Source organism: Salvelinus namaycush, chromosome 3 (assembly GCF_016432855.1).
Source record: "Salvelinus namaycush isolate Seneca chromosome 3, SaNama_1.0, whole genome shotgun sequence".
NCBI classification, from domain to species: Eukaryota; Metazoa; Chordata; class Actinopteri; order Salmoniformes; family Salmonidae; genus Salvelinus; species Salvelinus namaycush.
This window is the reverse complement of record NC_052309.1, coordinates 52513361-52621523: the sequence shown is the minus strand read 5'-3', so window position 1 is coordinate 52621523 and position 108163 is coordinate 52513361. Positions and strand designations below refer to the sequence as shown.

The 108163-nt window shown below is 43.4% G+C and overlaps 1 protein-coding gene across 1 annotated transcript; it reads right to left on the bottom strand.

Annotated features, from left to right (window-relative positions):
- Nucleotides 1-1001: 1001 nt before the first annotated feature.
- On the bottom strand, nt 1002-88403 carry ablim3 (actin binding LIM protein family, member 3). Its single transcript, XM_038988511.1, has 23 exons — nt 88337-88403; nt 86757-86909; nt 62147-62330; nt 54521-54633; nt 51770-51896; nt 51303-51396; nt 48967-49054; nt 43967-44025; nt 43566-43637; nt 30097-30252; nt 29472-29501; nt 27593-27728; nt 26613-26711; nt 25485-25535; nt 21239-21373; nt 8613-8677; nt 8023-8176; nt 3527-3559; nt 2868-2926; nt 2633-2693; nt 2514-2521; nt 2114-2194; nt 1002-1961 (listed from the first exon to the last, which is right to left on the bottom strand). The coding sequence occupies exons 1-23, from the start codon at nt 88401-88403 to the stop codon at nt 1848-1850; spliced, it is 2139 nt and encodes a 712-aa protein (XP_038844439.1). The 3' UTR covers nt 1002-1847.
- Between the last annotated feature and the right edge of the window lie 19760 nt (nt 88404-108163).

Here is a 108163-nt window from a genome sequence, read left to right as displayed (position 1 = left end):
CAGTGCTCCCTACACTAACAATCAGAACCATTATTTCCTCTGACACAACCTCATAACAGACCATTCAAATAAAATTGAAAAGAGACAGTTTTGCATGTATATACTAAGAAAGAAAATAATAGGGACAGAAATAAAAGTGGAAACGACAGCAAAACAAAAAGGGACAGAAATGAAGGGGGAAACAACAGGAAAACAAGGGACAGAAATAAAAGGGGAAGCAACAGGATAACAAAAGGGACAAAAATAAAAAGGGAAACAATGGGAAAAGAAACAGGAAATAACGAAAAGGGACAGTTTTGCATGTATATAATGTACCAACAATATTGGATAATCTATTTGATAACTACGAGTCACCTCTTCAAAAACCAACAGGAGAATTCTTAGTTCTACTGTATGTACACTATAGTGTAAGCTTTAGCACAGCAACCCTGGTTATCATTTGGGACCGGCGTCAACACAGACCAATCAGGACAATTCCATCAAATCAATTCCACTTCAACATCTACAAAATTCCCTCACCCCGATTCCTTCCTTCCTCACATTGTATTGTTAAGGGAAGATTCCATTCAACCCCTTTGAGTTGTAATCTAATTCAGATCCATACCACTAATTCATCTGTTATTCAGACCTCTGGACACCAATCCCTTCAATCCACTTTCTAAATATGTATTTAGAAGCAGTTCAGATTCCATGTTATTCATTTCTATCTCTATTCATTTTCTCTATCTCTATGTGTTGAGATAGAATCAGGTCAAGTCTCCCCATGACAAGTCACTCACACTCACTCACCTGTTATCCTAAATACAATCCCAGCTCTAAATACAATCCAATATCCATTTATAACATGATATTCCATTACTGTAAATGACATGTCCTTTGGTTCAATTGAAATTGAGAGTACTAAATAATCCAGAACTCCAATACTTACATTACATTGTTCAGATCCTTTTCATCAATTTAATATAGTAAATCAATGAACTTTCAGTACGAAGGCAAGAGCCTGGTCTTATACTCACACGGGAACCATTTCTGGAAACATGCATTCAGTCTGTTTAAGCATTTTACAAAAATTATTAAAATCATAATTTCTTAACATTATTAATATTACTTTGGCTTTTCAGTATACATACAATATAATCCACTCATTTAATTCAACGGTAGGCTACCACACTATATCAATCTAGCCTTTCGCTCCGAGGTGAACCCTCGCTCTATAAAGAAATCAAGTTTTAGTCTCACTGTTAAAAAAAAAAAGGCGGTGAATGAAACAATATATTTCGAGTAAAGAAAGCAAAGACAATGCAAATCTGGTAGCACGTTCTGTTTGCTGGTGTTCTCTTTCCTGCTTGACCATAAGCCAATGTCTCAGAGCTTTCCAAACCCGCAACCTAGAAGAGGCTTCAAAGATGCTATAACCTCATGACACGACAGCCATGAACTATAGTTAAACTCGCAATAATAAAACAAACACATAATACTGAAAGCATTAGGCAGAACTAGCATGGTCTAGACCTCTCTGCAGATGTAGGTTTCCACGGACAGACATAGCTTGGGAGGACTAGTAGTATGTTAGTCCTCTTTCGCCAGAGAGATATTATTGATGTATAGACTCAGACTGGATGGGTTTCTCTGACCCAGAGCATGTGATGGAACCATAGAACCAGAGAATTAAAATGCATTATATGTCTATGGCTAGAACCATGCTGGTTCTAGTTCTGGTTCTGCTGTGTCTCTGGCCAGTGTGGCGGACTATCCAGACTAGTTATTATGGCTCTCAGTGAGGACTTAGGCGTCTCTAACGTTAAGCCCAGCAGGCTGCTACACTGAGCTTCTACACACCAGTCCTTTCAGAACAACCTGACTTGTTTCTTCAGCTCGTTTCTCTTCCACAGTGCCAGCCGGTCAAAGTCAGCCATAGTCATCCTGAACACCCGGTAGAACTCCTCAGGAGACAGGTGGCGCTGGCAGAGAGAGATTAAACATATATGTTAGTATTGTTGGAGTGACATTGTATTTCTATTTCTGAGATGGTTATGACAATCGACTTGCTCCATAGTACGTAAAGTGAGAGGTTTTCATTACTTGTATGTTTACAAACCTGAGAGAAACTCACCTCTAGTCTGGCTCTGTCCACGTCATTGGGGGGCTGGTTGCGCCCCCTTACGGTGACTACCAACACGTCATATGGGTAGATCTGAGTGAGGAGTGGCACACTGTGGTTATGAGCAAAACGTTCAACGTGTTTAGATTTTCACACCAGACGCAGACTAAGCAATGGCGCCCATCCTATTGCCAACGACTCAAAGACGTTTGCCTCTGTCATACATTCATCTGTACTTCCTCTGAAGTAGATGAATGACTTCCTCTCAGAGCCATAGCAGCAGATCAGTAGGACTCACTGTTCCTTTCTTATTGGGCTCAATTTCCTCTTTTCTGTTCTAGAGTTCTCTACTGTCAGCTTATCTTTGGTTTAGTGATGGTCAGTTTGTTACGGAATTTGCATAACATCTTACCTTGTATTCTGTAGAAAAAGAGAGAAAAAGAACTGATCAGCACATGTATACATATTCTCATTGGTTCTGTATTTTGTATTCAAGTCATGACATTGAAAGGCAAATCCATTTTTGCTAACCTCTGATTCCCCAGTTCACTACATTGCTGCTGTCGTACTGGAAATAATCCGCACTCTGGGGCTGAAAGAGACAGACAACAAGTACAATTATTACCCAAAGCCCACATCAGGCCATAGCCACAAGTTATTGGTCTTGAGCTGATTTGGATCCACAGGGCCCATGTTCAACCCCCACACCCTGTGACACCCCCCCACCCCCCTCATTCATCACACCCCCCACTCTCAGAGAACTCACCCTGTGCAGTCCGTTCCTGCCGTACCCGGGCAACGAGGATGACTTGGCGATGAAGGAGTCTGGAAGTGAGCAAACACAAGCATCCCTGCCGTTCAGCCTGTGAGCTACAACACACCCACACACTGGGTCCCAGCAGAACACAGCACACATCAGTGGAAACACTCAGTGACGGATGGGGCAATTAGCATTTCTAACAGAGAACACATGCAGATCTGTATAAGAGACAGCAGGGGGCGCTAAGAGCAAACACAACGGAGAATCCCTGTCTTTCTCTCTGTCTTTTTCATTTACGGGCAATGACGTTACAAAGAAATGTCAAAGCCTGTATCAAAAGCCATTATGCAGCAGAATATGTACTGTATCTTACATTTTTATTTCATTGTTATTTCTAACCTCTACTATGCAACATGCATGATTTGTAATCCTTGTGTAAATCATGTATGAGCATAATTGATTTCATTAAAATGGCATTTGTTGTCATTGTAATGATCATTGTAATATACGTTGTAATATACATGAATCAATCAATATCAGATGAGTGACATGGCTAAAGAGCTCATCTTGCATACACTGATATAACTGTACTGTGCCCTTGTGATGACCCTCAGCGCTGTACAGACAGACAAGGCACAAGTAGGACACTGAGTCATATCACTCACCACTGCCTGCATTGTAGTGGGATCTGGTGGGAGCTGCAGAGAGAGCGATATATAGGTGGAGACAGACGGAGACAGAGAGAGAAAGACAGAGAGAGTGAGAGAGCGGCGGGGAGAGAGGGAGGGGGGGGGGGTTGACATGGTTAGATACAGCCTCTGCTTGTAGAGGTGCATGGTTAAGTGTTCTCATCTGGTCTCATAAAGATCCTATAACGGTTTCTCAACAGATTCTTAAAAGACCCTCCTGATACAAATCAGTCTTGAATCCAGGGTCATGACAATGATGAAAGATACCAAACACATAGCAGCTGCGGTCCTCAAGTTCGAGAGAAACAATGCTCTAGGAGCTATAGTATGACACAGCTTCTCATGGATTACAGTGAGGATGGCGAGATGGAAGAGGTCTGTACGAACAATGCCACACAAAAATGCCACTGTTTGTCCTAGTAGGACTTAACACATATAACAAAGACTATAACAAGAACACAAGAGATATACAACAAGGAGGACTTAATGAACTATGCCTGGGCAGGGCGAAGCCAGAGGAAACTCTGGTGGAGGTCCGTAGCGGTCCTGACGTGCAAAATAAAATTGGGTTCAGTGAGATGAACAACCATTTAATCTCCCAACAATATGTGTATTAACGTGTGAGTCCCAAATGGCACCCTATTCCTTATTTACAGTAGCAGTAAACATTTTAGAACACCTACTCATTCTAGGGTTTTTCTTTATTTTTTACTACATTGCAGAATAGTAGTGAAGACATCAAAACTATTAAATAACACTTATCCTCTGCAGCAGAGGTAACTCTGGGTCTTCCATTCCTGTGGCGGTCCTCATGAGAGCCAGTTTCATCATAGCGCTTGATGGTTTTTGAGACTGCACTTGAAGAAACTTTCAAAGTTCTTGAAATGTTCCATATTGACTGACCTTCATGTCTTAAAGAAATTATGGACTGTTGTTTCTCTTTGCTTATTTGAGCTGTTCTTACCATAATATGGACTTGGTCTTTTACCAAATAGGGCTATCTTCTGTATACTATCTTCTGTATTGGCTCAAATGCATTAAGAAGGAAAGAAATTCCACAAATTCCACTTTTAAGAAGGCACACCTGTTAATTGAAATGCATTCCAGGTGACTACCTCATGAAGCTGGTTGAGAGAATGCCAAGAGTGTGCAAAGCTGTCATCAAGACAAAGGCTGGCTACTTTGAAGAATCTCAAATATAAAATATATTTTGATTTGTTTATCACTTTTTTGGTTACTACATGATTCCATATGTGTTATTTCATAGTTTTGATGTCTTCACTATTATTCTACAATGTAGAAAATAGTAAAAAAAAATAAAGAAAACCCCTTGAATGAGTAGGTGTTCTAAAATGTTTGACCGGTAGTGTAGTGCATTACTTTTGATCATGGGCCCTGGTCAAAAGTACTGCACAATACAGGGAAAAGGGTGCCATTTGGGACGTAACCCAACAGTCAGGTTAAACACCCAAATCAATGGCTCCTTAAGAAAGCTTTCATTTGCATCACATTAGTCAGTGTGGCTGGCTGGTGCTTTTGCTGGTTGTGTTCTCACTTTCCCCAAAGAAAATGACAACATCCTTTAAACATGGCGGCAGCTTTAATGACTCATCAATAAAACAGGAAGAGGGACATAAGCCTTCAACTGGAGTGGGGCGGTGGGGGAAGTCATATGTATGTACGCCCTGCAGTACACAACAAAACGCACATTCTCCTTCTCGCTCTCTCACTCTCGTTTCCACACCCTAACATGTAAACATACACTTAATGTGATGAGTAAGGAGGAGATAGGAGAGAGGAGGCTCGATGTAAGTGTGCACATCCTTCATCAGAGCAGCCAGAAACACATGGTTACCTACGACACAGTCTCAGCGAGGATGTGGGACTGATTGACATCTCCAGCAGAGCACCGTTTCCTCCCTGCTCTGCTCTCTACCTGCCTGTGCGTTATCATTTGAGATGAGAGATGATAAACTGACATGATAGATAAATAGGGTCAGTTGGTCGCAGTTTATCAGATTTCTCTCCCGTGCTGGCTTCGTATGCAGTTTAATCATGGAGAAAGGCTGAAGGCCAAGGTTGTGTGTGTGTGTGTGTGTGTTGGGATGCGCAGCATTGTGCATGTCTTGCTACAGTGCTTAACAAATCACATAAAATGTTACATGGACCCTTTTTGAATGACTAACCATTCCTCTGTCCCCCATACATACAACATCTGCAACATCCCTCAGTCAAGTATTGAATTTCAAGCACAGATTCAACTACAAAGACCAGAGAGCTTTTCAAAAGCCCCATAAAGAAGGGCTGTGATTGGCAGATGGGTAACAATAAGAAATCCAACATTAACTATCTCTTTAAGCATGGTCAAGTTAATACATACGCTGTGGATTATATATTAAACCACCCAGACACAAAGACGCAGTTGTCCTTCTGAACTAAGCTGCAGGACAGGAATGAAACTGCTCAGGGATGTTACCATGAGGCCATCGGTGATTTTAAAACAGCTACAGAGTTGTTTTGATGGTAGAAAACTTAAGATGGATCAACAACATTGTAGTGATTCCAAAATAATAACTTAAATGACTGAGTGAAAAGAAGAATACAAATACACAGAATACAAATATTACAAAGCATGCATCTTGTATGCAACAAGGCACTACATTTATACTGCAAAAAACAACAAAGGAATACACTTTTTTGCCTAAATGCAAAGCCTTATGTTTGGGGCAAATCACTGAGTAAGTGCCTCCTTATTTTCAAGTATGGTGGTTGCTGCGTCATGGTATGGGAATGCTTGTCATCGGCAACTACTGTGGAGTTTTTCAGGATAAAAAGGAAACGGGATGGAGCTAAGCACAGGCAAAATCCTAGAGGAAAACCTGGTTCAGTCAGCTTTCCACCAGACACTGGGAGACAAATTCACCTTTCAGCAGGACAACAACCTAAAACACAAGGCCACATCTACACTGGAGTTGCTAAACAAGAAGACAGTGAATGTTACAGTTTTGGCTTGAATATGCTTGAAAATCTATGGTAAGACTTGAAAATTGCTGTCTCGACATGATCCCCAACATCTTCATAGAGCTTGAAGAATTTAGAAAATAATATTGTGAAAATATTGCACAATCCAGGTGTGCAAAGCTCTTTAAGACTTATCCAAGAAGACTCACAGCTGTAATCAGTGCCAAAGGTATTTCTAACATATATTGACTTAGGGAGCTGAGTACTTATGCAACTACTATATTAGTTATTGATTTTCTATTAAACTTATTTTTTGTTGTTGTTGAACTTTGACATTACAGAGTATTTTGTGTAGATAAAAAAAAAGGACAATTAAATACATTTTAATCCCATTTTGTAACACAATAAAATATGAAGAAATCCAAGGGGTCTGAATACTTTTGCAAGGCACTATACAGAATGTTCAATTACCTCTGTGTGTGTCAAGGTGGGTATGTTTATGTGCTGCAACTTGAAGCTGGGGACTTTGTCTCTCCCTGACTAATTCATTAACAGCAGGAGAGGACACAGCAACACCTCTCTCTCTCTCTCTCTCTCTCTCTCTCTCTCTCTCTCTCTCTCTCTCTCTCTCTCTCTCTCTCTCTCTCTCTCTCTCTCTCTCTCTCTCTCTCTCTCTCTCTCTCTCTCTCTCTCTCTCTCTCTCTCTCTCTCTCTCTCTCTCTCTCTCTCTCTCTCTCTCTCTCTCTCTCTCTCTCTCTCTCTCTCTCTCTCTCTCTCTCTCTCTCTCTCTCTCTCTCTCTCTCTCTCTCTCTCTCTCTCTCTCTCTCTCTCTCTCTCTCTCTCTCTGTCTGTACAGAGACAGATACATTCATTCCCAAAGCCACAGGGATGGAAGATCTGACCACATATCAGGTATGGCAACCTGATATGCGCACTTGAATTTATACACAATCTTGATGTACAGGCATAACTTCCAGGTGGTACATTACATGGTGTCCATCCTAAATAACCTATTCCCTGTGTAGTGCACTACTATGGTCAAAAGCAGTGCACTATAGAGGGAATAGGGGGCCATTTGGGAGGAATATATTATATTTTTGGACCGCTGAGTCACTATGGAGCGGCTCCTCTCATAACAGCATTTGTCAGTCAGTCAGTCCATCAGAGGCTGGGATTTAACTGACTCATCTCCCATCTCTCTCTGGCTCAGACCCCTGGCACTCTGCCCTCCTCTCACCTCCACACTGCTGCTGAGAAGCTAGCTAAGGTCGGACAGGCACACCTTCCCCATAGCTATTCATATAGCACCAGGATCCGGGTGAGCAATGCGCATGAGAGAACAGAGAAAACAACTGGCTTGTCAAATATTGCCGACACAGAGATTCACAATCTAGCCTCAATGCTATGTCAGTGTGGATAAACGGATGACAGTGATGTTTATGGACTGGTGTTTAGCACCAGTACTAAATCTTTATCAGAGCTGTAATGTAAGTGGATAATGGTGTTCTTACATCCGTTGACAGTGTTGTTGTAGCCCACGTTGTGCAGGGCCTCTTTGCTGCCGCTACGGGAGTTTCGGGCGCTGCCCCACGGGTCATTGTCATAGGAACCCGACCTAGCTTTCATCTCCTCCTTCAGAATCATACGGCCTATACCACCTTGGAGCTAGGGAAGAGAGGGGGAGGGAGAGAGAGAGAGAGAGAGAGAGAGAGAGAGAGAGAGAGAGAGATAAAGAGAGAAGTGAAAGGAAAAGGAGAGAGGTAAATAGACAGAGAAAGAGAGGAATATGGCCTGACCAGTACAATATGAATAATGTCTGGGGCTGAAGCCCTGTTTAGCCTTGTAGACAATATTCATGAAATATTTACAGCCTTGTTTTTTACCCCACAACAAACAAGCAATGTTGAGTAATGCTAGTCTCAGAGATATTTACTGAATCTTTCTGCATTTTACATTTTTTAAAGAAATAAAACATTCTGAGAAATAAATAATATGAAATCAAATGTATATTGCTATGATTTCCTTTTTATTGGTCCACGCTTTCTCAGTCACAAATACTAATGAACAATATTTTGAATAGCATTTATTGTGTCATACTGACCCTGTTAAGACTTTGATTCCATCCATCCTCCTCTCCACCTGAGGAAAACCTCCGAGCACGAGTAGCTGAGATGAGAGAGAAAGAGAGAGAGAGAGAGAGAGAGAGAGAGAGAGAGAGAGAGAGAGAGAGAGAGAGAGAGAGAGAGAGATCAAGGACAGAGAGAGAAATCAACATTTCTAGCTAGGTTTCCATCCAATTGGCGACAGACTTTCATGTGAATATAAAAAAATCTGCATAAAAACAATATATACATTTTCCCACCAGAGATGTGTTTCAATCAAACTGCGGATAAAAGGCTGTACGTGATGACATAATGCACATAAAAATAACTTTTGCGATTAAATTCCCATGTACCAAATAAAAAATACAAATAAAAAATCTATGGGTTTCCATCACATTTTTAACTCTACTGATGGTTTTGTCACAAAAAATGTTTACAAAAAAGTTTTTTCATCTATATATTTCGTAGCTGTCTATTTACCACCACAAACTGATGCTGGCACTAAGATGGCACTCAACGAGCTGTAAAAGGCGATAAGCAAACAAGAAAATGCTCACCCAGATGCGGCGCTCCTGGTGGCCGTTGACCTTAATGCAGGAAAACTGAAATCAGTTTTACCTCATTTCTACCAGCATGTCACCTGTGCAACTAGAAACGAAAAAATATCGAATCCTACTACTCCGGCTCTGATGCTTGGAGGGTGTGGCAGGGCTTGCAAACTATCATGGATTACAAAGGGAAACCCAGCCGCAAGCTGTCGAGTGACACAAGCCTATCAGATGAGCTAAATACCCTCTATGCGTGCTTCGAGGCTGTTCCGGATGACTGTGTGATTTCGCTCTCCATAGCCAATGTGAGCAAGACCTTCAAACAGGTTAACGTTCACTAGGCCGCTGGGCCAGACGAATTACCAGGACAGGTACTCAGAGCATGCAGGCAAGTGTCTTCACTGACATTTTCAACCTGTCCCTGACCAAGTGTGTAAAACCTACTAACATGTTTCAAGCAGACCACCACGCTGTGCCAAAAAACACCAAGGTAACCTGTCTAAATGACTATCGCCCTGTAGCACTCAAATCTATAGCCATGAAATGCTTTGAATGGCTGGTCATGGCTCACATCAACACCATCATCCCAGGCACCCTGGACCCACTCCAATTCATATACCGCCCCGACAGATGACGCAATATTGCACTCCACACTGCCCTTTCCCATTTGGACAAAAGGAAAACCTACGTGAGAATGCGGTTCATTGACTAGAGTTCGGCATTCAACACCATTGTACCCTCCAAGCTCATCACTCAGCTAAGGACCCTGGGTTTAAACACCTCCCTCTGCAATTGGACCCTGGGCGTCCTGAAGGACCGCTCCCAGGTGTTTAGGGTAGGCCACAACACATCCGCCACGCTGACCCTCAACACGAGGGCCCCTCAGGGGTGCTTGCTTAGTCCCATCCTGTACTCCCTGTTCACCAACCACTGCATGGCCGCGGATGACTCCAACACCACCATTAAGTTTTCAGACCACACAACGGTGGAAGGCCAGGACAGCAACCTCTCCCTTAACATCAGCAAGACAAATGAGCTGATCGTGGACTACAGGAAACGTAGGGCCGAGCACGCACCCTTCAAGTTCCTCTATGTCCACATCACTAAGGAACTATCACGGTCCACACACATCAACACAGTCGGGAAGAGGGCACGGCAACGCCTCTTGCACATAAGGAGGCTGAAAAGATTTGTCATGGGCCCTCAGATCCTTACAAAGTTCTACAGCTGCACCATTGAGAGCATCTTGACGTGCTTCATCACTGCTTGGTATTGCAACTGTTTGGCATCCGACCGCAAGGCGCTACAGAGGGTAGAGAACCAACAGGACCCTGAACAGCTTCCTCCCCCAAAATAGTTAACCAATAGCTACCCGGATTCTCTGCATTGACCCTTTTGGATCTCTTTTGACTCATCAAATACACTGCTGTTAATCCCAAATTGGCAACCCATCCCTTATGGGATTAATTGACACATAAACAAACATTACAATAATTCACAGTGGTAATTCAATTATAATTCTTCTTCTGGTGTTCTCTGCATTGCACATTGGATAAAGAGTGAAAAAATGTAAGGTACAAATCAATACATAATAGTAAATAAGGTTATCGAAACAATAATTATATCCCTAGAGCAGTAAAATAATATACATACAGATACATACATACGTACATACATACATACATAACATATACAGATAAATAAATACAGAAAAAAAGACAGAGAAGGCATTTCAACCCAGTCTGGCACAAAGAGAAGATTCATATGGACAAGCCTATACAGAATCTATATACAGTTGAAGTCGGAAGTTTACATACACTTAGGTTGGAGTCATTAAACCTCAATTTTCCACCACTCCACAAATGTTTTGTTAACAAACTATAGTTTTGGCAAGTTGGTTAGGACATCTACTTTGTGCATGATACAAGTCATTTTTCCAACAATTGTTTACAGACAGATTATTTCACTTATAATTCACTGTATCACAATTCTAGTGGGTCAGAAGTTTACATACCCTAAATTGACTGTGCCTTTATGTGCCTTTAAACAGCATGGAAAATTCCAGAAAATTATGTCATGGCTTTAGAAGCTTCTGATAATTGACATCATTTGAGTCAATTGGAGGTGTACCTGTGGATGTATTTCAAGGCCTACCTTCAAACTCACTGCCTCTTTGCTTGACATCATGGGAAAATCAAAAGAAATCAGCCAAGACCTCAGAAAAAAAATTGTAGACCTCCACAAGTCTGGTTCATCCTTGGGAGCAATTTCCAAATGTCTGAAGGTACCACGTTCATCTGTACAAACAATAGTATGCAAGTATAAACACCATGGGAGCACACAGCCATCATACCGCTCAGGAAGGAGACGCGTTCTATCTCCTAGAGATGAACGTACTTTGGTGCGAAAAGTGCAAATCAATCCCAGAACAACAGCAAAGTACCTTGTGAAGATGCTGGAGGAAACAGGTATAAAAGTATCTATATCCACAGTAAAACGAGTCCTATGACGACATAACTTGAAAGCCCGCTCAGCAAGGAAGAAGCCACTGCTCCAAAACCGCCATAAAAAAGCCAGACTACGGTTTGCACATGTGGACAAAGATCGTACTTTTTGGAGAAATGCACTTCACAAAATAGATGGCGTCATGAGGAAGGAAAATGATGAGGATATATTGAAGCAACATCTCAAGACGTCAGTCAGGAAGTTAAAGCTTGGTCGCAAATGGGTCTTCCAAATAGACAATGACCCCAAACAGACTTCCAAAGTTGTGGCAAAATGGCTTAAGGACAACAAAGTCAAGGTATTGGAGTGGCCATCACAAAGTCCTGACCTCAATCCTATAGTAAATGTGTGGGCAGAACTGAAAAAGCATGTGCGAGCAAGGAGGCCTACAAACCTGACTCAGTTCCACCAGCTCAAGAGGAATGGGCCAAAATTCACCCAACTTATTGTGGGAAGCTTGTGGAAGGCTACCCGAAACGTTTGACCCAAGTTAAACAAGTTAAAGGCAATGCTGCCAAATACTAATTGAGTGTATGTAAACTTCTGACCCACTGGGAATGTGATGAAAGAAATACAAGCTGAAATAAATCATTCTCTCAACTATTATTCTGACATTTCACATTTTTTTAAATAAAGTGGTGATCCTAACTGACCTAAGACAGGACATTTTTACTAAGATTAAATGTCAGGAATTGTGAAAACGGAGTTTAAATGTATTTGGCTAAGGTGTATGTAAATTTCTGACTTCAACTGTACACATGTGCCAATTACCACATAAGAGCTAAATATTTTTACAATCTAATTATAGGTAGCCCTTTTTCTTTTATTCCAGGCTTTAACTAAATATTCTGCAAACGGAAATACACAATGGACAAAAAACATTTCCGTTTCTCTTTATTACTCAGCCACATAATGCCAGGGTATATCTGGTGTGCTTTCTAGAATAAGAGCAAGCGTATATCGTGGAAGAAAGGGCAATAGAGGTTCAAATTAGTTTCATTCTCTATTTCTTCGAGGTCACAATAGTTGCATAGTCTTTCCACTTCCATTTCACCACAATACACAGAGGCAATAGCCCTGATCTTACCTGTGCACATAGCAATATCTTGTTTTTAGGCAGGTTAAACATTATATCTCTCACACACAAATGCACCCTTAATCAAACAAAAGGTTGTCAATTTGGGTTCATGATTAATCTCCTCCACCCATTTTTTTCATATTGCATCAACAGTTGTTTTTCAAATCATATCTATGTCTCCCTTAATTTGGTTTTCATACAGATGTTCACAGTCAGACTGTTGAAAAAGGTCAGCCATTTCAGTTGCTCCCCCTATGGATAGATCCCTTATGGATACATAATTAGTTATTCTGGAAGTTGACATATCCAACAGTCTATTCCAAAGTCTCACCCTACACACCTTCCATCTCACCTCACAGGGTTCCCAGCCCATATCCACAGTTATTGCAAGTATAGGTGCAAACTTGTGGACACCTAAAAAGTAACATACTGCTCTGCTATGAACATGTTCGTTTTTAAAATACCTCTTAGCACCCCACACTCCTGCTGAGTAGTCCAGAACAGGACACACGCATGTCTGATACAGTTTGGAATACGTAGCATAACCAATATCTTTGAGTGTTTTTGTTTTCATCAATAAAAATACCCAAATATTTATAATAGCTAGTAAACTCAAGAATGTCTTGTCGTGGAATATTCTAATCAAGTGAGAGAGACTTTGTCATTTCTTCAAACAATCATCTTTATTCAATATCGATTCATTATTGCAATAATGAGACTAGTCAACCCAACAGTCTTGACTAACTGATAATGAAAAAACAGAGATCTTATATGGGACCTAAAATGCTTAGTCGGGGCTGGTTCCACCCCTCTCATAAGCCACGTTGGTCCATCTCCTGGTTATCTCCACGGGATGTTTTACCCCCAACCAGGCTTAGTTTCCCAGATGCCAGGAAAATGAGACAATGAGGGATTGTTCTAAACTCTTCCAGGCTATCTCTATCCCGGGTCACAGACACCACATCTTGTGTATGATATGCCAGCTTTAGGTTTTTATCACCAAGTCATTGTCAGCTCAAGCTATCTCTAGCAAAACCCATTTCCTTGACCATTACGCCCAGACTAACTGCAGGAAGCTAGAGTGGAAACCATCCCTTTACAGAAACACAGAATTAAACAGAACAGAAATGTCCTACTATTTGTTAAGTAAATAATCGTTAACTATTAATATCAAATAAATCGGGTAAATCACAATCTTCACCAAAAACGAAACTGAAAAACATTTCTCTTAGTACCTGGTTTTCTAAAAGTCATTATCCGTGTTTTTGTCTGGTTGATCATGAGTCTCCATCTTATACACCAATTGACAGCACATAATAACATGCTCTGCAGGTCTTATTCGGTTTCTGCCATCAAAATAATATCATCAGCATATAAAAGCATTTCATACTTAGCATTTCATCATCTTATCTTACTCCAATATTTAACTGTTTACTTTATTTTGCCAAGTCATTTATAAACATAGCAAATAAAGTTGGTGATAAGGTGTTTTACACCGGAGGGTGTTTTGAAACCAATCTGTACGTTATTCATTAACACGCACACAAGCAATTGGTACTTTGTAAAGAGACTGGGTTGCGTGATAAAATGTCCCATCAATCTCTGTCTTTAACAAACTATAGGCTAAAAAAATCCCTATTTCCAAAATCAAAAGCTTTCTGGAAATCAATGAAACACGCAAAAGTAGGATTCTCTTCGCGTAATCTATTTCTGAGTATTGTACAGACCAAGAACATATTATCTATACAGGCTCTGGATTTACGAAAACCATTTTGTTCTTCCACCAGCATGTTTCGATCCTCCAAAAAGGTCATTAGCCTATTGTTGAGGAGGATGAATATAATTTATAAACCGTACTTAATAAACATATGTCTCTGTAGTTCAGTGGCACTCTCAGGTAATTTCTTGAAGATTTGGGAATGGGATTCACTATAGACTTATACCAAATGGATGGCGGTATACTGTACTCAAAACACATTTGGAGTAAATCATATAGGACGTCAATTTAGGGGATTTTAAAACCTCATCAATGCCAAACGCTTTCCCATTTTTTTTCTTATATTCTGCCACAAACAGCTCCTCATTTAAGTATTTGTTACATATATAAGAGGGTTCTAACGTTTTATTTTCCATTTTAGTTCTCAGGGAACATATGTCTTTATAAAATTCTTCCTCAAAATTTGCCACATTTTTGTTACCTGAGAACCAACTAGCAAACCCCTTCTCCCACTACTTAAGTACCGGTGTAATATCAGAGTTCAGCCCCCCCTGCTATTCCCTGACTTCCAATGGAATTTTCTTATGGGTTTTGGTCCTAACTTGTTTATTTGGCTCCAAAACGGTTGAGGATTTCTTGTCCGTATCTCCTCAAGGTGCAATAACTGCCCACTCTGATATCTCTGTTTGAATACGCACAGTCTTTTATCAAACACTTGATGTTTTTTCTTAAATTCCTTCCTAAAATGTTCTCTTGTAGTCCTATCTTTACACTGTAAAAATAAGTACTTAGCCTTGCACATTGCTGACCATAGATCCCTTAACTCGTCATTCCAATAAGGCTTGTTCGGCTTGTAAACTTTCCTGGACATGGGGGTGTATTCTTTATTCGCCAAATTTTTCATACCACACATCTAAATCAAATGTTTCTTGGCATCTTTGCAGAGTTTCAATGAGTTCCACCAGAGCTCTACATGCCATTTCTGTCACGATCGTCGTTACGTGAAAGAGAGGAGGACCAAGGCGCAGCGTGAAATGAACACATATTTAATCAACGAAGACGAAGAACACTTACAAACTAAACAAAACAACAAACCGACGAACGTGAAGCTATAATAATGACAAGTGCAGACACAGGCAACTTACACATAGACATAGACAATCACCCACAAACTACCTAATGACTATGGTTGCCTAAATATGGCTCCCAATCAGAGACAACGATAGACAGCTGTCTCTAACTGAGAACCAATCTAGGCAACCATAGACATACATACACCTAGACTAAACATTGCCCCATAAACATACAAAAAACCCAAGACAATACAAAACACATACCTCCCCCATGTCACACCCTGACCTAACTAAAATAATAAAGAAAACAAAGATAACTAAGGCCAGGGCGTGACAATTTCAGAACATAGAAAGTAATGTGGCACATTTATTTTCTTACATTTAGGCCTATGCGGGGTATATATCTTTTGCCCCATGTGATGCACAGCAGTACCTGGTTGAGTGAAGTTAGTGACCAACAGAAAATATCATAAATAAAATTGAATGATCAGAAAGTCTACTTTTTTCCCCCAATTAGGTCGAAACATCCCCATTCTTCAACCAACACCTTAAATTCCAAACAAGTTTCTAGACAGTCGTGGAGGGTAACTACTGTATATAGTCCACCACAGCTTTGCCAGATATGGATGTAAAGTTATCGCTTAAGGGGCATATCCTTCCATTAATGACATTTTAGAGTCCGGAAGGAATTCTAATAGGGTTTCTCCATGATGATTAACAAAGTCATCCAAAGCAACACGCAATGGAATATCATCAATATCATTTATATTGTCATCTAACCTCCCAATTCGACTGTTAATTAAGATCCCCACATATGTAAATAGCATCTGCTTCTGTATATAGTTATACTTGACTTAACAAATTACTACAGAAGGAGGATGCATCTCTATCCCATGTGGACTGTTCAGGTGGCAAATAGCATGAAAAAACAACAAAACAATAATCTGACTCCCTATGTTCAAAGCGCAAACCAATAATTCCTTCTATGGCTTTATCGATCAATTCAATTTTATATGCTTTCATCGTATCAGACTTTACACATATTCCCACTCCCCCAGAATCCCTGGGGGCTTTCACGTGAGTGTTCTTGTTGGGTCCACACCATACATATCCTTCAATATCAACAGTTTCTTGCCGACGCAAATGCATTTCATTTATTGAGATAATGTCTGGGTTTAAGGATTTTAGTATTGTTATTCGTAATTTATTGTTCAAGGTAGTCCATCCGTTAACATTCCAATGTGCTATTGAAATCGAATCTCGTAGGGGATGGGAAGCCCCTCAGTATGTAGTAGGTCTGTCCACCCCCATGTCCTTGTCCGGGTTGTCCCTCTGGTTGATCTCGTTTCATGACCCGTCCGTTTCCCGTGACAAAATAGTCCTTTCCTCCTTGTATTTCTCTCAGCAGCGTCTTGAAGTTCAGTTCTATAAGGCGATCGGTGTGAGACTTGGCTGATCAAAGGAAGACTGTTATAATCACGATGGTCTCGCAGCTTTAGTTTTTTTCCGTAACAGAGCCACTTTCTCCTTCACGGACCGACACTCCACCTTCACAACCCCGGGACCTTTACCTCTCTCCCTCATCCTCTCAACTGCAGTCACCTCTGTTTCGAAGCCTAGGCCTACCGATATCAACTGGTTCACTTTGGAGATTAGGTCCTCGTTTTCATCAGCTGGCAGACATGCCACTATGATAGACATGTCTGGGTCGAACTTTGTTTTGGCTGCGCCTATTCTCCCAGATTCTAAGAATTCTACACGGGACTCTAGACGTCCAACTTCAAGAGCTATGTGGTCCATTTACGGGCCGATCTCTATGTTTTAAACTTTGAAAACGTTTAAATTAAAAATGTTTTGAAAGAGTTTGATCCCATAAAGAAGCAGCAGCGTGTTTCACCGTGTACACTACCGTTCAAAAGTTTGGGGTCACTTAGAAATGTCCTTGTTTTTGAAATATATATATTTTCTTGTACATTAAAATAACATAAATTGATCAGAAATACAGTGTAGACATTGTTAATGTTGTAAATGACTATTGTAGCTGGAAACGGCAGATTTTTTAATGGAATATCTACATAGGCGTACAGAGGCCCATTATCAGCAACCATCACTCTTGTGTTCCAATGGCACGTTGTGTTAGCTAATCCAAGTTTATAATTTTTAAAGGCTAATTGATCATTAGAAAACACTTTTGCAATTATGTTAGCACAGCAGAAAATAAATAAAACTGGTCTTCTTTAAACTAGTTGAGTATCTGGAGCATCAGCATTTGTGGGTTCGATTACAGGCTCAAAATGGCCAGAAACAAAGACCTTTCTTCTGAAACTCAGTTTATTCTTGTTCTGAGAAAGGAAGGCTATTCAGTGCGAGAAATTGCCAAGAAACTGAAGATCTCGTACAACGCTGTGTACTACTCCCTTCACAAAACAGCGCAAACTGGCTCCAACCAGAATAGAAAGAGGAGTGTGAGGCCCAGATGCACAACTGAGCAAGAGGACAAGTACATTAGTGTCTAGTTTGAGAAACAGATGCCTCAAGTCCTCAACTGGCAGCTTCATTAAATAGTACCCGCAAAACACTAGTCTCAACGTCAACAGTGAAGAGGCGATTCCGGGATGCTGGCCTTCTAGGCAGAGTTCCTCTGTCCACTGTCTGTGTTCTTTTGCACATCTTAATCTTTTCATTGGCCAGTCTGAGATATGGCTTTTTCTTTGCAACTCTGCCGAGAAGGTCAGCATCTCAGAGTTGCCTCTTCACTGTTGACGTTGAGACTGGTGTTTTGCGGTTACTATTTAATGAAGCTGCTAATTGAGGACTTGTGAGGCGTCTGTTTCTCAAACTAGACACTCTAATGTACTTGAACGGTAGTGCACATATCTACCTCGACTCAATACTGGTACCCCGTGTATACAATACCTTCGGAAAGTATTCAGACCCCTTGACTTTTTCCACAATTTCTTATGTTACAGCCTTAATCTAAAATTGCTTTAAAAAATACACACATTACCCCATAATGACAAAGCGAAAGCAGTTATTATTATTTTTTTAATATTTTTTTTTTTTAATAAAAAACTGAAATACCTTATTTACATAAGTATTCAGACCCTTTGCTATGTGACTAGAAATTGAGCTCAGGTGCATCCAGTTTCCATTGATCATCCTTGAGATGTTTCTACAACTTAATTGGAGTCCACCTGCGGTGATTGGACATGATTTGGAAAGGCACACACCTGTCTATATAAGGTCCCGCAGTTGACAGTGCATGTCAGAGCAGAAACCAAGCAATGAGGTCGAAGGAATTGTCCGTAGAGCTCGAGACAGGATTGTGTCAAGGCACAGATCTGGGGAAGGGTACTGACAAATGTCTGCAGCATTGAAGATCCCCCAAGAACACAGTGGCCTCCATCATTCTGAAATGGACAAGTTTGGAACCACCAAGACTCTTCCTAGAGCTGGCCGCCTGGCCAAACTGAGCAATCTGGGGAGAAGGGCCTTAGTCAGGGAGGTGACCAATGTAACGGTATTCGTCGTCTGAAGAAGAGGAATCATCGGACCAAAGCGCAGCGTGGTAAGTGTTCATGCTTGTTTTATTAAAACTGAACACTATAACAAAAATAAACAAGAGAATAACCGAAACAGTCCTGTAAGGTGAAAACACTAAACAGAAATGAACTACCCACCAAAAACCATGTGGGAAAAAGCTACCTAAGTATGGTTCCCAATCAGAGACAACGATAGACAGCTGTCCCTGATTGAGAACCATACCCGGCCAAAACAAAGAAATACAAAACATAGAAAAAATAACATAGAATGCCCACCCAAATCACACCCTGACCACACAAAAATAGAGACATAAAAAGATCTCTACGGTCAGGGCGTGACAACCAATAACCCGATGGTCACTCTGACAGAGCTCTAGAGTTCCTCTGTGGAGATGGGAGAACCTTCCAGAAGGACAACCATCTCTGCAGAACTCCACCAATCAGGCCTTTATGATAGAGTGGCCAGACGGAAGCCACTCCTCAGTAAAAGGCACATGACATCGCGCTTGGAGTTTGCCAAAAGGCACCTAAAGGACTCTCAGACCATGAGAAACAAGATTCTCTGGTCTGATGAAACCAAGATTGAACTCTTTGGCCTGAATGCCAGGCGTCACATCTGGAGGAAACCTGGCACCATCCCTATGGTGAAGAATGATTGTGGCAGCATCATGCTGTGGGTTTTTCAGTGGCAGGGACTGGGAGACTAGTTAGGATCGAGGCAAAGATGAAAGGAGCAAAGTATAGAGAGATCCTTGATGAAAACATTCTCCAGAGTGCTCAGGACCTCAGACTGGGACAAAGGTTTGCCTTCCAACAGGACAGCGACCCTAAGCACACAGCCAAGACAACACAGGAGAGGCTTCGGGACAAGTTTCTGAATGTCCTTGAGTGGTCCAGCCAGAGCCCGGACTTGAACCCGATTGAACATCTCTGGAGAGACCTGAAAATAGCTGTGCAGCAACGCTCCCCATCCAACCTGACAGAGCTTGAGAGGAATGGGAAAAACTCCCCAAATACAGGTGTGCCAAGCATGTAACGTCATATCCAAGAAGACTCGAGGCTGTAATCGCTGCCAATAGGTGCTTCAACAAAGTACTGGGTAAAGGGTCTGAATACTTATGTAAATGTGACATTTCAGATAAACCCGTTTTTGCTTTGTCATTATGGGGTATTGTGTGTAGATTGATGAGGGAAAAATGTTGATTTTAGAATAAGGCTGTAACGTAAATGTGGAAAAAGGGGTCTGAATACTTTCTGAATGTACTGTATAGCCAAGTTATCGTTACTCATCGTGCATTTATCCCTTGTGTTATTATTTTTCTATTTATTCCTCGTGTTATTACTCAAATGTTTCTCCTACTTCTCTTTTTTATCTCTGTATTGTTAACAAGGGCCGTAAGGAAGCATTTCTCTGTTAGTCTACACCTGTTTATGAAGCACGTGACAAATAAAATTTGATTTGTTATATAGTGATTGTACCCACTCTGGTCTTGACACGTGTGCTCTAGCCAACAGCTCACAGATATAGCCTACATGAGATTATTATGGACAAAAGAGATTCTTTTTACTTGTCAAACACCAGCCAAGCATCAATCATCATGTCACCCTCAATATTTATTGGAAAGGAGCATCAAACTCATCACCGTGCACATTCACCACCCTGTGAAGTTCATCATAATTTATTTCAGCTGTGGTATAATAAACTGCCAGCTTTCCTGAGTCGTTAGTGGGACGACCACACAACATATCATCAGGTGATTCCAATTCTACTTCAATATGAAGGTTATTCTCTCAATATTTGAGCAGAAAGGTGTTCCCACTGCCATTCCTCGCAGTATTAATTTTACAGACAAAAAAAGATCCCACCTTGTCTAGCGTATTTTGTTTTGTCGACATTCGGAAAGTTTATCGACAAATTAGCTGTTTCCATCGGGCCTGTCGTGATTTTTTTTTAAATCCGACGTACTTTACTCACATAAAAAAGTTGGTTGGAAACCTGGTTACTGTAAGACATAAGAGTTGAGAGTTGAAATGACACAGGAATTCTATGACCAAGACGTGCTCTCTTTAAATATCTAACAGCTTGATCGATATACATCAGTCAATTTCTCAGTAACCCATTTAGCCAACAGTGAGTGCTCTTGGTCCTCTGGAAGCAGTACCTTTGGGAGAGGGAGTGTAGGGGTAGTAGTTAGACTGCTGGTGGTAGTGGTCAGGAGAATACGAGTCGGGAAACTGGGAGGTCTGGAGGATGTCCTCGCTGGTTTTACTCTTCGTGGCTGAGTAGTCAGAATCATCTGTAGGGAGAGAACGTGATGAGGTGAAAACACACATACACACGTGCACACACACACACACACACACACACACACACACACACACACACACACACACACACACACACACACACACACACACACACACACACACACACACACACACACACACACACACACACCCTCGATGACAGCCTGCCTGAGAGAGAACAGTATTCCTCTCTCGGTAATGTCTGTGTCTAGCCTGTTTGTTTAGGTCTTACAGTAATGCAGACTGAGTGAGGCAGTCAGAGATGTGGTGGGAAGGCAGGCAGTCTAGTTAGTCTCTAAGAGGAGTGACAAAAGATCACTCAGGTTAATGAGCTAATTAATACACAGCAAGATGACTCTCAAGGCCATGGACGACAGAGGGAAAGACAGAGCGAGGGGGAGAGAGGAGGTAAATAAGGACAGAGATGCCAATATTAACCACAAATAATACTGTGTCTGAGGCACTGGTAAGTGTTCAGATAACGATAGACTGCAGATGGATAGACTGGCCCAGGTACTTACAAAGAGGAGAGTTGACCAAGGACAGTAAAGCAGGATAAAGGGAGAGGGAGAGTGAAAAGAAGGAAGATTATATTATCCACATAGAGAAAAAATAAAGGACCAAACAGATATTCTACGCACATGGAGGTAAACCAATCAGCTAGGATTTAAACAGACAAGGAAACTTGTAAAACTCTCTCTAGCAAAGTTAACACTGTTACCCTCCATGTGGATTAAGCAAACAGTTATGTGCATTACAGGCCACAGGTAAAACCACACACACAGACATAGTGTGACCCCCCCCCCCCCCCCCCCTCTGTCATAAATTACTAGGTGGACCGCGGAAGGAAGCCTGTCAAGTCCTGCAACTCAGCGCCTGATGTCAACTCATCGTACCTCTGTCCACCTCTCTGTTGATAGATGACCACTCTGCTCGCATTGATTTCTATCATTTTCTAGCTACCTCTGCACGGGTTCTGGTGGGATTCCAGCATGAGCAATTGCATTGCAAATCATAAGGCGGCAATGACTATTGGAGGACAGGAGCACCGAGTCAGTCAGAAAGCTGCGTGTGCTGATGGAATTCAGAATCAGGTTGGAAAACAGGTTGGACAATGAGCCCAGGCTGGATCACAAGGGGCTGTGGAAGTGGTAGCCCTTGGCCTAAGGCAGGTGTCTCATTCTCAACATATTATACTTGTGTTAGGTGTGTTGGTAGTGTGGTCTACACACTGTTGTGATCCATAGTGCTATTATGAGCCTGTGCGTATACGACAGCCTGCGTGTATCCACTATTGCCTGTATCCAGAGATGTGACATCCCCTTGAATGTATTATGAATGAAAGAGATCATTTCTGCTCTGTTTCTCCTCCTCTCTCTGGTGTTTGAAAGGGGAAATGGGAACGCGTTCAAACCGTGTTTCCTCTCAGTGAACAATGAGATTGTGCTGCTCAATATGATGTGCTTTTTCAGAGTAGTAGGAAGGACATTATTTTTTTGTTGCCTCAATGCACAGTCTTTGTCTAATGTGATAGTATCTGTTTGTAACGGTCGTCCTCCTCCTCTTCAGAAGAAGAGGAGGAGTAGGGATTGGACCAAAGCGCAGCGTGATAGTTTGACATAATGATATTTATTAAAGTAAAGACGAAATACGAAAATACTTCAACAAACTAAAAAAACAAATAAACGAACGTAGACAGACCTGAACTAGAGAACTTACATATACACGAAGAACGCATGAACAGGTACAGACTACACAAACGAACGAACAAACGAAACAGTCCCGTGTGGTGCACAGACACAAACACGGAAGACAACCACCCACAAACAAACAGTGTGAACAACCTACCTTAATATGGTTCTCAATCAGAGGAAACGTAAAACACCTGTCCCTGATTGAGAACCATATCAGGCTAAATGACAATGAACCTAAACATAGAAACACATAACATAGAATGCCCACCCCAACTCACGCCCTGACCAACTAAACACATACAAAAACAAGAGAAAACAGGTCAGGAACGTGACACTGTTGAGAGGGGATCTTTACTAGCGCAACAACTTGGGAGCAATGGGTTTATGTGCAAATAATTACTGTAGGCTATATTAATGCTGAAGCATATTATCTATGTCTCTGTGGTATGTTTGATGCTACTGTATCTTAACAGAGAAACACCATGAGTCTGTAACGTACACAACCGTACAGGACAGTGAACAGTACAAAGAGACCGTGACACATATACAGTATATACTCTTATGGTGAGCAACACAGCCTAATGACATGCACAACTACTTAGCCATGAAATAGGGAAACTGAGTATCTCTGAAGTCTAGAGCTAAAATGACCGTGCATCACATACTGTAGCACAAGAGACAGAAATGATATTCACAGTCACACCACAAATGAAAAAAAAGTACGTAAAAAAAAAAAATAGCTGCCATTACTGGGCCATTAAAATACAATTTCATTCAAAATATTAGCAAAAAAAGGAAGGAGTATTGATACTTCTTTCTTGCCAACAGCAGTTTGACATAATGCACGAGCGCTAGCATAACGCATTGAGGTCATGCAAGACAAGTCTCACTAATAAACCCAGTGAATCCATGACACAGGATCAGCCGGTTCCGTCTCAGTTAACCGTGGTGGGAGTTAGGTTGAGGTGCACTCTGTTCAAGTTGGTTAATAGCGTGCAAAGTATATACAGTATTACAGAAACAGTTAGCCAGCTTCAAACTAGGATGTAGAGCCTCAGCACTGTGTTTTAACCCTCCTGCTGTGTTCTCTCTGAAAGAAATGTAGCTCATTTAATCAATCTGATTGTCATAAGGTTCCATGACTTTGTCCACACAGGGCATCTGAACACACAAAATACATTTGGATGATTTTCATTACATTTTGGGTGGTTTATTTAACTTTTTTACACATGTGGTGTTCCCGGTCATTAGAAATTAATGGGTGAGACTACAATTAGTGTATAAAATTGAGTTCAGGCACATGCCCATTCATCAGACGGACACACTTCCTCTCCCAGACCCCCACATGCATGTGTTTGAGCGCACACACACACACACACACACACACACACACACACACACACACACACACACACACACACACACACACACACACACACACACACACACACACACACACACACACACACACACACACACACACACACACACACACACCTCACTCCCTTCTTGGCTTCCATGGCAGCCCCCACAGGAACCTTTCCCCAATATAATCTTTCCCCCATGGGAACCACACCTCTTGGCATTCTCACAAACAATCGCAACATTGTTTCAATAATATATAGAACTTTTCTCACAGCTCTGGTATATAAAGCTTTTTTGAGGCCTTGCTCACAATTCATTCTGTGGCAGCACAATGACTAAACAATATACTGTATGTGAGGCTCTTGATCATATCTTTGATCATGACACTGTTGAGGAGGAGAGAGTCCTTGTTAAACTTTGACACAAAGTAGTCTGTGATAAATAGCACAATATGTTTCATCTGAGTATTTGTTATAGTCAAAATAATCCATCCATTACGCTTTTTTCTACTCAAAATCGAGTTGTATGAGCTCAGGTCAATGAGGCCAACAGGCCATCAATAGCAAATAGAAGTTCAAAACTTGTAATGTTCACAAGAACTTAAGTTGATAAAAAGATCTAACACAACATTCGGTGATAATATATGTATTCTTATGGATTTATAATCAGCTATAATGGGGTGGTCATTTTGAACCGGGAACACAGAATGAATTAACATGAAATGAACACAACAGGAGGGTTAATAGGTATCATATCAGATTAGATCCGTGGTTATCAAATCAATCTGATATTATGGAAGATAAATATGGCCAATAGCATTCCATCCTCTCAGACTCTTTTTTGCTTCCAATCAGGTAGCTACCATTGATGGTGGTTAATGTTTAAGCTTGATTATTGTTGTAAGAGGCTGATACATTCAGATGTGGGGTTTTGTTGGGACACACACACAACACACACATCAATCACAGCTGAAACACATCACAGACAACGTCTCTAAACAGAGAGGAGCCGTGCCTCATGACAGGCAGCCCCACACATATACCATGTCTCTTATAGATGGGAGGTTTCCTGTAGATGTTGGGCTCGCCTGTGGCTGAGGACACAAAATGAGAGAGAGAGGAAATGAAACAGTGAAAAGAGAAAAGGGAAAAAGAGAAGAGGGGGGGAGGTGCAGTAAAATGTGTTTTTTAACACGGTCAGCCATAGTAGTATGGAGCAAATGAGGGTTAAGTGCCTTGCTCAAGGGTAAATCAACAGATTTTTCCCCTTGTCAGCTCGGGTATTCAAACCAGCAACCTTTCGGTTACTGGCCTAACCTCTAGGCTACCTGTCATGGTTCATGGTAGAAGAGGAAAGTGTTGTAGGTGTTAAAGTTGTTAGAAGTTGTACTGTAGACTTTTTTTTGAAAAATGCATCCTATATATGAAATAAATAACACTTTTTGCCAAACATTTGCCATCCTTGTCTGGACAGAGTAGAGAACAGACAACCCCCAGAGTAGGGCACTCTTCACCTACAGAGCCTGTTATATCTCTTTCACATGTTGGATCCTTAACAAACCTCTCACTCTGTCTCTCTGTCTGTCTGTCTGCTGACTCATAAACCAAGGTTATTTTATGTATTCACTGTCTTTCCCTCCACACAGAAACCCTTAGCTCAGCTGGAAATTGACGTGTCAACACATGGCACAGCGTGAGTAAGGCGGCTGAGATAAAAGTGGCGCCATCAGTAAAACAGATGACAGATGAGTGTATAATGGCTGCTGCTGTGCATGTACATAGGCAAATTATACACAGCATCAACAGATGGAAGGGGACGGCCACAGCGTCTGATTACAATAGATGCTCGGTACAGAGAATAGAAGAGGAAGAGCTACTGCTCAGCTACTGACAGACAACACAGGGTAATAAAGCCATACAACCTGTGATGAAGCGATTAAGTCTGAATAACGGCCATGGTTGATGGGGTGAGGGTGACATTGCAAATGAGCGATGCAGGGAGACATGGTAATACACACAGTCAGTTGAGGTCGGGGTAATGAAGTAAGTAGGCTATAACATGTCCCCATATTGTGACCTTTGAAAAACCGTGTAGGTCTGACTTCAGTAGAGGACAGTCTGGAGGAAGAGGAGGAGGATGGGTGTGAAGGACAGGAAAACCAGAGGCCTACCTGGCACATGGAAATGCTTGGGGGCTTGGTAGGCGGCGTGCGTGGCAGGTCTGGCATCAAGCTGACTGTAATAGGGTGAGCTCCTGCCACTCTCAGTGCCTGCAGACAGTCAGCCCAAGACCAATGACAGTGACAGAAACGAGAGCATGAGCCAAGGATTGGCACCACCCCTTAACCAGACCCATTCCACATCACAGCCAAAGCTCAGCCCACACTCACAGAGACACACAGCCAGTCAGAGACAGTAGACGGTTTAGTTTACAGGACTAAATGTCTACTATGCCTGACTGTGTGCAGAGGAAACAAAAATATAAAGCAACTGCCAAGTCTGCCATGATGGTATTCTACATATTTGATGACTTTAAAACTAGCATAGCTCTATGAATCTCCACTAGGGAAGACTGATACGTCTTTTGAACGGGGGCAAAGCGTGATACAAACTATCTAATGCCCGCTTCAGTGAATGTAGTTTAGCAGGGTCTAACGAGGGTTCATGACCGGCTATTAGACAGGGATGGATGTTGTAGCGTGAGAGAATGGTGGGAAGAGCAATCCCCTGTAGTATACCACCACCACCACCTGAACATAATACGTACAGCACTGTATATACTACAGTGTTATCAGACTCAAAGAGGAGTCTAGAGAAGATATGGCAGTGGTGTGATGCGAGTGGTAGTACTGGAGGGGATTGTGATGTGGGTGCATGAGCGGCGCCTAACCCTGAGTGGGTTAACCTGAAACTAATGTTGTTCCAGTCACCTATACAGGAAGCAAACATAAGGCATAGGGACAAAACACATGTCCCACACACTCCGACGCCTTCCAACATGTTCAAACTCAGTCCACTATTGCTTTCTCGCTGACATTTCACGGCAAAATGATTTACGCCATTTCGTCTTTCTGAACATGTTCGCGGAGGAGTTTCTCCTGCCTATGTTGTAGCGCCGTGTGACGTGGTCGAGCGGCGTTAAGTGACTCACCGGGGCGGTAGCAGTGCTGTGGGGAGCGGGAGGTGGACATGGTGGGGGACACGCCACGGTGACTGTAGGTGGGAGAGTCTATGAAGCCTGGGCTGGACAAGCGCCTCTGTCTCAGCTCCATGCTGTCATAGATGTCCTGGGAAACACAGTGGCAGGTCACCGGTCATTGTCTGCAGGGCTCTTGTCTGTCTGTCTGGCACCGTCTACAGTGCCTTTGGAAAGTATTCAGACCCCTTGACTTTTTCCAAATGTTGTTACGTTACAGCCTTATTCTAAAATGGATTGAATCATTTTTTCCCCTTCATCAATCTACATACAATAACCCATAATAACAAATCAAAAACAAGTTTTTAGATTTTTTTGCTAATTAATCCAAAATAAAAAACGGAATATTACATTTACATAAGTATTCAGACCTTTTACTCAGCACTTTGTTGAAGCACCTTTTACAGTGATTACAGCCTTGAGTCTTCTTGGGTATGACGCTACAAGCTTGGCACACCTGTATTTCGGGAGTTCTCCCATTCTTCCCTGAAGATCCTCTCAAGCTCTTTCAGGTTGAATGGAGAGCATTCCTGCACAGCTATTTTCAAGTTTCTCCAGAGATGTTCGATTGGGCTCAAGTCCGGTTTCTGGCTTTGCCACTCAAGGACATTCAGAAACTTGTTTCGAAGCCACTCCTGCATAGTCCTGTTGGAGGTGAACATTCGCTCCAGTCTGAGGTCCTGAGCGCTCTGGATCAGGTTTTCATCAAGGATCCCTCTGTACTTTGCTCCGTTTCCTCAATCCTGAATAGTCTCCCAGTCCCTGCTGCTGAAAAACATCCCCACTACCTTGCTTCCCTGTAGGGATGGTGCCAGGTTTCCTTCAGAGTTCAATCTTAGTTTCATCAGACCAGAGAATCTTGTTTCTCATGGTCTGAGAGTCTTTAGGTTCCTTTTGGCAAACTCCAACGAGGCTGTCATGTGCCTTTTACTGAGGAGTGGTTTCCGTCTGACCACTATACAATAAAGGCCTGATTGGTGGAGTGCTGCAGAGATGGGTGCCATTCTGGAATGTTCTCCCATCTCCACAGAGGAAATCTAGAGCTCTGTCAGAGTGACCATCAGGTTCTTGGTCACCTCCCTGACCAAGGCCCTTCTCCCTTGATTGCACAGTTTGGCCGGGCGGTCAGCTCTAGGAAGAGTCTTGGTGGTTCCAAACTTCTTCCATTTAAGAATGATGAAGGCCACTGTGTTCTTGGGGACCTTCAATGCTGCAGAACTTTTTTGGTACCCTTCCCCAGATCTGTACCTCGACACAATCCTGCTCTACAGACAATTCCTTCGACCTCATTACTTGGTTTTTGCTCTGACATGCACCTTCAACTGTGGGATCTTATATACAGCGGCAAGAAAAAGTATGTGAACCCTTTGGAATTACCTGGATTTCTGCATAAATTGGTCATCAAATTTGATCTGATCTTCATCCAAGTCACAACAATAGACAAACATAGTGTTCTTAAACTAATAACAAACAAATTATTGTATTTTTCTTGTCTATATTGAATACATAATTTAAACATTCACATTGTAGGTTGGAAAAAGTATGTAGGTTGGAAAAAGTCAAGGGGTCTGAATACTTTCCGAAGGCACTGTATATCAAAACATTACACTCTAGACACACTATTCACTTTTTTTCCCTTTCATCTAATAACTGACTTTATTTAATCAAGTCCAATGAGAGTTTTAATTGAGTCAATTGAGTCCTTTCTAAGGCCACATGGACCCAAATATATCACACATACACTGTACACAATCCAAATATGCCCATCCCAGACTTATTCCTATTCAGCCATCTGTCAACTGATTCAGTGCAGTAGTGTATGGAATGTAATTACCTGAGAGTATGGAGAGAGAGTTCCCAGAGACTGTAGAGAAGAGGAATGAATAGAGGAGTTGGAATCAGTCAGTCAATAGCACCATGCTATCCAGAATTACTTAGCAGTGTGCTATTCAAATGAGACCTGTGAGCTTACTAAACCATGAATAATATGACTTTAATAATATGACTGAATAATAACTCCTTTTTCTGTGTAGTTGTTCATAAAGTTATTACGTTAAGACAAGCACATAGGAAATCTGACAGTAAACATGAGGAATCCATTGTGTCTGCGGCTTCGGTTTACTGGTGTAAAATAATCGAAATTAATAGTTAAGAGAGGCCTTGGCGTGAAAACATAAAGCCTAATTGACATTATTTATCGTTGAGTGTCTCTCAAAGATCAATTCAAATCTGTGACCAAAGCAGGAGCCTCACAAGGATGTAGTCATGTTTTAAGATGGTGCGAGACGTGACCACGGTACAACCATACAGGGGCTAAAGTGGGAAGCTGGGGGGGATGTAGCAACAGGGAGACACAGAGACGGCAGGCACAGTGCAGGGGCATCACACACCCACACTCACACACCCACACACACCCACACACATAAAAGGCAACTAGATTAGCACTAGCGTCTCAGTACCTCCCCGTAGCTGTAGCGTTCTAGCCTGTCATCAGAGGAGTATCTGTGATAAGACTCATAGGGAATGAGATCGGGCCGCTGCACGTCATAAATAGCTTTAATCTTAGGCAGAGCGGCCAGATCTTTGTAATTTAGGACCTCGTTTTCCACTTTGGCCTGGAGAGAGGACACAGAACAAGACAGAACAAGGAGAAGACAAAGAAGACAGAGAAGCAGGCGTGAGACAGAGAGAGAGAGGACGAAGCTTGCGTTGACAGACAGAGAAATCCGGAGGGGAGGCCGAATCAGGGTCAGCCTGCTGCTGATGGCATCCTGGGTAAGACAGAGCTTGAGCGCGCACACACACACACACACACACACACACACACACACACACACACACACACACACACACACACACACACACACACACACACACACACACACACACACACACACACACACACACACACACACACACACACACAGAAAGCAGAGAGATCCCAGAAACAAACATAGACACACACCCTGTAGCAGAGAGAGAGAGCTGGAGAGTGGGACATTGGTCCAGCCATAGAATTAGGAATTAGAATACTAGAATTAGAATACTAGAATTTTAATTCTAGAATTGACATGAAAGGTATTATGACAGTATAAAGGGTCAGCCATTTTGGTCAAGGAGTTGGTCAACCATGGTCAGCCAGTGCTGCGATAAGATATTGTGTAAAACAATGAATTTGACGATTATCTTCACAGTGTGTTTATTAGCTAGTTAGCCAGCCAGTTTTAAAGGAATGATTCCAGAAATGTTTCCAATTAACTGCCAATATGCCAACATTGCATACAAACAATGCAGTCACTACACAGCCATACACTGGCTGAAAGAAGTTGATAGGACAAATTGTAAATGGAACCAGTACTGGTATTGTATCATATTATACAGTAACACTCACAGCTTTCCAAGAAAACAAACATTGAAGGGCCATACTTGCGAACAAGTAGAAAAAGTTTAAACATCAGCCAATTAAAACCGTTGACATAGTTGCATGTGATCAATAGCTACATGTTAGCTGTTCCCATTACATAACCTGGCACATTCAGCCGTATGCTAACCAGGTGGCCGTAATTATTTCCTGTAACAAATTTCGCATTAGCCTATCAAATATCTTAAACGTTTTCTCTACAGACCAATGGCATTTCTTAAAATAGGTCAACTTGGCCACCAGAGATATATTTTAAACTCCTAAGTCAAGGTTTACTTTTGTTCCCCTTCACTTCATCTGTTTTAAGTGTAGAGTGCTAATATTTCATGATCATCGCATCCTTGACTAGGCTCAGTGGCATGTATTCATGGAATTTTTTTTGTTATGTTTCTTTCATCTCTCTGTGTTTCATCATTCCCCTTCAATTTACAAGAGGCTGAATGTATCACACAGGAGAAAGCATCAGAACAAGTGAAACAGCGCCCCTCTGTCTCAGTATGTGTAGCCCCTCTATCTGATGCTGTCTGGTTAAAAAGAGTATGATATTGTTGCCGGCTGTATCATTGAATGCAAGGGAAGCCAGCGAGCGTTTGGCCCCTATAAAATAATAGCCAATCAGCGTTGAGCTAACCTGAGCAAGCTCAACTGTGAATGGTCCTGGCGAACCCCCCAAAAAATGTCAATGGAAGCCAGTTCGGATTTGTCTTCACACCAATCATTTCACATCAAGCAAACATAATTGACAGAAAAAAACTAGAATTATTGCATCTTGTTGTGTTGTTGTCCTCTGGTGGCTAGCTAGCTAGCTAAAATTGCCCCTTTCCTAAATTAGCCTTGGATGGCGATAGGGATTTGGACTTGCGGTTTTGGACTTCGGTTTAACTTAATTCTCCTTTCTGGCTAATAGGATTGGGCTGTATACCGTATACCGGGGTATTTGGAAAAAGCCATGGGATGGTTTTTCAATACCGCAATACTGTTGAAACTATGTATTTGAAGTTTTTTTATTATACATTTAGTATAAATACTTTTTAAGTAAATACCTGCGGTCAACTTGTGCAATATGTTAGGAGATAATGAACATTGCGTTCTTCATTTCACCAATCACATTATTATGTAGCTTACGGACGAGACCGGCGCCTCGTGAGTCACTCACTGTTGTGCAGCATGGTGATCTAATAACAATATTGAATTCACAACTAAATGTTGTGCATTTGGTTTGCAAATTTAGTTGCTAGTTAGCTATCTAGCTAAGTGGTTAGCTTCTTCCAAAATCAAGCATTCACTTGGTAACAGCAGAGAATCCCCTCCTGGATCAAGAGCCTTGCTGGCTAATATTCATTTTGTATAAGCTGGACAATAGAACGAGTCAAAATTCACCCAAGGCTGAAAAAAGGCTTAAGAACATTGGCTAAACTGGAACACTAGCGCGAGCCCATAGCAAGTTAATGGAATCGAACGGTCGCAGAGCCTGTTTTGACTGGAGTGATGCTTAGAATTCCATTTAAAATGTATCCCTTTTTATTTTACCACTACAATCTGTTCGTCTGACGAAACTGGAAAAAAATAACTTGTGTAGAAAGTAAACATCCGCACCTCGATGGTGTCAACTGTGCTTATGTCTGCGTAATGAAAAAGTAGGGAAAAGATATAAAAACTTCTGACTTTTTCTGGTCTAGCGATCGATGACCAACGAGCTTGCTGCCCAGACTTACATAATTACAAAGAGGAGATTCTCCTGAATAAAATGGTGCCTGTGTAACAGTTTTGCTTCTGTCCCTCAACTCGCTCCTACCTAGGTTCGAACCAGGGACCCTCTGCACGCATAGACAACAGCATTTTTACCCATCGCTCCACATAAGCTGTGGCATTGCAGAGCAAGGGGAACAACTACATCCAGGTCTCAGAGCGAGTGATGTCACCGATTGAAACGCTATTAGCGCGCACCCCGCTAACTAGCTAGTCATTTCACACCGGTTACACCTGACTTGAAAAAAATATATATATATACACACTGCGAGATATTTGGCGAAATAGACAGACATGCCTATATTCCCCCCATAGGAAACAATGGGAAGTCCGCAGAGTTCCAATATTATTTTTGTTGTTTACATTTTGTTGTTTACATTTTAACACCATAAACACCATAATATTAATCCAATTAGACAAATTTCTTAAAATCAATGCCATATACCATGTTATTACAAAAAAAGGTTTTAAATTCTCTGGTAATGCCAATACGGAATACTATAAAATGCTTCTCAAAGATACCCTCTGGTGGTCAAACTAGCAATAACTTGCAGAAACAGAAGAAATGGCTGAGAATTAAATGACGTGCCACAGAATGCTGTATCAGCACGCAGGGTGTGCCGCAGTATGACGCAACTTTTAAAGGAGGAACCACTGTACTTGTTAGCATTTTGTTAGAATTCTGGCAAGTAATGTTTTTGGGGCATTGAATAATTGTACTTTTTAAATACCTGCTGTCAACTTGTGCACTAGGTAATAGATAAAGCAGATCGTGTTCATCATTTCGCCCATTACCACATTTTCATTATGAAGCTTTTTCATTTTTGAAGCTTATCACTAGTAGTTTACCAAAACAGCGGTTTGAGACAGTCACGTGTGTTTGTTAACAAAGAAGAAAAACGATCAAAATGTGAGCTTTGTGAGGTGAGTCACTCCTGAAATTCACTACTAATGTTTGCCAGCTACAGTTGAAGTTCGGAAGTTTACATACACTTAGGGTGGAGTCATTAAAACTCATTTTTCAACCACTCCAAAAATGTCTTGTTAACAAACTATAGTTTTGGCAAGTCGTTTAGGACATTTACTTTGTGCATGACACAAGTCATTTTCCCAACAATTGTTTACAGACAGATTATTTCACTTATAATTCACTGTATCACAATTCCAGTGGGTCAGAAGTTTACATACACTAAGTTGACTGTGCCTTTAAACAGCTTGGAAAATTCCAGAAAATTATGTCATGGCTTTAGAAGCTTTTGATAGGCTAATTGACATTATTTGAGTCAATTGGAGGTGTACCTGTGGATTTATTTCAAGGCCTACCTTCAAACTCACTGCCTCTTTGCTTGACATCATGGGAAAATCAAAAGAAATCAGCCAAGACCTCAGGAAAAAACTGGAGACCTCCACAAGTCTGGTTCATCCTTGGGAGCAATTTCCAAACGCCTGAAGGTACCACGTTCATCTGTACAAACAATAGTACGCAAGTATAAACACCATGGGACCACGCAGCCATCAGACCGCTCAGGAAGGAGACACGTTCTGTCTCCTAGAGATGAACGTACTTTGGTGCGAAAAGTGCAAATCAATCCCAGAACAACAGCAAAGGACCTTGTGAAGATGCTGGAGGAAACAGGTACAAAAGTATCTATATCCACAGTAAAACGAGTCCTATATCAACATAATCTATATGGCCGCTCAGCAAGGAAGAAGCCACTGCTCCAAAACTGCCATAAAAAAGCCAGACTACGGTTTGCAACTACACATGGGGACAAATATTGTACTTTTTGGAGAAATGTCCTCTGGTCTGATGAAACAAAAATAGAACTGTTTGGCCATATTGACCATCGTTATTTTTGGAGGAAAAGTGGGGAGGCTTGTTAGCCGAAGAACACCATTCCAAACGTGAAGCACGGGGGTGTTTGGTGCTTTGCTGCAGGAGGGACTGGTGCACTTCAAAAATAGATGACATCATGAGGCAGGAAAATTATGTGGATATATTGAAGCAACATCTCAAGACATCAGTCAGGAAGTTAAAGCTTGGTCGCAAATGGGTCTTCCAAATGGACAATGACCCCAAGCAGATTTCCAAAGTTGTGGCAAAATGGCTTAAGGACAACAAAGTCAAGGTATTGGAGTGTCCATCACAAAGCCCTGACCTCAATCCTATAGAAAATGTGTGGGCAGAACTGAAAAAGCGTGTGCGAGCAAGGAGGCCTACAAACCTGACTCAGTTACACCAGCTCTGTCAGGAGGAATGAGCCAAAATTCACCCAACTTATTGTGGGAAGCTTGTGGAAGACTACCCAAAACATTTGACCCAAGTTGAACAATTTAAAAGGCAATACTACCAAATACTAATTGAGTGTTTGTAAACTTCTGACCTCCTGGGAATGTGATGAAAGAAATAAAAGCTGAAATAAATAATTCTCTCTACTATTATTCTGTCAGGAATTGGGAAAAACTAAGTTTAAATGTATTTGGCTAAGGTGTATGTAAACTTCCGACTTTAACTGTACATATCTTATAACTATTAAGTTAACTATCTAAGATGTGACAAATAAATTCTCTCCAGCTGGGTTTTGCTAATGTTAACTAAGAGGCTAGCGTTAACTTGCAAGATCAATCTTCTTGGTAACAGCAACAGAGACAATCCCCTCTTGGATTAAGATCGCTGCTGCCTAACATTTGTTTTGTGAGTGCTGCAGACTTTGTTTTGAGATACTTGCATAACTTCATGAGCTAGGTTATCTGTCTTAGTAGTAAATGTTTGCTACATTAGCGTTTACCTAGCATCCGATATGAGAACTCCTTAGTACTTGTTAGCATTTTGTTAGCATTCGGGTAATTGACGTTTTTGAGGCTTTTTTAAAGTAAAAAATATATATAGCACCCCTTGTGTGCACTACCAGAAATACGGTATATCCCTGGATGGCACAGGCATGGTATGAAGGTATGGAAATGTGGATACCGCCCAACCCTGCTGGCCAATGATTATAAGTGTGCCCTTTGCATGATGTAGTAGGCTGATGTTACTAGCTGACTCATCGTTGCCCATGAATGGAAGTTAGGCTAGGGAGCAATCATTTTAGCCAGATTTCCTAGGACAACAAAAACTAAAAGCATGTACTGTATATGACAGAGTCATAGACTGTTTCGGCAACATGAAAGAGAGGAGGATGGCATTGGCGTTTCTCTACAAGCAGGGTGAGTCCACAGGTTTTTTCTACTTGAATGCAAACACACACACACACACACACAAATCTGTACCATGGACAGTCACATCATATTTAGCTTATTTTGATTGGACTAAATTGTTTTTGGTATCTTTTAGCTGTCACTGTATTAGACTAAGCATAGGTGATTTGATGATGTTGAAATGTTAAAGTTAAGAAAAGATAAAGGAGATCTATACAACATTGAATTTCATTGTACATTGTCCCCACAAAGATTTTAAAGAGATAAATAGATACACATTTTAAGAACCTTATGGACTTGTCAAAAAGCTGCCATGTACAGTAACCGTCATTGCTTTCCTGGTGGTTCACACTGCTAAATTGGTTGACTTGAAATGAAGTGCCCATTAACCGTGAGTTTGAGCCCCCTTCTATCAAGCATTATTATTCAGAAAAACACTGTTCACCACTGGTCCACACATACGTGACGAAGTGAATGATTATAATAATGCATATAAAATGTGGTACATGTTAGTGTAGGCCTACACGTCTATGTAATATAGCCTATAGTAGTGACGATTATTTATGTAGCCGTGCCAGTAGCCTATGTGTCAGTCTGCAAGAGGGACTCCAAGAAGAACATTCTCATTAAATGTATTCGTAATCTTAATTTACAAGGTTTAAGCTGCACTTATCGTCACAACACATTAACACAATAAATGTAATTGTACTTTTCAAATAAGAAAATATATACACTACATAACCAAAAGTTTCCATTTTGTGCGCTGCGCGCTTCAGCACTTGGCGGTCCCGCTCTGTGAGCTTGTGTGGCCTACCACTTCGCGGCTGAGCCGTTGTTTCTCCTAGGCGTTTCCACCTCACAATAACAGCACTTACAGTTGACCAGGGCAGCTCGAGCAGGGCAGAAGTTTGACTAACTTACTTGTTGAAAAGATGGCATCCTATGGGTGCCATGTTGAAAGTCACTAAGCTCTTCAGTAGGGCCATTTTACTGACAATGTTTGTCTATGGAGATTGCATTGCTGTGTGCTCGATTTTATACACCTGTCAGTACCAATTTGAAGGGGTGTCCACATGCTTTTGTATATATAGGGTATCTCAGCTAGGATTCAAACTTGCCGCAAACATCAAAAATCACCAGGAACCAGGATGACAACACTGAGCTATTCATCCAATTGAAAATTTGTGTTTTAGTAACTTTGATTAGCAGAATGTGCTGTTTGACTGCTGTTAAGGACGCTCTCATGGAAAGTGTTCTATGACGTCCAACTACATTAACGATTTTAATAGGTTGATACGGAATTTGATTTGGATCTAATCACAGCCGCCTGGTGAGGATAGCATAGGGCCAGAGAGAAAGATGACAAAGTCAAAGATACTGGATTCCCCTATCCATCTGTGGAAAAGTTTTCCCTACATGCCCTACGAATCCAGCTAATCTTTTGAATACGGTGTAAGAAAACCAGATAACATTAGTTAAATAAATGTTAAATAAAAAAAGAAATTAGTTAGCTAGATAAGGTTAGCATGCTAGCTAGCTACATTAACAGATGTCAGTGCCCTACATGTTATTATTTCTCCACTTCACATGGAAATCACCACAACGTTCCCATCCTCAATTCTGGAATTTGTATTAGCAGCCTGAGTCATTCTTCGTAGGTAGAACCTAAAGGACAATTTATGCTATAGGACAGGAATTACATCGCATTTCCCTCTGGTGGGGCCCTTTAAACTTTTTCTAATGTTCGCAAGAATGGCCCCTGAGACATTTATGGTCTGTGTACATATATTTCATAGGCTATATATACAGAACATGTGTATAAAACCTGCATGAACTGTATTTTGAATTTGACACATTTTGGTGAGAAAATATTATATTACACAGATTTCTGATACATCACATGCCTTACTTTTATTTTCCTGCATAAGTAAAAGCAGGAAATGCACCACCTATGCCTCTACTGCCATTTATTCAAATGGCGAATGTGCATAAAGATGGCAGAATTCAGATATGATGCCATTGTTTTAGCACGATTCACTGGATTTTTAAACGACGCCAATAAATTAGCACAATCTACTTTTTTATTTTTAATTGCTGGCATCTTGAAGCTAAAATTGGGGCAATGTATACTCTGCTAATGACCATACAAAAAAGAGTAACAGAGCAATATACAATACGGCAAACTTAGCAAAACTTTTGAATTCGTGGTAAGTGCATGAGGGCCGCCATATTTATTCACCTCCGCTATTAGACTGGTTGGGATTTCACCCTGACAACAATGGCTGCCATTTCCATACCATTCTGGAACTTTGAGGGTTCATGACATAGTCCCTCTATCAATTGAATAGGTTGTTATCAATAAAATGTCACAATAAGGTGCAGAGGATTCAATTTGCTTGCTGAGGGGCAAGGAGGCCCCCAGCTCCGCTAAAACCATTGACAACTGTGTGGCATTGTCAAGGGATTGTTAAATAAATGTTAACTATTTGGTTGTAACATCATCACCTCCTGAAGAGCATAGTCAGAACTACACATTTCTGATTATTCAATGCAAAACAATTGTTATCGGTTTCAGGAAGCTAGGCGTTTTGTTGCATCCATCACTACTTTACAGGAGAGGCATTTGAACGTAATTTTTTATTTATTTATTAAAATGCGTTCTTTGGCAGAAATGCCTTCTGGAACATGTGCACTTTCATGTGCCTTAATAACAAACTTGCATGCAATCTGTAAATACAAATAAAATGGTTAAATTACAAGCTGGCTTGCTAGCTAACGTTACGTGTAGGATCTGTGTAGTAATATTATTTGAAATCCATTTGCATTGCTAGTTACAGCCTAATGTTAGCAAGCTAGCTAACATTGAAACTAGTTGGTTAGCTTTAGCTACCTGCAGATTCATACTGTAGAATAATAGTGAAGACATCAAAACTATGAAATAACACATATGGAATCATGTAGTAACCAAAAATGTGTTAAAAAAATCTAAATATATTTTATATTTGAGTTTCTTCAAAGTAGTGACCCTTTGCCTTGATGACAGCTTTGCGCACACTCTTGGCATTCTCTCAATCAGCTTCATAAGTTAACCTGGAATGCATTTCAATTAACAGGTGTACCTTGTTAAAAGTTAATTTGTGGAATGCATTTTATTTTTTATGCGTTTGAGCCAATCAGTTGTGCTGTGACAAGGTAGGGGTGGTACTGTATACAGTAGATATTGGCAAAAGACCAAGTCCATATTATGGCAAAGAGCTCAAATAAACTAAGAGAAATGACAGTCCATCATTACTTTAAGACATGAAGGTCAGACAATACGTGAAATTGCAAGAACTTTAAAGTTTCTTCAAATGCAGTCGCAAAAACCATCAAGCGCTATGATGAAACTGGCTCTCATCAGGACCGCCACAGGAAAGGAAGACCCAGAGTTACCTCCGCTGCAGAGGATAAGTTCATTAGAGTTACCAGCCTCAGAAATTGCAGCCCAAATAACAGACACATCTCAACATCAACTGTTCAGAGGAGACTGCATGAATCAGGCCTTCATGGTCAAATTGCTACAAAGAAACTACTACTAAAGGACACCAATAAGAAGAAGAGTCTTGCTTGGGCCAAGAAACACGAGCAACGGACATTAGACCGGTGGAAATCTGTCCTTTGGTCTGATGAGTCCAAATTTTTGATTTTTGGTTCCAACCACTGTGTCTTTGTGAGACGCGGAGAAGCTGAACGGATGATCTCTGCATGTGTATTTCCCACCGTGAAGTATGGAGGAGGAGGTGTGATGGTGTGGAATTCAAGGCACACTTAACACACATGGCTACCACAGCATTCTGCAGCTATACGCCATCCCATCTGGTTTGGGCTTAGTGGGACTATCATTAGTTTTTCAACAGGACAATGACCCAACACACCTCCAGACTGTGTACGTGCTATTCTACCAAGAAGGAGCGTGATGGAGTGCTGCATCAGATGACCTGGCCTCCACAATCCTCCGACCTCAACCAAATTAAGATAGTTTGGGATGATACGGACCGCAGAGTGAAGGAAAAGCAGCCAACAGATAAATAGCACAAATGGGAACTCCTTCAAGACTGTTGGAAAGGCATTCCAGGTGAAGCTGGTTGACAGCCAAGAGTGTGCAAAGCTGTCATCGAGGCAAAGAGTTGCTACTTTGAAGAATCTAAAATCTAAAATATATTTTGATTTGTTTAACACTTTTTGGTTACTACATGATTCCATATGTGTTATTTCATAGTTTTGATGTCTTCACTATCATTCTACAATGTAGAAAATAGTACAAATAAAGAAAATCCCTTGTATGAGTAGGTGTGTCCAAACTTTTGACTTGTACTGTATATAAACTCAGCAAAAAAAGAAATGTCCTCTATGTCAACTGCTTTTATTTTCAGCAAACTTAACATGTGTAAATATTTGTATGAACATAACAAGATTCAACACCTAAGACATAAACTGAACAAGTTCCACAGACATGTGCCTAACAGAAATGGAATAATGTGTCCCTGAACAAAAGGGGGGTCAAAATCAAAAGTAAAAGTCAGTATCTGGTGTGGCCACCAGCTGCATTAAGTACTGCAGATTTGCCAGTTCTTGCTGTGAGATGTTACCCCACTATTCAACCAAGGCACCTGCAAGTTCCAAGACATTTCTGGGGGGAATGGCCCTAGCCCTCACCCTCCGATCCAAAAGGCCCCAGATGTGCTCAATGGGATTGAGATCCGGGCTCTTCGCTGGCCATGGCATAACACTGACATTCCTGTCTTGCAGGAAATCACACACAGAACGAGCAGTATGGCTGGTGGCATTGTCAGGCTGGAGGGTTATGTCAGGATGAGCCTACAGGGAGGGTACCATATGAGGGAGGAGGATGTCTTCCCTGTAACGCACAGCGTTGAGATTGCCTGCAATGACAACAAGCTCAGTCCGATGATGCTGTGACACACCGCTCCAGACCATGACGGACCCTCCACCTCTAAATCGATCCCGCTCAAGAGTACAGGCCTCGGTGTAATGCTCATTCCTTTGACGATAAACGCGAATCCGACCATCACCCCTGGTGAGACAAACCCGCGACTCGTCAGTGAAGAGCACTTTTTGCCAGTCCTGTCTGATCCAGCGATGGTGGGTTTGTGCCCATAGGCAACGTTGTTGCCGGTGATGTCTGGTGAGGACCTGCCTTACAACAGGCCTACAAGCCCTCAGTCCAGCCTCTCTCAGCCTATTGCGGACAGTCTGTGCACTGATGGAGGGATTGTGCGTTCCGTTCCTGGTGTAACTCGGGCAGTTGTTGTTGCCATCCTGTACCTGTCCCGCAGGTGTGATGTTCGGATGTACCGATCCTGTGCAGTTGTTGTTACATGTGGTCTGCCACTGCGAGGACGATCAGCTGTCCGTCCTGTCTCCCTGTAGCGCCGTCTTAGGCGTCTCACAGTACGGATATTGCAATTTATTGCCCTGACCACATCTGCAGTCCTCATGGATCCTTGCAGCATGCCTAAGGCACGTTTACGCAGATGAGCAGGGACCCTGGGCATCTTTCTTTTGGTGTTTTTCAGAGTCAGTAGAAAGGCCTCTTTAGTGTCCTAAGTTTTCATAACTGTGACCTTAATTGCCTTCCGTCTGTAAGTTGTTAGTGTCTTAACAACCGTTCCACAGGTGCATGTTCATTAATTGTTTATGGTTCATTGAACAAGCATGGGAAACAGTGTTTAAACCCTTTACAATGAAGATCTGTGAAGTTATTTGGACTTACGAATTATCTTTGAAAGACAGGGTCCTGAAAAAGGGACGTTTCTTTTTTTGCTGAGTTTATTTTTATAATTATACCCCTTTTTTCGTGATATCCAATTGCGTTCCAATTACGATATTATCTCATCGCTGCAACTCATGCGTCCTCCGAAACATGACCCGCCAATACTAATATAATATAATTTTTTTTATCCAATTAGGCCTACCTAGCAAAGTTAGCAAACATCCCCATTTTTTACATTGTTATAAAGTGTCAGGATTTGGCCAGGATTGTTCAGGTTTTGGTCACTAGATGTCCCCATTGCACCTTTTTTGAACCTTTTGTTTTTTCCTTGCTCTAATTATTGTTTGCACCTGTGTGTCGTTCCCTTGTTGGTATTTAAACCCTGTGTGTTCCTCAGTTCTTTGCTCAGTGTTTGTATGTTAGCACCCAGCCCCAGCCCAAGCCTTGTTGTGAACATATATTTCTCTTATTGGATTTTCCAGAGGTTCTCTGGTTTAGTTCTTGTGTATTTTTGATTAGTCTTTTGAGGTTTGTTTTTCCCCTGCTGTTTTTACCACTTTGTGGAGTTTCTTTGTATTTTGGAGGATATCCATTTTTTGCCTCTTGGCTTTATTTTGGACGTTGTGGATTTATATTCTTTGCCTGAAGATCTTGTTCTTTTATTAAACCACCATCTCTAGTACTGCTGAGTCTGCCTCATCTTCTGGGTTCTGCCGACTATTAGTGACTGTTTCTCACACCGGGTCCTGACAATAAAGACTGTTTAATCCCGATTTTTGCTTACAGACATGATAAATTGCATTGATTGATGGACCACGTCAAATTGGCTAGCTAGCTAAAGAAGGATTACGTCAATTTGACTAGTTAACAAGCTAACTTTTAGTGGATAAACTAGATGGCTATATCCAAATATAGTTTCATTTGCTTGCCATCTATAGTGGTGATGACAGTCGTCCGACTGACAACTTTACCAGGACAAGGACTTGCCGAATTCAAGCTCCAAAAGCTTAATCTCTGATGAAGCAAGCTAAATGACACGTTGTTTGCTTAGCTAGCTAGCTACATGCCAAATGGATAGGCTACCCTCACGTATCTGAAATTACATGATCAATTGAAAAGCATACAGTTACTTACTGTATAACTATGGTGAGAGCTAAATGTGGAATCATGTGGAAATATGTAGTTCTGACTATTCTCTTCAAGAGGTGATGATATTAAAACCAAATAGTTATAACATTTATTTAACAATCCCTTGACAAACGGCACATGGTTGTCAATGGTTTAGCGGAGCTGGGGTTCTCCTTGCTCCCCAGCAGCCAAATCGAACGCTTGGCTCCGTATCGTGACGTTTTATTGATAACAATTTAAAGGACCTCTATTGGCTCAGCCCACACTCAACTCAACGACAGCAGACGTCTCTAAACAAGATCTTTACCATGGTTGCTTTCCTCTACAGTGGAATAAAGAGTATACCGAATGTCAGCTTCACAGTGCAACAGTCAACAATGGAGAAAGTATGTGAACCTACTTTAACACACATCAATAATACATTGGATAGAACAAACACTGTTGTCTCAAACAGACATACAAACACCTGAAGCAAACCACATAAACATGACATAAACACACAACTGCACATGGTGGACTGTCGACCCATGTGAATGACTGATGGCTCTGAGTGACAGGTCCTGCAAAGAGGGCTACGCCTCCAAGACAGGCTGGCAGCCAACAGAAGGTGTACATGTAATCAAATAACCATGGCGATGCCTTGGCGACAGACTACTCACACAGATGACGCGGCTCGGGGAACCGATGCTGGAGCCAGGGGGGGAAATGGAGGCCTCAGAGGTACGTCTTAACTGTGGGAACAAACACACACACGCACATGCGTGTCAGAGTAAGCCTGCAGAGGCCAGACTACCGCTGAAGGAGACAGAAACTGACAGAGGCAAACCTCCAACAACAACACCCCTGCATTTACCTCAGATCCTCTCCCTACTGCGAGTCTGCGTGATTATACCCCAGCCTGACACGTCATTTTAGTCCAAGAATAGGAGCGAGAGGGATTCAGTTCAGACTAAACTGCAGGAGTTTCTAGGAGGATATAGTAGTGTAATAGTGGTGTTCTATAGTTGAGGTCAAAGTGTTACTAACAGGAAGGGAGAGAGAGACACAGGGTTCTACTCACCCTGAGTTTCTTCTCCAGCCGCGCTGCTTGTTTACACATGGGATGCCACACCTCGGAACCTGTAGCGGGGACACATCCGCAATCAAACATACTGTTTCAAAAAAAATAACTTCACATTCATTCCACCACACAACGGCTATTGCAATTACAATACTGGAGTGGAAGGCCACATTTCTTCTGCGGGTTCACAGCTCAGCAAAGTTTTTACAGTGTGTCGTGTTTGTAAACTTTTTAACACACACCGATCAAACGCGTGTGTTCAGTAGATCAGCACTTCTCAACAACAGCCATACATCAAAGGTGACCTAGAGTACATATCTGAGAGAGGCTTGGAGGCTGAAGTCGTAACTCTCCCTCTCTCTTTTCCCTCTCTCTCCCCTTCCTCTCTCAAGCGCTTTTTCACACGCGCGCGCACGCACGCACGCACGCACGCACGCACACACACACACACACACACACACACACACACACACACACACACACACACAGGGAGATAGACTAAAAGGTTATTTCATTCTAGTTCTTCCTGGGAGGGGTGGAAACACTAAACCACTAATGTCATGCTCCTCCTCAGTGCTCCTCAGTGCATATTAACAAATAATGATAATGAGAGAGTAACCAGGTACTTCCTCTCATACATCCGGTTTCCCCAGCCTCTAGGGCGATACACCATTGTTACTGTACGCGGGACTGAGTGGCTGCCTGCCTGGATATCACCTTCCACATCAGAAGCATTGCGGGAAGCCGGTACAGAATGCAGCATTTGGCCTCCAGTCAATTCAATTAGGATTTCATGCTTACAATCTACAGTTAATATCAGTCCTATAAATCTGGCACAGCCATAGATAGGTCTGCAGCACGATCTGTGGGAATCAATAGTCCACCCACCATGCATTTGAGGCTCAACAGCACCTAGGCCTATCTCCCTCAATCGGTAGTTAGACCCTTTCAAAACTTCCTGCATGAATGTTGTGAGAGGAAGTCTCCTCCCTAGGTTTCCTAACACAACCTCGGTAACCCTATTTGTGAATGAAGGGTTACAGGAAATACATCGAATTCGCATCAACTTAAATGCATGAACCTTTTACAAAAACGCTTAAACTTGAAAAAAATAATAATAATAAAGAATGCTTTTTTTTACCCCACTCTGAAAATAGGTAGAAATACTGTAGTTACACTATCTAAATAGCTTAACCTGAGCGGTAGCAACCTTCAGACAGAGATACATGTCACGCCCTGGCCTTAGTTATCTTTGTTTTCTTTATTATTTTGCGCCAACTCTCCGTGCTTACCGTGGGAAGCGAGAGTACGGGCAGACACCGTGTTATGCGGTAGAGCGCATGGTGTCTCCTGTACGTGTGCATAGCCCGGTGCGGGTTATTCCACCTCCCCGCACTGGCAGGGCTAGATTGGGCATTGAGCCAGGTGCCATGAAGCCGGCTCAACGCGTCTGGTCTCCAGTGCGTCTCCTCGAGCCGACATACATGGCACCAGCCTTACGCATGGTGTCCCCGGTTCGCCAACACAGCCCAGTGCAGGTTATTCCACCTCCCCGCACTGGTCGGGCTACGGGGAGCATTCAACCAGGTAAGGTTGGGCAGGCACAGTGCTCAAGGGAGCCAGTACGCCTGCACGGTCCGGTATATCCGGCGCCACCTCCCCGCCCCAGCCCAGTACCACCAGTGCCAACACCATGCACCAGGCTTCCTGTGCGTCTCCAGAGCCCTGTTCCTCCTCCACGCACTAGCCCTGTGGTGCGTGTCTCCAGCCCGGTACCACCAGTTCCGGCACCACGCACCAAGCCTCCTGTGCGTCTCCAGAGCCCTGTTCCTCCTCCATGCACTAGCCCTGTGGTGCGTGTCTCCAGCCCGGTACCACCAGTTCCGGCACCACGCACCAAGCCTCCTGTGCGTCTCCAGAGTCCTGTGCGCCCTGTTGCTGCTCCCCCCACTAGCCTTAAGGTGCGTAACCTTAGCCCGGTACCACCAGTTCCGGCACCACGCACCAGGCCTACTGTGCGCCTCAGCCGGCCAGAGTCTGCCGTCTGCCCAGTGCCGCCTGCACTGCCCGTCTGCCCAGTGCCGCCTGAACTGCCCGTCTGTCCCGAGCCGTCAGAGCTGCCCGTCTGTCCCGAGCCGTCAGAGCTGCCCGTCTGTCCCGAGCCTTCAAAGCCACCCGTCTGTCCCGAGCCGCTAGAGCCGTCCGTCAGTCAGGAGCCGCTAGAGCCGTCCGCCAGACAGGAGCCGCTAGAGCCGTCCGCCAGACAGGAGCAGCCAGAGCCGTCCGCCAGACAGGAGCAGCCAGAGCCGTCCGCCAGACAGGAGCAGCCAGAGCCGTCCGCCAGACAGGAGCAGCCAGAGCCGCCCGCCAGACAGGAGCAGCCAGAGCCGCCCGCCAGACAGGAGCAGCCAGAGCCGTCAGCCAGCCATGACCAGCCAGAGCCGTCAGCCAGCCATGACCAGCCAGAGCCGTCAGCCAGCCATGACCAGCCAGAGCCGTCAGCCAGCCAGGACCAGCCAGAGCCGTCAGCCAGTCCGGAGCTGCCCCTCAGTCCGGAGCTGCCCCTCAGTCCGGAGCTGCCCCTCAGTCCAGTGTTGCCCCTCAGTCCAGTGTTGCCCCTTAGTCCGGTGCTGCCCCTTAATCCAGTGGGGTTTATATGGAGGGTCGACATTAAAAGGAGGCCACCAAAGCGGGTAGTGACTATGGTGAAGTGGGGGTCACGTCCGGCACCCGAGCCGCCGCCATAAGAAGGCCCACCCGGACCCTCCCCTTCTGTGTGAGGTTTGCGGCCGGAGTCCGCACCTTTGGGGGGGGGGGGCCTGTCACGCCCTGGCCTTAGTTATCTTTGTTTTCTTTATTATTTTAGTTAGGTCAGGGTGTGACATGGGGAATGTATGTGTTTTTGTATTGTCTAGGGGTTTTGTATGTTTAATGGGGCAGTGTCTTGTATAGGGGTTTGTATGTCTATGGCTGCCTAGATTGGTTCTCAATTAGAGGCAGCTGTTGTTCATTTGTCTCTGATTGAGAGCTATATTTAGGCAGCCATATTCATTGAGTTTTCGTGGGTAATTGTCTATGTCTAACGTTAGTAGCTTGTTCCTGCACTTTCGTTTGTAGCTTCACGGTCGTTTGTTGTTTTGTATAGTTTGTCAGTGTTCTTCGTTTCGTCTTCGTTATAATTAAAAAGATGTATTCGTATCACGCTGCGCCTTGGTCCACTCTTTCACCAGAAGACGATCGTGACAATACATCAGAACAAAGGCTCTATAGAATGTTTTTTTTTCTTCACAAATTCGAAATGACAAAGTATCAATGGCAGCCGATGCTGAATTATTTGACACAATTTACATAAATACACTGTGCACAAGAAAATCATCAACACAATAAAAACTACAACTTAATTAGATATATTTAGGGAAACCGTCAGTGCTGAGGGTGAGACAGAAGTGGTAGTCCGCAGCTTAGTGGTTGAGCAGCATAGTCATGTATGGTATCGTGCTGCTTTGGTCGCGCTTGGTTCTGCACCCCTGATGGGTTTCGACATTGTTGAGGACCGGGTAACACGACGAGAGATGAAGGTGTGTTCGGGGACAGCACTTGGTGGTAGGGGGTCTGATTGAGGAGGGTCTTTGCAAACTCTACGTTCCCCCGATATGTTTGCAGGGAGGGCAGATTGGGCCGTTGTATTCTATGCCCAGTATGATGGCTATGCCCCCCCATCTGTAAATCGGAGAATTTTGTTGGATAATTTTTTCTAACACCCGAAAGGCTTCTTTCCACCTTCAGTAGGTTAAAGGAAAACATATTATGCGTTTTGCATCATGTGATGCAAAATGTATCATACCGGCTGTATTTCTGTATTTTGAAAGTTATATACTGTATCTTGAAAAACTTGATTGCTGACATTCAAATCAGTTTGGGACTATATACAATGGACTAATGAAACAAATACCAAAATATAGTTTTTGGGTGGAATTTTCCTTTAATGTTGTTGAGGAACTTCCAGTGTTGTACAGCTGGGTCGCTTGCTGTGTTGACATATGTAGTGAATATCAGGGGCCCAAGCAATGAGGGCCACGTGGCATGCTCTGTGGGATCAATCTGTACCTTCAACAATTCGCCACTTCTCATTCCAGCCATGCAGTCAGAGTGTGTTGGATTGATTCACTGGCCTTTGTTATGTGGCTGGTAATCGAGTAGCTCCCTGAGCCCCGATCACTCAGCCCTCCTTGATGTCCCCCTCTTAAATGAACCTTCCAGGGGAAACATAACCTTGGGGGCTGCGTGCTCTTGTGTTACAATATGCTAATGTTGTGTGTTAGTGGTCTCGCCGTGATTCAGAGTAGCATGTTAATGATGTGGCGTAGCATGGGTTAGCATTGTCTGACCCCTGGAAGACTGTGGCAGTGTCCCTATGCCCTATATAGTGCACTACTTTTGACCAGTAGTGCCCTATATAGAGAATAGGGTGGCCTCTGGGACAAAGACTGCATATAATGATGGAGCTAACGGGCGATGAGAAGCCGGCAGACCACTCTAACATTCTTCACAGGGAGCTATAGTAGCTGAACAGAGTGCACCGTATTGAGTGGCCATCAGAGGCTCTGTAGAAGAGTCAGTTAAGGCCAGTCTATTCAATTATGTACAGTATCGCTGTGATCAATAATGGTGGGAGACTGTTTATCGAAACTGTCATAATTCAAAGTAATAGCAGGCCAAGACCATGCCGAATAACAGTCTGAACTGAGGAGTTTGTCCTATTCATCCTATGCTGAGTTTTGGAAGTGCATGATGTCTGGAAATCCATTTTAGAGAATGGATGTTACTTTGTTTTATTTTAGGGAAGGGTTATTATCACCAAAGAGCAAATTACCACTGAATGATTGCACAAGTGAATAGGGCTCACCATCAAAGTGCATTGTGCATTAAAGTTCATGATACAGCACATCAAAGTAAATCATGATGTTATTATCGTCGACAGGAAAAGAGCCTTTACTTACCTGTAAGGTACATCTCCTCTCCTTCTGTAAACATCATCTGACAGCGGGCACAACGGGCACAGGTGGGGTGGTAGTGCTTTCCTCCTGCCTGAGAGACAGAGAGGCAGAGAGACAGAGACACAGAGAGGCAGAGAGACAAAGAGAGATAGAGCGAGAGAGAAAGAAAGAGAGAGAGAGGCAGAGAGGCAGAGATAGAGAGAGGCAGAGAGACAAAGAGAGAAAGAGAGAGAGAAAGAAAGAGAGAGAGGCAGAGAGAGAGAGAGGGGCAGAGAGAGGGAGAGGGGCAGAGGCAGAGAGACAAAGAGAGAAAGAGAGAGAGGCAGAGAGAGAGAGAAAGGCAGAGAGGCAGAGACAAAGAGAGAGAGGCAGAGAGGCAGAGAGAGAGAGAGAGAGCGAGAGAGAGAGAGAGAGAGAGAGAGAGAGAGAGAGAGAGAGAGAGAGAGAGAGAGAGAGAGAGAGAGAGAGGGGGGCAGAGAGAGAGAGGGGCAGAGAAAGAGAGAGAGAGGGAGAGAGAGGCCGAGCGAGAGAGAGAGAGAGAGAGCAGGGGCAGAGAGAGAGAGAGAGGGGCAGAGAGAGAGAGAGGGGCAGAGAGAGAGAGTGAGGGGCAGAGAGAGAGCGAGAGAGGGGGGCAGAGAGAAAGAGAGAGAAGAAAAGAGCAACCAGTGAAGAACAAACACCATTGTAAATTCAACCCATATTTATGTTTATTAATTTTCCCTTTTGTACTTTATCTTATTTGCACATCATTATAACACTGTACATAGCCATACTATGACATTTGAAATGTGTTTATTCCTCTGAAACGTGTGAGTGTAATGTTTACTGTACATTTTTGATTGATTATTTCACTTTCGTTTATTATATGTTTCCCATGCCAATAAAGCCCTTTGAATTGAACTGAGAGAGATAGAGAGAGGGAGGGATGGAGGGAGAGTGAGAGGTAGGGATGGACGAAGAGAGAGAGAAAGAGTGAAGGAAAGAGAGAGGGAAAGAGAGTGAGAGAAAAAGATAATAACATCATTGGGAGTGGGTTTCAGAAGATATAAAGACGGTTCCAGCCCAGGTGATTTTAGGCACGGGGGTGAGACGATGGAAGAAGAGAAAGAAGAGAAAAGGCATGGAAGTGATGGATGCTACTCAGACACAGCTCCAGTAATTGGACACTCCAATTCCACTCTCTTCCAAAGCAATTTCATAATCACTCAGCGATTAAGTCCGTTTCAATTAGCCACTGTGTGTCCAAGGTGTGCCTTTTTACAACGTTTTATACACACTCTCCAGTAGATTCACAGTTCACAGACTTCTCATAGAAAAGGACAGGCACATCTGATCTGGTGCAGAGAGGAGACGATTCCAGTAGCTTACAAAATTTCCCTCTAAAATGAAATGCAATTTTAGCAGAGCAGATATCTGTTAAGAGTACATTGCATATTCTACAGTCACCTACAGAAAAACACAAAACGAGCAGCACCAATACACCCATACGTTTCTCTTTAGGGAGCGAAATGATTCTGGATGGATTCTAGCAATGAGACAAAGAACCTCAATCATCACATACGAATACAGTATAGCGCTACAAATTAAAAACAGTTAGTTCTAACACCACAAAGAGACGGAAAGCGAGCCAGATGAGTCATCTTGGATCATTTGGGTTAAATGCTAAATGTGTTCCTGTAAAGCCTCTGAATGTCTTCCACTCCTCCTAAACTGCATGTCTGTCCGTGTGTGTGTGTGTGTTACAGTGTCCCACCTTAAGGTGCAGGGGTTGTCAGAGGCCCTCACGTTTAGCCATGATGACAGAGCATTAAAAGCCTCTCTATTTTTAGAGCCGTGACGGCATGCAGTCTGCATACATTTGCTCTCTTGTCTGCACTCAGCGCATTCAAGGAGCCTGGATTGATTTCAACTCAACAGCACTAATCATATGCATGGACATTATGACTTGCAATGTAGCGCTACCTCTGATGGTGTCATAGTGTTTTGTTCATTTGTATTCTTTAGTATGAGCTCTAAGAAATACCAGAGTACTTTACTTATTTCATGTGGTTCATATCAAGAGGACAAAACAAGAGGTTGATTTTCACTTCCCCTCCATGTCTGTCAAGGTTTGTTTCTTTAAAATTAGATCTACTCCAAGATTACAAAACTGCTGTCTTGTCTGTGAGGTAATGAACAGGCACTATTCACACTTAATGAAAAGATTGATGCTGATGTCTCATTCATAAATCAATCCTTTGTGGTGAAGTTTGTCATTGGTTTATAATTAGTGAGCGGTAGGAAGCAGTGTGAGATGAGGTCTCAGACAGACAGACACAGACAGACAGACAGAGACTCACCTCAAGCACTCTGCCACTGATGTATCTGATACAGGTTGCACACTGGATGCCAAACTGAGCGTGGTAGTCAGTCTCACAGTATGGAATACCATCCCTGAGATAACAAACACACACACACACACACACACACACACACACACACACACACACACACACACACACACACACACACACACACACACACACACACACACACACACACACACACACACACACACACAGAGAGAGATAAAAACACACGTAGTAGAGTCAGTAGCTAGTCTTTTTTCAATTAGTCAAAAGACACCATGAAAACAGTCCATAAAAACAGATGGATACAGTCCATGGATGGCATGTCGCAGGTAGGTGTGCAGTAAATGTGCAGTGCAGTATATGTAGGAGGATTCTTCTGAGGAAGATACTGTTTACTATAATATATACTACTGGTACTTTACTGGTATTGTGATGTTACCAATGAGTGTACCTACTTGCTGATGTACTCCCCGGTCAGCACAGTGTCACAGGTTTGACACTTGAAGCAGCTGACATGCCACTGCTTCTCCAGGGCCAGGAGGGACTGTCCATGTTTGATCTCCTCCTTACAACCCGCACAGTCTGAGAGAGAGAAAGAAAGAAAGAGAGAAGAGAGAGAGAGAGACGCCTTTTTAAATATTTCATACACCGCTGAATTCACATTAAAATACGCCTCCAATATGCTAGTGTGCTGATGTGTGGACAGGAGATGGAGGGAGGGGGAGAGAGAGAGAGAGAGAGAGAGAGAGAGGGAGGGAGGGGGAGAGAGAGAGAGAGAGAGAGAGAGAGAGAGAGAGAGAGAGAGAGAGAGAGAGAGAGAGAGAGAGAGAGAGAGGGAGGGAGGGGGAGAGAGAGAGAGAGAGAGAGAGAGAGAGAGAGAGAGAGAGAGAGAGAGAGAGAGAGAGAGAGAGAGAGAGAGAGAGAGAGAGAGAGAGAGAAAGAAAGAAAGATTGAGATGAACAGAGAATAAACAGAGAACGAAAATGGAAGAGCGGCAAGATCGGGCTAAAACAACATTGAACCAAACATGTATTCTCTCCGGTAAGGAATCACAAATGTGCATCAGATCAGATGTGATGTACTATCCAGTACAGATACAGTCCAGAGCATCAAGTAGCTCTACTGGAGGCTGTGGGTGTACTGAGTGGAGGAGAGGAGTGGGCAGAGAGAAGCAGAGCAGAGGGAGTTATGGCAGACGATGATTCATGGCCGTGACAGGGGAAGGTTGCATTTATTGTCATTAATCTTGCCCTGGAGGCAAAACTGCATTTTAAACCTAACCCTAACCTTAACCACACCGCTAACCCTAATGCCTAACCTTAAATAAATTGTTGTTTAAATCCATTTTTACGATATAGCCAATTTTGACTGCAGTTGGCCCATCTAGCGGAAATCGCTCAGTTCTGCCTCCAGGGCAAGATTCATGACAATAAACGTTGGAAAAGGGTCGGGCTCCCATTTGTGATCATTTAAGTTCGACGTCCCGCCTGTCCCCCACTCCTGCTCTCCTCCCAGAGAGAGAGATGGAAAGTCCTACTCCAAACTCACCGAAAATGAATGTATCATCCTTCACACTCCACAAACATCTTCAGTTCAGTCATGCCTGTACATTTTTCACACTCCAGTCTCAGGTCACAACGGACACACCCAGGGCTCCTCAGTCCTCATTTGTGATGTGACTCTGCAGCCTGCTGTACGGGTGACACGACTTCCGCCGAAGTCGGTCCCTCTCCTTGTTCAGGCGGTGTTCGGCGGTCGACGTCACCGACCTTCTAGCCATCACAGATCCATTTTTCATTTTCCGTTGATTTTGTCTTGTCTTCCTTCACACCTGGTTCCAATCCCATCAATTACATGTTGTGTATTTAACTCTCTGTTTCCCCTCATGTCCTTGTCGGAGATTGTTTATTGTAAGTGTTTGTGTACGTCTGTACTGGTGTGCGTCGGGTTATGTTTACCCATTTATTATTATGTTTTCCGGTGTTTTTTTTTGTAATAAACTGCGCCATTGGAAACACAGTTATTTCTCTCCTCCTGACTTCTCTGCCGCCAGTTAAACACCCCTTACAACGGGCTGTTGGGTAAACAGCCATTTCTCACCACTCTGGCTCAGTGCTGTTTGTCAGGGCTACTCTGCCTGGCACACCCACACCCATACTGAGCGTTTAACACTCTGGCTGTTCTCAGATAAAACAGTATCTTCCAGCTAATAACCATAGGGAAATGGCTTTGCTGGACAGGCAGGCAGTATTTCCACCTGGTGACACATGGACAGGGCAGCCATCTGGACAGGGCAAGGTGGCCAACACAACACCACTCCCTCAGGGCAGGTAGGCACTGTACCAGTCCGCCTGGATCCTGGGAGACTCCGTTCAAATACCTGATATTGCCAGTCAAATTAAGGCAGACATTATCATCTATTTTAGGTCATAACCGTGGGACATTGTGTGACAATTTCATTTATTCATGTCTTATAGATAGCCATTAAAAACAAAAGACACCAGATGCCGAGCAGGGAAGTTGTTTTGTAATCAAAGCTCCCATTCATTTAGGTCATTTATTTTTTATTGAACCTTTATTTAACTAGGCAAGTCCGTTAAGAACAAATTCTTATTTACAACGACGGCCTACCATGAGCCCATGTCTGCCTGATCGCACTGTGACTGGAGGACTGCAATATCAAAGCATGTGTCTGTCGCCAGGTAGATTGATAGCAGTCATTTGCAGATGAGAGATATTATTGATTGATGTGATATCAAGCCCGTCACTCGCTCAGCCCTCTAGTGTGTTACTGCTACTGTACCCCCCCCCCCCCTCTCTGCACTCCATGTACTTAACCAGGTGTCCAATGTACATCATGAAATCTCTACACACAACTCAATGAAGATTTAATGGGACTGTAGTAGTGGGGTGATTAACATGATTAACAACTACTGTATGTTGAGATCTGGTTGGGGGGTCCTACTGTATGTTGAGATCTGGTCTATGCATCTCCTGTATGTGCTTTTGTCGCAGATTAATCGACAGATGCTGCTATTGCATCATAAATTCATGAGGTCATCATCAGGATATAGTGATTCCACTGAGAGGTGCGGTGTGCTGAAGCCTGGTCCTATGGGACCATTGCTGTGCTGTATGACACTGATCGTGTTAAGTCCAGCTGAGGCCCTGTGTTATGAGAAGGTTATTCTGATATGGAGACTTACGGCTGGGTCCGTGGATCTTGACCGGCTCGCTGCTGACCAGCGAATGAGAGCACTGCTGACACACACACTTCTTCCCACAGAAGGTCACCCTATCTCCGATAGGGAAAGGCTTTCTGGGAAACGAGACAAAGGAAGACATCAGACATGTATTCTGCCGAACCTGCAACATCATACAGTACGTATACTGTGTAATGACAGCTAGGCAATATTATTTTACACAACTGCACATTTTGTGTTTAGTAATTGTTCATAATGTACTGTTTGGTGGTCCAATTATAATACATTTTGTAAATTCTCCCTTAAAAAAACGCTCAAAATAAATCCATGAGAAAATCCTGCAGTAGGCTTATGTCCTTTACAGGGGGCGCCATATTTACTTTTGTCCAACAATGACAGTGAAATCAAGGGTCCTGCCAGAGGACAGAGCAGAGATGACTACAGCACAGCAGTGGTACCGTTCTATACAGCCATTCTGGAAGTGTTTGCTAATGTATCACTAACTAACTACCCAACACTGAACAGCTGAGCACCGAGACTAATGATGCTTTGATGTGACTGAAGAAGATTAGACGTGATTATTCCTGCATGCATTTGGGATTATATTATGTTTAGAAAAGGTTTCTTAAAAAAAAAAACTTTGAGCAGAAGGCGCTTCATTTAGTCAAGGAGGGCAATGTGATTCTCTTTAGTAGCACATGAGAGGGAAACGGCATCAAAGGCCAGACCTCCGTTCTAATCGCATTCATACTGATTAGAAAGTCACTCTCCATGCAGACACACACACAGGCACGCTCGCACATGAAAGAGCGAGGACGGAGCCCCTTTCCAAAATATTCATCAAAACAAACATCTTTAGCCAGTGGATAAAGGAAGTCATGCAACATTTAAAAGCAGAGAAAATACATTATTCCGTTAGAGGATCTGCAATTAAATATGATCATCTGCCAAATTTTCTTATCTTTTGTAGAAGGCATGGACCCAGATAATTTCATAACTCCTTAAACGAACCCAAATATGAATTGATATCATTATTTGTACTTGTATTTACTTTACTTTATGTTTGTTTGATTATTTTTCTGGTATTGGGGAGGGGCTCTGTTTAAGTATGGGTGGTTGGGTTGGGGCTCTGTTGAAGTATGGGGGGTTGGGGGTGGGCTCTGTTGAAGTATGGGGGGTTGGGGTAGGGCTCTGTTGAAGTATGGGGGGTTGGGGGTGGGGCTCAGTTGAAGGATGGGGGGTTGGGGTGGGGCTATGTTGATGTATGGGGGGATGGGGTGAGGCTCTGTTGGAGCATGGGGGGTTGGTGTGGGGCTCAGTTGAAGCATGGGGGGGTGGGGCTCTGTTGGAGCATGCGAGGTTAGGGTGGGGCTTTGTTGAAGCATGGGGAGTTGGGACTCAGTTGAAGCATGGGGGTTGGGGTGGGGCTATGTTGAAGCATGGGGGGTTGGGGTGGGGCTTTGTTGGTGCATGGGGGGTTGGGGTGGGGCTTTGTTGGAGAGTGGGGGGTTGGGGTGGGGCTTAGTTGAAGCATGGGGGGGTTGGGGCTCTGTTGGAGCATGCAGGGTTGAGGTGGGGCTTTGTTGAAGCATGGGGGGTTGGGGCTTAATTGAAGCATGGGGGTTGGGGTGGGGCTGTGTTGGAGCATGGGGGGTTGGGGTGGGGCTTTGTTGGAGAGTGGGGGGTTGGGGTGGGGCTTAGTTGAAGCATGGGGGGGTTGGGGTGGGGCTTAGTTGAAGCATGGGGGGTTGGGGCTTAATTGAAGCATGGGGGTTGGGGTGGGGCTGTGTTGGAGCATGGGGGGTTGGGGTGGGGCTTTGTTGGAGAGTGGGGGGTTGGGGTGGGGCTTAGTTGAAGCATGGGGGGGTTGGGGTGGGGCTTAGTTGAAGCATGCAGGGTTGAGGTGGGGCTTTGTTGAAGCATGGGGGGTTGGGGCTTAGTTGAAGCATGGTGGTTGGGGTGGGGCTGTGTTGGAGCATGGGGGGGTTGGGGTGGGGCTTTGTTGGAGAGTGGGGGGTTGGGGTGGGGTTGATGCGGTAGGGGATCTTATATTTTTTTACCCTCTACCTGTTTGTATGTATAATCTTTAAATGACAAATAAAGGGCCTCCCGAGAGGTGCAGTGGTCTAAGGCACTGCATCGCAGTGCTTGAGGCGTCACTACAGACCCGGTTTCGATCCCAAACTGTGTTGCAGCCTCGTCCGGGATAGGGAATTGTTTTGCTGGCCGGGATGTCCTTGTCCCATTCCGCTCCAGCGACTCCTTGTGGCGGGCCAGGTGCATGCACGCTGACTTTGGTCACCAGGTGTACTGTGCTTCCTCCGACACATTGGTGCGGCTGGCTTCCGGGTTAAGCGAGCAGTGTGTCATGAAGCAGTGCAGCTTGGCAGGGTCGTGTTTCAGGAGGATGCATGGCTCTCGATCTTTGCCTCTCACCAGTCCGTACGGGAGTTTCAGCGATGGGACAAGACTGTAACTACCATTTTGATATCATGAAAATGGAGGGAAAAAATAAAATAAAAAATGTTTTATTTAAATTAAATAAAAAAACGTCCATTTGCACATTTCTCTATCACCGTGAAAAGGTATGACAAACTCTTTCAAATGTAGGCCTGTCCGAACCGTAGCAACCTAAATTGAAGACTTATGTAAATGTAATAGGTTGTGACACAGTGACACAACTAGCCTATTTAAACAATATCGTTATGTAGACGACCTGCAAAGAAAAGCGCCAAGACAAATGATTCTTAACAAAACTGTGTAAAGACACATGGAGATACTAAAGCAGACAGGATGGGTATTTAGTGCTACAACTCAAAAGGCAAATCCCAACCTCTGCTCTGCATTCATTATACACACACACACACACACACACACACACACACACACACACACACACACACACACACACACACACACACATACACATACACATACACATACACACACACACACACACACACACACACACACACACACACACACACACACAGACACACAGACACACACACCACATCTCTTTGGTGTGTTGTGTGCTGACAGGGTGGCCCTGTGGGTTTCAGTGGTAATATCCGGTGACAGGGAGGCTCACAGAGATATCCACCCTCCCTTGAGTCATGACGGGCCATTGGACAGATCCTGTATCCAGCCACACGGCAGCCAGGCATGCAGGGGAATATGCGGCACACCCGCTTGGCCACAACAGCTAAACTGGGCCAGCAGAGGTGATCTTCATGCTGCACATTGAAACAAACATACTGGCTGCGTCCCAAATGGCGCCCTATTCCCTAGATAGTGCACTACCAGGGCCCATTTGGGATGCAGGCGCTGTTTCAAACATGCTGAGGACGGTGCCGTGTGCTATGAACGACAGACAATACTGTCAAATGTACTCGCGCAAACAACGCATCCTACCGCCTGCATAGTGAGGTTTGGGAGAAGTGGGGATGATCTGTGGCTGATGATGAGTGTTTTACGTGTGGTGACTGCTGACTGCATGAGGGGATGCCAGCTCTGCTGCCGCTACCGAAAGCTACGAGTCAGCATCTCTAGCAGGGCAGGTAGCGCTATTAGGGCAATTTTCGGAAAAGATTCATGTCCCTTAAACATGGACTACTCAGTAACATCATTCAATATCATGTACTGTTTCACTAGCCAACTGACGGTGGTATATTCCCTATCACCTTGCATATCACTGTCAAGCACCTGCCCAAATTACATCTCATAACACCATACAGTGTGTCAGGTCAGCATGTAATAGCATTGAACTACAGATTGCAAACAGTGCAAAACACATTCATTAACATACACATCTGTGCACCATGGGACATACACGCACAGCCATGTAAGCAGTGGTGCTCTCAGCCTATCAGGGCCCTAGGTGGGGAGGTTACTGTGGGTTAGACTCTAAATCCACCCCAGCCCTGTTGCCACCTGCTACGGCCACCTGCCACCGTGCGTGACCCCCTGCCTGCCCAGACCACCTGGGCATTCCATAGTACAAAACAGCATGCCACCTACACCAACCAACCAGATGCAGGTCTGCCTTGGCACACCACACAGAAAGTCTAGAACACAGAGAGACACGACAGTTGAGAGTGTGGGTGTTTGAACAATAACAAAACAAATAACATAATAAATCAAATAAAAATGAATAAAATGGCTTAGAGGGCACAATTCAGGTCAAAATTCCCTTCAAGAAATGATAGAAAATGCTAGCGGAGCAGGGGTAGTAGGTCAACTTGTTGCTGTAGGGTTTGTATGTGTGGGGGTGGGGGTGGTGCATGTGGCTTCGCTTGTATGTGTTCATTTGTGTTGTACAGTCGTGGCTAAAAGTTTTGAGAATGACACAAAAATGTATTTTCACAAAGTCTGCTGCCTCAGTTTGTATGATGGCAATTTGCATATACTCCAGAATGTTATGAAGAGGGATCAGATGAATTGCAATTAATTGCAAAGTCCCTCTTTGCCATGCAAATGAACTGAATCCCCCAAAAACATTTCCACTGCATTTCAGCCCTGCCACAAAAGGACCAGCTGACATCATGTCAGTGATTCTCTCGCAAGCGCCAGGACCGTCTCCTAAAGTTGATTCAGCTGTGGGATTGAGGCACTACCAGTACAGAGCTTGCTCAGGAATGGCAGCAGGCAGGTGTGAGTGCATCTGCACGCACAGTGAGGCGAAGACTTTTGGAGGATGGCCTGGTGCAATGAAGGGCAGCAAAGAAGCCACTTCTCTCCAGGAAAAACATCAAGGACAGAATGATATTCTGCAAACGGTACAGGGATTGGACTGCTGAGGACTGGGGTAAAGTCCTTTTCTCTGATAATTCCCTTTCCGATTGTTTGGGGCATCCGGAAAAAAGCTTGTCCAGAGAAGACAAGGTGAGCGCTACCATCAGTCCTGTGTCATGCCAACAGTAAAGCATCCTGAGACCATTCATGTGTGGGGTTGCTTCTCAGCCAAGGGAGTGGGCTCACTCACAATTGTGCCTAAGAACAAAGCCATGAATAAAGAATGGTACCAACACATCCTCCGAGAGCAACTTCTCCCAACCATCCAGGAACAGTTTGGTGACGAACAATGCCTTTTCTAGCATGATGGAGCACCTTGCCATAAGGCAAAAGTGATAACTAAGTGGCTCGGGGAACAAAACATCGATATTTTGGGTCCATGTCCAGGAAACTCCCCAGACCTTAATCCCATTGAGAACTTGTGGTCAATCCTCAAGAGGCGGGTGGACAAACAAAAACCCACAAATTCTGACAAACTCCAAGCATTGATTATGCAAGAATGGGCTGCCATCAGTCAGGATGTGGCCCAGAAATTAATTGACAGCATGCCAGGGCGGATTGCAGAGGTCTTGAAAAAGAAGGGTCAACACTGCAAATATTGACTCTTTTCATCAACTTCATGTAATTGTCAATAAAAGACTTTGACACTTATGAAATGCTTGTAATTATACTTCAGTATTCCATAGTAACATCTGACAAAAATATCTAAAGACACTAAAGCAGCAAACTTTGTGGAAATTAATATTTGTGTCAACTTTTGGTCACGACTGTACACACTGTGCACATATTTCTACTACCGTATGCCTGTAAGGCCTCTCTCTCTCTGGCCCATTCTGCTGCAGTGTGTGTCTGGCCTCACTAAAGTTTCTGAAACAGTGACAGTGAACCACACAATGAGAGAGAGGGCTTTTGACATTGTAATACCGCTGAGGTCTTAGAGTCCCAGCATGACAAGCAGAAACAAGAGGCTGCATGTCCCTTTCTCTCCTCTCAAGACAACGTTCCTCCTCACTGAACGAGGCTGTATGTCCCTTTCTCTCCTCTAAAGACAATGTCCCTCCTCACTGAACTGTTCCCTGTCTTGGAAGATCGGATGAAACATCTGATAATTTCTTTGTTTTCTGATTATGCTGATTTCTCTTCTTTATCAATTTTATTCAGCACTGATTACATGCCAGCATCCCCAATAAAACAAATGATTCACTACTTAATAATTTAATCAAACATGATCCAGCACAAAGTTGGCCTCCGATGTGCATCGAAGGGCCAGCAATGATCAATGTGGTGGATATACTGTACATAAACTCGGCAAAAAAAAGAAACGTCCCTTTTTCAGGACCCTATCTTTTAAAGATAATTCGTAAAAATCCAAATAACTTCACAGATCTTCATTGTAAAGGGTTTAAACACTGTTTCCCATGCTTGTTCAATGAACCATAAACAATGAATGAACACGCACCTGTGGAACGGATGTTAAGACACTAACAGCTTACAGACGGGAGGCAATTAAGGTCACAGTTATGAAAACTTAGGACACTAAAGAGGCCTTTCTACTGACTCTGAAAAACACCAAAAGAAAGATGCCCAGGGTCCCTGCTCATCTGCGTGAACATGCCTTAGGCATGCTGCAATGAGGCATGACGACTGCAGATGTGGTCAAGGCAATAAATTGCAATGTCCGTACTGTGAGAAGCCTAAGACAGTGATACAGGGAGACATGACGGACAGCTGATCGTCCTCGCAATGGCAGACCACGTGTAACAACACCTGCACAGGATTGGTACATCCGAACATTACACCTGCGGGACAGGTACAGGATGGCAACAACAACTGCCCGAGTTACACCAGGAACACACAATCCCACCATCAGTGCTCAAACTGTCCGCAATAGGCTGAGAGAGGCTGGACTGAGGGCTTGTAGGCCTGTTGTAAGGCAGATCCTCACCAGACATCACCGGCAACAATGTTGCCTATGGGCACAAACCCACCATCGCTGGATCAGACAGGACTGGCAAAAAGTGCTCTTCACTGATGAGTTGCGGTTTTGTCTCACCAGGGGTGATGGTTTGATTCGTGTTTATCGTCGAAGGAATGAGCGTTACACCGAGGCCTGTACTCTGGAGCGGGATCGATTTGGAGGTGGATGGTCCGTCAAGGTCTAGGGTGGTGTATCACAGCATCATCAGACTGAGCTTGTTGTCATTTCAGGTAATCTCAACACTGTGTGTTACAGGGAAGACATCCTCTGCCCTCATGTGGTACCCTTCCTGCAGGCTCATCCTGGCATGACCCTCCAGCATGACAATGCTACCAGCTATACTGCTCGTTCTGTGCGTGATTTCCTGCAAGACAGGAATGTCAGTGTTCTGCCATGGCCAGCGAAGAGCCCGGATCTCAATCACATTGAGCGTGTCTGGGACCTGTTGGATCGGAGGGTGAGGGCAAGGGCCATTTCCCCCAGAAATGTCTGGAAACTTGCAAGTGCCTTGGTGGAAGAGTGGGGTAACATCTCACAACAAGAACTGGCACATCTGGTGCAGTCCATGAGGACTGCAGTACTTAATGCAGTTGGTGGCCACACCAGATACTGACTGTTACTTTTGATTTTGACCCCCCCCCCCTTTGTTCAGGGACACATTTTTCAATTTCTGTTAGTCACATGTCTGTGGAACTTGTTCCGTTTATGTCTCAGTTGTTGAATCTTGTTATGTTCATACAAATATTTACACATGTTAAGTTTTCTGAAAATAAATGCAGTTGACAGTGAGAGGACGTTTCTTTTTTTGCTGAGTTTATGTGTGTGTGTATGTGTGTGTGTTTCCCCACAGTACCTACCTGCACATGCTGCAGACAAAACACTTGGGGTGGTAGGTACGCCCCAGCGCCGAGACCACCTCCCCTGTGATGAAGTCTCCACAGCTGTCACACTTGGTGCCGTAGAGGCGCTGGTAGTCCTCTGTACAGATGTACTCTCCTCCCTTCTGGAAGAAGCCTGAACGAGCCAGGTCACAGCCACACACTGGAGACACACAGTGACACAGAAATGAGATGTTAGCAAAGGAAAAAAATGGTTAAAAGATCGATCAGGCTGTATATACACAATAGAGGAAAAAGGAAGAGCAAAATGCACATTTAATCAGTAATCAAAAGCCTGGTAAACACGAAGCACAAATTCCCAACAGTACAGAGTAAACTTGGCTAATAGCCTCCAATGCAAATAGCATGAACACACAACATGTTTGGACAAGCAGTGTTCCTCATGCAGTTAAAAAGCAATTGTACATGACAGTGCCTGGTAAACAACTTGTTCTACAACGGGTTGGTCAAAACAAGCATTGTGATTGTTTGAGACGTGTTCTAAGCCATTCTGAAAAACCTATTTAGCACGGGTAGGCATATGACACAAAAATGGGCATCTTGTTTTCTCTGTGCTATCTGAATTGTAGTTTAACGAACACACTGAGAACCTTAAAGATCCATCGGAGCGAGACACATCGAACCTGACATGGTTGCAAACGCTCCGGCCTTCTACCTGCATCCCAAGCGAGTGGTCTCCTCGGATGACAGTGTGGTACAGCCGAGAGCCAGTCGGAGTTAACACACTGGGATCCAAGGTTTGTTGTGCAAATAAGTTTAGCCAGGTCACCCGAGATACAAGCTAGTATTCGACGTCCATCCATGTCTCAGGATGTAGGGAGATGACGTGGAAACCGGCCACTAGGAGCAACGGCGCGTGTGGTTATCTTCAAGTAGGTTTCGGTTTTGCTTGGCGTTGTGTACGGGGATGGAGGATAGGTGTAAGCATATGCCTCTGATCGCAAAGGCTGCAAGTTCAAAATCAGCTATAGAAAGTTGTTTTTGATATTTTAGTTTGAAGCCTATCCCAAACCTTAACCATTCAGAGTTAATGCCTAATATTAAGAATTTGGAGTTAACGCCTGACCTTAACCTTAAACACTTTTGACGTTTGGAAATTTGACATTTGGAACAACTTCGAAATGCTACGTTTGATTCTGACTTACGTTTGAATTCTGACTTGAGGCTGTGACAGCTGGTAGAATAAGTAGCTTACATATTTTGATATTAGAGCTAAGACACTATATTAGTCTTCTCAAATCTTGTTGATTCCAAGTTTCTTATCTTTCTCTCTCTCTAGGAGGTCGGCACACAAAAATACACAAACCACTCCATCAGAAGCATCACCATTCGGCAGCTGTCTGATGCTGACCTGGAGGTCATAGAGATCATGACCAGGGCGGAGAGCTACTGGACCCCTTCCCTGGACAGCAGGAAAAGATGGAGCCACATCCTGACAGGTTCCGACTCCAAGAACCAACCGTCAGTTCCAGCTAAACGGCAGTCTGCTGACGTGGCCCCATCAGATGCATGATACTTCAAAGGCTGCTCAATGAACGGCAACGTGCACATTAACGATGTATAGTGTATTTCTGCTTGATGAGCATGATGATTGATGGGCTAAATTCAGCACCATGGACAGCTCTATCACTGTCAGCATCATTAGCAGTGCATGCCCATAGCAACAAAGCCAATCGAATGAAGGACCAGCCGGCTTGGCTAGCAACCATAGATTTGTGTTGGGACTATATTTTCGTGAAGGGATGAAATAGTAGTCTATGAATACATTTATCAAAATAACGTTTTTTTACTTAATTGGAATCCCGTTGTAGAAAAGCAATTGTACACAAGAGGGTGTGCTAAATGGCTTTTATTTTAGCACGGCTGTAGGTACACGTGTGTGTATGTGTGTGTGTGTGTGTCAATGCAGTATATTAGCCTGGCCCGCATGACCCCTGACCCCATATAAGTTACATTTTATAATCCATCCATGAGGATTTTAAAAAGTGAATATAATAATAAGTATCACAGCAATACTGTGTAATCACGTTAACAAATGTCGACGTGGAGTAAATGCTCTGTCAAAGACCATTGATATGGCTCGTGCTGTAACTTAAACGTCAGTGTTCGCGTTAAATAAATAGGCAGTCAATTAGCTCAATGGCTTTAGATCGAGCTGAGTGTGACAGTACCTGAGCCAAAGTGTTTAGAAGCCTACCTGTGTAGAAAGAGCCCCACTAAATCATCAGGCTCCTACTGACTCCTAAAAGATGCAGCCACTGACAGAGAATAAGGATGATGAGACGGGGACAAAGAGACAGAGATACTATCTCTCTAAGCATAGATAGGGATAGCCGACTTGTCAGCCAACATGATTTCAAATTGAGAATGACGGGTAAATGATGCCTTGCACAATTATTGCTGAAGGAACCAACTAGCTCTCGCAGTCTTACAACAGAATTAGACGTTCGTCTATGTTTTCAAACGTCAAATGTTGAAGTTGTTGCTCAAGACAAATTTCAAAGTGTTTAAGGTTAGGGTTAAATTTAAGCATTATCTCCGAAAATCTTAAGGTTAGATATTAACTCCAAATGGCTAAGGTAACGGTTAAGGTTTGGTATAGGCTTAAAACAAAAATCTCAAGAACAATTGTTCTGTTGCTGGAGTCAAACTTGCAACCTTTGGAATCAGAGGCATAACTCCGAAATCTTAAGGTTAGACATTAACTCCGAATGGTTAAGGTAAGGGTTAAGGTTTGGTATAGGCTTTAAAGAAAAATCTCAAAAACTATTTTCTATCGCTGGATTTAAATTTGCAACCAATGAAATCAGAGGCAGATGCTTATGCCCATCCACAACTTCCTAGCCAAACTAAAACCTACTTGAAGGTAACAGCGCTCACTGTCGCCCCCTAGTGGTCCAGTTTCCACATCCTCTCCCGATGTCCTCAGACATGGATGGATGTCGAATACTGACTTGTATCACGGGGTCACCTGGCTGTAATGAACGGCATGAGAATTTGAATAAAGCATTTGAATATCTGATCCTATCTAGCAGCTGCCCCTCAGGAGGAGTGAAACATGATCCTGTGCCCTGCGTCTCCAATAACACCGGCTGGCTACAGAAGGCTGCAGCAAAGACAAGACACACACGTCCCCTTGGGGCACCTAGCTGCACATGCTGCCAGCCAGGGAGACACCCTGCCTTTCTCTGCTACAGCACCACGCGGTGTGAGTGTGTCACAGCAGCAGACGAGGTAGTGGAAGAGCAATTTAACCACCGCCCCTGGGCTCAGTTGAACTTTCATACATCAGTAGCATGTGTGTCATGGGTACCACTTCTACTCCCCACATTGGGGACCTTTGAATGAAGCAATAAGGCACCAAATGTAGCACACCGACCATGAAAACAAAAGTTATACGCGTGTAGATGATTCAGTTAAACCTAAAGAATCGCAATGCATGAGCTAAATCTGCAGGACTGAGATTCACAATCAGAGGGTCCACTGTTACCATCACCTATTCCCCCCAGTGAAGACATCTAGACAGTAGAAAAGACAGGCACACAGTATCCTACATCATCTGTAGAGCATCAGCAGTAGTACAATTAGCTACACTATTCTTCTATTGTGACACACTGCTCCTCTTTGTCTCACTGACCCACCTGGTGCACATGTTGCCTTTCAACAGCAGAGCCTGAGCCCATACCAGCCAGCCAGCCAGCCAGCCAGCCAGCCAGCCAGACAAATCACTGCCTACCACAGCCCATTCACTGCCAGAGAAAAAGATGTTGAAAGGCCAGCGGTGACATCTGCGCGCCCCACAGTTTACCCTCTCTATCTGGCCCAATGAATAATTCAGCTAGGCCATAAATAAAGGCTGGCTGTGTTGTGCATGAGGAATCAGCGGCCACCACACCACACATCACTACACCACAGCATGCTGCTCCCGGTTGTGCCACACTTACTGCTACTCCTACAGTCTGATGCCAGTTCAGTCAGGATCAGATGGGGGGGGGGGGGGTGTATTTATCAACAGCCAACAGACACAATTAAAATTCTATGCCCTCATCCTCTCCTCTCCTCTCCTCTCCTCCCCTCCCATCCCCTGGTAATCGCAAGGCACGCAATTAGGCTTTATCGCTTCCTCCTCCTCCGCCAGCTCTTTGTGGCGGTAGAGGCGGGGAGAGGCAGAAGGCAGGCAAGATCGCCTAGCCCGGGTCAGTTAAGGAGCCGTTTCCGTCCTCTGAGAGAGTGAGAGAGAGAGAGTTGTTTAGCCTGGGCTGGGATCCGAGCCCACGCCTAGCCTGGTCTTCCGTTCCACAGCCAGGAGATGGCCAGTCAACAAAGCACTGCTCACATCAGAGGAGGAACCCAGGCAGAAAGGACGGCAAGTGGTTGTTTGATACTTAAAGCACCGGCGGAAACCAGAAATGATGCCAAGGTACACATTTTAAGAGCTAGCATGCAGATTTACGTCTAGTAAAGAGATGTCCTCCTTGGCCCCCTGTTGCGTGGATTGGGCATCTGTATGCAAACACACGCAGAGTAAAGCAAACACTGCCACATTATGGGTTGATTACACATGTAGCAAACATCTGAAGAGGCCAACCCTGAAATGACAACGAGTAAATCTGTGTGTGTGTGTGTGTGTGTGAGTGTGAGTGTGAGTGTGTGTGTGTGTGTGTGTGTGTGTGTGTGTGTGTGTGTGTGTGTGTGTGTGTGTGTGTGTGTGTGTGTGTGTGTGTGCACGTGTGTGTGTTTGAGCATACGGGTGCTAGGGGTGTGTTTGCTTGAGTCCATACGCGCCATTTCCCTCTGTTTTAAGCTGTGTGTGCCACATGTAATGTGTCTCATGGCTCTGACTCACTCTGACTGGCTATCTCAGCAGCTGGCCAGGCTCATAATTGGTTAATAAAACGCCCATAAGACGGGTACTCTACAGCCATGGCTCTCTTCCTAAGGCATTACATCACCAACAGATAACAAGGATAGCTGAGCAGGGGGAATCTAATGCTGATCTAGGAGCAGTCATTTCTATGGTATAGGCGCTGCTTCCTGACTACTGTAGCTCCAGACATGAACGTGTTACCATGCTAGAGGCCTGCAGGTACAGAGCAAACTACTAATCAATAGAGTTTCATTAGTGACATTGTGAAAACACTCACCCAGAATGATTAACACAATACCCCAGAGGATGGAGGGAAGGAATGGAAAGAGGAGAGAGAGAGAGAACGAGAGAGAGAGATCCAGGGCTCTAAGTATATGTCGGGGTTGACAATGAAAATCACTCAGGCTAGAAGAGCAGCCAGAGACTGTAATTGAGTGGTTTCAAGATGAGCTGTGGTGTTCTGGCAGGGCTGGGTTCAGTACATGTCTACAGTCACAGAAAGGTATCACTATACCTTCTCCTCTCTATCTCTCCTCTGCATTATTCCACTCCTGTCGCCGCCCGGCCGTGACTGAAACGACCTTTCCCCATTCAAGCGTAACAAATGCTAATGGGTGCGTGAGTGCTACGCCGCCCGCCCCGACTAATTTAGTCCCCACCGAGACCGTGCCGCCGTGCCTCTCCTTGGCGTTCAAAACGTGTCGACCGTGCCTCTGCTCCCTCCGCTCCTCCACTCCCCGACGCCTTTGAGCCCGTCAGATGATCCCTTTGATGTGTGTTTGACTCAGGATGCAGTACGAATGTGTGAGGGACCAAACCAGTCAGCACTGTCTGCTGTGTCACAGTGGAGGTGGGAGGGAGACCTTTTGGGGTAGTACTTGTAAGGGAAATGATATTGCCGATAAAATAATGTAATATACCAGTAAAAGAGATTGTGGATGGGAAATGAAGAACAGTACCATCATTACGAATATTCAATGCTAGATTTTCAACGAGTCAGCATAAATCTAGTTTGTCCCTCAATTTACAGCACAGTAATGGATGACTGGATTCATCTACAGATAGAGTTGTCTGGCCGGCCCTAATATCCACATATAGTTGAGTTGTCCCTTCCTTAAACTATGGGCTGCATAATCGTAGTGTAAGAGCTCAGTTCCGTGCTTATACACCTGCATTGCTTGCTGTTTGGGGTTTTAGGCTGGGTTCCTGTACAGCACTTTGAGATATCAGCTGATGTAAGAAGGGCTATATAAATACATTTGATTTGATTTGATTTGAGTTCCCAGAGTGGTTCTAAACCCAGACTAACTCAGGTTCTAAGCCTGTTCTAAACCCAGACTAACTCAGGTTCTAAGCCTGTTCTAAACCCAGACTAACTCAGGTTCTAAGCCTGTTCTAAACCCAGACTAACTCAGGTTCTAAACCTGTTCTAAAACAAAGACAAACTCAGGTTCTTAACCTGTTCCAAACCCAGACTAACTCAGGCCCTGAGACTTCAACCGTGAGCTTCAGCAGCAGAGCCAACCAGATGCTACCTACTGTACGCCACCTTCCTGACAGCTGTTCACAGAGCAACACCAGCAGAGAAAGGGGAGTGCTGATGATTTATCTCTCATGAACTTTTCGGCATGAGCATAACACTATGGCTCTACCACCTCGGCTCCTGGAGAGCCACGGGCTGGGCTGGGCTGGGCTGTACGTGTCTAGTGTAGCAGATGAACAAGCACCTTGAGACGCATATACCGCAGGATCTGAATTGCAGATATCACCAGGCGAACACAACCCAAGTCTCCGTGTCACCTTGGCACAGGAAGGGAGATGGTGAAGGGACTGCCAGAGAGCTGAGAGTGTAAGAGTTGCCTTGATAACAGTGATAAGCATCCTTCCATTTGTTAGTAAGATGCCTGACTGTAAGATGAGGCTGTGAATGACGTCAGCCTTGTTCAGCCCCTGGATTCTTCATTTCATTCAACCGGAGGCAATCATATTACTCACTCCCTAGTGGAGCAGCAGTTTAGACTAGAGTCATCAATTCTAGTTAGCATACAGAGTCAATCTAATGGATTTAATTTCCAGGAACCCAGTGAGTCAATCCCACTCTAAGAAGACACCACGAGGTGAGGTGGCCAGAAAAGGATTCCCTTGAGATGACCCCTCCTTGGAGTTGAGAGTTCTCCATCGCTACATCAGGGAATTGCATATGCATAGTCACTTTACCCCTACCTACATGTACAGGTTTAGAACCTGAGTTAGTCTGGGTTTAGAACAGGTTAAGAAACCAAGTTAGTTTCATTCAGTATTGTTGTAATTGTCATTATTACAAATATCTATATAAAAATCGTCAGATTAATCGGTTTCTGATTTTTTTGGTCCTCCAATAATCGGTATCGGCATTGAAAAATCGCAATCGGCCGACCTCTAGTGTTGACCCAACCACAGATGAATTTAGCATCTCCACAGACCCACCTCCCAACAGCTTCCCACAGAGACACAAAGGATGGGTTCCAAAAGGCACCCTACTACCCCCAAGAACATCCAAGGATATTGCCTAGCATGCGAACAGAGTCATGACATCAGATTCCCACAGTGCACTTCCCACAGCCCGGTCATAGGATGCCTTTGCATTCCCAAACAGAGAGGACGAGCAGTCACTAATCCCACCTGTCTGTGTGTGTCAATTTGGCATGCTTGGACGGGCTTTGTGTTACATAGACCACACACACACACACACACAACTTCACCACGGTGGCGCCACAATCCTCTCAACCTGCCATATAGTATCATATTGGGCTATATAGTTTCAGTTTATCATCATATTACGTACATATTGTCTCTGCGGTCCTCTCTCCTGTGGTCAATGTTTACATTTTCCTCTCAAAGCAGAGCTTTTGTTTCCCAAATATTTCATCTTGTGTCCATTTTTCAGAACATTCTTCTGGCAGACAGATTAGGGAAAGTGGACATGGACAAACAGCAGTAGTATGTCTTAATCCCTAGCTCTGGCTCTGGGCCTGCTGAGCAGTAAGCAAAGGGATTATCCTGGCCATCTATCACCAATCTGGGAGAAGCATGCCAGGCCAGCCAGGGCTACTACGGTGCAATGCAGACTCTTGGTCCCAGGTCCCAGCTGCAGCCACAGCCCAGGCCTGGCTGTCACACACACACACACACATACACAGAGCACCAGACATGCTGGCAGCAAAAACCTCTCTCTCTCTCTCTCTCTCTCTGGCTTGGCGATAAGAAACATGGGGCAGCCAGGGGGTTGCCATGGCAACAGAACCCCCTCTACCACCACCACCACCCCCCCTCTCTCTCTTTCTATTATTCTCTCCTCTCTCTCTTTCTATTATTCTCTCTCTCTCACTCTCAGACGACTATCCTTGCAACCAGGAATAGTCTCCACCAATCACCAACTCTGAATGCCGCACACATTACACGCTGATCAAAAGCGACCGTCGGAGTACAAACGTAGCCAGAGACAGTGGCGCTGTGGCGTATTATGGGCAGCTGTTTGAGAGAGGGTCAGAGGTACACCCGCCCATCACCCACTGGGCTGGGACTGACCAGGACTGACCCAGCAGGACAGAGGTCACACCTTGGGGGACCTGCATAGGGCTGAGGGTGGGGGCAGAGAGTCAAGAGGTCTCTGACCTGTGACCTGTCAGTGCATTACACTCCATGTTAAATAGTTCCCTGTCTGTCTTACATTCACCCCTCAGCCCTCACCTCTAACATTCCAGCCAACAGTCTAGTATGAGGGCAGACAGACAGTAAGCCCCGTCCACATTACCATTTTAGAACCATGTTAAAGGTTCAAACTTGGTTCTAAACTAAATCCAGGTCTACATTCAGTCTGTTCGTAATCACGTGAGCCAAATAAATGGCTCATTAAGCGTTCTGGTGATTTCGATTGGCCAAGACACGAGCTTGGAGCTGATCCATGACAGCGTAGTAAGAGACTCAGCACCCTGATTACCTGCGTGACCTTCATAATCCTCCCATGAACCTTCATGCCTAACGGAGCCTGCCACTGTAAACAAGCACTGACACACTCAATCTCTCTTCCAATCATTCACTTCTATTCATATAGGCCTAAGTATGTCATTATATCACCCAAACATGGTTTAATCTAGGAATGCAACGTAGTAGTGATATTGAGGGGTCATAAATTAACAAGTATACACGTATACTCAATAGTACGAAAGTTGCATAATTTTTTGAACAACTGCAGGGTAGGTTCCCTCGATTTCAATTCAAAGAAAATGTTTTTCCCCCCCGCTTTTTTCTTAGCGTGATCAGAGAACAAGCACATTAACAAACAGTCCACATCCTCCCGGCAGCTCCAGATCCAGCCCAATCTGCTGATCCAGACAGGCAAAGGGGGAGAGAAACAGGAGAACAGAAACATGCCACAATGATTTAAAGGAAAGATTTCTACAGAGTATGTACAACTGTGTCCTACTCCACAGGAGCCAGTCCAGTCATACAGACAGCAGACGGGGAAAGAGGGAAATAGATCAGAGGAGAGGTGAGAGGAGAGGAGGCAGGGTGAAGGGCAGTATAGGTCATAAGCCAGGCCGTCATTAGTAGGGGGGATGTTGCTACTACCAGGGAAGTGGACACTGTAACCCAGAGCCTTCCATCTCCTCTTCTGAGGTGGAGTGTACAACTGGATCCCCAATAACAAGTATGCTTTAATTTCAACTCCATCACAGTAGGCTCTTCATTTGAAATCATTAGAATCATCAGGCTTGTATTCCCCATATGCTTTAATATCGGGTTGGTTCAAGATACACTACCGGTCAAAAGTTTTAGAACACCTACTCATTCAAGGGTTTTTCAGATTTTTTTTCACTATTTTCTACATTGTAGAATAATAGTGAAGACATCAAAACTATGAAATATCACATATGGGATCACGTAGTAACCAAAAAAGTGTTAAACAAATCCAAATATATTTTATATTTCAGATTCTTCAAATAGCCACCCTTTGCCTTGATGACAGCTTTGCACACTCTTGGCATTCTCTCAACCAGCTTCATGAGGTAGTCACCTGGGATGCATTTCAATTAACAGGTGTGCCTTGTTAAAAGTTAATTTGGGGAATTTATTTCCTTCTTAATGCGTTTGAGCCAATCAGTTGTGTCATGACAAGGTAGGATGGGTATACAGAAGATAGCCCTATTTGGTAAAAGACCAAGTCCATAATATGGCAAGAACAGCTCAAATAAGCAAAGAGAAACTACAGTCCATCATTACTTTAAGACATGAAGGTCAGTCATTACAGAACATTTCAAGTTCGAAAGTTTCTTCGAAAGTTCGAAAGTTTCTTCAAGTGCAGTCGCAAAAACTATCAAGCGCTATGCTGAAACTGGCTCTCATGAGGACCGCCACAGGAAAGGAAGATGTAGAATTACCTCTGTTGCAGAGGATAAGTTCATTTGAGTTACTAGCCTCAGAAATTTCAGCCCAAATAAATGCTTCACAGAGTTCAAGTAACAGACACATCTCAACATCAACTGTTCAGAGGACTGTGTGAATCAGGCATTCATGGTCGAATTGCTGCAAAGAAACCACTACTAAAGGACACCAATAAGAAGAAGAGACTTGCTTGGGCCAAGAAACACGAGCAATGGACATGAGACTGGTAGAAATGTTTCCTTTGGTCTGGAGTCCAAATTGGAGATTTTTGGTTCCAACCGCTGTGTCTTTGTGAGACACGGTGTGGGTAAACGGAGGATCTCCACATGTGTATTTTCCACCATGAAGCATGGAGGAGGAGGTGTTGTGGTGTGGGGGTGCTTTGCTGGTGACACTGTCTGTGATTTATTTAGAATTCAAGGCACACTTAACCAGCATGGCTAACACAGCATTCTGCAGCAATACGCCATCCCATGTGGTTTGAGCTTAGTGGGACTATCAATTGTTTTTCAACATGAAAATAACCCAACACACCTCCAGGCTGTGTAAGGGCTATTTTACCAAGAAGGAGAGACCTCAACCAAATTGAGATGGTTTGGGATAAGTAGGACCGCAGAGTGAAGGAAAAGCAGCCAACAAGTTCTCAGCATATGTGGGAACTCCTTCAAGACTGTGGGAAAAGCATTGCAGGGGAAGCTGGTTGAGAGAATGCCAAGAGTGTGCAAAGCTGTCATCAAGGCAAAGAAAGGGTGGCTACTTTGAAGAATCTCAAATATAAAATAAATGTTGATTTGTTCAACACTTTTTTGGTTACTACATGATTCCATAAGTGTTATTTTATAGTTTTAATGTCTTCACTATTATTCTACAATGTAGAAAATAGTAAAAATAAAGAAAAACTCTTGAATGAGTAGGTGTTCTAAAACTTTGGACTGGTAGTGTAGCTAATGCTGTATTCCGTACATGTGAAGACCTCTGCTATACAGTGAGTGCTCCCTAGTGTGGGAGAGAAAGGCGGAGAGACTGAAAAAGAGAGAGAAAAATACATGGAGATAGATGAGAGAGAAAGAAATGGAGACGGACGAGAGAAAGAGAGAAGCGATGGCAGGCATCACCGCAATGAAAAACGGGTTCATATCTGCTACCCTGTAGTCATTGTTGGAGGGGAGAGCCAGTGGGATGTAGGCTACAAAGCGGCAGCAGCAGTGCTGCCAGCCTGGCAAAGACAGAGACAAGGATGATAACGACTTTACACAGCTCCCATCTTCCGTGTTTACTGTTGGCAAAGTGAATAGAGAGATGGAGAGAGATGGGGGGAAGGAGAGGAGGCCTCCTGCTGGCATCCTACAAACATGTTGTTTGGCTCATCTCATCCAGGCAGTTACAGTCAGTCAGGCGAAAAACAAACACACCCAAATCTCTCTCCATGGCTTTCTGTGGAAAGTTGTCAGAGATACAAGATCATATTAGCCCAGTTTTTAGAGGAGGGCGAATCCAAGACAGCGGGAGAGGAACATATTTTTGGTATCTCAGATTGTTCTGGCAATTCTCACATAGGAACGTCATTGGGAGGAAGGATGTTTAACGTGTTTTCTACATTTGTATCATAAACAATATTTTTTTAAATCATGCTGAAATTGGCTATTTTAGGCCTATTTTAGACCTACAGAATAGGCGCCTCCTGATCTGTGAACTGTACATGATACAGACAACATTTTGGTGGCATTATACTCCTTACAGTGTTCTCTCAAATATTGAGTATGCCTAAATTCTGAAATACACATATTCACATTCATTTATCAGATATTATAAATATAAATTTTTATATCTCAAAACTACCCTTTTTGATTTAGCTTATTTTTAGACATATTGGTTGTAACAATATTCTCTTCAAACACATCACATTTCCAGAGTTGACTCTCTGGTACTTTTAATGATATGACCCATTTTATACAGAGAAATTGACATTATAGGCCATTAACCAGTCACAGCCCTCCTTCAGGATTGCACATTCAGCAAGTCACCAACAGAGGGAGTTCCTTTTGAATCCCCTTTCCCATTCACTGTATTGTGGTGATCATAAAATGTATCATACCTTCAGAATTAGCAGAGAGCCCACTCTGGAAATGTGATGTACTGTACTTGTAGAGTATATTGTTCCAAACAATATGTCTTCAAATTAACAAACGCTACAAGTTTGGCACACCTGTATTTCAGGAGTTTCTCCAATTCTTCTCTGCAGATCCTCTCAAGCTCTGTCAGGTTGGATGAGGAGCATTGCTGCACAGCAATTTTCAAGTCTCTCCAGAGATGTTCGATCAGGATCAAGTCCGGGCTTTGGCCGGGCCACTCAAGGACATTCAGAGACTTATCCCGAAGCCACTCCTGTGTTATCTTGGCTGTGTGCTTAGGGTTGTTGTCCTTTGGAAGGTGAACCTTCGCCCCAGTCTGAGGTCCTGACCACTCTGTAGCAGGTTTTCATCAAGGATCTCTCTGTACTTTGCTCCATTCATGCTGTCCAGTCTCCCAGTCCCTGCTGCTGAAAAACATCCCCATAGTATGATGCTGCCATCACCATATTTCACCGTGAGGATGGTTCCAGATTTCCTCCAGACGTGATGCCTGGCATTCAGGCCAAAGAGTTCAACCTTGGTTTCATCAGAGCAAAGAATTTTGTTTCTCATGGTCTGAGGGTCCTTTAGGTGCCTTTTGGCAAAATACAAACAGGCCGTCGTGTGCTTTTTACTGAGGAGTGGCTTCCGTCTGGCCACTCTACCATAAAGGCATGATTGAACTCTGGAGATCTGTTAGAGTGACCATCGGGTTCCTGGTCACCTCCCCGACCAAGGCCCTTCTCCCCCGATTTCTCAGTTTAGCCGGGTGGGCAGCTCTAGGAAGAGTCTTAGTGGTTCCAAACTTGTTCCATTTAAGAATGATGGAAGCCACTGTGTTCTTGGGTATCTTTAATGCTACAGACATTTTTTGGTACCCTTCCCCAGATCTGTGCCTCGACACAATCCTGTCTCGTAGCTATACGGACAATTCCTTTGACCTCATGCCTTGGTTTTCGCTCTAACATGCACTGTCAAATGTGGGACCTTATATAGACAGGTGTGTGCCTTTCCAAATCATGTCCAATCAATTCAATTTACCACAGGTGGACTCCAATCAAGTTGTAGAATCATCACAAGAATGATCAATGGAAACAGGATGGACCTGAGCTCAATTTCGAGACTCATAGCAAAGGGTCTGAAAACTTATGTAAATAAGGTATTTCTGTTTTTTTTATATATATTCGTGTAGATTGATGAAGAAAAAAAGTATTCAATCAATTTTAGAATTAAGGCTGTAACGTAACAAATCCTGAATAAGGGAAGGGGTCTGAATACGTTCCAAATGCACTGCACATGTACCTATGTAAGAATGCTGTTCATCAACTACAGCTCAGCCTTCAACACCATAGTGCCCTCCAAGCTCATCACTAAGCTCAGGGCCCTGGGTCTGAACCTCTCCCTGTGCAACTGGGTCCTGGACTTCCCGACGGGCCGACCCCAAGTGGTAAAGGTAAAGGTAGGCAACAACACGTCCTCCATGCTGATCCTCAACATGGTGGCCCCACAGGGGTGCCTGCTCAGCCCCCTCCTGTACTCCCTGTTCACCATGACTTCGTGGCCACGCACATGTCCAACTCAAAAGCTTGAAGTTCCTTGGCGTGCACATCACTGACGACCTGAAATGGTCCCTTCACACAGACAATGTGGTGACAGCGCCTCTTCAACCTCAGGAGGCTGAAGAAATTTGTCTTGGCCCCTAAGACTCTCACAAACTTCTACAGATGCACCATTGAGAGCAGGGGCATCATGCACCCCAAAAAATCTGTGGGGGCACAAAGTGCATGAGGATAGCTAGATTGTGGTGTCATGACTCTCCTGGCTGAGGATCCAAGGCCTCAAATCATCTTGGCAAATGGCTGACGATGAAGAGGAGAGGGGTTTGACACCTTAACATTCTGTCATAAATTAGGGGAATGTCCCTCCTGCTTTTCAGTATCAACCAAAGTAATGCTTTTGTCCCACAGAAGACTTTTGCCGCCAAAAACACCCAAAATGTGAATATTGGAACAATATTTCTAAGATAGGAATGTTAAGAATGGTCAGTGGGGATCTAAAGAATAACTTGGAAAGTGTACACATTTTATCTGTCAAGTGTCCATCCAATACGTTGTCAATGTGATAGGAAAATGGATGCAACTATTTTTGTTAAGATAGGAATGTGATTTAGTGTCTAATGAGATAATTGTTTTTCATATAAACTTTGCACAGTAACTAGCCATGCTCCAAATTAGGTCAGAGAGCTTCTCAGCGTGATGGAACCGAACATTTTCGACAAGAGTGCTTAAAAGCACTGGGTAAGAATTAACATATCAGACTAAAAGACATGAGACTGTGGTGGACCTACCAGACTAGCTACATGTTGGAAATGGTTAGAATGTAACCTCAAACTGAGGTGAAGAAAATAACTCCCAGAATAGACCTGAACATTGCCAGTCTGCAGGTGTGTGTAAAGTGCTTCAAACTCTGACTAAAAACACGAGGTGGGAAGGAGAACACATCATCTCAGATAATCATTGGTGCATCTGAGTATCTGTTCTATTTGAGCACTCCACTACACTACCAAGACAACTAAGAAGAAGGACAATCAGAGCCTTACACCGAAGCGGGATGCTACAACTTCCGCATAGAAGGATTGATTGGTTTCAACAGAGAGACAAACAAAGACATATACACATTCATGATCTCTTACCCAAACGAGTGGTGGTTCATATGCAGAGTAAATTATTACTTTGAGGGTAGTTTCCAAATGTATCAACGATAAGTTTGACTCTCTTTTTGTCTCTCCCTATCTAACCCTCCCTCTTGTGGTAACCAAGCAGTCCTGCTGTTGTTAGGACTTTTTCTCAAGTGTTAAGTGTTCATGTTATTCTGTGTTATTATTTAGTTAGTTAGTAAATAAATAATTCAACAAATTTGGTGTAGTGCTGAATCTTAAGTAAAGCTGGGGTTCTTGCGGATCCAAGGAGTATGCAATGTTCTGATGAGACTGATATGAGGTAATGATTAATAAGTGACTGTTTTCAATATATAACTTTTATATCTTTTAGAGTTTAATTCGGGAGATGGTAACTCTATAAACAACCTCTTCCGTGGTGCCCCAAATTTCTAATGAGTTAATTGTTACATTATTAATATAATCGGGTAACAATTAAACATAGTTAGTTGGTTCGATAAATAACAGTCATCACATTAATGAAAGTCACGTCACGACAGTGGTCAGGAGGCTGTCCAGAAGTTGGAGAATATTGCATTTTTCAAACACCTGAAACAGATTTTCCCTGCAATCTAGCGCCATAATCATTATGCTTAATTCAATGTCAAAGATATGTCTATCTAAGCATACCTCTTGAGCTGTCTGTATCCTCCTGACTGGTGTTTCCAGAAATATGCTTCTCTGCATCGCTGCTAAAAATCTGGGTAAAAGATTGAAAGGAATGTGATTCTTATTTAGTTATTTCTTGCTTTCTAAATTCTACCAACCTTACCAGCGAGCATGCCAGCTAAAATAGTTAGACAAACTAGCTACTCTAACTTGATTGATAGCGTGAAAAGGCTTCTTGGTAGCTATTACAGAGAAACAACAAGACAAAAAAAGCCAAATCTGAGGGGGCATGTGCCCCTGTGCCGCCTATGGGCATGACGCCTCTGATTGAGAGCATCCTGTCGGGCTGTATCACCGTACGGCAATTTTATCGCCCGCAAACGCAGGGCTTTCCAGAGGTCAGAGCGGTCAGCCCAACGCATCACCGGGGGTACACTGCTTGCCCTCCAGGACATCTACAGAACCCGGTGTCACAGGAAGGCCAAGAAGGTCATCAAGGACCTCAGCCAACCGAGCCCCTGCACAGTATCCTCCCTGAACCTTAGTCACTGTTACTAGCCGGCTACCACCCGGTACTCTACCCTGCACTTTAGAGACTTCTTTGCCTTCAGAAAGCATTCACACTGTCACGTTCGTTTAGAGATGGATTGGACCAAGGTGCAGCGTGGTTGGCGTACATCATCAATTTATTAAATGAACACCAAAAACAAGAAAGAATAAACGACACGTAAAGTTTTGTAACGCTAACACAGCAACTAACCAAAAACAAGATCCCACAAACTAAAGGTGGAAAAAAGGCTGACTAAGCATGATCCCCAATCAGAGACAACGATAGACAGCTGCCTCTGATTGGGAACCATACCCGGCCAATGAAGAAATAGAAAAACTAGAATGCCCACCCAAATCACACCCTGACCTAACCAAATAGAGAATTAAAAAGGCTCTCTAAGGTCAGGGCGTGACACACACCCCTTGACCGTTTCCACATTTTGTTGTGTTATAGCCTGAATTTAAAATTGATTAAATTGAGGTTTTGTGTCACTGGCCTACACACAATGCCTCATAATGTCAAAGTGAAATTGTTTATTTTGTAAAAATTTTACAAAAGAATGAAAAATGAAAAGCTGAAATGTCTTGAGTCAATAAGTACTCAACCCCTTTGTTATGGCATAAGTGCAGGAGTAAACATGTGCTTAACAAGTCACATAATGTTGCATGGACTCACTCTGTGCAATAATAGTGTTTAACATGATTTTTGAATGACTACCTCATCTCTGAACCCCACATATAGAATTATCTGTAAGGTCCCTCAGTCGAGCAGTGAATTTCAATCACAGATTCAACCAAAAAGACCAGGGAGGTTTTCAAGTGCCTCGCAAAGAAGAGCACCTATTGGTAGATGGGTAAAAATTTTAAAAAGCAGACATTGAATATCCCTTTGAGCATGGTGAAGTTATTAATTACACTTTGGGTGGTGTTTCAATGTACCCAGTCACTACAAAGATACAGGCGTCCTTCCTAACTCAGTTGCCAGAGATTTCACCATGAGGCCGATGGTGAATTGAAAACAGTTACAGATTTTAATGGCTGTGATAGGAGAAAACTGAAACTGAAGATGGATCAACAATATGTAGTTACTCCACAATATTAACCTAATTGACAGAGTGAAAAGAATACAAAATATTTCAAAACATGCATCCTGTTTGCAGCAAGGCACTAAAGTAATACTGCATAAAATGTGGCAAAGCAATTCACTTTTTGTCCTGAATACAAAGTGTTATATTTGTAGAAAATCCAATACAACACATGACTAAGTACCACTTTCCATATTTTTAAGCATAGTGGTGGCTGCATCATGTTATGGGTATGCTTGTAATTGTTAAGGACTGGGGAGTTTTTCAGGGTAGAAAAGAAACGGAATGGAGCTAAGCATAGGCAAAATCCTAGAGGAAAACCTGATTCAGTCTGCTTTCCATCAGACATTGGGAGATTAATTCAACTTTCAGCAGAACAATAACCTAAAACACAAGGCCAAATCTACACTGGAGTTGCTTACCAAGAAGTCAGTGAATGTTCCTGAGTAGCTGAGTTACAGTTTTGACTTAAATCTGCTTGAAAATCTATGGCAAGACTTGAAAATGGTTGTCTAGCGATGATCAACAACCAATTTGACAGAGCTTGAAGAATTTTGAAAAGAATAATGGGCAAATATTGGACAATTCAGGAGTGCAAAGCTCTTAGAGACTTACCTAGAAAGACTCAGAGCTGTAATCGTTGCTAATGGTGATTCTAATATGTATTGACTCAGGGGTGTGAATACTTATGTAAATTAGATATTTCTGTAATTCATTTTCAATAGATTTGCAAAAATTACTAAAAACATGTTTTCACTTTGTCAATATGGGGTATTGTACTGTATGTCGATCGGTGAGAAAAATATATTTAATCAAGTTTGAACTCAGCCTGTAACAGAACAAAATGTTCAATAAGTCAAGGGGTATGAATACTTTCTAAAGGCATACAGTCATTGAACACTGTTCACTTTAATAATGTTTACATACTGTTTTACCCACTTTATATGTACAGTATATACTGTATTCTAGTCATGGCTCATCCTATATAACTACTGCTGTACCCAACTTTTCTATTCATATACTGTCGATTATGTCTATACACATGTGTGTATATATACAGTATATATATATTCCGGACTCTGACATTGCTCGTTCAGAAATGTCTTAATTTCTTTCTTTTAATTTCTTGGATTATGTGTGTATTGTTTTGTATTGGTAGGTATTACTGCACTTTTGGAGCTAGAAACACCAGCATTTCACTGCACCTGCGATAATGTCTGCAAATCTGTGTACGCGACCAATAAACTTTGATACGATTTAGAGAGAAGTGCACTACTAGATCACCGTAAAAAAAAAGAGAGATGTGATACGTTGCATCCCTATAAATAGCATCATAAACGTCAATGAGTCAAAAAAATTCCCCTCCTCATGACAATGTTCATTTTATCTTCTTTCATCTAGATACAGTAGTTACAGTATATGCCAAGAAGACTGGACCAGTGTGGGTGAGTGTCTGTGTGTGCGCGTGTGTGTGCGTGTGTGAGCGCGTGCGTGTCTGAGTGTGCTTGTTTTTTTATCAGATGAATGTGGGAGCTGCAGGCTACTGGTCTATTTCTGCAGTATGACTGGCTACAGACTGGCAGCTCCCTCCTGTTTTTTTCTCTTCTGTCCTCCTCGCCATGGGCCGACAGATGACTTCCACCCCATACCCCCAGGACAGACAGACAGAGACAGTGGGCAGGTCCAGCCCTGCTCCTCTCCTTTTCCATCCCACAGCCTCCATTCTAGAGGCACCACTCATACTGTCCTCACAAGTTGTGCCTAATGGGAATATATGGCTTGGCAGACACTGTTTGTATAGAATTTACTTTTTTTGCCTCTCCTCCCTGTCCTTTTTGGCCTCCTCCCCACTTCAATCCCAGCCAGGTCCCAGCGGACTCATTCTACTGCCTGGAGTTTGTCCAAGGACGCTCACTCACATCTCCCAACACATCTCCCAACAACTAACAAGAGATTGCATTGTCTCTGACACAGATAGGGTCTGTGGATCGGTGAGGTTCAAAGCTAGAAACACAGAGGCAAAAAGAGAAGTCTCTACAGACCCAGTTGGAAGAGATGGTTGATTCATTAGTGCATTTAAGAGTTCATGGCTTGATACGGTAGAAGATCTCATCTAAACAGAACGTCGATGGCCAACGGAGAATCATTAGCCCTTGTTCAGGGAAAACTACTGAATCAATATTATAAAGTATTAATTACTTTAATCCTTAAAGGGCCAATGCAGCTGTTTTCATCTCAATATCAAAACATTTCTGGGTGACAATTAAGTACCTTACTGTGATTGTTTCAATTAAAATTGTTTAAAAAAAGTTTTAAAAATACCTTCTTAGCAAAGAGCAATTTCTCAAGCAATAATATTTCTAGGACTGTCTGGGAGTGGTCTGAGTGGGAGGGGAAACTGAAAACGAGTTGTTATTGGCAGAGAGATTTGGTACTCTCTTTCTGGTCTATTAACACATTTTTGTTTCTCCAAGTGTCTTTGCCTGAGGACAATAACGCCCATATGTAGTTAGCGAAATCACTGCACTAATGGCCCCATTTCAGCTAGTGAAATCACCGCAACGCTAAACAAAGAGTTGCAGTCGGTTTTGGAATGGGTGGCGAGTAATAACCTAGTCCTGAACATATATAAAACTAAAAGGATTTGGTTACCTAAATTCTAGACCGCGGCTGAATCTGGTAATATATGTTGTGTCACCTTACCACTGTAAATGGTCATGGTCAAGGCATATTGATTCAATCGTTGTAAATATGATGAGTGGTCTGTCTGTGATAAAGACATTTTCTGCATTTTTAACACCACACTCGACCAAACAATTCCTGCAGGCTCTAGTTTAATCTAATCTGGATTATTGCCCAGTGATATGGTCAAGTGCTGCAAAGAAGGACCGAGAAAAGCTGCAACTGGCCCAGAACAGAGCAGCATGTCTTGCCCTTCAATGTACACAGAAGGCTAATGTCAACAGTATGCATGTCAGTCTCTCACCATCACAGTTGACAACTCCATGGTGTCCCCCTCCCAGAGTGCAAAGAACCTTGGCATGACCCTGAACAATATTTACATGACATTTTGGTCATTTAGCAAACACTCTTATCCAGAGCTACTTACAGTGCATTCACTTACTACGACTGTGATATGTAGTTGCCCCACCATCTATCTTAAGAGAAACGCACCAACTGTATATGGCTCTGGATAAGAGCGTCTGCTAAATGACTAAAATGTTTAAAAAAAAAAAATGTAAGTAGAAGAGAGGTTGACTGCATACATTTTTGTTTTTGTGAGAAACACTATTGTGTTGAAAATTCCAAAACGTTTGTATAAATCAACTAATATATACTTACCCCACCAGACATGCCACCAGGGGTCTCTTCGCAGTCTCCAAATCAATAATGAATTCCAAGGCTATCTACTGTTCTTATTTTACATTTGTGTAGTTCAGTCCTTGAGCTGTTCCTGACTATTGATGTTCTTCTGTATTAAGTCATGTTTTATGTTTTGTGTGGACCCCAAGAAGAGTAGCTGCTGCTTCAACAACCAGCTAATCTGAATAAAACACAAAATAAAACATACCTTCTTCTAAAATCTAGGCCTCCTAAAACAGATGACCTCCAAACTGCTTCACATACACCTACAGGGGAAGTTTGCTCTCTCTCTTTATCTTACATTTGAGTACATGCTCTTATCCAGAGTGACTTACAGGAGAAATAAGAGTTAAGTGCATTGCTCAAGGACACTTAGACAGATTCTTCACTGAGTCGGCTCGGGGATTCGAACCAGCAACCTTTAGGTTACTGGCCCAACAATCTTAACTGCTAGGCTACCTGCCAGCCATCTTCAGAGGCAATTCTCACTTGTTCTCCTCCATCTTTGTACGCAACTCTGTGGTGTTCTAAGGCGTGGGTTTCCCAATCTCGGTCCTGGGCCCCCCCGGATGCACATTTTGGTGTTTGCCCTAGCACTACACAGCTGATTCAAATAACCAACTCATCATCAAGCTTTGATTATTTGAATCTGCTGTTTAGTGATAGGGGCGGGGCAGGACCGAGTTTGGGAAACCCTGTTCTTAGGAATACTGGATTAACATAGACAATCTAGTGCCCACAATATTGCGACAACAGTAACTATTGTCTTGGAGAGATGAGACCCTCTGTGCTAAACCTCTGTGCTAACCCTCTGTGTCAGGTCTGCTTCTACACCAGACCTGACATCATTCAGAAAGGGAGTGCCAGTGAGGGCCAGTGAGGGCCAGAGAGGGCCAGTGAGGGCCAGGGAAGACCCATGTGGGCCAGAGAGAACGAGAGAGGGCCAGAGAGGGCCCAGACTAAGAGGCTGATTTGGTTAGGTACCTGCTGACTGTGGATACTGGATAGACTGCTGACTCCAGGATTCTATATTAGGTATTCTGTTTCCACATGGTCAGTTCTTTCCAGGTGCTCATGTCATTGTATTTCTTTACGCTTCCTCACACTGATAAGGTATAATATGAAACATTTGCGTTTCAGTTTTCATCTGGCCACTGGCTTCCAGTGTGGGATGATGGCTCGTTCGGCGACCACAAGACTTATCAATGGCTTTTTGTGTGGTGAGGGAAAATCAATTTCATGCTTGGGCTGTCGGAACACAGACCGTCTGTATTGGCATCTTGGCATGGATGTTCCCCGCGCATCGCTGCATCCCACCCTCTCTCACTGTCTCCCTCCCAGCTAGCACACAACACACTGAAAAGGGACATCGTCCCAACCCGAGCAGAGGACTTCAAACGTGCGTGACAAAAAAAAACAACAACGAGGCTTTTATGAAAAAATGTTTTTTCCTTCCCTAATTCCATTTTACTCCCACTCCAACACAGGGGCATAGGCTTGCTGTTTGGCTCGGTTAAAAGGTCAGGCACACTTTCACCAACTCAGTACTGCTGCTGTAACACAACTTTCAAAAAATCTGCTGTGTGTGGGAGGAGTACACAGGTGGAGATTAGATTCGTCATGAGGATTAATGACGGCCAGTGTAAAACAAATGCACAGTGTAGCAGACCATGCATGGCGTGCTCTGCCTAAAGCCGTGAGACTACAGTGGGAAACATCTGCTCTGAAAGGCAGACAGACACTATCAGCATGTGTTTCTGAGCTCAACGCCTGAGACCTGCGGCAGGGTAGGAAAAACACCTGCTGTCCACCAGGTCTACCTAACCCTACACACAATCCACATCCTCCACAACCAACCACTGTCACGTCCTGATCTGTTTCACCTGTCCCTGTGATTGTCTCCACCCCCTCCAGGTGTCGCTTATTTCCCCAGTGTATTTATCCCTGTGTTTCCTGTCTCTCTGTGCTAGTTCATCTTGTATGTTTAGTCAAGTCAACCAGTGTGCTTTTCCACGCACTACTTTTCTATTCTCTTTTGCTAGTCCTCCCGGTTTCGACCACTGCCTGACTCTGGACTACCTTCCCGCCTGCCTGATCATCCTGCCTGCCTTTACTTTGAAACTGCCTGCCCTTCGGGACCTATTGGACTCTGAACTGGTTGTGACCTTTTGCCTGCACACGACCATCCTCTTGCCCACCCCTTTTTGGATTAATAAACATTGTAAGACTCCAACCATCTGACTCCTGTGTCTGGAACCACATGCCCTACCTAACCCTACACACAATCCACATCCTCCACAACCAACCACCTGCCCTACCTAACCCTACACACAATCCACATCCTCCACAACCAACCACCTGCCCTACCTTACCCTACACACAATCCACATCCTCCACAACCAACCAGCTGCCCTACCTTACCCTACACACAATCCACATCCTCCACAACCAACCAGCTGCCCTACCTTACCCTACACACAATCCACATCCTCCACAACCAAACACTAGCCCCCGGACCACTACACACCCTCATCAACCCCCCCCCCCCCCCCCCCCCCCCCCTCACCCCATACACACACTGGCCTGATCCTCAGCAGGATCTCCACCAGCATACCCCCCAGCACGCATCCCAGGGCCCAGGCTCCTCTCTGCTGTAGGAGGAGAGGCTGAGGAGGGCAGATCAGCCAGGAGCTGAGGTGTCTGTGGTGGTGGAGCTGGAGCTGTCAGATCAGCACCCTCAGTCTGCAGCTCTCAGACTCTCACTAGCCTTGGTAGGGCACCGTGACTGAGAGAGTGTGGGTGGAGGGAGTGCTACTGCTGGTTCCAATGGTGGAAACAAGAGGAAAGAGGAAAATACAGTAGGCAGGAACTGATAGATACAGAGAGAGAGAGAGATAGAGAAATAGAGACAGAGAGGAAGATAGAGACAGAGACAGAGAGAGAGAGAGAGAGAGAGAGAGAGAGAGAGAGATAGACAGAGAGAGAGAGAAAGAAAGAGAGAGACTGAACAGATAATGAAAGAAAGAGAAGGGAGAGGGGCGAGAGATAAACAGAGACAAACAGGAAGAAAAGGAGCGAGTCAGAGAAGAGAGATAAAGGGAGATTTCTATACGTTGTAATGGCAAACCCGATTGCTGTGCTCCAGAGCGTGCAGGAAGGGCTCCTATTGGTTGATACTGGCGGAGAGAGGAACCATCATTTAAGGCAGGTTGCCCCCTAACACCGTTACCACAGCAACAGCTTGCATAATAAACAAGACCACGTGAGCGCCGGCATTTTGGAAATCCTTCCTGACAATGGGAGGTGAAATGGCTTGCCTATTCTTCTCCTTACAAATACAGACTGTTAAAGGCACTACAAGCTGCTTTTCGTGTCTGAGGTGAAATACGTAGAAAAGAACATTCGGGAAATATTAAATGCTCATTTATAGGTTTAATAATAAGGAAATAAATTGCAAGAAGTTGAGCATGTCTTTATTTTCTTGTCTGCCATGGTGAGCTCTCAGCAGGCTTCCCTTGCTATTCCTTTATTTAGGCTGTGTGTTTTTCTCCTGATCACAGCCTTTGAGCAGCCCAGGGGGTGTCATGGAGACACATAATCTCTGTCTCTCTCTCTGACAGCTAATGGTTTCTAATGGGACTGGCTGAGTGCTGCTGTACGGTGGAGGCCGGGCTGTCTAGAGAACAGCCACACAGACGGACAGACGGGCAGACGGGCAGACGGACAGACGGACGGACAGACAGACAGACAGACAGACAGACAGACAGACAGACAGACAGACAGACAGACAGACAGACAGACAGACAGACAGACAGACAGACAGAAAGGAAGCTGAGGGTCTTACCTTGGCAGGTGAAGCACTTGACGTGGAAGTGGAAATTCTGCACACGCACCACCTCTCCCTTGCAGACCTCCCGGCAGCGGAGACAGTGGATGGTCGCGGCACCACGCCCGCTGTTGCTGCTCGGGCTGCCTCGGGGGGGCTGGTACGGCCCTGCTAGAGACCACAGGAGAGGAGTGGTTAGATCAGCCATCACAAGTGCTGGACAGCTGCTGTACTGTACATCTGTTCAGTTGTTAGCAGAAGCAGAGCAGACACTACAAAACAGCAATGTACCCAACAGTGCAAAACATAAGGGGCAACATCTGCGGTGGTGAATTGGATGAAAAGATACATTGTGGAAACAGAGCCAACAACCAGAAGGTGTAGCTCAAGGTCAATCTCAATGTTAAACTTCATCAGTGCTAATGAGTCAAGGAACAGCCGGAAAATGTATAGTACCCTCAGAAAAAGGGTTGCGGTATGGTTGTCAGCGTGGACCTAAATCACAGGCAGAGCCATCTTTTAGACCTGCCAATGCAATTAACATGCAGCCGTAGGGTAGGGGTGTAATGGTTCACCAAACCCACAGTTCGGTACATCTGGCAGTTTTGGGGTCACGGTTCGGATTCAGTTACGGTACAGCGAAAAAATGAAAAGCCAACAGTTACTGTAGTTATTTTGATTTTTTTGGGGCAAAATATGCTAAATTAAAAAGCACCCTATTTGTGGCCCAAAACCAGTTTCTGTGACATCATAAACAATGCTCCTGGCATTGTCTGTTGTGACAGGGATTGTTATGTCGGGCCTCAAGTAGAGGTCTAAAAAGTTGGACCTGTTCCGTAATGGACCTGGGGCTTTCCCACCCTGACAAATATGTATAAATACATGTTTCAATATAGAGACCCGTTCCCAAACGGACCCGAAGACGTCCAGTTCCATATAGACGTGGTCGGATCCGATTGAGGGAATTAGCATTAAAGTCCATTTGTAAGTTATTTTATTAACCAGAGCTGATACAGCGCGAGTTCGAGCAGGTGGAGGAGGGGCCTTGCGGTGTGTGTACTTTGAGTGAGTGAAATGGGAGCAAGGAGGAGGGAGGGATAGGCAGCAACCAACCAAGCAGACTTGCGCTAGTAGACTAACTTCTAGCTTGTCATAACTAGGTTATTTATCATCCAATATGATGACGTAGTACTCTTCATATAATGAATTAAAATGCCTTTATTTGTATGGCATGTTCACGAGAAATAAGGTTTTAAAAATCCGACGTGTTTCGGCTGCATGGCCTTTAAAACCGTGTTTCTATTGAACATGCCATACAAATAAAGGCATTTTAATTCATTATATGAAGAGTGCCTTGGTCCTCCTTTGTTTTTGATGACCAATTCACCCCTTTTACCAAAGAGCACCTTCTGTCTACCAAAATGTACTATTGTGTACCTTAGTAGCGCTTCCCTTCCACCTCTTTCTACTATGATTACGTAGTACCTGTCTTGACTCCATCAAACCAAGAGAAGCTAGTTGGCAAAGATACTGTAGCTAGCTAAATTAGCTAGCCAGCTAGGCTAATTGAGTCTACATGCGCTTTCTTCATGTCCTACAGTTACTGGGTATCTCGTGGCTGGATTTCTCCTTGTAATCCGTGATAGCTTGCAAGCCCTGCCACATCCGACGTGCATCAGAGCCAGTGTAGTAGGATTCGATCTTAGTCCTGTATTGACGCGGGACTTCTTATAAGCGTCCGGGTTAGTTTCCCGCTCCTTGAAAGGGGCAGCTCTAACCTTTAGGTCAGTGCGGATGTTTCCTGTAATTCATGGTTTCTGGTTGGGATACATTGTCAAGTGTCAGTGTGCAGCGGTGAGGACGAACTCAGGAGCAGGACACAGAACTGAGTAAAATGACGTACTTTACTCGAAAAGAAACAACCATAAATTCCACGCAGGGAAAACACACCATAACACATCAGTCTAACACTCAACAAGGAACAAACAAGCACAAAACATATTGGGAACCAGAGGGTTAAATAGGGAAAATAATATTAACGTAATGGGAACCAGGTGTGTACAATCAAGACAAAACAACATTAGAAAAAGAAACGTAGATCGGTGGCAGTTAGAAAGCCGGTGACGACGACCGCCGAACACCGCCCGAACAAGGAGAGGCACCAACTTCGGCGGAAGTCGTGACATACGTACGTACGGTCACTGTAGGGACGACATCGTCGATGCACTTATTAATGAAGCCAGTGACTGTGGTAGTTAACTCCTCAATGCCATCGGAGGAATCCCGTAACATATTCCAGTCTGTGCTAGCAAAACAGTCCTGTAGTTCAGCATCTGCTTCATTGGATCACTTCCGAATTGAGTGTGTCACTGGTACCTCCTGTTTGAGTTTTTGCTTGGAAGCAGGAATCAAGAGGATAGAGTCATGGTCATATTTCCAAATGGTGGGCGTGGCAGAGCTTTGTATGCATCTCTCAGAGATGTCAATATGGATGGAAATATGTACAATGTGTACAATATGTGAATGTCAAATAGTAAATTAGGCAGCATGGTTGACCACAAGACCTCCGAATATTCCCCGACCTGTATGTATTAGGGATATTTTTGGAAGCTAAATCTATTATTTAGAGTCTTTCTAAACAACTAAAATAGTCCAACGCCAAAGGGATTAAAACAGCCCTAGAGTGTGCAGCATGTCCTCTGGCTGGACCAAAATCCATCATTCATAATGCCCCATCATCACTCAGTTACGAGGTCATGTCCTCAGGTCCAGCTCTACTTTTGAAATCTGAAAAAGAGCGATTTGAAACAAAGTCTGTCTGGTCTTATCTTATCTCTCTCTAACTAGACTCTCTGTCTGGGAGGATTACTTTTTTCCCAATGGCTCCCATTAACAGAGGGCTGAAAATGTCACTAAAATGGGATGAGAAGTAGAAAACATACAGTGCAGCTATCAGGCTAGTGTGGGAATGAGGCAGTAGTGGTTTAGTGAAGCCCAGAAGAGCTATGGTGACTGGTGCTTGGTTGACCTGCCTACTGACTGCTTCAATGTTTTGTTGAGACAGACAGACAGACCTAGTGGAGATAATATATTGGCTTATTCTGGGCTTGATAGTCACATATTACCCAGGGTTCTTGCAAAGCCACCCACTCTCAAGAGATCAAGTGGGATTTGGGATCCAATTGATTACAGGGTGCCTTTTCAGTGTCAGCACTTTGGAGGAGAAGGCCACATTAAGAAGATGCCCCAGGACGACGTTAAGCCAGAGTCTGAAGCTGTCCAGCTGAATTTATTCACAGCAGGGAGTGATACAGAACAGCTACAGCAGCCCCATGACTGTCAGTGACATACGCAGAAGCAAAGCAGACAGCAGACAAAAGGGGGCTGAAGATGAGAGGGGAAATCAACAAGTCTTCGTCATGAAGGATCACCAAACAATGGCCTCCTAAATAACTCACAGAGTCGCCAGCCACTCAAAGGCTGTATTCATCCACCACAGGAAGGAACAAACACACATTGAGCTGGTTATCCATCATTCTGCAGTAGCCTGATCACTTAAGTGAACACTACACAACACACACAACAAAATCTATGTTTTTATCTCTTGTGGGATGGGTTATTTATTTGGTAGGCCTAATACTGCACTTGACATTGGCATTCATAACACCTTCGATGAATCATGAGATGAACCATTTCCCTGAGCTGGTGTGTTTGTGAGGGTTGTTTGGGTGTGAACAGTGAGGCAGTGCAGCCCATGGGACCCTGTGTCCCAGACCGCACAATGAGAGGAGAGGACAGGTGTAATCTATGTATGCTGCTTGGTGACGAGGCGTGCGACACACGCACGCACGCGCGCGCGCACACACACACACACACACACACACACACACACACACACACACACACACACACACACACACACACACACACACACACACACACACACACACACACACACACACACACACAGAGTGTCTTTTAGAGGGGGCATTACAGTTCTCTCATCCCCTGTGTGGAACTGTCTAAATCCCTATTAGAGGAGAGGAAACCTTACACTCATTTCCCCTCCCTCAATGGACATTACTGGAACAATGCATGTAGATAAAATGGCTCATCTCTCAAAAGGATGATGTGCTGTGTACATCCGGCCTAAATGCAGTGTCACAATAAAACCCGACAGAAATATGCCACAAACTTTAATCCAATATATTTTCTGGTTATTTAATCATAAATATCCATGTTATGGTTCTAATCCACTACAACATAATCCACAGTAACCCCACAGTAGTCCTTAAACCAAATGCTTTACGTCAAGCATTTGATGTTAGTAGGCCTACTACAGTATAACCACACCAGTGAGGTCCACTGGCCTTGCAGTGAAATCAGGGCTATTAGCTCGAAATTGTGCTGCTAATTGTCCTGTCACCGGTGTGAGTGTGTTCTGCCTGGGAGATTAGTGTCTGAGAGGATGGCCCTAGATTGGAGCTGACAGCCAAGGCTCAGACTTTGTCTGTAGTAGACTGCTATAGTATACAACTCCCACACTTAAGACTCAGTGTGGACAAGAGCCGGAGACCAGCAGCGAATCCGTTTGCAAGGCTGACGGAGTACAGGATGGGGCGTTATAAAAGAGATAATGATGGGCCTGACTACGTAGACAAAAGACAGGTCTCAAGTTAAACGTGCTCCTGATTGCCAGTCATATGATCATTTTAGTTGTTGTTTTGTTGTTGTTGTTGAGTTAATGCATTTATTGTCGTTGTTTTGTTTTTGTTGTATGTCATTTCTGTTGATCCCAGGAAGAGTAGCTGCTGCTTCTGCAACAGCTAATGGGGATCCTAATAAAATAGCATAATAATAATAATAATAATAATAATAAAAAAGAGATGATGATGCATGGTTGTCATCATCATCCTCATTAGCATTGCAGTTCTACTGTAACACCTGATCAAATCTGTAGGCCTACAATTCAACACAAATCAACTCCCAACTGAGGAGAGGAGAGGAGAGAACAAGAGAACAGAGGAAGGAAGAGATGCATGAGACAAACATCCAGTTCACTTCCTCAGCCACAGCTCCACTCACAGAGAGTGACAGCTCCCTCTTATCCTCCACTCATCTGGCTCTCTGTCTGATGGTGCTGTTTATTCCACCAAGCAACGGCACCCAAGCTCTCTGACCGCGTGTGTGTGTGTGTGAGTGGAGCACAGGCCAGGCATTTATCAGGTGTGACTGCTATTGACTAAGGATATGAGCTGTAAATCATTCCGCGAGAGGAGCTGTGCACCTGCTTATAATGCGCTGCTGGCATAAGCATTACACAGCTTTAGTCCAATAGAAACTCCCCACATCCCACGCTCCATTAGGAAAACATCACACTGGGTTTTGGTGAATATTTGCATCGGGTGGAAATGCTTTGGTATCGATGACACTGACTAATAGTCTCAGCAATTCCATTGTGTGTCATGTTTTTTTCCCCTCTGTCAGCTGACGACAGCTTCACCACTTTACAGTAGAGAAATTCTTTGACATTGCAAATTTCCTTATGTGGTCCCGAGTTGCTCAGTTGGTAGAGCTAAGCACTTGCAAAACCAGGGTTGTGGGTTTGATTCCCACGGGGAACAGTACGAAAATGTATGCACTCACTCCTGGATAAGAGTGTCTACTAAATGTAATGTAAATATCCTTATGATTGTTTCAATCTATTGTAAAAACACTCATCAGAAATGGCCTACATTGCCACATAAAAGTGATTTGTTTGCATATGATCGTGGGTAAACAACCAGTATGATTGGCTGAGTACATTGGATCTCTGGTTGTGACCGGGCTGTGAGGTCTGGCTGTGTTGACAAGCTTAGAGGGGAGGGGAAAAGTGGATGGCCTGGCATCATTGTCACCTCACCGTGATGGTGTAATCAGCAGGGACTCCGTCATGTCAAGAGTGGCCTGCCGCCAGGATTTATGGGTATTATTTTGCCTCTGTGACGGGGTGAGACGTCAAACAACAGGGGTCAGACTGGATCTGGAAACTCAATGATTGGCTCCGTCAGGTCAAGGTCAAGTTCAGGCAGAAGAACACAGAGGCAAAATAATACAGTCACACTACATAACCAAAAGTATGTGGACACCATCGTCAAACAATTCATCCCAAAGGTGTTCGATGGGGTTGAGGTCAGGGCTCTATGCAGGCCAGTCAAGTTCTTCACTCATCTCGACAAATAATCTCTGTATGGACCACATTTTGTGCACGGGGGCATTGTCATGCTGAAACAGGAAAGGGCCTTCCCCAAACTGTTGCCACAAAGTTGGAAGCACAGAATCGTCTAGAATGTCATTGTATGCCGTAGTGTTAAGATTTCCCTTCACTAGAACTAAGAGGCCTAGCCCGAAGCATGGAAAACAGCCCCAGACTGTTATTCCCTCTCCACCAAACTTTGCATTTGGGCATGTAGCATTCTCCTTGCATCAGCCAAACCCAGATTCATCCGCAGGACTGTCAGATAGTGAAGTGTGATTTAGAACCTATTTCCACTGCTCCAGAGTCCAATGGCGGCGAGCTTTACACCAATCGCAACGACGCTTGGCATTGCGCATGGTAATCTTAGGTCTGTGTGCGGCTGCTCGGCCATGGAAACGCATTTCATGAAGCTCCCAACGAACAGTTATTGTGCTGACGTTGCTTCCAGAGGCAGTTTGGAACTCGGTAGTGAGTGTTGTAACCCAGGACAGACCATTTTTACGTGCTTCAGCACTCACTGGTCCCGTTCTGTGAGCTTGTGTGGCCTACCACTTCACGGCTGAGCCGTTGTTACTCCTAGATGTTTCCACTTCACAGTAACAGCACTTACAGTTGACTGGGGCAGCTCGAGCAGGGCAGAAATTTGACTAACTGACTTGTTGGAAAGGTGGCATCCTATGACAGTGCCACGTTGAAAGTCACTGAACTGTTCAGTAAGGCCATTCTACTGCCAATGTTTGTCTATGGAGATTGCATGGCTGTGTGCTTGATTTTATACACGTGTCAGCAACGGGTGTGGCTGAAATAGCAGTATCCACTAATTTGAAGGGATGTCCACACACTTTTGTATAATAGTGTATTTAACACTTGTATAATAGTGTATTTGACTCTCTATTGGTTACACTGACTTTTGGCCTTCCATCGTATTCTAACCTCCTCTAGCCGGCTATGTATTCATGTTACGTGATGAAATTGCTGTACAATATGATCTTGTTGCCAACTGATGCACTTTCAGATGTCATAAATCAGCACTGCAGATCTCTCCCTGTCCTCTGCCGTGCCTTGATTGTATTAGTGTTGATGATATCTGGAAATGTGCATGTACACCCTGGCCCACCTACTGTTGCTAGCCCCAATTCTGACTTGTGCTCTGATATCTGCTTCACTGACTTCTGCTCCCGTAAAAGCCTGGATGTTGTGCACATTAACACTAGAAGCTTATTACCTAAAATGGATCAATTGAAAGTGTGGGTTCACAGCTCCAATCCAAATGTATTGGTTATTACTGAGACCTGGTTAAGGAAGAGTGTTTTGATTACTGATGTTAACCTTTCTGGTTATAACCTTTTTCGGCAAGACAGATCTTCCAAAGGTGGGGGAGCGGCAATCTTTACCAAGGATCACCTTCAGTGCTCGGTTGTCTCCACCAAGTCTGTCCCCAAACAATTTGATCTGCTGGTTTTAAGCATTAAACTTTCAAATAGCTCTTTGTTGACTGTTGCTGGGTGCTATCGTCCTCCATCAGCACCGGTCTGTACTCTACCTGCCCTAAGCTCTCTACTGGCCCCATAAACATTTCTCACATGATTACCAATCTCACAAAGTATGACTCCAAACACAGAGAAAAGGCTACTCTCCTTGATGTTATCCTCACAAATAATCCTGATACGTATCAGTCTGGTGTTTTCTTTAATGACCTTAGTGATCACTGTTTAACAGCATGTGTTCGTAATGGCTGCTCAGTGAAACGACCTGTCCTGATTTGTCATAGACGCTTGCTAAAAAACGAGCAAGCCTTTAATGAGCAAGCCTTCGTTCATGAACTGGCCTCTATAAAATGGTATAGAATCAGCTTGATCCCCTCTGCCGAAGACTCTTGTACCTTCTTTTTCGATATTTTCAGTGGTATTGTTAACAAACACGCCCCCATAAAGAAAATTTGAATTAAAAACAGGTTCAGCCCCTGGTTCGACCGTGATCTTGCAGAGTTACTCCACCTCAAGAAATGCATTTGGAAAGGCTCAGCACACGCATACTCAGGCTGACTGGCTCTCGTTCAGGCAAATTATAAGTAAGTGCACTCCGGCCAAAGTTAGTTACATTAAGGAGCAGTTCTCTATCTGTGGGTCTAACCCCAAGAAGTTCTGGAAAATGGTTAAAGACCTTGAGAATAAAACCTCCTCCTCACAGCTGCCCATGTCCCTTAAAGTTGATGATGTGGTTGTTACTGACAAGAAGCACATGGCTGAGCTCTTTAATCACCACTTCATTAAGTCAGGATTCCTATTTGACTCAGCCATGTCTCCTTGCACATCCAACATTTCCTCATCTCCCACCCCTTCTAACGCGACTATCCCTGATGCATCTCACTTTTTTCCCCGTGCCCCGCTACAAAATTTCTCCCTGCAGGCAGAGGAGCTAAAGGAGCTCCTGAAACTTGACCCCATTAAACCATCTGGGTCAGATGGTTTCAACCCTTTCTTCTTTAAGATTGCTGCCCCTATTAGAGGTTGACCGATTAATCGGAATGGCCGATTAATTAGGGCCGATTTCAAGTTTTCATAACATCGGTAATTGGCATTTTTGGACACCGATTATGGCCGATTACATTGCACTCCATGAGGAGACTGTGTGGCAGGCTGACTACCTGTTATGTGAGTGCAGCAGGGAGCCAAGGTAAGGTGCTAGCTAGCATTAAACTTATCTTATAAAAAACAATCAATCTTAACATAATCACTAGTTAACTACAAAAACGAGCAAGCCTTTAATGAGCAAGCCTTCGTTCATGAACTGGCCTCTATAAAATGGTATAGAATCAGCTTGATCCCCTCTGCCGAAGACTCTTGTACCTTCTTTTTCGATATTTTCAGTGGTATTGTTAACAAACACGCCCCCATAAAGAAAATTTGAATTAAAAACAGGTTCAGCCCCTGTTGATGATATTACTAGTTTATCTAGCTTGTCCTGCGTTGTATATAATCGATGTGGTGCCTGTTAATTAATCATTGAATCACAGCCTACTTCGCCAAACGGGTGATTTAACAAGAGCATTCGCGAAAAAATCCCTGTCATTGCACCAATGTGTACCTAACCATAAACATCAATGCCTTTCTTAAAATCAATACACAAGTATATATTTTTAAACCTGCATATTTAGCTAATATTGCCTGCTAACATGAATTTCTTTTAACTAGGGAAATTGTGTCACTTCTCTTGCGTTCTGTGCAACAGAGTCAGGGTATATGCAGCAGTTTGGGCCGCCTGGCTCGTTGCGAACTGTGTGAAGACCATTTCTTCCTAACAAACACAGCCAACTTCGCCAAACGGGGGATGATTTAACAAAAGCGCATTTGCGGAAAAAAACGCAATCGTTGCACGAATGTACCTAACTATAAACATCAATGCCTTTCTTAAAATCAGTACACAGAAGTATATTTTTTTAAACCTGCATATTTAGTTAAAAGAAATTCATGTTAGCAGGCAACATTATTTAGGGAAATTGTGTCACTTCTCTGGCGTTCATTGCACGCAGAGTCAGGATATATGCAACAGTTTGGGCCGCCTGGCTCGTTGCGAACTAATTTGCCAGAATTTTACATAATTATGACATAACATTGAAGGTTGTGCAATGTAACAGCAATATTTAGGCTTATGGATGCCACCCGTTAGATAAAATACGGAACGGTTCCGTATTTCACTGAAAGTTTTGTTTTCGAAATGATAGTTTGCGGATTTGACCATATTAATGACCTAAGGCTCGTATTTCTGTGTGTTATTATATTATAATTAAGTCTATGATTTGATAGAGCAGTCTGACTAAGCGGTGGTAGGCAGCAGCAGGCTCATAAGCATTCATTCAAACAGCACTTTCCTGCGTTTGCCAACAGCTCTTCACAATGCTTCAAGCATTGCGCTGTTTATGACTTCAAGCCTATCAACTCCCGAGATTAGGCTGGCAATAAAGTACCTATTAGAACATCCAATAGTCAAAGGTATATGAAATACAAATGGTATAGAGAAAAATAGTCCTATAATAACTACAACCTAAAACTTCTTACCTGGGAATATTGAAGACTCGTGTTAAAAGGAACAGCTTTCATATGTTCTCATGTTCTGAGCAAGGAACTTAAACGTTTGCTTTTTTACATGGCACATATTGAACTTTTACTTTCTTCTCCAACACTTTGTTTTTGCATTATTTAAACCAAATTGAACATGTTTCATTATTTATTTGAGACTAAATTGTTTTTATTGATGTATTATATTAAGTTAAAATAAAAGTGTTCATTGTTCATTCAGTATTGTTGTAATTGTCATTATTACAAATATATATATAAAAATCGTCCGATTAATCGATATCGGCTTTTTTTGGTCCTCCAATAATCCGTATCGGTATCGGCGTTGAAAAATTATAATCGGTCAACCTCTAGCCCCTATCATCGCAAAGCCTATCTCCAACCTTTTTAACCTGTCTCTCCTTTCTGGGGAGGTTCCCATTGCTTGGAAGGCAGTCACGGTTCGTCCTTTATTTAAAGGGGGAGATCAAGCTGATCCTAACTGTAATAGGCGTATTTCTATTTTGCCCTGTTTATCAAAAGTGTTGGAAAAACTTGTCAATAATCAACTGACTGGCTTTCTTGATGTCTATAGTAATCTCTCTTGTATGCAATCTGGTTTCCGCTCAGGTTATGGATGTGCCACTGCAACCGTAAAGGTCCTCAATGATGTCACCATTGCCCTTGATTCTAAGCAATGTTGTGCTGCTATTTTTATTGACTTGGCCAAAGCTTTTAGTACGGTAGACCATTCCATTCGTGTGGGCCGGCTAAGGAGATTTGGTGTCTCTGAGGGGTCTTTGGCCTGGTATGCTAACTACCTCTCGCAAAGAGTGCAGTGTATAAAGTCAGAAAATCTGCTGTCTCAGCCACTGCCTGTCACCAAGGGAGTACACCAAGGCTCAATCCTAGGCCCCACACTCTTCTCAATTTACATCAACAACATAGCTCAGGCAGTAGGAAGCTCTTTCATCCATTTATATGCAGATGATACAGTCTTATACTCAGCTGGCCCCTCCCCGGATTTTGTGTTAAATCCTCTACAACAAAGCTTTCTTAGTGTCCAACAAGCTTTCTCTACCCTTAACCTTGTTCTGAACACCTCCAAAACAAAGTTCATGTGGTTTGTAAGAAGAATGCCCCTCTCTCCACATATGTGATTACTACCTCTGAGGGTTTAGAGCTTGAAGTAGTCACCTCATACAAGTACTTGGGAGTATGGCTAGACAGTACACTATGCTTCTCTCAGCACATATCAAAGCTGCAGGCTAAAGTTAAATCTAGACTTGGTTTCCTCTATCGTAATTGCTCCTTTTTCACCCCAGCTGCCAAACTAACCCTGATTCAGATGACCATCCTACCCATGCTAGATTACGGAGACGTAGTTTATAGATCGGCAGGTAAGGATGCTAGATATTCTTTACCATTCGGCCATCAGATTTGCCACCAATGCTCCTTATAGGACACATCACTGCACTTTATACTCTTCTGTAAACTGGTCATCTCTGTATACCTGTCGCAAGATGCTTATTTATAAAACCCTCTTAATCCTCACTCCCCCCTATCTGACATATCTACTACAGCCCTCATCCTCCACATACAACACCCGTTCTGCCAGTCACATTCTGTTAAAGGTCCCCAAAGCACACACATCCCTGGTTCGCTCCTCTTTTCAGTTTGCTACAGCTAGCGACTGGAATGAGCTGCAACAAATTCTCACACTGGACAGTTTTATCTCAATCTCTTCATTCAAAGACTCATGGACACTATTTCTGACAGTTGTGGCTGCTTTGCATGATGTATTGTTGTCTCTACCTTCTTGCCCATTTTGCTGTTGTCTCTGCCCAATAATGTTTGTACCATGTTTTGTGCTGCTACCATGTTGTGTTGGTCCCATGTTGTTGTCATGTTGTGTTGCTACCATGGTGTGTTGTCATGTGTTGCTGCCTTGCTATGTTGTTGTCTTAGGTCTCTCTTTATGTAGTGTTGTGTTGTCTCTCTTGTCGTGATGTGTGTTTTGTCCTATATTTATTTAAAAATATATATATTTTTAATCCCAGCCCCTATTCCCACAGGAGGCCTTTTGCCTTTTAGTAGGCCATCATTGTAAATAAGAATTTGTTCTTAACTGATTAGCCTGGTTAAATAAAGGTTAAATAAATTAAATAAAAACAGAGTTTTGTGAGAACGTGGTCACATAAAAAAGATTTAAATTCTGTTACCAGACTTTACAACAGTATAATTTGACAGGTCACAGCTCTTCGACTTTTGTTGGGTAGAATAAAAAATTACATGAGATGCACACGCACACACACAGACACACACACACAGTCACACACAAACGTATGCACACACACACACTCCAGGTGGCTCGCCTCGCAGCTTTCTTTGGCCGCCGTGCCACTCTCCCTGTCCCTCTCGTGCCATCTGGGTAGAGAGGCAGAGCCAGCATCCAGGGTGCCCATCCGGAACTGGCAGCAGAACCAACCAAGCTTCTGTCTCCTCTTTGGATGCTACTCTGTCATCACGTTGCTAGGAAGACTCTGCAACTCAATACAGCGCCTTCAGAAAGTATTCACACCCCTTGACTTTTACCACATTTTGTTGTGTTACAGCCTGAATATAAAATGGATTAAATAGAGATGTGTTTTGTCACTAGCCTACACACAATACCCCATAATGTAAAAACGGAAATAAGTTTTTAGAAATTTTTACAAATTAATAAAAAATGAAAAGCTGAAATGTCTTGAGTAAATACAGTGCTTTGCAAAAGTATTCATCCCCCTTGGCATTTTTCCTATTTTGTTGCATTACAAACTGTAATTTAAATTGATTTTTTGGGGATATCATGTAATGGACATACACAAAATATTCCACATTTGTGAAGTGAAATGAAAAAAATAACTTCTTTCAAAAAATACAAAAAATAAAAGCGTATTCACCCCCTTTGCTATGAAGCCTCAAAATAAGATCTGGTGCAACCAACTACCTTCAAAGTCACATAATTAGCTAAATAAAGTCCACCTGTGTGCAATCTAAGTGTCACATGATCTATCACATGATCTCAGTATATATACACCTGTTCTGAAAGGCCTCAGAGTCTGCAACACCACTAAGCAAGGGGCACTACCAAGCAAGCGGCACATTGAAGACCAAGGAGCACTCCAAACAGGTCAGGGACAAAGTTGTGGAGAAGTACAGATCAGGGTGGGGTTATAAAAAAATATCACAAACTTTGAACATACACGGAGCACCATTAAATCCATTATTAAAAAATTGAAAGAATATAGCACCACAACAAACCTGCCAAGAGTGGGCTGCTCACCAAAACTCACAATAAAACATATTTTGCATCTTCAAAGAGGTATGCATGTTGTGTAAATCAAATGATAAAAACCCACCAAAAATCTACTTTAATTCCAGGTTGTAAGGCAACAAAATAGGAAAAATGCCAAGGGGGGTAGATGCTATCGCAAGCCACTGTAAGCATTCAACCCCTTTGTTATGGCAAGCCAAAATAAGTTCAGGCGTAAACGTTTGCTTGACAACTCACACAATAATTTGCAGGGACTAACTCTATGTGCAATATTAGTGATTAACATGATTTATTTACTGTACCAGTCAAAAGTTTGGACACACCTACTCATTCAAGAGTTTTTCTTTATTTTTACTATTTTCTACATTGTAGAATAATAGTGAAGAAATCAAACCTATGAAATAACACATATGGAATGATGTACAGTCGTGGCCAAAAGTTTTGAGAATGACACAAATATTAATTTTCACAAAGTCTGCTGCTTCAGTTGTATGATGGCAATTTGCATATACTCCAGAATGTTATGAAGAGTGATCAGATGAATTGCAAAGTCCCTCTTTGCCATGCAAATGAACTGAATCCTCAAAAAACATTTCCACTGCATTTCAGCCCAAAAACAAAAGGACCAGCTGACATCATGTCAGTGATTCTCTCGTTAACACAGGTGTGAGTGTTGACGAGGACAAGGCTGGAGATCACTCTGTCATGCTGATTGGGTTTGAATAACAGACTGGACGCTTCAAAAGGAGGGTGGTGCTTAGAATCATTGTTCTTCCTCTGTCAATCATGGTACCTGCAAGGAAACACGTGCCGTCATCATTGCTTTGCACAAAAAGGGCTTCACAGGCAAGGATATAGCTGCCAGTAAGATTGCACTTAAATCAACCATTTATCGGATCATCAAGAACTTCAAGGCGAGCGGTTCAATTGTTATGAAGAAGGCTTCAGGGCGACCAAGAAAGTCCAGCAAGCGGGAATGGCAGCAGGCAGGTGTGAGTGCATCTGCACGCACAGTGAGGCGAAGACTTTTGGAGGATAGCCTGGTGTCAAGAAGGGCAGCAAAGAAGCCACTTCTCTCCAGGAAAAACATCAGGGACAGACTGATATTCTGCAAAAGGTACAGGGATTGGACTGCTGAGGACTGGGGTAAAGTCATTGTCTCTGATGAATCCCCTTTCCGTTTGTTTGGGGCATCCGGAAAAAAGCTTGTCCAGAGAAGACAAGGTGAGCGCGAACCATCAGTCCTGTGTCATGCCAACAGTAAAGCATCCTGAGACCATTCGTGTGTGGGGTTGCTTCTCAGCCAAGGGAGTGGGCTCACTCACAATTTTGCCTAAGAACACAGCCATGAATAAAGAATGGTACCAACACATCCTCCGAGAGCAACTTCTCCCAACCATCCAGGAACAGTTTGGTGATGAACAATGCCTTTTACAGCATGATGGAGCACCTTGCCATAAGGCAAAAGTGATAACTAAGTGGCTCGGGGAACAAAACATCAATATTTTGGGTCCATGGCCAGGAAACTCCCCAGACCTTAATCCCATTGAGAACTTGTGGTCAATCCTCAAGAGGCGGGTAGACAAACAAAAACCCACAAATTCTGACAAACTCCAAGCATTGATTATGCAAGAATGGGCTGCCATCAGTCAGGATGTGTCCCAGAAGTTAATTGACAGCATGCCAGGGCAGACTGCAGTGGTCTTGAAAAAGAAGGGTCAACACTGCAAATATTGACTCTTTGCATCAACTTCATGTAATTGTCAATAAAAGCCTTTGACACTTATGAAATGCTTGTAATTATACTTCAGTATTCCATAGTAACATCTGACAAAAATATCTAAAAACACTGAAGCAGCAAACTTTGTGGAAATTAATATTGGTGTCATTCTCAAAACTTTTGGCCACGACCGTATGTAAAACTTCACAGCACAATTGAAAAATATATGACACATGGAAACCAAACGAGGGTGGGCTGAGAGTGGCTAAGAGGTGGGATTAAACAGCTTATGTTTGGTAATGTATTATTGTTATGTGATTGCTATATATAAAGTACCATGTATGCAAAATGTGTATGTAAAATGTATGTATATGTAGCAGAAAAGCTGTGAAAAATAAAAAAAAAACAGCTGATCATACTTCAGGTATGTGATGTTGACTTTTTTTTATCTTCAATTAATTGTGGCAGTAGTTCCTTTCTTTTGAGGCGTACCTTTTCAGAGAAGTCTTCATTGATTAATATGTTGGTTCCCTTCAGGCACTTGGCTCTCCTGAGAATCTCCTTCTTGTCTTTGAACCTGAGCAGTTTCACCATTATAGATTTGGGCTGTCCATCGGGGAAGAAAATACTATTTCTGTGCGCCCTCTCCTCTCCATCTCAATGAGTTTAGGGTCCAGTATGAGTTGATCTGCCAGGAGTTTCTTGGCCTTGACTTCTGTGTCATGCCAAGTTTCAGTCTTTACGTCCTCAATTCCATTGATTAAAATGTTATTGTGCCTCGATTGGTTTTCGAGGTAGTCTCCTTCGGAGGAGTGTTTGTCAAGTGTTGTTTGGAAAATGGCGAAATCCTCAGACATGGTTTTGAATGCAGTCTGGCTGGTGACATTCGCACCCTTTAACTCCTCCACCTCCGACTGCATAAATTCCAAACTGTGTTTAAATCCCATTACATCCTTAAACAGCCCAGCAACCCTTTTGTTGGTAGAATCCATAAAGATTTGCAGGAAGGACTTAAATGTGATTTTCCTGAGGATCTATTAGATCTTTATAAAACTATTTTTGTTCATTGAGTAGTTCATGGAGTGTTCAGTAGTGCTTGATATGTATTCCTCTTCTGCATTGAGCTTTGCAGCAATTTTCTGTCTAGTATTTGCCATGCTACATGCTTGTTGTGAGCTAAAACGAGTTCGCAAACAAAACCCACACCCCGCCTCCTGAAAACAAGCTCCGCCAGTGAAATGGCAAACACACACAAGCAACATACGCTTGATCACACATGCACCAGTACGATAAACAGCCAAAACACCAGTCAAATATTCTTGGCAGAGACAGCGGTAGGAGCATTCGCTTACCCACAGAACGAGCAGCGCCCTTCTTCAGCCTCATGAGGTTGAAGAAACGATTAGCAAACTTAGTGTGTAGACTATTGCAATATAGAAGTTTGGAAATTAGCTTCAAAGTGTTATTATATCCATTTGGATCTAAGCTATTAATTGAATACTATGAATGACTTAGCTGTAATGAATAATGAATCATAATGTCATTTGAACCAATATTACGCAGATAGATGAGCAAATTAACCCTGATATGTATCAAATTCCATTTGATAGATAGTTTAGATGTAATTGTAAAATATTGTTGTATGCTGTGAGTCTCAGATATGGTTTTGCATATGGGAAATTGAAGATATTCTTCTGTTATTTAATATGGTGTTTAACTGTTCTATTTGCTATTTTAGTTGTACCAGTTATCCACATATTGTTGTGACGACCCTCCCACTCTCTCTGCCGAATTCTTTCTCTTTGCTCTTGTTTTCCATAATAGGATGTCGGTGGGCGGAGCCGGGAGGGTCGTCAGTGAAATGGGACACACCTGGGCTCAGGTGTGTCCCAGGGTAAATGCACCTCTTCCCCATTCATTGAGGAGACTCTCTCCATGCAGACACAGATTTTGGTTGTGGCATTTTTGTGGCTGTTTTTGGTTGTTTGCGTTGGCACCTTTCAACACCCTCATTATCACATTTATACACGCAACCACTCACTTACACTACTGATTACTGACTACACACACCATTGTTAATTATATTTAGTTTACTTTAGTTAAATACATATATTTTGTTATTTCCTGTCTCCACGTTGTCTCCTGGTTTGTTACGCGCTTTGAGCCGGTTCGTGACATTGTTCAATATTTAATAAAATAATGCCCAGTGGTTATTCTGGGATTTTAGCTAATAAGCTTTCTTTTTTTTGCTGTGGTATCGTTTCTGTATCGAGTATCGTTTTGGTATTTAGTATCGTTTCGGTATCATGATACTAAACCTGTTATCAGTATCAAAGTAAAAATTCTGGTATCGTAATAACACTAAACAAACATATTATAATGCTTGCAGAGTTTGAATCGGAGATTCCTGGGCCTTAGAGACATCTCTAACGCACAGATAGTGGGGCAGGTTACACCTTGCCCCACCCCACCCACCCCATGGTCCAGCACACAGCAGCACTTTGAGACAATACAACCTGAGTATTATTATGTGAAATATTGAAATAAACAATTATGTGTGTGCATGTGTGTTAGGTAGAGAGTGTGAGAGAGAGTGAGAGAGAGGGGGGGTTATGTTGTAGTAGACTGCAAGCATGTGAGGGTCATTTAGAATGTGTGCAGGTGTTTTTGTAATGAGCATTACCAATACAATACAATTCCATACACCTACCCCTCACTAGGCTATAGCAAAACTGAGCCCTATACAGTAGTAAGGCATTAATTGCCACAGTAAATACTGCAAAAGCAGTCAACTAAATAGAGGGAGGTTTAACAAGTTACGTTTCCTTGACCAGAATAACGGTTCAAAACCTCTCTCACCTTGTTTACAAAGGTGTAACAAACAGTATTACACAGTATAACAGTAAGTAGTAGGTTACTTACCATTTTTGTTCATGGTGGAGCTGGCATTCGAAAAGTGATATCCCCAAACTATTATTAGGTTACTGTATAAATACAGTTGTCATATGCACCATTTCCTGCTGTGTAGAAGGTAGAAGATACAACTAAGAATGTCCTTTCAAATTCAACCGTAGAGGAAACAAAACACTTTAGAGCAAGACTGAAATATGTCATTTGTATCAGTTTAGGGCAGCTCCAAACTCCTCAGCCTCTGCTCAGCTCTGTCCTGTCCAGAGTGTCTGTCCTCGCTGCAGGGTGAATAATAAACCTGTGAAACCTGATTGGAACGACGGGGTGTGTTGAGAAGCAGATTAAAACAGAGCTCTGGTAAAGACTGTTAATTGGTTGAGGATTTCACTAAATCCGGATTGAAATTGTTGTGAAGAAGGCTACTACAGAGCTGCTCTGTCTTGTTCCATCCTTTCCCGCATCCTTTCTTCCGGGGAATACAGTAGAGAGGCTGCGCTTTTGAGGGTAGCCTACTTGAACATCGTTGGTGTCAACGCGCTTTGGTAAAGAGGAGAAGCTTTTGCGATGAGAGAGCTCGACTGGATCTGAGCGCGGTGGCGGTGTGAACAGCAGTGACATGGCACGCGAGCGCCGAACAGTGTTCGCGCGTGTTTTTTACTCAATAACTCACTTTGAGAGGAACATGGGGCAGGCTCGGTTTCATTGGCAGTTGGCCTACATGTGAGTGAGCACATGACATAGAAACAACGGAATTAGTCTGTATTAAAACAATTGTAAATGTTTTCGTTTTCTATTCTCAGAACCAGTAAATACATAGGCTAATGTAGCCTAGATTTAGCCTTAGGATACATACAGCTTTCAACTCCTAGCCGTATTTGTGACTAAAAACATAACTATAAAGATAAGGCGTTTGTTGTAAAATGTCTTCTCTTTTTAATTTTAGTCATACATGTGGTTACTGAACTACACGATTTTGTAAATGTACATTAGTCTGACAATTATTTTATTATTTTCATTATTTCAAGAATCTTGTGCACGACTTGGGCTTTCCTTATGACTCGAAGGATTATAACCAACACAGCCTAATCATCATAGCCTAGTCATTGCAAATTATTGAATCCCCTGATTTATGAGACGTCAGTGTGCTCTGTTATGCATTTACTGACATCTAGTGGTAATTTAGATACCTGCTCATCAATGCCCACAAACTCTGGACAGTGTTCTCTTGCAAAGCCTCATATCAACACTAACAGTAACAGAAAATAAGTGAGTGTCATATGCAAATTCCAAATCAATCCACTTTCATTAGTTGATCTCCCTATTAATAATGTTAAATCACTCTCATCTTTCAATTTGAAAATGAGTGTGCAGTACCTTCAATGTAGAGGACACACTGAATCATGATGGTTTTACATCCAGGGGGTGACAGTGTTGATCAAGATGAAACTCAAATACTGGACTGGAGTGTACAAGACTGCATCACAATTCTCCAACCTATTCCCAAAGTGTGCCATTGCTCACTTCCCGTCATAGATTTACCAATGGTGAAAACTCTCCAGCCACTGCTTACACCAATGCAATGTTTTTAAATCTACGACTGGCAGTGTGCAAGGGCACACTTTAGAATGGTGGATAATTAGGATGCAACCTATCCCTGTCTGCTGTATTGCATGGAATACACATTGTCTGATGTAACAATAGTTTGGAAGGATATCAACTTCCTACAAGAGTAGCAAGTTTATGCACTTTGAGATTATTCTGTATACTGAAAAGCACTTTACAAATGTAACAAATTAGTATTATTATTATTAAGTATCCCTTTTTAATTCAATAAGTTACCGTTGGTATTGTCTTGCTTGGGCAGTTTAAGTGCTGTCACTCTACCTACTAGCCTACTCAATCATTGATGTTTGAACTGTCTAATTTAGTGTGCCCTGCATGCACAACACATATGGAATTCCTAGTCTCCTACCCACATGAGCATGTGCCATCGCAATCTTTGCATCTGTCTCTCCCACTACTCTGACTGCATCTTCGACCCTGCTCTCCTCCCTTTCCGCATCCTTTGACTTTCACTGTGCCCTTTCCTCCTGGTCGGCTCAGCCCTCTCCTCCCACTCTGTGGCTGAGTGACTCACTGCGTGCTGACAGAACAGGGCGCGCGGGGCAGCTGAGCGGAAATGAAGGAAAACTCAACCTATCATCCTTTCACTCCCTCCTCTCTACTTTCTCTTCCTATGTACCGGTTGCTGAAGCCACTTTCTATCACTCTAAACGTCAAGCCTCTGCCTCCAACCCATTGAAAGTCTTCTCCACCTTCTCCTCACTCTTTAATCCTCCACCTCCTACCCCTTCCTCCTCTCTCTCTGCGGACGACTTTGTCAACCACTTTGGAAAAAAAATGGTCGACGACATCCGCTCCTCATTCACTTAGCCTACTGAGTCCAATGGCTCCACTCACGCATACATTACGTGGCCAAAAGTATGTGGACACATTCTCCTGGCATCCGCCAAACCCAGATTCGTCCGTCGGACTGCCAGATGGTGAAGCGTGATTCATCACTCCAGAGAACGCGTTAGCACTGCTCAAGAGTCTAATGGCGGCGAGCTTTACACCACTTCAGTCGACGCTTGGCATTGCACATGTTGATCTTAGGCTTGTGTGCAGCTGCTCGGCCATAGAAACCCACTTCATGAAGCTCCCGACGAGCAGTTCTTGTGCTGTTGTTGCTTCCAGAGGCAGTTTGGAACTTGGTAGTGAGTGTTGCAACCGAGGACAGACGATTTTTACCTGCTACACGCTTCAGCACTCGGCGGTCCCGTTCTGTGAGCTTGTGTGGCCTACCACTTCACGGCTGAGCCGTTGTTGCTCCTAGACGTTTCCACTTCACAATAACAGCAATTACATCTGACTTGTTGGAAAGGTGGCATCCTATGACGGTGCCGCGTTGAATGTCACTGAGCGCTTCAGTAAGGCTATTCTACTGCCAATGTTTGTCTATGGAGATTGCATGACTGTGTTCTCAATTTTATACACCTGTCAGCAACTGGTGTGGCTGAAATAGCCGAATCCACTGATTTTAAGGGGTGTCCACATACTTTTGTATATATAGTGTAACTCACCTACGCCTTCATCTTTTTACCCTCTCTTTCTCCATATGAAATCCTGCGACTAATGATTTCCGTC

Excerpts from the sequence above, each read along its gene's own strand:
- ablim3 (XM_038988511.1), bottom strand. The coding sequence starts at position 88,403 with ATGTGGCAGGGCTTGCAAGCTATCACGGATTACAAGGAGAAATCCAGC. Across the intron at positions 44,026-48,966 it reads AGAGGAGATGTACCTTACAG|GTTCCGAGGTGTGGCATCCC; the intron begins GTAAGTAAAGGC and ends TCCCCGCTACAG. Across the intron at positions 21,374-25,484 it reads TCCCATCTATAAGAGACATG|ATGATTCTGACTACTCAGCC; the intron begins GTATATGTGTGG and ends CTCTCCCTACAG.